At 35.4% G+C, this 121,896-nt stretch overlaps 3 protein-coding genes across 4 annotated transcripts; 2 read left to right on the top strand and 1 right to left on the bottom strand.

Moving 5' to 3' along the window:
• Positions 1 to 419: 419 nt before the first annotated feature.
• Positions 420 to 91,530, top strand: LOC142986139 (proton-coupled amino acid transporter-like protein acs). Its single transcript, XM_076134423.1, has 9 exons — positions 420 to 548; positions 43,124 to 43,210; positions 83,731 to 83,979; positions 85,282 to 85,432; positions 88,199 to 88,408; positions 88,736 to 89,008; positions 89,667 to 89,845; positions 90,406 to 90,575; positions 90,831 to 91,530. Exons 2-9 carry the CDS (start codon positions 43,134 to 43,136, stop codon positions 91,073 to 91,075), a joined length of 1,554 nt encoding a protein of 517 aa, XP_075990538.1. The 5' UTR covers positions 420 to 548; positions 43,124 to 43,133; the 3' UTR covers positions 91,076 to 91,530.
• Positions 59,906 to 61,046, top strand: LOC142986400 (uncharacterized). Its single transcript, XM_076134888.1, has 2 exons — positions 59,906 to 59,981; positions 60,233 to 61,046. The coding sequence occupies exons 1-2, from the start codon at positions 59,979 to 59,981 to the stop codon at positions 60,893 to 60,895; spliced, it is 666 nt and encodes a 221-aa protein (XP_075991003.1). The 5' UTR covers positions 59,906 to 59,978; the 3' UTR covers positions 60,896 to 61,046.
• An 8,752-nt stretch (positions 91,531 to 100,282) lies between the features above and the next one.
• LOC142986131 (GATOR complex protein NPRL2-like) lies at positions 100,283 to 120,227 on the bottom strand. Of its 2 annotated transcripts, none has more exons than XM_076134406.1 (9): positions 119,879 to 120,227; positions 119,448 to 119,539; positions 119,150 to 119,306; positions 118,865 to 118,976; positions 116,877 to 117,115; positions 114,054 to 114,164; positions 111,592 to 111,726; positions 110,877 to 111,037; positions 100,283 to 105,859 (listed from the first exon to the last, which is right to left on the bottom strand). In XM_076134406.1, the coding sequence occupies exons 1-9, from the start codon at positions 120,068 to 120,070 to the stop codon at positions 105,667 to 105,669; spliced, it is 1,392 nt and encodes a 463-aa protein (XP_075990521.1). In that variant the 5' UTR covers positions 120,071 to 120,227; the 3' UTR covers positions 100,283 to 105,666. The 2 variants fall into 2 exon arrangements, with proteins under 2 accessions (XP_075990521.1, XP_075990522.1); XM_076134407.1 differs by lacking the exon at positions 119,879 to 120,227 and adding an exon at positions 119,743 to 119,817.
• Between the last annotated feature and the right edge of the window lie 1,669 nt (positions 120,228 to 121,896).

Here is a 121,896-nt window from a genome sequence, read left to right as displayed (position 1 = left end):
GAGCCTAAACTAGATAAAATTATGAAATTTGGATAAAGCGTGTCTTTTATTATGTAGGCACCCACTAAGCAGGATTTTTTTTAGTAAAAAGGGAATGAAAGTTTACATGGAAGTTTCATTCACAGGGAAGGAAGCAAACCTTATTTTGGATTTTTCATTTCAAACAAATAAAATTATGTACTTATCAGTGATCTTAGAAAATCATCCCCTGGCGGGTTAAAACAGGGAACGAAAGTCAACTCACATTTTTCTCATCTTTTACGCGAGCGAAGCGCAGTTCTCCTAGTTCAAAATAATTGTAGTACATCTATCCTTGAAGAAAGTCGGGACTTCAGGAAAACAAACAAAAGAAGCATGAATGACGTACAATCAGAAACCACAATCGAATCATTAATGATGAATCGAGCGCACTCATTACCGTCAGATTGGTCGCAAAGGACAGTATTATCTGAGTTGAGCGTGCGACCGGCAACAGTCACCTGTGCTCGCGCGTACGAATCACGCGCATACCACGAAATTGCGCGCGCGCACAACAAAACGAAAAAACGGTAAGTTTTTTTTAAAACTTTACTATTATTTTCTTTCTCTATTGTATTTTTTTATTGTATTCTTAAAAAGCTGTGCGTAATTTTTTCATATAGTGTTGTTCTGTTGTGTTTGTGAAATTTTGCAATCGATAGTGAAGGTTGTTTAGAAGGCTGTATGTTTGGTATCACGATACAAGTTTATTAAAAAATAATTATTATGTTTCGCTGTGCGTAGTTTATTTTTTAATATTATTCTGGTGTTTTTCTTTTAATGGTTTGTTTTATTGTTGACAAAATTGACGTAAACATTTGTTGTTCGAATTTCTATTTAGTATTGTTAAAATTAGTAATAGTGTGTGTGACAAAAAATATGATTTTAAAAATGTGTTTGCGATAATCAGTGTGACTTTTAACGTTTAGTGACAATGTTTATTTACTGCATATAAGTGTATATAAACAAACTAACAAAAGCGTATAATATGTAACGAATCATAACAAATATAATGCAGTGTTTAATAGAACATTGTTTTAGAGTGTACAATGAAAACAAACATATTGTTTGCTCATATTTGTATTATGAAGACGAGAGTAACTGTTGTGATTTTGTAGCTAAACTGCTTGATCGATATTGGTAAAATGTTATTTAGACAAAGACTAAAAAAGTGGAATTAATCGTTTCCGGAATTGTGTGTGTGGGAATCGTTAAGTAAGTGTGAGTGCAATGGTTAAGTTGACGATCGCTACACCGAGTGTCGCATGTTTGATTCTCACGTGGTGCAAATATATTTGTGCAGTTTTTGTTCGCGTTTAGTATTTATACAATTACTGGTTCTGACAATCGTGTATCAAAATAAAACTGGTTTGAAACAATAATTGGTATTTCAACAGAGGCATCAGCTGTTTTAAGTGTCAATATTTTTATCGGTAATATTTGTTTTGAAAAATGTTTTCGCAAAAGTCGTTATGTTATTTTCTGTTCACGGTCATCTGTTTCCAAACTAAGCAGAGCTTGTAGTCTGGTGACCAGATAGCCGATTAGCATGCTTTTTATACTTCTAAATACATCTATCTATCTAATCAGCCCGTATCCACCCACTGTTGAGTATAGGCCTCCCCCTCAGCACGCCACTTTATACGGTCCTCCGCTTGTCTCATCCATTTCGGCCCTACACATTTAACAATGTCGTCCGACCATCTAGTTGCAGGCCTTCCTTGAGACCTTCGCCCATTCCATGGCCGCCATTCAGTGACATTCTAAATACATACTTAGATATATTTTCAATGTAATAATATGGCAAAACCAAATCACCTTTTTACATAGGACTAACATTGTAAATGACGAAACGAGGTGTCTTTTCGCACACTTGTGTATTATACGTCTTCTCGTATAATAGGCATGATTTTATTAATTACAAGCTGACCCCCGCAACTTCGCTTGTGTTACATAAGAGAGAACGGGTCATATTCTCCCGTTCATATATCGTTTTTGTAACACTTTTTACTGTTTCTCTGCGCCTGTTAGTCGTAGCGTGATGTTATATAGCCTGCCTTCCTCATTAAATAGGCTATCCAACAGTAAGAAATTTTCAATTCACACCAGTAGTTCCTGAGATAAGCGCGTTCAAACAAACAAACAAACTCTTCAGTTTTATAGTATTAGCGTAGAAGTACAGATTAATCGGAAAAAAAATAGTACAGACCAAGAAAATTCCTTCATATTATTATTATCACGCCTTGTTCCTATGCGGGTCGGTAGAGAACTAGCTAGTTCCTTTACATACTTGTTTTACCTTCAAGCTCATATATCTCGTAAGCACGAATCAATTAACATATTATAATAATTATATAAGGCACGTCTTTATTGAAATTGTTAGTTTAGTAGAATCTTTTAATGTAGGTAATAAGTGGAACCTATGTTTAAAAAAATATAATTTCTTTTAAATAATGATCACTGCTCCAACGGTGAAGGAAAAACGTCGTGATGAAACCTTTCACGCCTAAAAATTGTGTAACTCCTCCCTCTTTCGGGACGAAATCCTTGGAGTGGAACAGTCACCATTAAAAAAATCTGTTAAGTATTAGCAGATTACATAGAGTAGTAGTAGATAAAAAGATAAGTAAAACACTTGTTAACGTGAAAATATTAAACTTTTTTTTGTACAATAAATTGTAAATATAAAAAGTATAATTTGGAAGGAAAGGCTTTTGCCTAACAGTGGGGCACTCAAACAGGCTAGAGAAATAAGAAAAATTGAGCGACTCACACATAAATAAATATCTTATTCTAAACTAAGCAGAGCTTGTACGCACTATGACAGACAAATCTCATCTTGTTTCACTAATTGAAGTAACCGGTCATAACTTAGGACTTGAAATATTTATTCTTTACTCGTAATTAACTCACAAACTGGTTTTGTTATTTAGAAAACTTATCCTTAAAGGCAATAACCATTAACCTTCTATATCGTCATTTATCACACAAAATCTCAAAACCACTCAAGTGCGAGTTGGACCCACGCACGACGAACACGTACCAGTATTTATAAAAACGACGCAAAATCGCGTTCATTGCAAGGAGCCTCCTATATTAATGTTATTCTGTTTTAGTTGTTGTTACTGCGGCAACAAGAAATGCATAATTTGTGTCAAATTCGACTGCCTGACGTTACAGCCTGGTAACGGACAGACAGACAGCGAATTCACACAACAGACAGTAATTAAATAGGGTTCAGTTTTTACGGTTTGAGTACGAAACTGTCAAAACTGTTTATCTTGGCGTGTAGCGGTGAATTAATGTTTCAATTACGAAGCTTAAAATTCCCGGTCGGAAAGAAGGAAAGCACACTTACGTTAAGATTACCGATACAGGCTGCACCTAGAGGGGTTGACACATTTTAATTTTTGTAATCCTATACTGGTAATAAATGATTTTTAATTTATTTTTTTACTTAACATTCAGACAGCAGCCGCGTAATTTTAAACGTCATAAAGAAACAGCGTCATCTAAGGAAAATATACGTAGGTTGTCCGTGAATTTCCTTCCTTGTTGTTGATTACTGGTACTCTTGTTATAAGTAACTTAATGATATCATCTGTTAAACCTCCAACTGTTAGACTTGTTTATGGAGTATTAGGACTTTCAAGATAGTACTGGATGAAATTCAAAGTTTCAAGCCTCCATTGCAATGAATTAAATTTTCTAACTAATAGGCTTGCAGGTTCTTAACATTATACCTACTGACTTACAAATACCTACATACCTTTTACACTACACAGGGGGAGGGAAGACTAAAATTTACCTATAAAAGAAATGCATTTAAGATGCAAAATTTCGGCAAATAATTTCGCCTCGATGTGCCTTTTAGGTACATTGGCACTGGTAGATTATTAAACTGGTTACTTACAAATACATGTAAAGCTATATAAGTGTATGCAACAAAACTTGTAAATTTGAGTTACAGCTTTGGAGCTTAAGGGTCATTGAACTGCATATTTAGTTTTGATCAAACTTCTTACAGCTTTAATAACTTGTATTACTTATACACAGTTTATAAAAATCTATTTGGTATATACCAAGCGTGAAATGAAATTTCTTATTAGGTTATTTCCCTTGCTCTTCCTTGTAAAGAAGTATTTATAAGCAGAGGTAGCAAAGTTATTGTAAGTAATGTTAACGGAGAAAATAATAAGTAAATACCAAGTGCGAGTTAAACTCGCGAACGAAGGGTTCAGTACTATTGTTTTCAAAAACAAAAATTATGTCTTTTGTATGGAAACCCCTTAAATATCTATTTTATTTTGGTTTTTAGTATTTATTGCTAAAGCAGTAACAGGAAAATGTCATCTGTGAAAATTTCATCTGCCTTACTTTCACGGTTCATGAGATACAGCCTGAGAGACAGACAAACAGCGAAGTATTAGTAATAGGACTCCCGTTTTACCCTTAGGGTACGGATCCCTAAAAATAATTTAACCTATTGCTGCCTCGCCGCTGGGTTAGGAGTTAGGCCTTAAGTTAGCTGTTATAAAAAGAAACTAGCGTTGCTTTATTTCCATTCATGTAGTTTTGAAATATGTGTATAACAAGACTGTAAGTTACTAGTACGTGCCGTAGCTAAATCTTATTTACTATTGATTAACTTGCTGATAAGGAATAGTAACCACATAACTATGATTTTTCATGTTCATGAGTAAGTTGGTCACGACTACGCGATTTGAGAGAGAATTTCATGATTTTCTATTTCACTGATGAGACTGAATGAGACATAGGTACATATCTGAGTTCACAAGTTTTGTTAAAATCAAAATCGGTTAAGCTTTATCCACTCAAACGTCCGTGGAGACTAAAGTAAGTATCCATAATTATATTACAATACCCTCCACGGACGTTTGAGGGGTTATTGTAGTTGGTGGGAGTTATATTTATGTAGCAAAGATTATAATTAGTGAACTAGAAAATAGTGGCAATTCGGCAGAAATATATTATGGTTTGCAGCTGCGCTCACCGGTCGGTAAACGACCTATGGGTTAAGCAAACTTTGGCGCGGTCATTCCATAGCTGGGTGACCGCATATTGGTATTTGAACTGGGCGTCTCCGTGCTTCTGAGCGCACGTAAAAAGTCCGTCTCGGTTGTTGTCAATTAAGATAGCAGCCGTTAAGCCACGTCAAAGGCCTTCGGGCGGCTTGAGCAACTTTGACTAGGGTGACATCTAACCATACGATAAGAAGAAGTCATATTTTTTTGATGTTATAAAAGACACGATAGATATCGCGTTTATCGATAATAAATAAGACAAAATAAATGCATTTTGTCTATGAAATGTCGATTCAAAAATCAAACCTGCTTGCTTTAATTTTTGAATCGTCATTCATTAACTTTCGAAGGACATTGGATAATAGAATACCTATTCTAGTGATTACAATAGGTTTCATAATTAAAAGGAATAAATGCTTATTCTAAATCTCAGTTCATTATTAAGTCATTGACCTTTTTCTTTAACTGATGTACAAAAACGTCTTGTTTTTTAACTGCACGTTTGGCGCAGTGATTAAAGTTGTCACCTCGCCGCAATAACTTTAGCACCGCGTGTGGTGTGTTCGAATCCCACCAGGGACAAATATTTGTGTGATGAGTTCGAGTATTTGTTCTGAGCCTGGTTGTTAATTTATCTATACGAGTATATATTTAGAAGTATGTTTATCAGTTTTTTGGTCACCATAGTATTTAACTCTGCTTAGTTTAGAAGTGGCCGTGTGTTAGTTGTCCAATAATATTTATTATGATATATTTTTTTATCACATAATACCAAAGTATTTTCTACAGGTGGTGTTAAACTATGCTATGTTATGTATATATTTTTAGGCCACTATACATCTAAATGATAATCACAGCCTAATGATGCAATTAAGTTCGTTTGACAACTTTTTCTGTTCAACAAAAAGTTAAGCATTCGTATTTGAAACATTACCATGTGCCGTTTTTTGTGAACTAAAGCAAAAAAGTATTGTTTTGTACAGGTTATTTAGACGTAAAAACGTGACGATATCTCAAATTATTACTTTGAAACATGTATAAAATTGCGCCTTGTTCCTCCATGGGTAGACATGCACCAATGATTGCTATAAAAAAAAACGAATACTTTTTTTAGGCTATATGGCAAAATGTTCGCCTCGTATTGCGGACTAACGTTGTGAACGGCAAATCGCAGGTGTATTTCACGCGCCCTTTGCCTATACCTTCGAATGCAATACGCGTGATTTTATGTACTAAATAACACGGTTTTGAGTGGTATATTATGTATTATGTAAAATTACAAACGGATTTGTACACAAAGCATTCATCGTACCTATGTTACTTACTTTTATTCTGACTGTGGCTTGGTTCCATAAACTCATTCTTTTAAAAAAATAAACGCAAAAATAAATAATAATTAACTATTTTTATAAACGTAAAATAAAACTTACTTTTAATAGACCAAACTATTTTTGTAAAACTATTCTCGAGTTCTTTGTCGTATTGATCAAGCGAACTGTCAGCCAAATCACCCATCTGTGACCCGTCCGCGGTGACCATTGCTTACCGCATCGTATACAATTTTGCAGCTGGTAACTGGTTCTATCCATCTCAAACGACATAACAAGTTGTGTTTATAAACAAACTAGCTCGTAATACATTAAACTCGATGCTGCAAGTCATTGTGGACAATAAATGACTTTTTGAAAGCTGTTGACCTCAAAGTGACGAGTGTGAATGATATTGACAACCTCTTACCTTGGGACTTATCATTCAAGTTTGAGGCACTCGTAGCCAGTTGCTATCATCGGTAAACGAACGGGTTAAGCTACGCTCGGCGCGCTCATTCCATAGATGGGTGGCCGCAATGGTATTCAAAACGTCTCCGAGATTCGGAGGACATGTAACACGTCGGATCTAAGAAGAAGAAGATCACGTCCTCTCTGTGCTTTAGAGGGTACGTAAAAAGTCCCCGCGCTGTTGTTGGTTAAGATAACAGCCGTTAGGTCATGTCAATTGTCTTTTGAGCGGCTAGAACAACTTTGACACTAGGTTAACTACTAACTACATATACGAATGAAAAAGGCTATATTGATTGTAAATAATTTTAATGTTATATTTTATTAATGTGAAATGCCTCTGAGCATATGCATCGTTTCAATAATTTATTTGTTTATATTAGTGAAAGATTGTTGAAATACGTTTTGATAGCTTTTCGTGCTGTAAATAAAACGTAAGTAAGGGTTTTGACCGATTGAATGCGTGATGTAAATAAGATATGTAATTAAATTGTACAACGCTGTTCAAATAAAAAAGTAACCTAACACACATCTATACTAATCTATACTAATACTAATATACTAATATACTAATATACTAATATACTAATACTAATTACTAATTTACTAATTTACTAATTTACTAATAATATTATAAAGCTGAAGAGTTTGTTGTTTGTTTGAACGCGCTAATCTCAGGAACTACTGGTCCGATTTGAAAAATTCTTTCAGTCTTAGATAGCCCATTTATCGAGGAAGGCTATAGGCTATATATCATCACGCTACGACCAATAGGAGCAGAGCAGCAGTAAAAAATGTTGGAAAATTTTGACCCATTCTCTCTTATGTGACGCAAGCGAAGTTGCGCGGGTCAGCTAGTTTTTAATAAGGAGTGTTTAAATAAAATATAGCTTTTCAGGTTTTTATAGACTTCGTACGCGTCTATTTCACTGAAATTCCTTCTGGAGCTCTTTCGTGAAAGAGTAACAAACATAGAATACATAATATATACATCCAATGTGCATTCATAATCACAAACTTTCGCATTTAAGTATAATATTAGTAGGATCTATAACTTAAGGGAAAAATGTATTATTCTGGAATCCAAATTACCTAAAACTTTGCTAAAATCACTGTTTGATTGTAACAATCTTTGTATATTATGTCGATAAAGACTGCGTGAAGGTCACGGCTGTTTTTGTCAACTCTTCCTTTAACAATACAGAGATACTGAGAACTGTAACCGATTTTAGCTTTAAAAAATACTTTCTTAGATCTTTTGTTTGTTGTGGATGTTGTCTCGAGCCAAATTTTTTTTTACTCTTGTGGTTAACGTGGTCACTATGCCGCAATAACCGTAGCGCATGCGGTATGGTGGGTTCAAATCCCGCCTGAAACAAATATTAGTATAATGAGCACGAGTATTTTTTCTAAGCCTGTTTGTCAATTTGTCTATATAAGTATGTATTTAGAAGTATATAAGTATGTTTATCAGTTGTTTGGTTACCATAGTACAGGCTCTGACGGACGAAAATTAAATCAGGCGACCGTGTATGAGTTGTCCGAACATATATTTAAATTTCTATTATCTTTTTATTAGTCCATGGTTGTCCTGCGGGCAAGAGTCTTCTCCTAAACGAAGTTAGGCTTTGAGTACTCCAAGGAGGCCAGGTGCGAGTTGGTAACTTTGTGTATAAACAAGAAAAGTGTCAAAGAAATGTTTGACATGCAAGATTTAATCACTATATTAAATGTTTATAATATAAGGGTCATAGTATAACCGAAAAAGAACACGCACAAATACTCAAATAATACTTTTTCACTACATTGTTGAACTAGAAGTCTATAAATAAGGAAAGTATTTAATCCATATCCTTCAGTATATTTCCTGTGAGCTCACGTCACTCTGAGAAAAGGTACTTTGTATGCGAGTAACGCATACACCTTCGCTCCATACTTCTATACACACACCTTCGGCGAAGGTTAAATGTCACTGATGACAGTGAGACAACACGCGAATTATTTTGAAAAACATCTTGCATTTTGATTTCGTAACTGGTTTTGCGGGTGCATAATGTATTGTGAATTTATATGTCATACAATGCCGGTTATCCTTATTCAAATCCGTGGAGTTGTAAGGATTTTTTAAAGTATTCTCTGAGGTTTTGTAAAAGGGAAACTTGTAAGTCTTTTGAAATGATAAATATGTTTTAATAAACAATTTTAATTGATGGTATTTATGGTAACCCTGTAGTGCGCTCCTCTACAATCAATGCTATCGAGTATTGAGAGTTTGACATTTAAAATGCACTGCCAAAATTATTACTAGTGACTGCCTCCACGGCGCAGTGGTTAAAGTCGGCACGGCGAGTACCACTGCGTTGGGATGTCGTGGGTTCGCTTCTCACTCAGCACAATCATTTGTGCAATCTGAAATACTTGTTTCGGGTCTGGTTGTACTGTGTGTCCGTTGTTTATACGTTTGTAAAAGTCCTCGCGACACAATAGCCATTCTTAGTGCGGGAGTCTTTTAGACAGTCGATGGTCATAGAAAATATGCTGCGCCGCGCCGGAGCACAGCAGTGGCAAACCTGGCACGGTTGGGGCAAGCGGGAGGATTGGGGTCAAAATAAGTCGTTTAAATATTTTTTGATGTGTAGTCTGTCTTTAGAATATTTTTTTTCCCTGAAGCGCGATTCTCTACTATCGGTTCTATCGAGTATCTAAAGTTTGACATTTAAAATGTACTGTCAAAATGGTTCCTACGACGCGACGCCCCTAAGAGCGTTTGGGCGTTTGTCCACCGCCGCCGTCACCGTCACGTCGCCGAGAACGCGATGTCGGCGCCGAAATTTTGACGGGCCGATGTGCCGGCAATACAAAACACATATGCGCTTGTCCACCGTCGCCGCCACCGTCGCCGTTGCACCGTATAAACTAAACCAGCGAAATCGGTCCGGTGACGGCGGCGGTGGACAAACGATCGCCGTCACGTCATATTAAACTCGGCCCGAAATAGTCTCGTTCTCGTACAATTACGTATAGGTCTCATAGAATGTTCTATACTTTTATAGTTTTTAATTGTCTTTACATAATTGAAGTGTGATAATACTAACTTAACTTAACTTGATAATAGTAAAACTAACTAACTAGGCCTTTGCCCAGCGGTAGGCACTCAAACAGGTTAAGGAAAAAAAGAACTAACTTATTTCTTTGCATTAAAGTTTGTTTTGCTTAACTTTGGTCTCTGCTTATCCCGTCAAAAAAAAAAGGGAATTTTACTACGCTTTTCGAGCTTTAATTTATTTTATATTGTGGACGTAGAAGCGTTTTTTGGTGTGTGGCTCTCAATAGAAGATTTTAAATCGAAATCACAAAATCTCAAACAAAAAATAGATTGACAGACAGCCTCCGTGTACTATGACGTCATAGAGTCTGCACCTACGTTCGATTTCCGAGACTAGTTCTATTTTTAGAAAACTTCAATTTTTCCAATTTCAGTTTGAACGTACTCAATATTAGGCCGGAATTTGGTTATATGCTTGGTTTTAGACATACGCTCCTACATGTATACAGTAGGTGTAATTCGGTGCACATTTGGTTGTTATAAAAATTATTTCTTGTCTCTGACTCTGTCCGCTTAGGCTATCGTCATATTGTCTATTGTGATGAGCATGTGTAAGTTTCTGTTCTGACCCTGGTAAATTTGTTCATATGAGTATACATTTAGAAGAATATAAGCATGTTTACCAGTTATTTGGTTACCATAGAACAAGTTCTGCTTAGTTTGGAATCAAATGACGTGTGTGAGTTGTCCGATAATATTTACGAGTATCTATTTATGAATGGTTTATTTTTCCCACAGTTTCGGTTTCGAAGGGATTTCTAAATTGAAAACCAACATATACATATAAGGCCATTCTAGGGTCTCTAATAAAAAAAAGTAATCGGTTCTCTAGTTTCGGTTTGAAGTAGAGAACGACAGAGTAACTTTCGCATTTATAATATTAGTCATACATTAGGTTAATAAAGAGCTAGTCGTTCACGTGTACCTATTTACTAGTAATTATTTCTCATACAAATAATTTTATGATCGTAACTTGCGATACCAAACGTTTTCCTTAAGAGATTTAAAAGAACGAGTTTTTAAATAGGTATGTCTGACCACGGGTAAGCATGACATAGCAAAAACAATTTTATTAGAATTTATTTTATTATAAAAACAAATCGCTTATTTCTTAGATAACAACAACCGCGTATCGATCTCTGCCGAGGTTGTTCTGTGGATGGGTGACCATCTTATACATATCGAGGTCCTCCGTGTTTCGAAAGGTACGTTAAATTGTGGGTCCCGGCTGATATTTTCAAAGATCTTTAGTAGTCGTTAACAGAAAGCTTGAAAGTCTGACAATCGTCTCACCGAAGGGTATCGTGTTATAATCCAGGTAACTGGCTTGTGGAGGTCAGATGGGCAGTCGCTCCATGTAAAATACTGATATCCAGCTGCATCCGTTGAGAATGGAAGCCGATTCCAACATAGTTTGGAAGGAAGGCTAAGTTGATATTTCAGCTGGTTTGACGTAACGTGTTAATCTAAGAAAGAAAACGATGTACAGCATAGTGGCTTTTATAAACTTGGGATTCAAAGCCAAGATCTCGCGCTTGCATATACTACCGATGTCCTATAATATGTAGTTGTTGAAGCCACCCCAGGGCTTTCACGGCTTTTATCTTAATTGACAACGAGTAGTTGTGAACGGTGCCGTGGACTTTTTAACGTGCCCTTCGACGCTTAGAGACGTTCAATCAATTAGTACCTTACCTACTCAGTGGTTCACCGTACATGGAGATACTCAGCCAACATTTACTTATCGGTAAGCGCGCAAACTATCATCACTTATTATATTCTCTTTATACTTGTATATAAATTTCTTCTAAGATAATCGCATATATGTTAGGTATGTAACTGAGAGCACATTTTTTTAAGACGGATAAAACAATCTTTTATCTTTATCTTTTTATTATATTTAATGCATATCTATCTTCGGGTGCCCAGTACACTGGCATCATTGCCAAATTGAATCAAGTTGAATAGCAATACTTGTTATGGTGCTCATAGAAACCAACTCATTAGTTACACCGATAAGACCATGTAAAAAATTATATATTTACCCTCTTATTCATAAAAATATATGAAGTTATGAATGGCTTATAAAGTCTTTGTTGCTTTCACTCCTTAGCGAAATGAAAAAGAGAAAACATATTGTAGTAGCCTTTTAACTAAAATAGGTTTATAGTGTGTTTATAAACAAGAGGGTTATTGTATTAATGTCCCACTGCCGGGTAAATGCCTCCTTCCGGGTTAAGGGAGGAGTTAGACCTTGAGTCCACCATATTGGCGAAATGCTGGGACTTTGCATGCTATCAAAAAAAGTATTAAAGAACTCGCAGACATTTATTGATCCCTCAACTTCAGAAAATATATTTTTTTGTTTAAAATATTTCTGTACTTCAATTAAGTATTTCGAAGCAAGTTATGCCTAGTTTGTATTTGATTGGTGGGTGCAGCTAGTTACGAATATCTTAAAACTACACCTTGCCTTATTTATTTTCGTACATAGAGTAGGCTTGTCAAACTGGATATACAAATAGGGGACATACAAGATTTTATTACACCATTGATAATTGGACGGCCTCCTTGGCGTAGTGGTTGGAGTCGCCACGCCACTACCAGTGACACACTGTGGTTGTGGGTTCGGTTCCCACACGGAACAAATATTTGTGTGATCCACAGATAGTTGTTTCGGGTCTGATTTTACTTTGTGTCCGTTGTTGTATGTTTGTAAAAGTCCCCGCGACACTAGAGGAATACTTAGCGGGAGCTGTCTTAAAAAATAAACCAATTACCGAATCTACCACTGCTCGGAAAGGGGGTAGAGACTTATGAGAAAAGCTAGCATGAAACTCGCGGCCATTCTTCAATCGCCAATATATTGACTATGTAATAGTACTACATTTATGTATAATTATACTATTACTTTTGGTTACCATCGTACAAGCTCTGCTTAGTTTGGAATCAAATGACCGTTGTGAGTTGTCCAATGATATTTATTTATGTGGTTGATAAAATAATTGATCATGCATTGATATTAATAAAAATACCTTCATTTTTTCTTCCTATTAAAACTTATAACAAGTGATAATTGAAATACGCATATAACTTGGAAATGCTGTAGGTGTGTGCCCTGGAATGAACTCTTAACCTTTTACTTCCTACGTTGTACTACTTAGGAGTCATTATAAGTTTAATTGAAAGTTTTCTTGCATAGAGAATCTTGTTCACGTGACTTCTTTTGCGCGGAAATATTTACTTTATAATAAGGTATCCTATTATTTGATTTTGATTAATAATATAAATGCGAGAGCTTGCCGAGATGGATCTATGTATGATTGGTCTTTTTTACGAAAAAACTACTGGTCGCATTATAAATTTTGATACACAATTAGTTTATAGCTTAGATCAACACATAGGATAATTTTATTACGACAAATCGGCACCTCGATTCTCTACCACTATCGGCTAGCTGTCGGAAACATTCGTATGACAGTCGGTTCAGCGCCTCTAGCGGGCGTCGTAGAAACTATTTTTGCAGTACATTTTAAATGTCAAACTTTCGATACTCGATAATACCATCTGTAGAGAATCGTGCTACCGATGTCAGTTATTCTATAAATGCCGAATCTGTCTGCTGAAATACATAAAACTCCATTCAACACTTGCGAATAAAAGAATATGAAAGTCGTATTCTAGTATGTGTTGTTCATTCAGAACTTATCAATTCAAGGCAATAAAATGTCGTATTTAAATAGTATTGTAGAATTGTCATAAAATTATCAATGAAAACAGCATGTACAATCGAAACCGTCGAGTTTCGAGAGTTTGACAATTATATTGTATTGCCAATATAGTCCGCTAGAGGCGCTGGTTAGATTTTAATACAACATTTTTCGATGGCCAGCCGGTTGTCGATACTCGAAAGTTGTACAGAATCGTACTACTGATCGTATAAAAAAGATATAGCGGTACGTATAACATATCGAAGTAATTCAACGGTCAATTTCTTCCAATCAAATCTTGTAATTTCGAATCTAGTTAATTGAATTAGCATAAACATAATTCTTATTATTTTTGGTACGATACGGATTGAGCGGAATGGTTCCGGTGTAAAAGTATCTTGTGTGTTAATCTAGATAATAAACTATTTATATACAAATTTCGTTAAAACCTAAATACTTCAGGTAGTTTATAACCTAAATTAACACAGAAGTTTTTACCACGGGAAATCTTAGCGCACGGAATAAGTCGCGGGCGGAAGGTAGTTAATTATAATGTACATAAATTGTCTATACCATGGCTCTTTATTGAACTGTCAGAAATATTATATTTGTACCTCTGCTGCACCTAAGCACGGACAAAATCAATTGTTGTAACTAATTAAACTCGAAATTGTAATTTGTATCCATCAGTCGCATTCACCACAGGACGTATAACGTTGTTGCGAGAAAATTCGGTACTCCAAACATTTGTTATCGGCATGTTGTGGTGGTGTATTGCCCAACCGCGTAATAGAGTCATAACTCGATTCAAACATTGTTGAGCGAAATTGATTATTTTTACTGCCATTCCACTACGTACTTGATGTAAAATGCGGAGTTATTTTGATAGTAATTTTTAGAGTTATGTAAGACCGTCGCAGTTAGCACATGATTGTTTTGTACCTTAGTTTTTCTCTAGAGATTTTTAGTAAGTTATTTCTTGGTTTACTTATAGCCTCACTCTCCTTTTGTTTTACTCAGTAACTGCTGATTGTAGGGTCTCGGTTTTGTATTTACTAATACTAACTATCTTAATAATAATATTCTTAATAGTAACCGGTAGCACTTGCATATTTTTGACTCCAACAACATAAATAAATGCCGACAGACTCTTTGCATCTTTATGTAAAATTGGAAGCCGTTTCCGTGTAAATCCCGATCCCTCGGGAACACCGGGGTAAAGGGCTACGCCTATGTGTTATTATGAGTCTTCAGCTACCTACATACCAAATTTGATCGACATCGGTCCAGTAGTATTTGCGTGAAAGAGTAACAAACATCCATGCATGCATACTCACAAACTTTCACATTCATAATATTAGTAGGATAAATGTGAAGTAAAAAAATCACATGTTATGATTGAATAGTCATAAGTCTGCGTGTCTCGAAAATCGGATTCATGTTTTTTAATCTGGCCCATTGTGGAGAAGTGTTAAGCCGTTTGCTGCCAATCATTTAGTTCGATACCGCCACTGTAACTTTTATCAATGAAACATTATCTTGACATAGAAGTGTTGTAATAGACTATTAAGATAAAACCTATACTCTAATATATCTATACTAATACCTACTATAAAATTGTAGAGTTTGTTTTGTTTGAACGCGCAAATCTCAGGAACTACTGGTGCGAATTAAAAAATATATTTTACTGTTGGATAGCCTATTTATTGAGGAAGACTATATAAATTCACACTATGATCAATAAGAGAGTACCAGTAAAAAAATGTGACAAAAACGGAAAAAAATATGACCTTTTCGCTCTTAACTGCACGTTTGGCGCAGTGGTTTAAGCGGTCACCTCGCCGCAACAACCGGAGCGCCGCGTGTGGTGGGTTCGAATCCCACCCGGGACAAATCTTTGTGTGATGAGCACGAGTATTTGTTCTGAGCCTGGTTGTCAAATATCTTTATAAGTATATATTTAGAAGTATATAAGTATATGTTTATCAGTTATTTAGTTACCATAGTACAAGCTCTGCTTAGTTTGGAATCAAATGACCGTGTGTGAGTTGTCCAATAATATTTATTTATTTTATTTATTATGTGACGCAAGCTAGTCTTTTATATACTTCAATGACGATATCCCTCTTAATCAGATTAGCGGATGTATTAATATCTCCCATTATTGTAAAAAAATATAGCGTATAAGTCGGATTAGCAATTAAAGTGCAATCAATTAATATGCATTTGTGTATTAATATGTGATGCCTGTCTTTATCGTCTTAGTGTTAGCCTACATTCGCTTCCTAGTTCGAGCGACATAAAAATAGAATTGAATAATTCAGTTGGAATTATCTCAATCAAGTAGCTTAGATTGGTATAACTATAGGACCTTACATGGGATTAACATTATTGATGGCGAAACGCATTACATTATTAATGTACCTACTCCAGACATGTGGCTATTCCTTCGGGTATAATACGTAGGAAAGTATAAATTATGTTTTCGGGGGAAGACAACAGTGGCGCTATTCTCTACAATTGGAACCATCGAGTATATTATTAGTTAGTGTATATAATTTTTAAATGTACTGCAAAAATATTTTCTACGACGTCCGCTAGAAGCGCTGATCTGACTTTCAAACAAATTTTCAACAGCTAGCTGGTTGTCGATACTCGATATTAGCAGAGAATCGGGCTACAGGCGTAATTATATGAAATTCCATGCCTAAGAATAAAAACACAGAATGAAAAACGAATTAACAAGATTTTAGGTTCCGAGTCATACAAGGTGTAGTAAGTTTTTATGCTGTTTTGCCGATCGCAAGCAAATAGTTAAAATATCGAATGTTTCCATAATTCCTGGTGCACTTCCGATACGAAACCGTTGCTAACAAGCTCCTAAGCATAATCGGAGGGGTTAACAAGGTCGTCAAAGGTCGTTAGTATTGTGCAGTCAAGAAAAAGTCCTTTCAATTCAAATAATAAGTTTGTCTACAATTTTCATTGCTTCTACTGTAGCAATTTCCTAGTGTCCGTACTATCGTATCTTAAGTTTATCTTAGTTTTGATTTCTAAACCTTCTAGTACGTAAATATATGAATTTATGAAAAGCTTATAAAGAGTTTTGTTTCTTTCACCTTAGCGAAATTAAAAAGAGAAAACATTGTAATAGTTTTAACTAAAATATGTTTTTAGTGTGTTTATGAATAAGAGAGTGTAAATATAGTCGTGCACCGATGGCTGTTTTTTATAAAACTGGTCGCTGTAGCCTAATATCAGCTAAGAGGATGTTACTATTCCGATGCTTAAACAAATTAATATATCCTATTACTGTCCCACGGCTGGGCACTGCTCTTGGCACTGAGAGTGGGAATAGAAGTTAAGCCTTAAGACTATCACGCACAGAAAAAATGCGATTGAAGCTTTCTTTGAACTCTCCAAAGAACTATCTAATGGTAGACGGTCAAGGAAAACTCCTCTCGGTGTTATTTTTCCCTAAAAAGGTGTTATTTTCCCCTATAAAAATAGATGATTAAATTTCTTAAAAAAAATCGAGATATTAAACTTGATAATTAATCGATTAGCTTCAGTAGGTTTTAATATCATGAACTATACCTCCTCGTTCCCCCGATCTTAATCCAGTAGATATTTTTTACTGGGAATGTATAAAATAAAAAGTATATTCAAAATCAATACAAAATCTATCAGAACTTCGCCAGAAAATTGACACAGCGTCAGAAGAAATAAATGCAAGAAATTTTGCTTGACTGGTGCAAAGATCTTTTGTACGCCGTTGCAGAGCCTGTATTCGTGCCAGATTTTCGAATAGACTTTTTCTTTTACGCATTCCCAGTAAAAAATATCTACTGGATTTAGATCGCGGGAACGAGGACGCCATACAATTGTACCACTGCGTTCGTCCATTTTCGAGTATACTCGTCGTTCAAATAAAAATAACATTTTTAATGGCAAGAAAAGTGACAAGTGTTGCACAGTTTTGAAATTTTGATTAAATGCGCCAACTTTTGAAATAACTTGCCAAGGGTAGTGTAGTACATTTTTTTTTCAATATGAAGCGTCAAAGTTAACTAACGATATTTTTGTGAACCATGACTCACTAAAACTTAACTTTTTTTATTAAATTAACAATGTTTTGTGCATTAATTTGTTTTACGATTAATAGCATATTTATTGAAGATCACGAAATTAAAAAAAACACAGCGAAATTGTGACATTGGTGATCACAGGACTTGAAAATGCGATCAAGGGTGTGAAATTTCAACTTTTTTGAAAAGTGTCTATTATTGCTGAACTAAGTGAAATGGATTTTTTTTTTTATTTTTCCTAGAACCGGTATGACTTGGCCTTTCATCCTGTCACGGATTATCGTTGAGTTTTGGGACACCCTGTATATATTCGCTTCGCTTAGCCTTTGTTCCAAACTATGTTGGAGTCGGCTTCCAGTCTCACCGGATGCAGCTGAGTACCAGTGTTTTACATGGAGCGACTGCCTATCTGACCTCCACAACCCAGTTACTTAGGTATTAACACGATACCCTTCGGTAAGACTGGTTGTCAGACTTTCAAGCTTCTAACTACTGTTAACGACTGTCAAAGATCTTCGAAAATGACAGCCGGGACCCACAATTTAACGTGCCTTCCGAAACACGGAGGAACTCGATATGCATGAGATGGTCACCCATCCACGGAACAACCTCGGCAAGCGTAGCTTAACCTCAGAGATCGATCCGTGCGGCTGTTGTAAACTTTAATATCATGAACTAAAACGGTTTAAAATATTTTCTATTAAATTTTAATTTGTAGTACTTCATTAAAATTATCCAATATTTATTACAATTTATCTAGGAAGGATTTTAATATAGTATCAGTTGTAAGAGTTAATAAAACAGAAAATTTAATTTCTGTATTCGTTAAAAGTGTTACTGATAATTACTTTAAATCCACTCGATGCACAGTCAATTAAACCTTGTAATAATTACAAGAAAATCTTCATAAATCCATAATTTAATAATTTAAGCGAAAGTTTCTGCATAATATTAACGGATAAGAATTATATTTTCTGTAATACAGTTGTTAATGCGATAGTTTGTACATGTTCTTTAATGGATGATGGATGATTTTGTATGTTGTTTTTTTACGTAAAACTACTAAATGGATTTTAATGGGAACCCAGTATAAGATCGGCTTTAATAAAAATATGGTATGTTTAAAGCTGGGATTTTTCTTTTAATCGGAAACCTTTTAACTTCTCACGTTTTATTCGATTTCTTTAAGCTCCTACCTGCAAATTTTAATGCAGTGATTAAAATATTATTTATTGTGCAAGGGAAAGACTACGCGTACATTTTATTTATATCTAACGGATTACATACATAAAATCACGCCTTTTCCTACAGGGTAGGTAGAGACTCGGGTAAATCTGACGGACTAATTTCATTAAAATAATGTTAATTACCTTGTCTAAAACCCGGCACTTAAATGTAAATAAATATTACTAATATCGTTAACTTTTATATCTTCTGATATTTAGGTACCTATATGCAGTTAAAAACATTGTAAAAATAGTATAGAAATGGTCCATTGACTTCTTAAAGGTATCCAACGTCCCTGATCCACACTTTTCAACACGTTGACTCAATATTTAACCCCCTTTCAATTCGGGACTACTACTCACTACGGTCTTGCTCAGTAGTGACCGTAGTGGGCCGAAAACCAAATATAACATTTTTAAAAGTGCTTTGTTAAGTGAAAACGGCAATATAATTGTGAATACATCTAACTATAATTAAACTGTATTAAAAAGGAAATTAATGGCTGGTTTCCCCACTTCTGAATTAATAAGTACCGGTTAGTTTGTCAGTAAGAATCTTGACAGTCATACATTTGCTGTCATCTTTATCGGATATGTTATGAACTTGTGAAAGTGTATACGCATTCTTCATAAAACAACTTCTTTACCTATTGGTTTTTTTTATTTTTTCTTTTTCTTTACAACCGTTGGCGCAGTCATTCCATAGATGAGTGACCGCATAGTGGTATTTGAACTGGGCGTCTCCGTGCTTTGGAGGGCACGTAAAAAGTCGGTCCCGGTTGTTGTCGATTAAGATAACAGTCGTTAAGCCACGTCAAAGGCCCTCGGGCGGCTTGAACAACTTTGACACGAGGTTGACCACTGACCATACGACAAGAAGAAGAAGACCTATTACTGTCCCACTCCCGAGAATGGTCTCCGACATGACATATGTATAGGTATAAAATAATAATAGGCAAATAATATTAAGTTGGCACCTCCCACGCAAGTGGTAGCAGGTTCGAACCCGAGGCACACACACCAATGACTTTTCGAATATATGTGTGTATACTGTGTATTAGATATAATTATCACTTGCCCTAACGGTGAAAGAAAACATCGTAAGGAAACCTTGCCCTGCAGTGAGATAGTAACGGGTAAAAAAAGGCCAATTAAATTACAAAAGTCAAGGCAAACCCTGCATAAAACTGTTTAGACATTACTAATACCGCAATCTTGTACAATTTGTCTTGGCTATTTGATTCAGAAACCCGCGTATGACTGACGTAAAAGGAAAGTTTAGAATTATCCTGTTTTAAGCAGTATTTGTTTGTTTGTTGTCCTTTGTAGGTAAAATATTAGTGAGTAAACCGGAAAGACGTGGGTTTTCTTTAAGTACCCATTTAATTTGATTTAGGTATTAACGTTTAGAATAATAACGGAGGTTGTACCGCGAAAACCCATTTATGTTTGTTCTATGTTTGATAGACAGTTAGGCTGGTTTGTACATATGAATCACTAGGTACTGCCTATGACTTTTTCCGCATGGAAAAAATCTGACGTATAAAGTAAAAGGTTTAAACAGTGTAGTTAATAATATCAGAATAAGTAATTTTTATTTTATTCTTCAGTTAAACAAAACTTTATATTTTTATGAAGATATCTGTAAGTAATCATTATTACCCAGTTTAATTTGATTATCAGAATTATTCAAAGGCTTAATTATATAGATGTTGTATTTTTTTATTTTTAACGGAAGGCTTAACAATCTAAGGGTTACTCAAAACCAAAATTGGCCAGGTTATCGAATAGACTTTAAAATTTTATGTTCATTTCCTTTATTATATCCGTCAGAGCTGCATGATAGTACTATTACAGTATGATAACACAAAACAATAAATAAATTTTTTCAGGTAATATTTAATAGTAATATTTGATAGCCGAGTGGTATAAGTTGACACCTCCCACGCAAGCGGTCGCAGGTTCGAACCCGAGGCAACACACCAATGACTTTTCTAAGCTATGTGTGTATTAGAAATAATTATCACATGCTCCAACGGTAAAGGAAAACATCGTGAGGAAACCTTGCATGCCTAAAATTTGTTTAATACATTTATTGAGGGCATGCAAAGTCCCCAACCCGCACTTGGTCAGCGTGGTGGACTCAAGGCCTAACCCCTCCCTCATTACGGGAGGAGACACCCTTGCCCAGCAGTGGGACAGTAATGGGTTAAATTTATTTATTTATTTAATCTAGATTTTGGATAATAATATGACGAACTAAGAGGCGAAATTGCCATAAACTAATAGAATTTTACAAAACTCTATTAGGTGTTGTTCAACTTTAAATTGGTCAGACGATTGATGTCGAGGTGAACTAATCATTAGCGTCGCTGACCCTAATAAGTGCACATTATTCTGCTACAACCTGTAACTTAACAGTCATTATGTCTCTTTGTTAAATAGACGGATATATTTTACTTTTAAGTGTCGTAGGTATGTTATAATCAACTTTTGACTGCGTCAGTGGCGCAGTGGTTAAAATCACCACGCCGCGACCATTGCGTGGGGAGGTCGTGGGTTCGATGCCCACACGGAACAATTATATTATTTGTGCGATCCACAAATAATTGTTTCGGGTCTGGTTGTGCTTTGTGTCCGTTGTTTGTCAGAGTCCCCGCGACACAATAGCTATACTTAGTGCGGGAGATGTTTTTTAAAGAAAAAATTGAAATCGCAAAAAAAATGAAAAAGAAAATAAGTGAGTTGATGCTCGTAGCGCAGTGGTTACGGTGATTAGGTACATTGCAGCTCGAGCTCAGAGTTCAATTCCCACGTAAAACAATATCCTGTTTGATTACAAAGGAATTCAGCTAATTGTAATTTCATAATTATCAGTTGATTTAAAATTACAAAGCAAGACACGGTTATTATAAGGTGACAGTTTGACAGTCGATTTCATACATTTGCGGTCGCTTTATCTAACGGTTAGGTTAATCGAGACAAATCCATAAGTCGTGATACTGACTTCACTTTTCTGACCATACCTATTCACCATCAATATATTTCGTATCCGTTTCGGAGCAATACCAGTGTGATGAGCATGAGTATCTGTTCTGAGCCTGGTTGTAAAAGTATCTTAACAAGTATACATATAAATATGTTTTTCAGTTATTGGGTTACAATAGATTTGCTTATAATTTGGAATCAGATGACCGTGTGTGAATTGACCAAAATTGATTAGAAGAAAAATTGATATCATTGACGTCTTCTTGTTATTTAGTCAAGTAAAAAAGTAGACTCTACTTTGCTATTGTTAGGAAGTTATTCGTCCTACGACTACCAATTATTCTTTAGGACATGAGATCATTTAAAAAAAACTAATAGTTTCTACGAAACCAACTGAGTTCGTAATCGCGTGAGGGAATATAATGTGCAGCGGATGTTGATCAATTTACTGACAAAACATACAGGGACGCAATAAACGTTTAGCTCGTGATTCTTAGAAGTGTATGTTGTTGAAGGTGTCGAAAAAATGTGCTGATCGAGCGGATTCATAGGTCAGTTAGTTATAAAATAAATTTGTTTGGATTTTGAACCTAGACTCACAGTCTCATTTCTCTATAATTTCGGGAAGAGACATTTGCCCAGCAAAGGGACAGTATTAGGTTAAATTTATTATATTAAAATCGATTCGAGTCAAAAATAAGTGATGATGTCGACAAACCTAAAAATCCTTTACACCTCTCATGTTACGTGGCAATATATAAACTTAACTGCTATAATTGTGTGTCAAATATGTGTGATGCTGACTGCAGTCAATGAACTTGGAACCCTTTATTAGATTCGCATGCCTTTGGATCACGCACACGCAAAAAGGTCGTCGAAACCACAATTAAATTACCGCTTACTTAATTCTGTATTTTTATTTTTAACATTACGCCTGCTATACAACTAGGTGTCGGCTGAGGTGTACGTAACTTTATCAGCCAGCATTTACACAGTTAGTCCCGCATGTAAGGTCATACTAATGACATTGAGCATTAGGTACTATACCTGTATTAAAAAGTTCAGTGAAATATTTTTGAGTAAGAATAAGTTTAGAGTACTATTTTGTGAACCTGTTTCGTCCAGTGCTATCAGTCTGGAGTGGATAAGTGCGGCACATTGACACATTTTACAAAATATCATATATATTCGTGTTTCTGTTGCTCACGGAAAATACTGAACTTTAGTACGCAGATAGTTTATAACCTGGATTAAGACATAGGATACTTTTTTTACCTCGGGAAACCATTTGACGCGGGGAAAGAAGCGGGCTGGGACTAGGGGCAAAATAAATTATTTTTTGTATCGTTCATAGTAACGTTAACGTAAGTGTTGACGTCCTTTCATGACCCTATGAAAAAGGATACCCGTTCCGAAAGCGATTGTGGACGCAGAGAAGTATAAATATACAAAAGTACATGTGCAATGATATCCTGTCAGGGGCCAATGCAATTTGCACTTACGAAAATGGTACGAGGCCACGAACCGTTTGATTCGTCGCCGGATGACAGCCGGCCCATTTTTCACTCATCGGTCACAACTAGACACGCAGTCAAGGTTCGCTTATGCACTTCTACGAGAGATTCATTTTAGTAGACAGTATTTAGAATTTTAAAGTACGTTTTGAATAGTTAGTTATATTGATTACGACAACAGGAGTTTACTTAAGTGTAATCGTCTTCTTTCATGATTTTTTCTTTCTAATTCCAAGCTGTTTTATTTTATTTTACCGTATGGTCAACCTAGTGTCAAATTTGCTCAAGCTGAAAGTCTGCTGATATAGCTTAGCGACTGTTATCTTACTTGTCAACAAACGAGATCGACTAATTACGTGCCCTCTGAGGCTCTGAGGTACTGAAACAGCTAAACAGCCAGCCATCTGCGAGATGACCGCGCGAATATTTGCTTAAATTCAATTCTAATTCGAAATATCCATTTATGTTACCAATACATCAATATTTAAACAAATAAGCCGTTTTTTTTGGTAAAATACCCGCATATAAACACAGTCTAAAATATTTATTTTCAGTTTTTAAATAAATTTCACCTGTTCCGATACATTTAGGAAAGTAGGTACAATTTAGCTTAAATTAATTACCCGCACTCAGCCATTGGCAATTTATGTTATCGTCAATTAAGATATTCAAATTGATTTTCTTATGGTTAGTATGGATAGGCAAGCAAGTATTTTTTACTAACTAAGACTGAGTTTTTTGTAAGAAAAGGGGAAGCTATAGGTCTGCGACTAATAAATATATGTGTACAATACGGGTGGCAATTAACAGCCATGCTAAAAAATAACCACCAATAACTTCTGGTTTCAAGTTTACTAAATTTTTTAACCGACTTCAAAAAAGGAGGAGGTTCTCAATTTGACTGTATTTGTTTCTTTCTGTTTATAACGTTCTCGAACACATTTCTCGCGAAAAGTGTAGTCCGCAACCCAGGCTTGGCCAGCGAGCAAGTTGTCTTAGAGCCTATCTTGTTCGGGAGAAGGCCCTTGCCCAGAAGTGGGTCAATAATGGGTAACAAAAGTACTTCTCTCTAGAATCTTCAAGTGGTTTAAAACCATACTATTAATTTAATAAGGTTTTCTTTTATCGTACCATACTATCCTTTACTATACTATATAATATATTAAAAAAAGTTTTTCAAAATACATTTTATTCAACTCATTCGCGCATTCAACTATTTATAGCTACAAATAATTTCCATTTCGCGTGAAGATTGCACCCTTTTAGCAAACAAATACAGGGACATAAAAATATTTCTAAGAATATCATAAAAGTGTATCGAAAGTATCTAGTACATGCAATGATAACAGCTTGCTAAGTTCCTTCTAACTAGCAACCTAGCACCTAAGTATTGCGTGCGTTGACTTTTCCAAGCATTTCTTTCATAAGTCGTTGTATAAAAGTATATTGTGAAGACACAGATAGTAGATATTTATCTAGATAGATATAATATGATAATAAAATAAACATATATCTTACTGTACGCATGATGCGTGATACGAAAGATTAGGACACCATTGAGGAAAGATGCGAAGAAAACTATTTGAAAACTAGCGGACCCGACAGACGTTGTCCTGTCTACACGTCTTTAATTTGTAAAAAATAATTAAAAGAACATTGTGCAGCGGACAAAATTGTGAATCTAAACCATTCTCAGATCCCCTTGAACATACAAAAAAAATTTCATCTAAATCGGTCCAGTCGTTTAAGAGAAGTTCAGTGACATACACACTTACAGAAGAATTATATATATAAAGATTAGTATGACTAATGACTGTATTTATTTGTTGAATACATTTATTAAGGGCATGCAACTCCCCAACCCGCACTTGGCCAGCGTGGTGGACTCAAGGCCTAACCCCTCCCTAATTACGGGAGGAGACCCTTGCTCAGCAGTGGGACAGTAATGGGTTAAATTTATTATTATTATTATCTAATGACTGTATTATGTGCCCGCGGTTTCAGCGCTATATTCTATCTTTGATACATAGGTATATAAAGAGCTGAAGCACAATTCAAGGGATGAGTGGGCGAAGGTGTTTGCAAACCTGATATGTAGGCACGTTTTTTCACAACTTTTGCTGAGGTAGATATCTTAACACTAATTAAAATTGGCGTGGTTTTAAACCGCAGGTATTTCCACCAAGCAATGGTCAGACGAAGCGTATAATATTGTCGATTTTTCAATTTTGTCAAACACCAACACCCTTGGCCAGTAACAAGTACGTGATTTAAAAAAAATATTACCTTTTAAGAATGTGTTGAAATTAAACGGCTCGATTACAATGTTAAATGTCGAGCGTTTTCATCTTAATACTGTGAGAAAAGTAATTGAAATCATCTTTTGAAATTAAAGGCTTTCAACAAAGAAAGAAAATGTTTTACGGTTGAAAATAGATAATTTAGAAACGATGGCATATTTTCCTTTTAATTTCCACTGCTAATAATGATATGTACGTACATAGGACTAAACGTTGTTAATAGATAAGTTACAAAACTGTTCAAATTTGCCAAATACAAACACATCTGTATAAAATCTTATATTCTGTACGGTACTATCACATAATCTTTCCCGTAACATCTGTGGAGACACGTGCATTTATTTCTATAACGCGTGCTAAATAATATTTGTTCTATACCTACAATGATAAAAATGTGCGTGTGTTAGAAGCCGTGCGAATTTCTTTCAACTCTTATCAGGATTTACCGACGCATGAGGAATGTCGGAAAATTAATTTTCCTTGTTGGTAATATAGAACATCTCTGCAAGGGCACGGATTAGCACGCAATGGGTGCTTACAGAGGGACATTACCGATAGTTCAGACCCAAGACACGCTGGCGTGACGACCTAGATGTCTTTGATAGGGATTGGACGTGGAAAGGAAATGAGGTGATAGGGCAAAAAAAAAGAACATCTCTGGCTTTATTTCTTTGTTGAATGTCTCTCTGGTCTAAGTGGGATCTGCTAATCATAAGGTTTGGGGTATGGTCTTTGGGTAGGGCACTGTAAAGTGTTACTGGTTTTCGTGGATAGTAGTCCGGTGTTTGGAAACTTGTTGGGTATTATAATATGACGATAGACCTGCCCCCTATCACACCGGACTTACATTATAAATAGCAAATTATATTTCATACGTCTATACTTACACCTTTAGACATAGCACAGGCGTGATGATATACGTAAACAAAACGCGAAAAAGCGAAACACGCAAACGTAGTTTGTAGAGAAGTAGATCGTAACTAGTGGCGTTCTTTAGCTTCTTCCTACCCGTATTTGAAAAAGGCGTGAAAACACGTAACCTGAGAGTATGTATTGTGTGTAAATAACTAACAAACGAAAAGTTATAAAACTGTTACATTCCAATAGCCGTTAGAACGGAGTCTTTTTATTCAGAACCACACTCGCATATAAATAATATTCAAGTGAGGACGGCCAGTAAATCGATAATGCCAGCGACTTCACTAACCTGCCTCAACGTTCAGACAATTGAGGGAGACCATACGTACTACTCCTGCTAACAGGTGGCCGTCTAGTTGTAGAAAAATAATATATTCAAAGTATATAGGTTAGAATGTAGGAAACCGGCTTTTCGACGTTTATTGAAAGTTCTTTCTGCGATTTTTATTTGGTGAAGACTCTAATTTTCCTTAGAAATAAAAACGCAGGGACGCACTTGCCTCCAGTAGCTCTATTCTCTACCACTTTCGACTACAAAAACCAGCTAGCTCTAGAGGAATTTTGTATGAAAATCTGATCAGCGCCTCTAGTGGGCGCCGAAAGAATTATTTTTGTAGAACATTTAAAATGTCAAATTCGATACTTGATAATACTGATTACAGAGAATTGTGCTAACTGTTTTCTATAATTACTATATTGCTTCGCGCTTTTATTTGCCATTTTGGAATTATTTGATAGTATCTATAAGTGCGTTGAACAGTTTTTTTATTCAGGTTCTCATTATAGGTAACTCCTTGCCACACGGTATGGTGTGAAATCACACGCGTCTAGAATGTAATCCCTTTGAGTGCTCCGCTGCTAGGCAGTGGCTTCCTCTCTTGCCTTTGAAACCTCTCTATCGTCTTCTCCACTCTTTTAAGCCTTTATTAGTGCTCTAATTGAATATCCTTATAGGTGGATGTACAAAAGAAACTTTAGAGATAAGGCTTGCACATAATATATTCGGGTCGGCATTAATCGGTTTAGCCGGGCGACAAAACCGAATATGTGAAGATGAACCGATCTGTACAAGTCGAACAAGTGAGCCGAGTCGGTTTAGTTGTTCTATTAATATTGCCGAACCGAACGTGTCGAACCGAATATGTGTGTAGGAAGCCTAATGTTTAACAGCTGCTCTCAATATGCAAAGTTGAACTGCAATTGAATCGTTAATAGGTCAGCTGCAGTCGTTGTTGGTTAATAAAAGAAGGTGGTCAAGAGCATCTCGGACTTCTAGTGGGTCTAATTTGTGACCCCAATAGCGCATAACATTGGCATTGTGGCTGACACACTGAACTTGCTACCATTTGTATATTAACTTCTCATTCTGTGTACAAGTTAAGCATTAGTAAGTTTAGGTTTACATTTATTTATTCAGACGATGCAATAATATCCAATACTATAAATATTATCACTTGTCTCTGGTGCATGTTAGCCTAGGCTATCACAGGTTAATGACTGAAACAATTTTAAAGAAATTTAGCATAGACTTCTTTGAAGACCCAGGGTCATACGAAGGCTACCTACTCTTTTTAAATGAGAAGTTCTCTCTCGTGTAAAAAAGAGTAGCCTCGTTTGATAAAATAACCCACTTCTTATTTGATTTTCTCGGACAAAATGAGGGGTTAGGTTTTAGGGCTTAGAAATTGGGTGGATAAGAGACTTATGCATTTTATTATCTTTAAGCATGTTTTAATATGTAGGTACTGAAAATAGTTCGCATGTGCTATTTTGGGAACTTGTAGGTAGAGCCCTAAAATCAACGATTCCTAAGGTCACAATACATTTTGTCGCTGATATTTTGTTTAATTTACATCAGACTGATCGCGGGAAGGCCGTATTGATACAAACTAGCGCTTAACAACAAAGAGGCAGGTCACGTTAATGTCGTCACACATCACATTGTGGCATGATTTACATACATAGTGTTGAGCTTCCCTCGGGAAAATAAGGGATGCTGACCTGTGTACTAGTTTGGTTCAACAATCCTTATGCTAACTTGAAAATACGACAGTTAGACTTAAATTGATTCAAATTAATCATGTAATATTTAAAAACGTTCAGCGTCTTTACAACGCTAGAAGGCTGTTCTAGCGTTTATTTTATTATAAAATTTGATTAATTGGAGAAAATGTATACTTCTGTATATCCATACTAATATTATAAATGCGAAAGTAACTCTGTCTGTCTGTCTGCTACTCAATCACGCCTAAACTACTGAACCAATTCGCATGAAATTTGGTATGGAGATATTTTGATACCCGAGAAAGGACATAGGCTATATATCATCACGCTACGACCAAAAGGAGCAGAGTACCAGTAATTAATGTTACAAAAATGTTAATGTTTCACCCATTCTCTCTTATTGGACGCAAGCGAAGTTGCGCGGGTCAGCTAGTTACAAATATAATAACTTAATTTTAGGTTCTGTTGTGCTTTGTGTTCGGTTATTGTTCCTGATGCTACAGCAGGGTTAAGGTTCCTTAGGGTTTACGGAACTTGCGGGGCACTAAGGGAAAGTTCGCTGTCGCTTTTGTAAGTAAACGATAACAGTTGTTTAAATAAAGTCGTAGAAAGGTTAGGCGTCATCTTATAGCGTAGACACCATAAAATAAAGATTAAAATACAGAAGTTTTCTTTTAAAATGTCCTATCTCAATACAACATACATTGGTAGTCCCTCGTTCAAAAATGTGTGAGTGGTTTAAATTGTAACATCGTTTATAAGGATAGCGTGAGCGAGTGAATCACAAAACTGTTCGGAGCTAGATTGACAGGAAAGACCTGCCCACATCACGGGCAAAAACGTGTTATTTATACCTAAATCACTCAGTTGTCGTTCTACGTTTATATGATCAATGTTTAACTCTTTTATCTCATATCTTTGGAACAATAGGAGGAGCCCTCGCTAAATAACTTTAGCTGCGCGGATCAAGCTGTCAGGTTAAGCTACGCTGGCTGAGGATTGCCAGTGGATGGGTGACCATATTATACGTACTAACTTTCTTGGGGTTTCGGAAAACAAATTAGTTCCAGTTTTGAAACAACCTCGGTAGTTGTTACTTGTAGACAGTAGCTTTAAAGTCTGACCGAGGGGCACCTCAGGCAACTGGGTTGAGGAAGTCCGATGGGCAGTGGCTCTTTGTAAAATGCTAGAGTATTCAAATGAATTCGGTGACTGCAGGCAGAATCCGATTTTTTTGCAAAAGAAACAATGTTTTTAGCGATGGTTATACACGGCCCACTTGTCAACAATTTTATAGTGATGCATATTGGTATACCAAGCACAGTAACTTTTCGGTTTCATGGTTATTACTTATGCATCCCGGTAGCCAAGCATTGTTAATTTAACAGTACGCCGCATCAAGTCCGCCGCTGAATTGACAGTAAACTACCTAAGCTGAGAGGGGCTAGTGTAAAGCGTAGAGAATATTTAGAAAATTTCGATACAAAAAGATAATACTGGTTACAGCATTTGTAAAGAAGCAATTTCCCACTCATTCATCATACATTGGTATATTATCGGCCTCGTGGCGCAGTGGCTAACATGAACTGTAGTTCCGCGTGTAATGGGTTCAAATCCCACCCAGGACAAATATTAGTGCGATGAGCAAGAGTATCTGTTCTGAGCCTGGTTTAAAATTTATTTATATGAGTACGTATTTAGGAATATATGGTATGTCTGGTTTCTGAGTGTAGTACAAGCATTGTTTAGTTTGAAATTAAATGTCGTGCGAGATTTACGCATTTCTTTAGACTAATGTAAGACTTTCTAATACTGGAAACTTTATTTTCCTTCTTATTTAGGACTATAGCCCCTGTATGACTGTGTCTTAAGATATTTTACAACATGAATCATCATAGGAAGAAACACAAACATAATATTGAATCGTTACAATGACTTGTTTATCGCGAACAGACAAAACAATGCCAGCATCCGCCACTACGAGATGAGATCAGATTTATTATACCTACTGGAAATTACCTGTTATTTAATACATATGTATGTATGTTTCTACGGCTGGATAAATGTATGGTCGGACGACATAGTTAAAATGTAATTTTTTCCGGCTTCAAAAAGGAAATGGTTCTGTGGTCAACTGAGTTACATTAGTAATCTTGAACAATACTATTTATCAAAATCTATTTTCACGGGTTATATGGAAGAGTGTCGAATTTAGCTAAAGTACTTGTACGTTAGCTAAAGTAGCAGCAAACGAATGAAAACATCAGTCAAAATTTAATACTTATTCATATGTTGGGACCACCTTTACGCACACACACACTCTATCGCACGTTCTTAGGAGCGTACAGGATTAGGCGCGGGAAAGCCTGCGCGCTTTTCGACCGCGATTTTCTTCGCGGACTTGGTAGATGAGCGCAGCAGATGGTCTTTCCTTTCCCTTCGACACACTTTATAAGTGCGCTTTTTTACACGCGATTGTTGTTTCATGCGTGATAGAGTGTGTGTGTAAAGGTGGCAATTGGTCCTTACAGTGTGGTATATTTAAGCATGTGTTTATATTTATACTCACAACCGCGGCTGCCATTCAATTACAATAACAATTGACATGCCATAACTGACCTGTCACAACAAAACTGACCTAGCGTGAGTCTAAGGACCAAACATTTATCTCTATAGTCCGTCAACTTAGTAGAGACCCTTGGCATGCACGATGTATTTTGATAGTAAACTAGCTTTTACCCGCGACTTCGTCCGCCATTTTCCCTTATGAATGCGTCATTTTCCCGGGGTAAAAAGAAGCCTATGTCCTTTCTCGGGTATCAAAATATCTCAGTCTCAGTCAAATTGGTTCAGTAGTTTAGGCGTGATTGAGTAACAGACAGACAGACAGAGTTACTTTCGCATTTATTATATTAGTACGGATAATCATGATGTGTACCACCAAAATAAATTATCTAATCGAACAGGCTACCGTCAGCTCTAATGTGTGGGGGTCACTGCTGTCCCGATTTCTTAGTTTTGTATTACTCCGCCAGCCGCGAATCTTTCGTTAAAGACTAAAAACTAAAAACTACTGGGTTAATAAAACAATATTACGTATATTCAAAGAAAATATATTTGCGGGCTTATCACGTATCTCATTTGACAACTAGTGGACGTCAAATTGACGGTCACTATTCAGTACATTACTGCTTTGAAATAACGTGTTAATCACTATAAATTAAGGGAGGAAACAATGTACAGCATAGTGGCTTTAACATACGTGATAGCTCCCTGGATACTAAAAACTGTTCGTGAAGTGTCAGTAAAATGGGATAGCCTGGAAAGTTTCACTTTATTAACGACTTTTTTTCTACTTTTCAAGCGATTTGAGCACCTCCATCTTTTGTTTGAAGTCGGGTGAAAAATATACCTTCACGCATCGGTTTAACCTGAAAGCGCAACAGAAAGACTGTCTTTGGCATTTATAATAAGTATTAGTAAACATTATTATCTCAGCAAATTGTAAATCTGAAGACATAGCTTGTTTGAGCACTTTAATCTCATAAACTATGAGTATTTACATGATTACTTATATTGTATTAAAATAAACAGCTACTAGGTTTATATACAGTTGAAGCGCTCAAAGCCAGTTGCGTTCACGATACGTAGGTTAAGCAACGCATAACGCGGTCGCTCTTTAGATGGGTCTCTTAGTGGCATTTGTTTCTTAGTGCTTCAGAGGGCACACCCAGTACCAGTTGTTATAAAAATACTGGCTTGTGCCCGTGGTTTCGTCTGTGTAATGACATAAGTGGCTTTTATTAGTCTACGAAGAGATAGTCGCGGGCAAGAACTATAGATCGCCAATGTATTGATAATAACTTATTTCCATAATAAGTAACAAATCTTCGTGCCGATATAAAGTAGTTGTATCTAACAACTCACCGTCAGCCGCACAGGACTGCGAGTAGTGCCAGTCACCTCTGACCGCCGCAAACCTTGCATATAAGGTTTTTCTTTCAAAAGACTCACTCCCTTACTCAGAATTGCTTGTGTCGCGGGGATTTTTACAAACATACAAACTATGTACACAAAATACAGACCCGAAACAATTATTAATGAATCGAAGAAATAATTGTTTCGTGTGGGAATCGAACCCATTACCTCCGACGCACTGGCAGCGCGCTGCGCCATTGAGGCCGTCAAGGAGTCCTCGCAAATAAGGTTCTCTACTAAGTTGTTGGACTATAGTAAAACATAATTGTTGTCGACATTAAAACATAGTCATTAGTATTTTACATAGCCTTGTGGTTTATAATTAGTTACAAACTCTAGCTGTAATTACCTCGCGATAGTTGACTTCACATAAAAACTTGACTATTTATTATACACCTGACTTACTCTTTACACATTTAAATGATTCTCAATGTTCTTAGTTTGTGGTCAAAGTAAATTTATTGGTTATGCTTAAAATTGCTTAATGGCACATCATTATTTTCTTGAAAAGTAAATTGAACGTAATTTGAACGTGTAATTTCCGCGATTCTCTTACACTATTGACTACCGACAACCAGCTAGCTATCGGAAAAAAATTGTATGACAATCGGTTCAGCGCCTCTAGTGGGCGATGTGGGAACTATTTTGGCAGTACATATATTTTAAATGTCAAACTTTTGATGCTCTATGGTTTCAATTGTAGAGAATTGTGCTACAGATCCGCGTGGCTCGCCTAATGTTTGTATACTAACGCTAAGCGGTCGGTAGCGCGTGTGTACAAACCGTAAAGATTAGCTATTAAAACCGCATTTACTGGTTTTATATTCACATCTAACACGTCATCTTCTATGTTTGCTGATATTCATTGAAAAATGTGCTTTGTATTTTTTGTAAGTACTACCTAAAGGCCTTGAAGTCGTTTCCAAAAAACCTATTTACTATGTTTTTTGTACTTTTTGCTCATAATTTTATTTGCTGTCTTAAAGGTTTTTTTTAACATTTTACGAGAAGGTATATATACAAAATCCTAAAATTCATAAAAAAATTAGCTCGAACCGGGAATCGAAACCAAGACCTCATCAGTAATCATAAACATACACTACAGCTGAGAGGGATTCAGAAACGCTCATTGACTAAGGCATTCTCTACCAGTCAACGTAATTATGGGTGATATACAGATAAAAAAATAAGTCTTCTTCTTTCTTGTCTTATGGTTAGTGGTCAACCTATTGTCAAAGTTGTACAAGCCGCCCGAGAGGCCTTTGACATGGCTTAACGACTGTTATTTTAGTAGATAACAGCCGGGACCGACTTTTTACGTGTCCTCCGAAACACGAAGACGCCCAGCTCGATTGCCACTTTGCGGTCACTCATCTATGGAATGACCGCGCCAAGAGTTGCTTAACCCACAGATCGTTTACCGACCGGTGAGCACAACTGGCTATGGGCGCCTCATAAATAATTAGGTGTACATGTTAACGCAGAGATTCTCAGTGATGCTTGGACACCGGTCGTGATTTTTTTGTAGGAAGTGTACGGGCACGTTCTGTAATGCGGCTGTAAGGCAGCACGTTTTCAAACATCGGCAGATATTTAGCAAGGGTTTAGGAATGTACAATATGCATATTAAGTGATATAGATGTGATTTATGTAAACAACATGTCTATCTATAAAATTCCAAAAGTACTAGATAATAATAATGACTACTGTTGGGCAACGGTTTCAACATGTAGCAAGGACTAAGGTCTTGGGTTTAAAGCAACGCCTTATTATTTCTAATACATACAAAACTTCGAAAAGTCACTGGTTGGCGGTTTCAAGGAGTTCTAACATCGATGTCACCAACCCGCCATTAGACGTCGACTATTTTTGTCGGCCATTTGTTATTCCAAAGATACCACATTGAAGCCAATAGCAAGCCATTGACATTATGTCGGCGGTAATGTTCAACTTTTATTTATTTATTTTCTATCTAAAATCAAAACAAACATGTCAGAACGACGCATCGAGCAATTTAGTTAGCACCCATGACCGGTAGATGGCAGCACATGTAGCATAATTTACTTACAGTCTGCCCGACCGGCGGGCGCGGCGACCCCCAGTTATTGCATTTCACTTTGCCAGTGCGCAGACAGACATGTGAACTGAATTATTATGAAACTACGATTTTCTCCACGTGCCACGATTTTCGGATGATAATCTAGGTTAAATATTAGACGTTTGGTGTCAATAAGTTATAAAATATACGATGACACATTTAGGCCAGTCTGTCTTTTTGAGAAACGAAGTCAAAGCAAGAGCGAAGAAAGGAGACAGCATTTGGAAAACTGAAATGACCATTTATGACAAAACATTAGGAAGAGATAACTAGCTTCAAATAAATGATTAACTAGTAATTATAAAAATATAGTTCTTATATTAATTATTCAAGAAGACTTAGTAGTATAGTAGACTCATCTTCTAGCGAAAAAATATCTAGGAGTAAAGATTTTAAATGAAAATGTAACACTAAAATCTAAACCGGTAGGTGCGATTTTGAATTCTCTGAAAGATTTTAAGGGTCAAGCTAAAGTACCCGCTTCCTACAATCCAGACAAACATTTCATCCTTTATTCACATTCATCCATCTTTTTATAAGCCAGCCAGCTACAAATACCACGCACCTGACTTTAAAGTGTAAATTATCGCAATTTTTACGAGGAAGTAACGCGAGATAAATATATTTATCTACGTACAATAGCGCAAATACATAAATTTCCCACGAATTTAAGCATAATCAAACAAAAATCACTCTGTGTACATTTTATTTTGACGCTCCGTCGCTTACTAAATACCCGTGTATTATATTTTAGACTAGTGTGACTGTATTCTTTTCTCAATAAATGACTTTGGGTATCGTTTTCGATAAAGGTATTATGATATTCTTGCTAAGTCTTCTCATAAGGCTCTACCCCCTTTCCGAGCTAGTGGTAGATTCAGTAATTGTAACGACTATCATAAGTGTCAATATTTGACCTAAATGAATAAATTATTTGATTTTCATTTTGATTTTGATGTTATAATACTATTCAGGATATGGTATCGTTTTAATAAATATTATGCTAGTTTTAATTTTGTGTTCCTTAAGGATATTCCAATTGTTGCTACGGCGATGGCGTTATATTATTACAGTAACTAACTATACTCGAAGGTCTCGACTTCTCGAGTTGTAATTCGAGTTTGGATAAGTTGGTAGTGAGATTTTTTGTCAAGAAAATTCTCAGAGATCGCTCTGAGTATGAAAGATGGGTCATAATTATATAAATATGCTTTTCAAAGGTCTTGAATATTATAGTAATTGTGTAATATTTTAGCTAGTAAAGATATAACAATATTAACATTTTAGTGTAGTAAAGTCTTGATTACAGTTAGTAATTCTACGTGAACAAACTCTCAGGCAAATGTTGGTAAAGTCTCACAAGTGCAAAATAACGTGTAGCTGATTATCTAATAGAGGTCCGGCAGTGAGTCCCAAATGAGGTAAATTGCCGGCACCGATCTGAACGTAATTGTGTTGGTAAAGGACCGCGTCTTCCCGCTTCTGACTAGCCATTTAACAAGTTTAATACTGCAAATATAGACCTTTTGTATGTATTTTAAGACTAGTGCATAAGGTTTAGTTGCTTCCTATGCTGACGTCGGTGGGTCGTATGCAAGGTTAGTCAGAGTATACCCTAAATTCGGGACATCACCTTGATTTTTGACCACAATGGATAAAATACATCTATTTGAAAAAAATATAATATGTTCAAAAAACATTTTTTTGGAACTTATTGTTGGAATGGATAGTGTTTAAGAATTTGAAGAAACTGCAGATTCTGATCAGTGTTTGTAAGTATCAAGTATATTTGAAGTGATTTTCTATGGGACCGTGCACATTGACAGTGCGTTGCAAAGCAGATTTTTCAATGCAATATTTCATACTAATGGTTTGCTTGACCGACGTACGTGACGTAACAGCGTAGGAGAAAAAGGAAGCCTTACGTATCGCGAGCAACTGCTAAGATATGATTTGACTAGTTTCTGCCTGTGACTTTGCCCGCGTTAATTTATTTTACACGCTTAAAAAGAAGTTAAGTTATAAATTATTTGTGTATGTGTATAAATGAAATTCAATTAATGTTAATCATCATTTTTAGTGCGGCAGTAGTCTTTTATTGATAAGAAAAGTACCTTTAGATTACGATGACGTAAGAGCTATGTGGTTAACTTAATGATGCATACATAATATATGCATGCAAAGCTATCCCTTTCCTTCATGTGGGTAGACAGAGACCAAAGAACGCCACAAAATAATGTATTTATAATATAAGACTAAGTACGCAGTACGTAATATAACTTTGTTTTGATTCATTTATGTAATTGCAGGTTATGAGAATATCCTGAAGAAAACTATAGATTACATTATATTTCCATGAACTGTATGTTTCAACAATATTTATATAATCGAAGTGAATTTTATAATATTTACAGTTTCAGATATTTCTTCACAATTAAAAACAATAGCGCAATATTCTTCATCATTTTACCATTTCTCACGACATCTACGAAAGCGAACAAATTGTTTAAAATAACTAAACCAAGATAAAAAATTGCGTAATTAAAAAAAAACATAATATTACTAGTAAAACTGTCAGTTTTGGTTCTAGGCTAATATAGTTAGCTAATTACTATTAGGTTCGCGCGACAAGAATCCTCGATTTAAAAGTTAGTTGAGTCCAGCTTAGCTAGAGGAGTTGTGATAGAAATAGGATCCCGTCCGGAGTGCAACTCATGGCATACGATTCCACAACCATAAGCCATAATGCCATTATTGAGATTGGCCGTAAATCACAGGTCGCATCTCTAACTATAAGGGGATCGATTGGAAATTGAACCCACGGCTCCCGCGTGCAAAGACGACCACTTTAACTACTGCGTCTATCGTCAAATTGCATACAGTTACCGGTTTCTACCTTTAACTTTATCCTCTTGAAAAAAAATCCCGGGCAAAAAGTAACCTATGTGTTTATCCAGTACTGCAGTTCGTTACAGTCGGTTCTGTCGAGTATCGAGAGTTTGACATTTTAAATGTACTGCAAAAATAGTTCTTACGGAGCTTAGTAGAGACGCTAAACAGATTTTCACGTAATTTTTCTCGATATTTAGCCGGTTGTCGGTAGTCGATAGTAGAGAAACCAGCGACGGACTACAAACTCTCTGAGTAACAAGCAAAACTGTGGAAGAGTAACAAACATACAAACGCACAAATTTCCGCATTTACAACATTAGTACCTACGACGTTATCAGAATTCGCGTGTTAAAACTAATCAGTATTACACTATTACTCCTGACCTAGTAACCTATTATTGTGAAGTATTCTCACTACAATGGAGCAAGTATGTCGACGTCACAATCCTCTTGAACATGTCAGCCAAGTTATTGTTCAATTGTCGTGATCCAGTATTAAATCATTGATTCTAGAGTTAGCTGATAGATTGTGGCTTAAAGCCGTATTGCTTATTTAATTAAGGCTTTCATCTAAGGTTAATGTTTTAGGTTAACTTATGGATATATGGATGATAAAAACAGAAACTTGTCAATTTTTATCCCAAATTGTATTACTTTTATAAAAATAAAATACCCTTGACTGTCCTACTGCTGGGCAAAAGTCTCTTCCCGTACGAGGAATGGGTTAGGGGCAGTCAATGCTATCTTGAAAAAAATATGAAAAGAGTCTGTTGCTTTTCCTTACTTTAAAAATGTGTCTCGATTGGGACTCGAACCCACTATAAGAAGTACAACAGTCATTACTGATTTATACTAAGCTGTAAAAGATTCTGAGAGAAGTAAAAAATCCTAAAGTATTAGAAATCAAACCCGGGCCTTCGAGATCAACAGTCGTATACACTACCACTAAGTTACTACAAAAGTAATCATACAAAATCTGGTTGATAAAGTAAATATTAGTTAATACTGCGACCGTGTTTGTGGTGCTAATACTACATAAATGCTGTACAAATATTAATGTAGTTGTTTGCGTTCTGATAATCGTACACAAACCAATGAACTCGCAATTCACGTTATTATAATTATTTTCAACTATAGGAAGAGGAAAAGTGTATATTTGCATACAAGTTTCTGTTACCGATTTCGTCTGCATTGAAAGAGTGTCTGAGTTACAAATGTGTGTAATAATGCAGGTTATAAACTAACTGTGAAACAAAATACGTTTAATCTATACTAATATTATAAACCTGAAGAGTTTGTTTGTTTGAACGCGCTAATCTCGGGAACTACTGGTCCGATGTGAAAAATTCTTTCAGTGTTAGATAGCCCATTTACCGAGGAAGGCTATAGGCTATATATCATCACGCTACGACCAATAGGAGCAGAGTAACAGTGAAAAATGTTACAAAAACGGGGAAAATTATGATTATCTTAAGTGACGCAAGCGAAGTTGCGGGGGTCAGCTAGTCGTTTATAAATGCGTGAAAGATAAACAAACTTTTGCATACCCTCAGCTCAACTTTTGTATTTATGATGGTTTTTTGAGTTCGGTTAGCGGACAACCAAGTTTCAGCGTTGCTTCGGCTTTCCTTCCCGAAAGACCTTTAACATGGTTAATACGGCTGTCTTTATTATCAACTATCACTCAACGGACTTTTTACATGCCCTCAGAAACACCATTAGTTCAAATACTATTTAGTGGCCACGCATCCCTGCAATGACCGTGCTATGGGTTGCTTAACCCATGCGCAACTGGTTATGAGCATTTCTATGTGGGTAGACAAGGTTTTACCCTTCCTATCCTATTCTAAAGGAATATCCGGAAAAAAATACGGTAGCAAAAATGTCTGCAAAAAATAGTTTAGTTAAGTATTTTTCCAATGCTTTAATGTTAAATACACATAATATTATAAAATGTGATGTTAGTTTTCACACCTTCGTCCATTACTGAACAAGTAAACAGTTTACGAGAAATATCGAATAAATATTAAATCTAAAAATATAATATTCTTAGAACTAGTTTTAAATATTTGTATAGCGACTTCAAATAGCTGACTATTGGTGATATATAAATATTTATGTACGAAGATGGCCGTCGTGTCCTATTCCCCCTTCCGTGAAATTTAATGTAGCCACAAGTATTCTGAAAAATATACTTACTGCGGTTGATCACGTGGTTTTGAATTTTATTTCCAGAAAGTGAAAGGTGAATGACCTAGATACTACCCGGTTTCTCTCGTTAATCGGTCAAGCTTAAAGATTAAAGGTCAATTTCAGTTTAGAAAGAAGTGTTAGATAACTTATCTGCTAGATAAAGTAAGACAAAATGTACCACTGTCAAAGTTACATCTGATAGTTATTAAGACGAGGCGAAACTGCGCCATAATATAATATAACAAAGATTTTAAACTATCTACGTAGCTATTAGAAATATTCTATAATTGTTTTTGTTTCTAAATATTAATAGAATTTTTTTATCAAACATTTTGCTTCTGTTCCAAAATACTTAAAACCATAAGGTTCAACTATTAGGTCCTGGAAAAAGTCTTTTCGCATTATAGTATGTATGAACTGGTAATAAAATCTTTTCTCTACACAAAAAAGCTCGATATCTGGGTACCTCACGAGCTCACTGAAAGAAACCTAATGAACCGTGTACTCATTTGTGATTCTTGAAGCCCAAGAGATTTTATTAAACGTTCATACATACTACATATAATCCGAAAAGTCTTTTTCCTCGACCAATATTATATTCCGAAACACCGGAAAGGGCCAACGTAAATACTACCCTTGCATATAACTATTTTATAAATCACAATATCGAGTTTAATAATAAACAGTTTTATAACAACAGTATAACATATTGTGTTTTCAATATAGCCACATAAAGCCTCCCAAGAGTCACTATAGCTCATTTTACCTGGCCTAGGAACGAACCCGGAACGACGTCAAAGCACTCAGGAACAAACGATATTAAAACATAGGTACGCGATGGAAAATTTTATAAAATTCCTCTTATTAATCATTTTTGCATTAGATGACATTTCAAGGCAATATAAATATTACATATTTAATTTTGTTTTTTTGCTCGTGGCTTAGTTAACGACAGCCGCGCGGATCGATCTCTGAGGTTAAGTCACGCTTGCCGAGGTTGTTCTGTGGATGGGTGACCATCTTACACATATCGAGTTCCTCCGTGTTTCGGAAGGCCCGATATATAGTAATTTTCGAAGATCTTTGACAGTCGTTAACAGTAATCAGAAGCTTAAAAGTCTAACAACCAGTCTTACCTAAGGGTATCGTGTTATATCCCATGTAACTGGGTTGTGGTGGTCAGATAGGCAGTTGCTCCATGTAAAAACACCGGAATTCAGCTGCATCCGGTAAGACTGGAAGCCGACTCCAACATAGTTTGGAAAAAAGGCTAAGCTGATATATATATTTGTTTTTTTTACCATCAGTATGATATTTGCTCTTTCCTAATGAAATTTTGTGGCTTGTTACCGTACGTTGACTTTGAAACTTGATTGAATGAGAGTTTCATAGGCAGGTAATCTTATTAACGGCCGTCTATAAAGAGATCTTATAAAGGTCAAAGTCAAGGCGTGGGATAAATAATGTAGAGACGGTAGTTAAAACACATTTGAATTGATTACAGTCACTGTTGGACAAGGGTGAGGAGGGGAGGAGGAGGAGAGGTTAAGGCTTTATTGCTGGCCAAGTGAGGGTTGATCGGTCAAGAAATTATAGGAATAAAATTATGGCTAAAAATCATTTGTACCTTATTATAGTTATGTTAATTATAGTTATAGCTAGTGTTAAGAGTGTAGTTTATTTTTTGTTTGAACAGTGAATTTTGGCAATTTTCTTCCTACTTTTATACCCCGTTGTCACCTTGGGGGACAGTGTTAGAGGGGACAACTGGGAATATACCACTGCGTCGTGGGTTCGTATCCTCACGGAGCAATTATTTGTGCGATCCACAAATATTTGTTTCGGGTCTGGTTGTACTTTGTGTCCGTTGTTCGTATGTTTGTTAAGTCTCCGTGACTCAAGACCAATTCTTAGTGCGGAGTTGTCTTAAAAAAAGCAAAAAAATATAAATATTCAGATATCTTTTAATAAGAAATTTAATAAAAAAATTAGGCTGAGTAGTAGTTACTAGCTTTTTATATAATCCTCTACACCATTAATTATGTAGCCAAAATTCAATATACCACAAAGAAAATCATTTTTACCACCCAAGAATCGAACCAACCATTTCGTCTTCAATGACATAATAAACGCGTGTCATATCACAATATTATGAAATACATTTGGAGATATCTTCAAGTGCGCCTTTCGAAAGGCTTGATACTGATAAAAATATAATACGTACTGATAAGAGCAGATAGTGATAACGTGTGATGAGAGGTCAAGGACGGTTCATGATGTCTAGACTGTGATGAACCTATACATACCTATATTTAAAGTGCTTCGTTGCTATCCAAAGCGGGCTGTCACCGGCTGGGACGCGGAGTATCCAATTGGAGGTACCGCGTCCTGGCCACTTTATGGTGACTGTTGAAGGAACACCGTCAGGTTTTTAGTCGGTATACCCAAATTTAAAAGCCGGAACGCCTAGCCGGCGGGAGAGCCAGACAAACCCCCGCTACCTCCCTGGAGCGGGACATGCAGTAATGCATTTTCCTGACGAAAAAAAAGGTGGAAAACACTTGAACATACTTGCATCAAGTGAAATGCAATTTTGTTAGTATGTTTTTAAATAAGAATGACAAATTATGATAATGAGATATTTTATGATGCCTTATTTTAATATTTTTCTTTGTATATAGTTAGGTTGTATATGTAAGTTAAATAAAAAATAAAAAAACATTAATTTTATAAGAATGTAATAGTGAAGACTATTCCTTAATTTATTATAAAGAAATTACCCTGTTTTGGTTTAAACATTAATATTTTTAGTTTAGATAATTCTTTATTGAACAAATATTTATGGGACAGTTAAAATGATAATTGCGTGTTATGGCTTCAGCGAAATTCAGCTATTTGAAGTCGTATATTTGAATAGGAAAAAGATAAACTTATTAAAATTTGTGGACTTGTGGCCTTCTGAAAAAAAATATGTTGGTATTAAAGGTACCTACTGATTTGTCCTGATTATTAAATTCATTCAATCTATTTTACCTCGACGCAATAACCGATGCGCTGCGTGTGGTGTGTTCGAATCCCATCCAAATATTTGCGTGATGAGCACGAGTATCTGTTCTGAGCCTGTTAATAAATCTGTATAAGTATGTATTTAGACGTATATAAGTATATTTATCAGTTATTTGTTTACCATAGTACAAGCTCTGCTTAGTTTGGAATCAAATGACCGTGTGTGAGTTAGTGATATTTATTAATAAAATTATTGTTTCAGGTAAAGAAGAATGACGCCTGAAAACAATGGCGTCCAAGTAAGCGCGATCAGCGGAAACATTGTACCTTATCAATGTCAAGATGTCAAGTAAGTCTCCCTTCTACCCACTGCTTACTTAGCAAAGGCATATTACTTAGCTATAGTAGCATAACTTACATACCTACATACCTACCCACTCGTGGACATCATTTTACTGAAGTGTTTGATAGAAGTTTGAAAGTGAAAAAGTCTCCAAGCAGGAAAACTCCGCAGATTTCAGCCGCCCCCATAAACAAGGGAGTGACATTGTAAATTGTTTTTGATACACTTCTACGCTTTCGGGTATGGCGGTATTATTTTGTATCATTGACTGTCATAATGATTTGAATTGATTTTGACAGCCAAGATTATAAAAATTCAATAAGGTAAAAAAACATTTTCAAATACTTCTGCAAACAATTTTCAATACCTACTATAAAATGTCTCTTACGCCACTCTATACCTAGCTCACTACTAATAGGAAGTCGGCCCTCAGTTTGCCGACCAATGAGTTATTAAATCAAACAAATAAATAAATTCTGCATTCCTCGTCCGAAGCACGGAGACGCACTTCAAAACGACCACTATTCAATGGAAAAATCATTTATATCTAGATATTTTTCCTTGCACTGTAATGTACTAGCGCGGTCAGTGACCTACCTTTTCTAAGAAAAAATATTTATAGGGAACGATATTGTATTGTGATACTACTAACCTATGGCAAGCTTTGTCTTTTAAAAGGGTCGGTAATGTGTGACCGAGATAGAAAAACAGAATAAAGGAGCGGTCAAATCAAGACAAATAAAATTTAGTAACTCGAGGATAAAACTGCAAATGGACACGAAAAACACTGAATTGGGGTTCACATCATGACAATAATTTGGTTAATTGTTGTACACATGTTTCTTGTTTGCTTCTTAGTTTAGCGTCTAAATTAATGTGTTCGGACCAAAGACGTTATTCCCGAATTTCCTTCTAGAATTTCAACGCTCGTATCTAGGAAGATGAGGTCGCAAACCTCTGTGCCTTGCAGAGCGCATAAATACAGCTCACCGGTCGGGTCGGTTCCCACCGTATCGGTTCTTGTGATGTAGCAGACAGTGTTCCGGTATATTGTGCACAAATTTGGACACCACAAACACAGTTTGAACGTCGTCAGTGCGACCGCGGCATAAGCTCGGAGTCTTGAGATATTGTGTTGCACACGTCCTGTTACAATAAGGTGTATGACCCATCCTTCAACTTCGACCTACTTGTACAGTCCATATAAATCTAGGTTCCTTGTGACGCCATTCGCTATTCCTTCATTTAATTAATACTAGTTTCTATTTACGAGTGGAGATTTTCCGAGATAAAAGGTATTCAGATCGAAGTTACTACTCGTAAATACATCCTTTACGCTACAAAATATCTCTGTAAACTATCTCTGCTTCAAATTAGTTCGACTTAACGCGGAATTTAATTTACAACATCCTTGTTGTTTCTCCCGTTCTGCGTTTGTTTTTCTACATTTCTCGAAGATGTATTTCAGAACAAACGTTATTCAAAACCGGCAAATGATTCTACTAAAAAAATCTGAATAATTCTAAGACGACGGCGACATCCGTGGCGCGGTGGTAAATCCGATGAACGCAATGCTCGCACTACGTCCGGGATACTTTTAAGCAGTGCCATATTAAACAGAATTGAATACTTGTGCGGCCTACCAGTTATCGTTTTGAATCGGGTAGAATTTTGTGTCATATTATGTTACGCAAGTCGGAGTGCGTATAGCTCCGCCGCGACTTGCTCCGAAACGCTCTGAAACAATGACCTAGGGCTTGACGCGTGCCCTCGTTCCGGCAGCCCATATGTAGGAGCCCGTAGCACTCTTCTGGTCAGCTATAAAACTAACCTTAGAGTGGTCATGGATGTTTTAAAGTAAAATAATGTTAAACTGTTTTCTTGAAAACTTATGAGAATTATTATTAATTTTATTGGTTAGACACTACAAAAACCGACGTGTAAGCTACAAATACAATCATTTAATTTTAAAACTGTATTTTAGTTAAAACTTTTACAAGTAATGAAAGCTTACACGATGTATATTAGAAAAATCTAAGTAATATTTTGTACATTGGTCTTAAGAACCGATTTTTTAATCTCACTCGTCTTTTCAATCAGTTCTGTGTGCGTATAATATTAGTAAGGCCGCTATAACTAGCGAATCTATAAAAGTGCAAATAAAATATTTTTTTGCAAGGTTCTCAGTAGTTTATTTCGACATTTTCCTTGTATTTTACGAGGTGCATAACACGTCTTCTAGTCAAAAAACAAGACAATATTTCTGTCATACCCTAAATAACTTCAAATATGTTACCGTTTCCGAAACAGCAACGATCTGTATACAGGGTGTGGCGTAAATAATGGATAATCCTTTACCAGCGGATGGGCGACCACCCAACTGATATAAAAATTTAAATTTATCTCTGGCACAAGTATCATAGGTTTTGAGATTTTGGCCATTTTCTGTGTATTTTAAGAAAGCGATTTACGCTCGTTCTTTTTGGTGCTGTGATCACAATTTAAGGCTGTTTTTTATTCCGTTTTTTGCAAATAAATCCTGAATAGATATGTACCTAATATCTTGTTTTTTTTATTACTACTTGTTTTTTATTTAAATTATGCATTCAAAGTTAAATTTTATAATCTTTCAAAACTTTTGTGCAACTTTGAGCACTTGTGGTGAAAGCAAGTATATATATAGCAGTGGTTCTAAATGTTGTTCAGTGTGCGTTCAGTTTATTAAGAAATCAAACACAATTTAAAGGATCCCCAAATAACTAAAACAGGGACATCTGATACTAATTAAGGAAGGGTTTAGTTACTTGCATTTATTTTTTTAAATATAAGAAATAAAAAGTATTACTTATAAAAAGAGATTATGTTCAAGGCAAGAACGCGGACCTTCCTACGTACTCGTGGCCCCTCAGGGGTCCGCATATCAAAGGTTAAGAAACACTGATGTACAGGATGTAGACGTTACTTCTATAGTGTTGTCAAGACAATGTGTTGACATTTATTTCATTTTCCGATATTTAATTAATGTTATTTATTAAATACAATACAGACACATATAAACAACGTTAATCCCAATTACTGTGCTGCTGTAAGTCAGCACCGGACGTCGTGGGTTCGATATCCGTCTTATTCACCCGGCGGAATAATGAACGGATGAGTATTTTATATATTAATATCGACAGGATATCTCTCAGACTTGAGGGGTCAATAAACAGTTCATGAAGAAAGAAAATACTCCCACCTGGATTCTCTACTTCTATCAACTACCTACAACCGGTAAGTCATTGAGAAATGTTGTATGAACATCTGATCAGCGCCTTTGACGGGCGTCGCAGGAACTATTTTGGCAGTACATTTTAAATGTCAAACTTTTGATACTCGACAGTACCGGCTGTTGAGAATCGCGCCACTGTACTTAATTCGTGTGAGGAACTTTGTCAGTCAGAGTTTGACTAACGTTATGTTTGTAGTATAGACATGATAGTGAGCTTTGTATGCAAAGTTCGCGGCTGGTAGAGAAATACAGAATTCAGAATTTAGAACATCATTGACCCGCGGGCCGTGGCTTGATTCAATCAGTTACTTGATTTTGGAAATGACGTAATTCGAAATTACAATCTAGGTAATTGTGCATTTCGAGGCTGTTTACTGGGTATTATTGTTTTGGTTAAGAGGAAAGTTGGGAACCTGTAGTTAAACAATTAAAGATGGCTTACAAAGTCATCCTGCTCTTGTATAATAAAAAACCGCTAGATAACTGTATAAAATAATACATTACATGTTATCCCTGAAAAGCGGGACATAACTAGTTATCTTAAACGGAACATATTTGCTAAACCGCGACAGAAGTTCTCGCCAGAAGCAGAAAAACAGATGTGCTCAAAGCGACACAGACTTACCCTAAGCGGGACCTATAGAATTTTAGACCTATAGAACGGCTTAGGTAGGCACTAGAAAAAAGAAAGCTTTATTATGGCACACATTAGGTATTGCTCGCAATTTCTTTCTCGTTAAAAAAATATCGGGGTAAAAAATAATTGTTAATGCAGGGTATAAACTATCAGCACACCAACGTTGGTATATGAAAATCCGTTTAGTATTTTTTGCGTGAAAGAGCAACAGACATCCAAATACAAAATTACAACCAACTTTTCGCTTTCATAGAAGAATATTACTGCAACACACATTTATTACACCTAGGTACTATGACAATTTAAAAAAATGCTTTATAGAAGTACCATCAACTAAGATATTGCTTACATTATTCATGACACGTAGTAGAAACGAAAGCGTAGGCAAAACCATCAAGAAAATATAACATCCATAGGACACCACAACACCACGGCACGTGAAGGCAAAGTGGCGATACCTCTTATAATTTACAAGGACATTCTACGTTAACGGACTTAGTGCGTCCTTTGACGTTTGACGGTCACGGCCATTTAGCAGCAACAAGATTAAGAAACATCCGGCTCTAGAGCCTAGACTCTTGGCCGCCTACCCACTGCCTATTAAGTAGAAATAACTTAGTATTTATCAAGTCAACCGGTTTCATACACTAGGTACTGCCCGCAACTTCGCCCGCGGAAAAAAAAATCCAGGGTAAAAATTTAATATGAGTGTATATGATATTTTTTTGTTAATCTAGGTAATAAGCTATTAGGGAGTATTACAAATTTCATTAAAATCCGTCCAGCAAATTTTTCATGAAAGAGTTACAAGCATACATATTATGTACATCCATCTTAAAAAAACTTTCGCATTTATAACATTATTAGGATTAAAAAATATTTATTGGACCATAGTACCTACTCTTTTGAAGCCAGTAAAAGTAGCACTCGTAGCCAGTTGCCATCATCAGTTGGTAAACGATCTGTTTAGTAACGCTTGTATTGTGGCTTGCATTTGAACGTAGCGTCACTGTGGGCACGTAAAATGACAGTCGCCGTTGTCAGTTCAGATAACCGTCGTAGAGCCAATCTCCTATCGGGCGCTTTGAATAACTTAGATTCTAGGTGGACCAACCATACGATAAAATATATAAATCAGTCCAGACGATATTCAAATACAAATGGTAAACCGCTCAGGATTATTTCTTTTCCGTCCGCTAACAACTATGGATTCAATAAATAAATAGTATTCCCATTTTTCTCCAATTAACGTTTATTTGAAGTAAGAAATGCAGTAAACTGGGCCAGCTCAATGCATTTTATAAGACGAGAAATTGAAAAAGAGAGAGCAGGACGGCACTATACAAAAGTCAGAGAAAGATAGTGAGGTCAGATATGCTGTATATTTGTAATAAGTTTAACTAATTTATTCGTAACGTTTACATAAATTGTTTGAAAGCTTTGTTTCAGATATTTTCATCTTACTATAAGCCTTTAGCTATCAATAACATACAAACACCCTGAGGTTTAGGCTTATTGTGTTAGAAATATGTACATCCACGTTTCGTCGTTAACAATGATACACCCGTATAATAGGATGCGAGTCTATTCCCGGACACGATACCAAACTCCGCTCTACTATTAAGAAATTTTCTAAATTAAATTAGAAAAGACCAATAGGCTTTAGCCCGACTCTGAAGTCAAACCTCACTGACTGCCTCCGTGGCGCAGTGGTTTAGGTCGCCACGCCGATACCACTGCAACGGGAGGTCGTGGGTTCGATTCCCACACGGGACAATTATTTGTGCGATCCACAACTAATTGTTTCGGGTCTGGTTGTGCTTTGTGTCCGTTGTTTGTATGTTTGTAAAAGTCCCCGCGACACAAGAGCAATTCTTAGTGCGGGAGTTGTCTTTTTTATAAAAAAAAAAAAAAAAAAAAAAAAACCCGAACCATCGTGATCAGCAAACTGTCTGATGTATTACCGACCGCGCCACAGAGGCCGTAACAAAGAAATTTTGAGTTATTCTATAATGGAGCGACTGTTCAATTCTTGTGTGTTTCGAACTCTTCTGAAATACTTGCATCCTGCAACCGTGAAAACTGAAGCCCAAGAATTATTACTTTAACCGATCCGCAAATTGCATCAAAGACTGCTATTACACAAAAATGATAAAAGGACATGTTCAACCAACCTCTATATGGTCATCCATCTAAGTACCTTCTGTTCAGCCTTACTTTCCATGTACGGTCACCCATCTATAAACCAACCGCGGCAAAGATCAACCAATAGTTTATCTTACAACCGCCTCATTAATACGAACGTCAGAACGTCTAATCTATACTAATATTATAAAGCTGAAGAGTTTGTTTGTTTGTTTGTTTGAACGCGCTAATCTCAGGAACTACTGGTCCGATTTGAAAAATTCTTTCAGTGTCAGATAGTCCATTCATCGAGGAAGGTTATAGGCTATATATCATCGCGCTACTACCAATAGGAGCAGAGTACCAGTGAAAAATGTTACAAAAACGGGGAAAATTATGAGTCTCTTATGTGACGCAAGCGAAGTTGCGCGGGTCAGCTAGTTACTAATAATTAACACGACTGTCAATTATGGGAACAATGTAATTAATTATCGCATGAGAAATATTTGATGTCCGGTAGCAAACGGCAGACGGTAAAAAATCTCTGCGCGAATTAGGAATCAAACTTGGGATATCGTGTTTGGCAGTACTGGGCTAGATGTTGTCAGAAATTAATCTAGGCGTATTAAGGGGAAACCAGTAGAGACTGATCATAAAAAATAAATATTTTTTTTTATTTCAATTACATAAGTGCAAAACATTACATGATTTGGAGTCGCCATTTAAGCAAAGGGATTGCTTATATTAGGAAAGCTTGTAGTAGAGACTGATCAGAAAATATACTTCTTCATTGCATAAATTGTTACTATAAGTACAGAATAATAACATCTTATATGTTAGATATACAAAAATGAATCCCAATTTCCCTCAGTCACGCCATCACGCGTGAACGGCTGGACTGATTTCACTAATTCCTTTTTTACGGAGAAAAAAAGATTTACGAATTACTTGTTAAAAATCGGCTGTTAGGCGATACGAAGTTTACGGGGTCGGCTAGTAAATAATATAGATATATAAATTTAACCCATTAAAGTCCCACTGCTGGGTATGTGTCTCCTACCGGAATAAGGGAGGGGTTAGGCCTTGAGTACACTACGCTGGCCAAGTGCGGGTTGGGGACTTTGCATAAGTGTTCTAAAGAACTCTCAGGCTTATAAGATTGCATCACGATGTTTTCCCCGCGAAATTTGCAATTCTCCAGATTCAATCAGCACTTAAACTATCCAGACTGTAGAAAGGTTAAACGTACTTCTGTATCGTGATTCTCCAGTGCTATCCACTGGCAGGCGTGTTTCGTAGGAAGTATTTGGCAACAACATGTATCTCTCTCTCTATATGAATCCTATATCATTTAAATTTAAATGTATACATATATTAAAAAGAGGTTAATGGGTCAGGTTAAGATATTGTAAATGCATGTGATCTACTTATATAAAATCTAGGGTATACGACTCTACGTACATATCTTTCAATAGAATTATACAGTTCTTTAGTACGTTTCCGCTTGCAATAAACCTACTAAGCTATCTATCTGCTTATCGTTTGAACGACACAATGCTTTATATCTTTTCGTTTCAAAATGTTTAGAGGATTACATTCTTATCCCATACTCCTCTAAGGTTGTACTTGAAAGTAGCAATTTAGGTAGTATATTTTTCATTTTTTATTATACTAGCTGACTGGGCAAAGGTTTTCAAAATAGTGCCACTTAGAGGTATGAAAAAAAGATGTTGGTCGATTCTCAGACCTACTCAATATGCTCACAAAATTTCATGGGAATCGGTCAAGCCGTTTCGGAGGAGTACGTATAAGATTTGTTTGACATAACATGGTAACAGCTATATTTTTACTCAGATGTATACAATTTTCTTACTTGGGCTGCCTCATTGAAGCATTCTCTAGCGCATCGAACTACTAGATCATGAGGTCTCGGATCAATAATGGGACTTACATTAATAATGTCGAAACGTGGTTATTTTTTGTATTCCATATGTACTTAGTTTATAACTTGATTCAAAACATAGAAAATTTTTAACCCCGGGAAATATTTTCATACAGATGAAATCGCGAGTAATAACTAGTATAGTATATAATAAACGTGAGCGCTATAATAATTTACCCCCTATTTCACGTAAACAGAATCTATTTAATATTGAATATAATTTACGAAATGTGGGCTAAATATAGTTTGTAATCAAATACGATATTGAGTTTAGACATAAGTAATTACAAATTGCTGTATCGGTTAATTCAACTGATAAAATTATAACTAAACTCTGCAAACATACTATCGTTACTGGACGGGCAAAATACGCTGTGTTTAAGTTTTGGAAAATGATGCAGTTTTATTTCTTTTCGATACCATACTGTAAAAAGGAAATATCGTTCATTAAAGAGTTAGTAAAAATAAAATATTTGGTGTTTTTGGCAATTTTCTGAGAAAATCAGGTTTTTGTGTGCTGCGTAAAGTATATAAAGAAAGACACTTAGGGATTTTTGCTCGCTGCAACAATATATACGTAAAATATAAAACTTATGAAATTCTCCTAGGTTCGTAGTCCTGTGCATTGTTGTCCATTTGGAACATTCCCAGAATGGTGGCAGCAATATTTAGCAATAGCTTATATTTATTTGCCTAGTAAAACCGATCCAAAAGGGCGAAGGCTCTATTAGTACATTTTGTCACTTGTCGTCTAATAATCCAAACAAAGGAAATGTTTTTTTATAATAGGTATTTCTCAATATAAAAATACATAATAGTTATTACGAACTAATACGCCTATTATGGTGTTTTACACAATAACTTCCCATGCAATTATGTTGAGCACCGTTCATACTAGGTGTAAAATGCCGGTGGCGGTGTGAGCGGAAAAATCGTTTTGACCAAAGTTTGGAAGTATTCGTTTTGCCGTGATTCTCACGAAAAAGACAGCGTGTCAGTAGCGCGATTCTCTGTAGTCAGTACTAGCGAGTATCGAGAATTTGAGATTTAAAATGTAGCTATTTATTTATTTGTTCCTACGGCCCTTGCCAGAAGCTGATCTGATTTTCATTAAACATTTCTCGAGCGAGCCGGTTATCAATAGTCGATAGTGGTAAAGATTTGCGCTACTGCTTTGCATTTGTTTATCAAAATTAAAATCTAATATCGAATAATGTACGGAGGGCGACAAATAATATAATCAATAGAATAATGTTTACTGAATCTTTTCTAAAAATGGTGAAATATTGTCCATAACTAATTTTGATACTATAATAAACTTTAATACATATTTTATGTACGTACAATTTGTGAATGATGTCCAATATGTGCATGTCTGTAATCGGCATAAGCATTCGTTTTTGTATCAACCACAGAAATAAGAGTCATTATTGATGTTTATCTTGTTGAGATGTATTAATTACTGTAATAAATACTATATTATTAATGTCAATGTAATATACTATACCGTATTAAATACTAGTATACTTACAGTCAACCTGGGTAACTTTTAATCACTTGGGTAGCATTGACAGTGGGAATTTGAGCTAGTTTCCAAAAATTTTTCATATGAAACCAACACAATTCATAAAAGATTGCAAAACTAAAATAAACCTTTATCATTTGTGTTGGTTTCATATGAAAAAAATAATCGAAACTAGTTCAAATTCCCACTGTCAATGTTACCCAAATGATTCTAAGTTACCCAAATTGACCTTATTATACTTATTAGTTTCTTATAAAATAAGTATAAATTTAGATCCATAATCCACGTGTTGTATTATAAGGTAAGTTAATATTTCGTTCCGCTTACGTCTCCTATTGTGCAGACGCAGACACCGCATCTGTTCATCGCCGAGTTGTTCCTACATGACATTTTATACGGAGCCATAGGTTTCGTAGATACGTACCTATTGCATCAAATTATTGTAATGATTTTGGTTTGAGTTTTCATTACCAATTAACATTTTTTTTTGTTATATCATATTATAGTTACTTAATCTGATTAAAAGTTTAGGTGACAAAGACACATACATTGAATCACGCCTTTTTCCTATAAAGGTAGACTATAACCAGAGAACGCCACTTGATCCTACATTAGTAAGTTATTCGTTTAAAACTACCATCGTACTCAAAACGCATGAAAATCAATTCTAGCTATCGCCTTTTAAAAAATCTGTGGACTACTATATAATTATTTGAAATGTAATAAATATAGGTAACGTCCAAACTTGCTTCAGTTGCCTACCTTTTCATTTAGTGTCTGGCAGTGGTATCTTGAAAGGTTCATTCAATAGTATCGAACCATATCGTCTCTCAGAAATTCGCCTAACTTAAATGGGATTGGCCGGTTACGTATATGTGTCTTAAGAGCAGTGGGTTTAAACTATCACGAAATAGATCTCACAAAATTCTGGTCGACGTCGTGGTAGAGCAAACCGAAGGTGGTGAGACGCACTCGACTCGTAAAGTCAGCTCCAAAAGTAGCTGATCATACTCAATCTTTTGAAACCTTATGTACTGAAGTGTGCTCATTATTCCATGGAAGAAAACATTTGCCATTGATTGAATAATTCTAACTTATTCTACCTGATTTTGTTGTCAAATAATGTGGACACTTCAGTATATAGGGTTTCAAAAGATTGAGTATCCTCAGCTACTTTTGGAGCTGACTGTACCAGATCGACTGGCAGAGACTGACTCAATACAGAAGTGCCTGAACAATGATGTTTGAAAAAACTGAGCAGATTTTGAAAGGTACACAGATAGTTTATAACCTATAGGAACACAAACAATGCTTTTAGGGAAATCTTTTCAAGTAAATGCAGTCACGAGCTGAAGCTGGAATATAATTATACTTACTGGTAAATATTACGAACAATCTTTGGTAAGAAGCGATCATTAAAAAATAAATAACAAGAACAGAAAACTAACTGACTTAACTAAGCACCATTACCTGCCAATAAGCATCAACTTAAAAGGGGAACGTTAAAGTTTTAAATAAAAAAGTGCAAACGATCTCAACTTACTGAATCACTGAATCCGTAGTAAGTAATATTTTTATCGTTCGCGTCAAATGATCCGACTAAGTTATATCTAAGTGTCCTACTTGTCCCGGGTAAAAATAAGATGAAGGATTTATCTCTAGTTGCCTGTTAGATTTCATTTAAAAGGTTACAGCTAGTTGTTGAACTTTGTCCTGCTTTCTACTGAGTACTGCCTGGGGGCTTGCACAGGTTTATTTTATTACTACTTAAGTAAACAGTATGCTTTTGAAAGAATTCCTTTTATAAAGTACATTTTATTTATTAATTTAAGAACTTTGTAAGCAGATGTAAAGTCAGATAAATAACAATGGCATTCTGCACCGGTTTACTAGATGATATAAGAGTAAGAGAGCGAAGCGAAACGATTACTGAATAGCTGAGCATTGGATAAAATTAATTTGAAAATCAACAAATTCTAGCATTTGTATTTAAACATTTGTTTTCATGTAATGTTGTTTTTCACTCGCAGCTTTGCTCACATGAAATTTCAACACCTTCAGGGAAGAATATATAAAAATCTTCTCTTTGTGGTCCTCTACAATTTCTAAGGAATCTTCATACAAAATTTCAGCTTTCTACGTTCAGTAGTTTCGGCTGTGCGTTGTCCATCAGGCAGTCAGTCACACAGTAACGGAAGAGTTTTTTGTACCTATATTGATTGATGATTATGATTATAGATCAGGCAATTGTTGCCCATCTCGCCTGATGGAAAGTGGCGATGAAGACAAGGAGGTTTCATGCTTATTCAAGATCAATTTATTTATTCAGGGGAAGAAATTGTATTTGGCTAGAAATAAATTTTGGAAGTAAAAATTCGTTTAAAAGAGGTCTCGTGAACGTGATGCAGCCAACTATTGCATTATCATATCAGCCTGTAGACGTCCACTGCTAGACATAGACCTCCCATAACGTTCTGGTCAAGCGGCGCCCGCTTCCATCGGCTTCCGACTTTTACTAACTTTTACTTTTTTAACTATTGCACTTACTTTAAAATAAATTTCATCCCTGGGGTCACCGCTTCTGAATTAGTATCGGTTAGTTTATTAAGAAAAATGTTTGTTACTATTATATTTGCTGTTACTTTATCTATCGAATAGATTATCAGACTAGTGATTCACAAGCCGAAACAGACAGCATAAATACTAAAGGGCATTGCCCTCCCTCATAAAAATCCAAACTGTCTAGGTATCAAAGTTTGCTGCACGGTTGTATAGCAACCAAGTGAGAACGGTGCCTAAACGAGTGGTGAACTGTGAACCAAGGTCGCCTCGCGCCGTAACCGAGTTTACTACGAACTGAGCCGTGCAGGCCAACACGTGTACGGTTTAGCAATCCATAGTAACAAACCGTTTACGAAACTGAGGTATTCCCAAAACTCACATATGCAGGGGAAACCCAAATATGATTTTTGGTTTCTCAATACGTTTATGAAGGTTGTCTTTGAAATGTTGCAAATATATTTTACAGTGCAGGATCTATTTATCAATGAACAGTGTAGGTCCAGTCATTTTTTCTGGATAAGTATCAGGTAGTTTGTCAGACAGAAAAGACATCGACAGCTGTTTTCATACATTTACCGTCATTTAAATTTTCATTATGATAATTTAACTATATTTCATACACTGTAAATTGGACTTAAGCATCGGATATCTGTGTAGTCAATTTTGCTGTTTAAACATGTATCCCATTAAAAGAAAAACATAATAATTAACAGAAAATAGTGTTTTTGAGGTGGTGTTTGAAATCCGCATATTATGCTTTTTCTTAATGGAAAATCATCTCGCGCGGACGAAGTCGCGGGCAGAAAGTAGTATTGTAAATATTTTGTCCGCAGGGTTTTGTAAACTCTATCACAATACTATGTTTAAAGTAGCACGCACTACTTTGTGTAATTATATTTCAATCTGATCACGGAAATAGTTTATTTTTAGTATCTTTATGAATGAAAACATCGCATAGTAAATATGTATAGTTGTATTAAGTCTGGAATACCTTACGTATTTTTTATTGAGTGACTGATTGATGGACAACGCACAGCCGGAACTACTAAGCGTAGAAAGTTGAAATACGGTATGAATATTCCTTGGGAGTCTTGACGAGCACTAATAGAGGATTTAAGGAAAACTACATCGCGAAGGGGGTATAATCCCACGCGGGCCTAGCTCGAAAACTAGTTGCTTATCGTCGCTTAGGTAACAATACCGCGCAAGTTAAATTTGACATGTTTCCAGGAGAGATAAAAAACTGATTATTATCTTTGAAATACTTCTGACATGTGTACTGAATACATAAATAGGTAGATATTAAGTTCGTTCAAGATTGGACAATTTAAAAAAAATCTAACATCATTCGATGCGCGCTGACAAAATCTATCCAATGAAGTATAAAACGTCATATGACCAATTTTCGACTTACGCGGCATTGTTACCTAAGCGACGTTATGAGTAAATTTTTGTGTTTAATAATTTTGTTTGTGATTGGTAACCGAGGTTGCAAGGACGTACGTGTCTGATGTTGATTAGACAATTGCCATAAATGCATTGCTAACTGAGAGTCTAAATTGAACTCTAATACCCGGTTTCTAAATACATTTAGCGGTAGTTTATCTATTCAATAGCGTTTTTTATATAAGTTTAAGCGCTATTGAATAAATAAACTAGCGCTAAATGTACCTCTGAAACCGGTGGTAAGTCAGCTATATTTATTTATTTAGTGAAGTTTAATCCAAAAGTTTTTTATTATTAAGTTGAAATCTGTGTCCCACGGCCGGGACCTTTTCAATCTAGGCCTATGCCCGTTTTTTCCGTCTGGCTATCAGCAACACCATTAACTCATTAAAATAAATTAAATAACCCTTGTACCTAAAAGCAGGTGTGACACTGTTTCAGGGAGTCTATAAAATTATTGGTTACGTGAATGAAAGTAGTATCCATTATCATTGAGCGTAAAATGTAAAGTGGATAGTAAAGTGGTTTGTGTACAACCACTGCACTACAGTGTACAATAGTGTCCAACAGATTATTGAACAGAGGTTAATGACCTATCGTAAGCGTTGATTCAATATTTGCTGTATTTCGCTTGCGGAGTATGATTTTTTAATACGAGTATATTAAAGCACAAATTTTGTGAATATAATGGTTTTGTGCAGATATGGGTTACGATGTCTGGTGTTTTGTTTCCATGTTTGACGAATTATAAGGGTGCTTTTTGTGCAATGGTTTTTTGACTGTGAAGTTTTACATATTATTTTCAGGAAAGATTCAGAGTGCATTTTTTAAAGGGATGATTTCCGTATGAAATTAAATTTATGTTTGTCTCATTTGCTGGATTAAAATCTATTATTGTCTTTGGTGGACATTTTTGTCTTTTAGTATATTATTTAAAATCACATTTGAACACATGCATCGAGGTTAACAGAGTAGGTAAATCAACGACTTGTACGGAAAATCCATAGATGGATGGTCATTTAGTGCAATTCGAGTTGAGCATCTCCGTGCTATGGAAGACACGTAAAATGTCGGTTGATGTAACTTTGATACTAAGTTGAGATAAGTAATAATAAATTGATTCATTGATAGTATAGTAAATAGAAGAGATTCTACTGTATTATCTGGCCTAGTATAATATTATAGAACAGTAACCTCTACTTAGTAAACTAGAAACAAACTAAACACATACTTATCTCGTGCACTTGAAGGTAATGTATAAAAACTATGTTTTACACTCGGTCGTCACGTGCTAATGACACCTTGTTGTGAGTTGTAAAACTATTATTATGACTGGTGTCTTAGTTATTATTTTGTTTCTATTTACATATTTAAAATCACGCCGTTTTCACATAGCGGTAGGCAAAGATGAACGCCACTTGGTATAATAGCAATAGCCCTAGAAACTTGCACAGAATTTATATTTATAAGAAATAAATATAAGGGATATAAATAAGAGTTTAAATTTATAGTGCTTTAAATACAAAGTTTGGAGCAAAACACAGATTTTCTTGCAGTTTCTTCTCATGAGCAACCACTTTTCCGAAACAATGGTAGATAACGAATAAAAATATGACGATTTCAAATAGTTGTGAATGGTTTCTGAAATAAATCTTAATTGTCTTTGACTTTGATTTTTTTAAAGGCTAGCGAATCATGGATTTTTGGTTTAACCTGTTGATAAATTCGAAGTCGAAGTTTGCAAAAAAGGTTTTTGATACGCTTAGTGATTTTTGTATCTGATCCGACTTAAAAACTTTTTAAGGCTAGTCGAGTATTTCACAAGAGCTATAATTCTTTAAGTTACTACAAATGACTAACTAGACGATATAGTGAATCCAAAATGTCCGAATCGAATCAATCGACAAGTTCTTGCAATCTTAATTCATGTTTAAACCTATATAACTTGGTTGTTATGATCCGACAACTTAGTAGATAGTCTAATCATGTACGATTTATCTAGTTAATCAATGGGAATTCTGTGTATATCCGAAATAAAGTAGCTGCATCAAACAGACCACCGACAGCATAGGCCTGAGGGTCACCAATGTTTTAAATTCAGATTTTTGTATACCTTCGCCAGCCGCGAACATTCCATACAAGGCTCTGAACTAAGTTAATGGACTATAACTCCTATAATAAATCTTAAAAACACAACTAACCTGTCCAAGTGCCGCCTGAGGACTAATAACAGTTTAAAGAACTTTAAAACAGGCGAAGGTTTCATCACGATGTTTATATTACATTAAAATCTTAAACTTTAATCTATGCGTTCCGAAATAATTATCTATGTAATATGCTTGCGTGGGAATCGAACCCACGTCATCCGAAGCATGACGTAGTAACAATTGCGCCATGTCCGCCGTCATATTATCATATCAAATTACAACACAATTTGTTTAGCAATTTCTGCTATCCTAGCTAAGTAAGTACTAAGCACTGAATACACACTCCTTCGTGGTAGAGACACATTAGAGCGGTGTATTGTAACAATTTTACTATTTATAAAAAAAAATAACCCATTAATATCCCACTGCTGGGCAAGGGTCTCCCGTAATGAGGGCGGGGTAAGGCCTTGAGTCCACCACGCTGGCCAAGTAAGGGTTGTACGTTTTATAAGGAGTCTTATTTTAATGACATTTTTGTGATATTTTACTACGTTCTTCTGCTTTTCACAGTGTAAATATAGATGTTAATAGAATAGATACTTTTTTATGTATGGCTTGTATCCCCTATGTCCTATATATGGTTAAATATTTTTTGTTTATGAAATTCATTTTACGTACCTATTTCAATACGATGAAATCCAAAACTCGAGTGTAATTCCAAATGTGTATTCGCGTAAAAAAAAATCTACTATATTCATTTCTCCTATAATTGACCTGGATATTCAATATTCAAAAGCATAACAAATGTTACTGAAAAGTAATTTTAATGCACGATTTGATGATATGAATGTGCCATTGTGCGGGTTTATCTTCAATCTGATCTAGCCCCGATATTTTGTAAGAAGCAAAAGCTCTAACGTGTCGTCACCTCAACGTTCTATTCCGTGGGGCCTGGCCCAGCTGTTGCAACTAAATGGCCATACTATTTCCCCACCGTTGCGATATCTTTATATTGTACATGAATTGGTAACTTTCTCTTTTGATCCCACCAATTTGGGAGGAGTTCACGTCAGTCGGTCGCCGACCACGAGCCCTCTTAGCTGGCACCTTAAACATAATCATGGTGAGTAGTCTTTTGATATAGTTAATTTAGTATGAGTAACTTTGCGTGCATTTTTGCGATTTGTATGCAAAAGCGACGCTTTATTTTTTTATTTATGTGTCGTGATTAACATGTAAAATGCTAATTATTTGATTTGTTTTATATTGTCATAAATAACCAATATTATTTTTTACCACGGGACTCTTGACACGTTTGCCAAAACTCTGAATGTCTCTTATGTCGGACTAATGCCCTCATTTTTCCAATCCTAGAAAACCACACTGATCATTCTCCTGCTGTACTGCGCAGTACATCTTGCGCTCGCAGAAGATGCAGAGGGTACAAGAGACCTTCCACCAGACATCGAAGACAGTGAAGACCTGGAGCGAAAGCACCGAAAACGAAAGAAACATGGACAAAATGGACCCTGTGGATACGGTGGTTTCGGAAAGACGTTCGGAGCTGACCACACGTACATCTCCGCTCCAGTTATGAACTACTTCTTCGGCTGTGGAGGAGCCCCTATCGCACCAGTCGCTCCTGTAGCTCCAATAATACCGTATCCAGTTCCTTACCCCGTCCAAGGAGGATATGGTCACGGCCACGGCGGGTACGGAGGTCATGGGAACTACGGAGGTCATGGAAACTATGGTGGACACGGAGGCTACCCAGGATACGGAGGTTACGGTAACTCTGGCTACGGCTCTGGTTTCGGAGGACCTGGCTATTACGGCGGCCAAGGTTTCTACCCTCAGGGAGGCTTTCAAAGACCAGGCTTCAACCAGTATCCAGGACAGTTTAACAGGCCTTTTCAAAATGTCGTATCGGCAGCTGCATCAGGCTTCGGAAATGTACTGTCTGACTATTTGACGAGACCAAGGAAGACTCAGAAACAAATCAACCAGTTATTAAAGCCTATTTATAAGCTGTTTTAAAGTGTGTGTTGTCGTGAATATGTGGACAGTGTAAATATTTTTATTTTAGGTTAAGTTAAGACTGTTGTGTTAGTGTTATGATACAATTTTATTTTGTGTCTTGTGATTAGAGAGAGGTATTTAAATTAACAATAGTTTTATTTAAGCCAAGTTTCCGTGAATTTAAAGTCGCATTTTATTTGATATAGGGTTAGAGCCTTCGAGGATGGAGCCTTATAGTAAAGCTAGTGTCAAAAGAGTTATTTTAAAGTCGTATTGTCCGGTGACCGTGAATCGTATTTTTCAGCTTTTCGTTGACGGTGTAAACCTCGTCCCGTTTACGCCTGTCATCCTAAACACGTGCCACACTTGTCTAGTTTGTTCTACAAACTTAAGTACATAATATGTCACTGACCGAACTTATACGTCGGGAATTAGTAATAATTTTATAATTTATTACAAAATACTATAACACAAAGCATTTGTCTGCTCGCGATAAACTCAAAATCTACAAATCTACTGGACGGAGTTACATGCGGTTTTCGAGAATAAATAGAGTAATTCCAAAGAAGGTTTCATTAAATACTTTATCAATATCTAATATATAAAATTCTCGCGTTACAGTTTTCGTTACCATACTCCTCCGAAACGGCTTGACCGATTCTCATGAAATTTTGAGAATCGGTCAAATGTGAGCATATTGAGTAGGTCTGAGAATCGGCCAACATCTATTTTTCATCCTCCTAAATGACAATTTTTTTTTTCCTTTGATATATAATATATGGCAAAACCACGTTTGCCGGGTTAGCTAGTTTTATATAAATGAGAGATGAGATGAGATAAGAGATGTAGAATTGGAAAGAATACGAGTGAGAGGGCTCCGTGTTTGGGCAGACCAATGTCTGCCGAGTCTGCATTTCTTTTTACACTATTGCTGTCCCAATGCTGGGCAAGGGTCTCTCGAGTTGGAGGGAGGGGTTAGGCTTTGAGTCCAAGTCGATTATTTTTTCTATGTGTGCATATGGTACAATAGCTAAGATAGTTGCATTTATATTACGCGAGGTATCGTGGGTTCATTCCTACATGTCTTAAATATAGAATTCGTAAATTCTGTCTATGTAAAGTCACACTAACACGTGTCTATATTTATCTTTGTTGCTATTTATTAACATTCCCCGTATCATATTAATAGAAAATAAAGTTAAGTCAACTTTTATAGGGACACACGGCTGGTGAGTGCGAGCCGCCCGGGGGCTTACTGTTATTTCCCTCAACTATTGGTATTAAAGTTTCCAACAACGACGGAGCGTTGTTGTTTAACAATCGCGGAACAACTTTTTTCTCTTTTTTTTTTAAAAGACAACCTCCTTTAAAATACACCTGATATTTTAAACGGTTTGTTTATTTTTCATATTGGCACGTCGTTTCGATGTTTCGAAATTTTTGGATTTCACGTTTTCAGTGCAAATGTTTGTTTTTTTATAAATACGACTGACAGGCGTTCTGTACACTGAATTCGTCGGTAAACGTATATGTTACTTGTTTTTACCTGTGGTTTCTACCGCAAAGAATTTATATTGAAAAAGTCTATAGACGGGGTGAATACCCTTATTTTATACGCGGGTCGTAGGCGAGGTGTGATCACAAAAATCTTTCCATATATTTCAGTCTAGCTCTAAACACGAAATCTCTGTGTTAATTTCCGAAGTCCTAGTTCAACAGTTTCGGACGCTCGTTGATACATCGTAATCCAATCAGTCCTGCTACAGGCACTACGAGGTCATTGCCCTTTCTCGGCAACCTGATGACTTGATAAGATCTATCATTAATAATATCTAATTACGTCATCACCATATCATAATTGAGTATTAAACCTAAATCCAAATCGAACTACTCTTTATGAAATGCTAAAAATGATTTTAGTGCAAAATATTCAAATGTAGGTCACGAAAAGGCCATTTGAAATGGGCTGAAATAAAATATTTTTCATAGAAATAATGTTGATGTTTTAATATTGTATTTCTTTGTACATTTCACGTTTTGATGCTCCGGTCAATTATCCATCACTTACGGGAATGGATTCATGTGTAAATCCACACTATCCGAACTAATATTTTTAATACGTGGAAGTTTTTATGTCTGTTCCACCCTCTGGCTACACCGCCAGGCCGATTGTAATGAAGGGGCACGGAACCTTTCTTATACAATCTTGAGCCCGACTGTAAAGAGGTGACTATGGCGTCCATAATTAGCTACTTTATTGTTAAAATCACTGAAAATCTTACGAATGATAGCTAGCTGAGAGCAGATAATATTGACCCAGAAGACGCCTTTAGCACTTAAATACTAAAAAAACCTAGATCCTAATTTTTTAACAATAAACTTCTATGGTCTAAAAGTAGGTCACGCGAGCGTATTCGCGTGGAACTGCTAGTAAAATTATTATTTCTGTTATATTTCACGTGAGCGTCACGCTTCACCATATTTGCATAACTAGAAGGGCGTCGCGGTTTTGCTTGCGTTAAATTGCATATTGTACAGTATTATCTTGTGTATGAATTTTGCAAGTCGTTCTGAAATACTTAAACAATTTTGTGATGAAATCTTTTTTGAGATTGCTCGCGACATATTTTTCCTTATAGAGTAAGTTTTTAATAAAGTTTGCTTTTATTAGCAACCTATTAGCAAAGTTTAGTTTTCATTTAGACTGTTAAGATTTATTTGATAATAATTTGACTTATTTTATAAAAAGGGACTGAATATTTTCTGAGCTAACAACATACCTTCGGAACGATTCTATGCTTCTAAAAAGCCTTATCTATTAATTAGTGCATCACTCTCGACACAGGTAAGAGTTTAAAAGTTTGGGCCGTGAAGGGAAACTACATTAGACTGTAACAGAGTTTACTCAAAAAAAGGTTCTTCGGATTTTTTTATCGTAATTTGATTGTGGGAAGACACTCACATTATTTAAAAAAAAACTAAAATCATAATTTTCCAATTGCTTCTCGAGTACACTTAATGCAAATTAGTCATACCATTTAAAATCACGTGTCGGTAATATCAAAGCATACATCGTACCTTTCAGTAAAGACACGTCCAGGACTGTTTGCTGAACTCTCAGGCGTGCAGGTAACCGTCCCTGCAATATGAGATACTATTAATATTCAATACATATTTGACTGCCTCCGTGGCGCAGTGGTTTTAGGTCGCCACACCGCTACCATTGCGTCGGGAGGTATAGTTGTTTCAGGTCTGGTTGTTTTTTGTGTCCGCTGTTTGTAGGTTTGTAACAGTCGCGACACAAGAGCAAGCAAGACTTAATGCGGGTGTTGTATTTAAAAAAAAAATATAGCTCTACCACTATCGTCAAATTTTGAGTAAAAATTTGATCAACGCCTCGCGCGGGCTCCTAAGGAACTATTTTGGCGGTACATTTTAAATGTCAAACTCTTGTTACCCGATAGTACCGACTGTAGAGAATTGGGTACACGACTGGGTTAACCAAAAATTATTAAACTTGTAGGTACTCGTAAAAGGTTCAGCTAAAATGCAAAGGCGTCCAGGAAAAAAGGTTTAGACTGTTATTATTACATACTGAAACTTTTTATTAGGCACTTATTTGATTCCAACAAAAATACGGTATCGTGACGTCACTACACTATATGTCAATACTAAAATGTGTTTTTGAAATTTCATATAGAGTAGCTAATTTGACTGTCGGTAAGTACCCAATTGCGTTACTGTGCGCCGATATCAAAGGTTTACAACGATATCATAACTCGTACTACTCAATACCTGTAGCGCTCTGTAGCCGGGTCAATGAACTCTGTAGATGTGTGATGTCTCGATATTTCCCGGGGGTGCACGTGTAAATTTCTTATTTTTATACACTAATTATGGTTTTAATGGACTTTAAGTGAGCAGTCAGTAGTTTGACAATTAGTTATTTTCGATATTTTTCGTTAACGATTTATTTGTGTATCGGATATTTTTTTGGCTCTAAAGTTAAGTAATCCTATGATTACACGCGAAAGTTTTTAAGCATGTGTATACAGAATTAGGTCAGTAAAGACTAAAAAAAAATATTAAATGGTTTTGGATACAATTTTATGTAGAGTAGGCATAATTTCGAATATTTTTTAAACTTAACCTCACCTTCTAAGGTAAGGTGATCTTTTACAAAAATGACATATAATGTGAATATGAAATCTAACCCGCAACAGATTTTCCAAAACTAAAAAAGTATAAAGTGGCGCCAAATAAAAATTACCTAATACATATCGCAATAATATATAAAAGGTGACTACATAACGGTTAGTTATGACATCTTCGGTATCTCACTGGTTCAAGGACGGTGGTTCACACGAACGCGTCATCCTTTAATATAAACGACAATGTTACACAAATATTGAGGTGCTACCTTTTATGGAAGCTACTGTAGCTTGATTTTTTGCAACTATCGACAGCTGGCTAGCTATCGAGTAATTTTACATGAAAATCTATTTAGCGCCTCTGCCGGGCTCCGTTGGAACTATTTTAGCAGTACATTTTAAATGTCAAACTCCCGATACTCGACGGTAGAGAATTGCGCTATAGGTGTTTGTTTTAAAATTTATAAGGCATAACATGCGAAGCCCCAACCCACACTGTAAGTGTGGTAGACTCAAGGCCTAACAAGCCGTTCGGGAAGAGACCCCTGTCCAACAGTGGGCAGCAGTTGGCGAAGACGGGGAGGGCCCAAGAGTTTTAAACATTATTACGGTTACAGGACAATATTAAAAGCCCTTGATTACGGTTCATCTTTGACAAATCTTTACTTGACAACATATTATATTATATCTACGTTTAAACCTTCATTTAGAATTGCGTCTGAACACGATATATAAACCCACTTGAAGATACGGAAGTCAAAACGATCTCAAACCGTTCACCCATCTATTTCTTTTCCCCTGCAATATCGCTGAACTCCACCGTTCATACGATATGAGCGCTCGTCAAATTCCAATATACATTTTAACATCAACAAGGGAGCTTAACTTCATAGCCCGCAGGTACAATATAAATCAGCTTAACCGTATAATAAACTAGCTGACCCGCGCAACTTCGCTTGCGTCACATAAGAGAGAATGGGTCAAAATTTTCCCCGTTTTTGTAATATTTTTCACTTGTACTCTGCTCCTATTGGTAGCAGCGTGATGATATATAGCCTATAACCTTTCTCGATAAATGGACTATCTAACACTGAAAGATTTTTTCAAATCGGACCAGTAGTTCCTGAGATTAGCGCGTTCAAACAAACAAACAAACAAACAAGCAATCAAACAAACAATCAAACAAACAATCAAACAAACAATCAAACAAACAATCAAACAAACAATCAAACAAACAAACAAACTCTTCAGCTTTATAATATTAGTATAGATTAATCGCGACACATTTCTATTTAAGTGCATTAATTACTTAATCCTGTTCCAATATGTGTATTATTGAGTATCACATAATTATGTAGGTCACGGGTCAATGAACTCAGAGGTCGTGTAAATAAGTTTTCCAAACTTTGTGTACGAGTTTTAATCTCTGATTTGGTGACTTGCAAAATGTCAGTAGCAGATTTTGAGGAAATGGGGGTTTGGAGTTCTAAAGCAAGTGAGTCCACATCGCACCTGTATGCAGTCCTAACTTTTTAAAGTTCAACATAACACAGAATACTGGGTCATTTACTTGCAATAAAATAGAAATTAAAATATGCTCTATTAACTTCAATTAAGTTTTCCTTTCTCCCGCTAAGAAAAAAAATTTAACTACCCTCCTTTATTGTTTTTTTTTCATTGTTACGTCCGTCATATTCGCGAGCATCGTTACATCAGTGTAGCGCTGGGTTTGCATAGAGCGCCACCAAAACCCACCACTTATGAAAAAGACTTACGTTTACCCCTCGGCAACAATTTCTAATACTTGGTGTGATCTGCAATCCTGTCACAATGATTACTTTTATACGTATGATTATATTTCAGGCACATATGACAAAATTTTGAAACTATCACGCGTTTTAATTAATTGAACCAGCGCCCACTGATGACCGGAGGCATAATTGTACCTCCTAGCCAATGCATATACATTGAAACTTGCTAACAGCACAAAAAAGATGTTTACAACCAAATGTATGCAATACATTGGTACATTCTTTATCCCTTTACTCGACCAAAATTAAGGAGGCGAGTGGAATACCAGCAACAGAGGCATTCCATCACTGGATGACCATGTCCTGGTTACAGCATTTGTAACTGCCCGGTGGGACGCTAGCAGACGCGACCGGCAAGAGGTCAGTCGTAAGACCGACAGCTTTACATGCTCTCAGGCGATCGGAGGTTGGCAAGTGAGTAACTGTTTAGCTCGGTCTGGGATTCGAACTCGAGATTTACACGGCCATCGTATGCATTCCAAAGCCGTTCACAGCAATGCATATTAATGGAATTATATTATTTTGAAGTGCTGTCCGACATACCAGGTATTGCCAGGTATTACATACTGCAATATTACAAGTACTTAATACAATTACTATGTACCCAGAATTCGTATCACAGAGCCTTTGAGTGAACGAGGTTACAACAAAGGAGATATTATAGGGGTATCAGGTAATATCGTGGAATCGAATATAGGTCGAAATATTGTCATACCTGTATGAATGGAATATAAAGTTTTTGTTTGCAATAAGTCAATTATTTTTATAGCAAATTAATAAATATATTTTTTACCGGTCTCTCTGCTGAGCAGAATGAAAGAGGGCACTGAGTCCACCATGCTGGCCACCTTTGAGTTTGAGGTCTATGCATCTCTACAAACACTGTTTGAAGAGGTTTCACGAAGGCAAGATTTTTAACAATGTTTTTATAATTATTACAAAAATGGGTATAGTTTTTTATACACACAAACGACTTCGAAATGCCAATTGTGTGTTGAACCATCCACTGATCCAACTGACTCGTGAAAGGTGAATCTAGTCTTCATACTTAGCGTGACAGCATAAAGCGTAAATCTATGGTAACCATGGAAAGATTGCCTCGAAAGCGCCTTTTAAAAACCGTATAGCATCATATTTATTTGCATATAAGCTATTACAAAGTGCAAAGGCGCTGGTTGTGTGTCTGGCATGCCCGTATATTCCCTACGCGTGCCCTACTCCCTATATTAAATCGTAATATTAAAATGTAAATATTTTGCAAGCCAGAGTTACATAACCTACGCGGCGCGACTCTCGTAACGTAAAAGTTCTTTAAACGGTATACTGTACCGCGAAGTGAGGTAGATCAGTGTTAACGCTATCGATTCGCGCCAAACCGACATTCGGATTGCGATCGCGACTTGACAAATCGTGATTTCAGATCCCTATTATTGTAATAGATTGTTATGTGTTCATTAACTATATTAATACACATAATTTTTTGAGCTAATTGGGTAAAGTTAAAAAAATGTATTTTTATTTACGCTTTACATCAACAAACATTCTGGCCCTGAGATAAAATGTGTTATTATATTTCTGGTATGAAAGTTGTCCTTTACCTGGCCACTAGATTCTGAAAGTAAGGAGTACTAATTATTTATTCTTTTAAGACTTTAAGCCCATGTACTTTCAGTATTACGCATCACTGCAATAATCAAGTTTCTTAAAGTTCATAATTAATTTGTTTAAAATAGTTCCTTCCAATAAAATCTACTCCACAGAGAGGACACATAAATCTACGGGACAAGGACATCGAACCCGGCGCTTTACAAACACGTGCTAGACCCATAAGATGTATACAAATAAATAACTTTACTACTTATTAAAAAATAATCCTTTTTAAATTAATATTAATAACTTATTTTTAGTCGCGAATCTATAGAGAATTATTCAAATCTTTAGTTTTTCTTTATTTTTTTTAGATCTAATAAGACTCTTATTTCATGTAACCATTTCGCATATTGTCCATTACAAAAAACACACACAATTTTATACCCAGTTGTTTAGGAATTACGAATACTAAATTTAACAAACCTTTAAATAGAACAAAACTCGGTCAATACACAAAACTACAGTTTTTATACATCTATGTACAAGCCTTGCTACTGACTGCTTGACATATCAAAAACTGGCGCCTTACTTTTAATTAACAAACCGGTTCCAATCGAAAACAATAGTGATGTGGTTTTCGTTCAACAACTAGCTTTTACGGTTATTTAATTATTTCTTGGTCTACATCAGTCCGGGTTGTTGTTGGCAAAATTACCGTAAAACCGGTTTTTTAGCATATTGCAGTAAATAATATTCGGTTCTTTATGAAACGAACAGTGGACAAGATGGGCATTAAAAAGTAGCAAAATGTCTGTGGATAGTTCTCAGTTTCTCATCAGAACTACATATTTCGTAAGTAAAAAAATATAAGCAATGGTGAATAAAATAAGTAAAAAAGGAACTTAAGTCTAACCCCTCTCTCGTTTGGGAAAAGACTCTTGCCCAGTTATTTTGACCGTTATTACAATTATGAGCCTATATCGTGCCACCGCTGGGCAAAGGCCTCTCCCATTTGGTCTCCACTGCAAACGATCTTTGAGCGCCATGGGTTTAAAAGATGCAACCCATTACAGACGATGTCTCTCAAAATGTCGGTGAAATGATTCAGCCAACCAACGAAGACTTTGCATTTCTTCAAAGGCTGCTTAATAAAGCTGGCATGCAAGATTTCCTTGTAACAAGTAATATTATAATTTCTAGAGAATACTAAATTGATATAACCGGAAGAAATTGTTTTCCAGAGACTTTACAAACGTAACGGACTTATCCCGGTTTGAATAGCGTTTAAACTTACATAAAAAATGCTATTCAATAGATAAACTATCGCTAAACGTATCTCAGAAATCGGGGGTTAGTGACATGCAAATAAGACCCAAACTACTATTTCTAGACTTATATATTTACGCTCCCGGAATGCAACCAACCAGTCCCGGGAGAGGCTACCCGAGTGACGAACCTACGACTCCCTACTGCAGTGGCGGCAGTATACTTAATCACTGCGCCACAGGCATTGAAGTAGCGATAAAAAATAGATCTATACATGTGAAATTATATGTCCTGAGTGACAGACCGTCTGCTCTAACACTGATCATCGCAGAGCCTAAACTACTGAATTAAAAAACTTGAATTTGGTCAAGAATTAATTTCGTGATGTGGCTTAAGACAGTATTTTTCTATAACTCTGAAGGGGGTAATTTCCGGATCTGTGTGAGCTAGTTTGACACTAAATGAAGCTGATTTGACTATTGTAACTGCTGGTCATCATCATGGCAGCCAAAAGGAGTCCGCTGTTGGGCTTAATAGGCTTTTCTTGTTTTTTCGTTCCACAGCTAAGTAATTAGGTAAAGGCCGCCTTCCGCCTATCGACCCTTTGGTATTCAACGCAATCAAATATATTTTGATTTTTACCTCATAATCTTTTACTATAAGATTTCAGACTCTCTTACCAGTTCTCCCAAATGGGTCTATCTACTTTTGGAAATCGTAGAAAAGTGATCACTTGTAATTTAAACACTTCACGATCACTATTTCAAAACTTGACCTACGATAACAAAAGTTTGGCTCTGTGGTTCCAATCTAATATAAACGACAGCCGACCGCCTCAGGTTCGATTTTCGGGTCTGTCAAATTTCCAAGACGTTCCAATTCCTGTTGAAGTATTCTTCATAACAGTGGAAAATTTTATTAGAAAATTCTAGGAAATGCAACAACTTGTATTATAAATTCTACTTTGATCTAATATTGGAATAATCCGGCTCCCATCGTTTCAAAAGACTGTAGGTACTCTTCCCCTTAACAAAGGAATCGCGAGACCTATCCCTAATACGATTACCTAGATTAAATATATTCTAGGAAACTGCGATACAAAGATACAGTCAAGAGCATTGATGCACTGTGTACAAACATTTACCTGATCTGCGAATTCTGCGATTGACAGATTATAGTCTTGAGACAATTTTAATCAGTACCAAGAACTAGCGGTCCACATATCTTCGTATGTAATAGACGGCCATATATGCACATTAATTAATACATACCTATACTTCGAACTACTATTGAGAATAATCTAATATTAATTAGGGAAGACCAATAGCACTTTGTTCGACCTGGGAAACGAACCCTCGAGGTCTCAGAACAATCCGAATGGTGGTCAACAGTCAGCTACACTAACCGAGCCACAGAGGCAGTCATCATTTTCCTTAAATACTATTTTCATTGAAAATAAAATTCATAAAAGAATTTCCCACTTTCTTAGCCAGCGCGGTGGTCACAAAGCATTGCCGCTCGCGATTTTCGGAAGGAGACCTATGCCCAGCCGTGGGACTACTAATACTACGTCTACTGATTTATATTAATTATACAAGAAGCACCATAAACATGTTTATTACCCCGATTTGCTAGACGTTTCGGCGCAGCGTACTCTGGCCGCGCTCGCAAGCTGAATGTAAGATAAAAGAGATGTTCATAATATTAATTCCATAAGTATTTGACAATACAACTCAACGCGAAAGTTTTAAACTATAGTATACTGTTTCTTTCAACTAATAAAAATATTTTTTTAAGTATGTGCCGTGGTTTAGGAGATTACCCCTACTTATACTCAAACTCACAATAATCTCGCTCACATTTTAGAAAGTAATGCAATCTCACTTCTTCAACTCATTTTGACACTTAATTTTCATCGACCAATTTTTTTTGTTTCGTTCTAGTGCTAATTATATCATGTTAGGCTAGTACTGTAAGTTTACTCGCATTGAATCTTGAAAGCATTTGTCCTATCCTGGAAACAAAGCTAAGACGTCGCGGTCAGCGGTCTTGCATACTCTTTCGAGCCACGGAAGCAGTTGACAAAATGTATGGCGTTATAATATAAATATGCAATACACTGACGTCACGGCTAAAGTGCATCTGTGCAATTAGACGGCAGTTTAAAATTACAAGGATGAATTAAGATAAACAATTCGACTATGCAACGTAATATGAAAATCGGACAATTATTTTTGTAAGTAATTATTTTTCGAAACTTTATTTTGTGAAGCTGCAACTATGACCAACTGACCTGGGCCATTGGGCGTGTCAGGGCAGGCCCCTGGATGACGCTAGAGCGCAGGACCGTACCGTGACCGCACAGACAATAGAAAAATGTGTAAAAGCGAGAATTTCACCTTAGCTGTTACAGCACATGTGAACTAAGTATTAACATGTATCTAATCACATATCCTTATCATTATCGAAATTAAATTAATTAGGTCAACTTTTTTTAAAATATATTTCCTTTATATTGATTTTTTGTAAAAATTCGAACGAAATACAAAATAAAGTATTGATAGATAATAATTATGTTTTCCTTATCTTCCCGTATATTAGGTATCCATATTGTTTCCTTTGCGCCGATGCGTGAACCTGTGTGACGAAATTAGATCTGGTAGGAGTGGAAGGCGGTTCCCAACATAGCTTCCATCAGCACAGTGCAGAACGGGCAGTCTCCGGACAACTGTTGCATCGCGAACACGTGGTAACAGCCCAGTAGGGAACTGTCGGCCCGCGACGGACGTTGAATTTACCGTTTGAGACGCGCTTTATTAAGTAACTATCAATTTATGATTTCAATTGAGACACCGTAGGCGACAATGCACGCATTTTTTGCCTCCAAAATGCGTAAGAATCAAGTGGGGTATGTATTTTTTAAATACTTTTTTATTTGTTTTAATTTTATTTTATTTTTTGCTGGTCATATAATAGTGTAAAAATTATTTTCAATTCGTTAAATTATCATTGTTTTTATCCCTGTGCTAATTATTTTATTTATTATTTTCTTAGTGATTTTTTGAGTGATTTTGCTGAGTTGCGGAGAGTTGCGTTTCCTCAGTTATTTCTTATTATATTGTGTTCAAAGTGCTTTATTTATTTTTAATCTGGTTTTTAATTTATGATATATTTTTTTCAAGTGTTAAATAATTTAATAATTATTTTTTTATGACAAAACTGCTTGCGTAAATTCATAAAACGGTGACTTATTGAGTTAATATTTTTGTATCATGGTGATGATTGTGAATTAAATTCTTTGGGATTTTATTAGCGATTTTGAGGCAGCAATTATTTTAATTTAAAATAATGGGCATTGATCCTGTAGTATCAGACTATTTTGTTAAAGAGCTATTAGCTTACTTGTTGCATCCGGGAATCGTTGAGTACAAAGCTGCTTATTTAATTGGGGACATATTAGAAATATATAACGATTTTTTTTAAAACGTTTGTGACTTTTTTCATTTTTAATAAATTTAAATGGTTAGTTCAATCAGTGAACGTATGTGAACAGAATAAATACATATGTTTAAGACGGGCGATGATTTTTAGCCGTTGTTTGAATTCTCACATGTTTACTAGCTATTGCTCCAGGCGCTGCTCGCGTTTTTTTGTTAAAAATCTCTTCTTTGTTCGGGGATGTACTATCACATGAGGATTTTTTCATGAATTGGGTCAGTAGGTTAAATAGGACAAAGAAAAAAAATGCATAAACTATTCTTGAATATAACTATTTTAATAAGAAATAATATTATTAAGGATGTTTTAATATTGATTAGCGTCCTTTTTGCGTTAATTAATTTCTATGATCCCACGACTTCCCATTGCTGGGCGTTTCCCCGTGAGCTCGCAAAATGTCGGTCCGGCTTCAGTTAGATTTAAATTTACAGAAACATTTTGATTTCTTATATTACTATAACGAATATTTAATATAATAGCATATTTATTTACTCTTATAAAAATTAGTTGACCATAGTCATAGTTACCAATCTTTCGTACTTTAAGCTCATTGCTGGCACTTTCAATAAGCTTTCGCTATTTCTTAGAGATGGTACCTCAATTCTGACGGTTTCAAACACTTCGCGGCCCGCTTCTTTAGAGAAATAAAGCAAAAAATCCTCATTTTTTAAAGTAAAATTTTATTTTATATATTATTAGATAGATAGTTTCTGCGATTATCTAGGTCATATTTGATTTATAAATACGACTGACATAAATATCAACGATTTAAAAAAATACAAAATACGAATGTGTATTTAACTGACCCAATAAATATTCCAAGTTCCGTAATTCTTTGCCGCGATTTTTTGATATTTGCCTTACGTTCAATATAAATATGGAGACTTATTTTTTGAAACATCGTTGGACATCGGATAGAATTTTAAACATTGAAGTTTTTTTTACAGACGCCTTTGATGTGTAGGCTGTAGGGTTCACAAATGAAATTTTCCTATAACTGAGTGTTCTGTACGTCTAACGTGCTACCGTGTGGCGTCTGCAAATTACGTTAGACGGCTTAGAACGGAAAATATAAGTCTTAGATTTTATAACTACTTATTTGTGATTTTCATCGATAGTAATGCGAATTACGATTTTCAAGACGAACTTTACTTTAATCAGCGTAACATTTAGAAGATTTTTTTTATATTTCTCGCAGAGGATAATTTTTTCCTTTAATTTATTGAACGCATGGTTAGTGGTCAACCTAGTCAAGGTTTTTTAAACTCCGCGAAGACCTTTGGCATGTCTGACTGTTATCTGGAAATCTTAGTTAAATACGACGGGGTGTTAATTTTTACGAGCTTTCCGAAGCCGTTCTTTCGCGTTAAGCTCGCCTCGATTACAGCTTAGCGGCAACCCATCTAAGAGATGTTCGCGCTTAAAGTTGCTTAACCTACTTGTTTTACTGAAAAAAATAGCTGATAATGGAAGTCCAAATCCTAATTTGAATAAAGAGCAAAACTGAGTATTTCTATAAAACTTAGCTGACCACGCCCAAATTAGAGTTCAAAGTTAGAGTATTTTTTCAAAATTTTTGATTATAAAATAAAAATTGTAGACCCACTTCTAGGCTAGTGACTTCTTCCAGAATAAAAAATAGTAATTTCAATAAAAAATATAAAAAATACATTTATACGGAACAATAAGACTCTATGAAAAAAATAAGGAAAAAAGGAAACAAATAATTGCCTCGCGCAAACTGCTTTTTTTAATTATCTCCAAAAGTTTTTATATTAAAAGTAAAAATTACATATTACGGCAAATTCAAATATCAAACCAATAGGAAATATTTTTTATGTTATATAGTTTAAAATAATAAAAAAAGTTAAAAAAAAAAGCCTAATCCGCCCTCTTCAGTCTAAGACTACCCTCTTACAATGAGACCTGTACCTAATGTAAGAGCGGCGACAAACCGAGAACATATCCTAATAAAGTCTGCCTTTACGGCTAAACCGCGAAACCGAAATTTAATGAAATTTATCTTGAAAATAGTTGAAAACCTGAGATAAGACATATTACTTATTTAAAAAATCCACCTCAGATGGAGTCTTAATGTTCTTGCGTCGTAAAAAAAAGCAGTCGAATTGACAACCTCCTCCTTTTTTTGAAGTCGGTTAAAAAAGCAGCTTCTGGACTAAGAATTGAACTTACATCGCGGATACTTACAAATATACAAATAAAGAACACTAAGTGACACTAGATATGAAATTATTAAAACTTGAGGTCTGAACAAATCACTGCTTTGTGCGGGAATCGAACTCACGATATCCCAGCGCACTGGTATCATAGCGATCACGTTACTTTACCATTGTTATTTCGAAAAAAGGGTTGAAATATAATATAGTAATTGTTTCAAAAATTTAATCATTCTGTAAAATTCATTTTGCTACAGCGGCATAAAACAATTTATTTATTTCATTGAATCCGGATAAATCTGAGTAACAATTAGAACGTACAATATTACATGTTTTACAACTAACTAAATTAATTTTATTCAGTAAAATATCCAGTATTTCACTACATAGTATAAAACAAAGTCGCCCATTTTGTCTGTAGTCCCTTCGTATGCATAAAACTTTCAAACTACGCAACGGATTTTGATGCGGTTTTCACTAATAGAAAGAGTATTTTCTCCGACAGGTTTTTATATATAATTGAAATACATTGAAACTATATTAGCTGAGTTATAGCGATTTATGTCCAAGAAGTCAGAAAAAAAATCTAATTGAAGATTGCATTTGTGCGTGCGCCGCTTATACCGTTGGATACAAGTAAGAACAATGTATAGCAAAAACATTGGTCTTTATTAGTTCTACAAAAAAGTCCGCGATGACATATATCCAGCTTTTTTATTTAAGTCACAAAAACTACTTTTCTGTGTTAAAAAAACATTGAATTCGTTGGGTGATGTTTAACTGGTGATATAACCAATAATACATATATCCTTATCAAAATAAGTAAGTTCATCATCACGAGCATTTAATTTAGATTATTTTTGCAGTTTATAGTGTGTTATTTAGACATATAGTTTAGGAGATATCACGATATTAGTATTGCGGCACGGTACGGGCCGGCCGCGGCGGCGGGGGCAGCGTCCCTATAAATACTTACTAAATATTTTTTCCAAAAACTGATAGGGGGTGATCGCCCCCCCTATCAGTTTTTGGAAAAAATATTTAAATATTAAAAGAAGAGTCACAGAAACCAAAAAACATTTTAATATTTTAAACGCGGTTAAGGGAAAGAGAAGTTATTGTGAATTGAAAATTAGTATCCAATATGTGTTGGTGCGTTGACTGTATTTGTCGAAGTAGCGGGATACACGCAAACGAAGTTGCGCGGGTCAGCTAGTATCTGATAAAAATTACACAAAATCTTCTTATTGTTAGCGGTAAATCTACTATCAAAGTTATTCAAGCCGCCCGGCGGCCTTTGACGTGGCTTAACAACTGTTATCTATAAAGACAACAACCGGGATCGACTTTTTACGTGCCCTCGGTAGCACGGAGTCCCAATTCAAATACCACTATGCGGTCACCCATCCATGGGATGACCGCGCCAAGGGCTGCTTAACCCTTGTCACGGTCATCCCGTTTCCGACATCGTTTACAGACCGGTGAGCGCAACTGACTATGGGTGCCTCAAAATAATATGTTGCCATTTTTATGGTTTCTTTCGCCCAACTGTTACAGTACCAAAATATAACGCACGTATTATCTTTTATAAAATAATAATTAAAATACCATAACATTATTGAGGTCAAAAATGACGTCACAGGTCGTACATTTTATAGCAACGCATGACGTCATCACCCCCCTCTACTCCCCAAACTTAAATACTTCAAAACTAAGTCTCCTTTTAAAAATAAAATCATTACTTTTGACCAAATACTGACACCTTATGATGGCTTAGTCGAAAGATATAGGAAGTGAATTTACCGTGTCTAAAAAAAAAAAAATCAGAAAAGTTAAGATAATATTTTTCTATTACCTTAGTTAAGAACTAAATAAATTAGAAGTCATTTCACTCTACCAACACCCCTACTCAGAGTGCGATTGCTAAATCCGTTCGTATATACCTCAACTACACAACACTTAATGCAACAGCACAAATAAAAACAATAACCTATTATCCACAGTATACATGAAAGCCTACAAATAAATATATAACTATGTAATGCACACAATAGACTTAAAACGCCTAAACCATTACAAAACTCAGAAACGTAAACTGCATAAAGATTTTGAGGCCTTACCTATTCATTGAAATTTCGTGTTCTTCTAAGCAACTCTATTATAAAATGTCGGTCGAACTATGGTTCACTAACTAAAAGGCAAGATTATTCGATACTACATACTTCGCGTCAAACTAGAAAAGCAAAATGTCAGAAACGAATCGTAATAGGCCCTCTGTACCTCGATTCTCTACCACTATCGACTACCGACAACCGGCTAGCTATCGAATTTTGACATTTAGAATGTACTGCCAAAATGTTTCCTACGACACCCGTCAGAGACGCTGATCAGATTTTCATACAAAATTTCTCGATGACAGTTCGGTTGTCGGTAGTCGATAGTAGTAGAGAATCGAGGCACTGATTACAGGTGTTAATCGCTAAAACGCTGTTACCATGTCATCGCTTTGAACGACGCTGCGACGTCTTGTATGAAGCGAGACCGCTTAGATTTCCAGCCCAGGGGGGCTATCTCTTATCTCAGTTGACAACTATTTGAAAGCCACTATGATTTACATTGTTATCTCCCTGAGATTGTAATGATTAACATGTCCCGTCAAAGCAGCAATGTATTACATAGCGGCCATCAATTTGACGTACTCTAGCTGTCAAATGCGATACGTGATACGCTTACAGTATTCTAAGTACCGAGCGGAACAGTACCAGTGGCGGTGACTGTAGGCTCTCAGTTTAGATACCTTATATAATACTAGCTGACCCGGCAAACATTGTCTTGCCATAAAAATTAAATAAAAAAACATTGTCCAGAGGACAACATTGTGAATCTAAACCATTCTTAGATCCCCTTGAACACACACAAAAAATTTCATCAAAATCGGTCCAGTCGTTTAAGAGAAGTTCAGTGACATACACACTTACAGAAGAATTATATATATAAAGATTATATATACCCGAAGGTTTCGCCAGAAGAGTAGGAAATACATCCCCACTTCGCCATTAACAATATTAGTCCCATGTCATAAGGGGCTAGCCTACTGCTATATACCAAAATTCCAGACTACCTACTACTAAATAATCTTATAAAAATTAGTAAAATATACCAATAGCAGTTTGTTCGACCTGGGAATCGAACACGAGACCTCATAATCAGCAGACAGATACAGTATCGACCGCACCACAGAGGCCTCCAACAAAAAGTATCCTATGTAAAAAAACAGACAATAAAAAAAGCTAAATCTCTGTATTGTACACTAATATACAAAATATGTAAAAAAAAATAAAAAGAAAAAAAAACACGTACAATTATCGGCCTTATCGCCTTATAATTGTAACAAAAATAGTCAAGTCCTTTTTCCGTGAAAGACTACTTACAATATATCGAAACATGCTTACGTTCAAGCGATCAAGTATGTTATATCTTTGTAAGCAATTTCTTCTAAACGTGAAACATTTTAACATGGAATCCATACATTCGGGAAGTAATAGTATGGTAATGTTATGGTCAGTCGTACAGCGCCCCCTGCGAGCGTGAAAGGAACTAATTGATACATTCACCACGTTTCGTGTGGTCAGAGGTCAACTGAGGACAGCTTGCGACTATTCTATCAAACATGTAGTCGCACTTTACTAAATACGCAAACGGTTAGATGAAAAGTTGTCAAAAAGAAAAAAATAGGGAAAGAAGAAAATAGGGATACCTACGAAGGTAGTGAAATTCCACGCGGGCAAAGCCGCGTGCGGAAAGCTAGTGACAGTAGTACATAGAAAATACAACCCCGAAAAAGGAAAAGCCAAATTTTTATAGGAAACTAGCGGTCGCCCGCGGCTCCGCCCGCGTGGAGGTCGGTGAAATTTTCCCTGAATTTTGTTAGCTACAAACCTCACGGAGCCCGAGACCTTTCCAACGAATGCAAAACCGTGGCAATCGGTTCGTGCGTTCTGGAGTTATAGCGTCAGGAAGGAAAACCCGACTTATTTTTATATTATAGTTTGGGTATCAAACCTACGACCGGATCTTTTTATCTGTTGCGCTGTAGTCGCCATTGAAAAACATTCTTTTAAATATCTATATAAGATAGTGATAAGAAATTTTAATACACTAAGACTTTATTAAGAGTAGAGCTTGCCTTCGACTTAGTAAATATGATGACTGCTGGTACCCTTCTTTTAAACTTTAATATATGTAGTTGCTGCCCCGTCTATGTTCGAATCCAAAAATTCCTCCTGAACGAGTATAATAAGCTCCAATTATTGATATTAGTAACTAAAAAAACATTTAATATCATTCCTATTTAGTCTAAGACTATTGACCCAATTTACTAAATATTTGAAAATGTTGCGCACTCCTCTATTTTATTTCCGGGTACAATAATGTCGGTTACAAAAATAGTAGAACGGACCCCTCGGTTACAAAAAATTCTGAAATGGCGTGAAAACGTTAAAAATATATTACGATACGCGTTCATAGTGTGACGAGTAGTAGTCGTGATAGTAGAATGTAAGAATTTTCATATACATACTCGACGATGATTTTTGATACGTGCCCCACTGACGGTAGGTTATTGAAAAATTTGCAAGCGATATCGCAATTCCCGTTTTCCCTGAAGAATGAAATTCACAGGCACAAACTAATAGTGATTTTCAAAGCTTTGTCAAACTAATAAAATCTTTGTAAAATGTCAAAAGCGAATCTGTAAAAGAGTTATGGCATATTCAGGGAAATGTCACCGGTTACCGGTACTGTTCACTACAAAGGAACTTTGTTTTTTAAAAGTCTCGCTTCACTGAAATAAAGCGTCTTACTTAAATATCTAATGGTAAGTTTGTAGGAAAGGTTCTAGGAAAAATCGAACCACAGTAGTCCACACTTCTGCTGAATGACAAAAGCCTTAACAGCACAACAAATATATGAGCTTATAAAATTGCAAATAATGTTACTTAATATGAACCGCTTATGTACAGTCGTGAGGAAAATCTGTGTATCTTAGACTTAGTTTCAAAAAGCAAACGTTAAATTCAAAATCTAAAAGAAATACAGGAATTAAAATGCTCCGGTTAACATCGATCTTTTTGAAAATAATAACGAAAAAAGACTTTTTACTTTTTAGAGTACCGAACCACAAAATCGGCTTTGAAGAAACTACCATCTTATGTTAAAAAACGTTTATACTATAATTCCTGACCAGTTTCAAACTTGTTAAAATCTCAAAAAAATACTCATCAATGACAAAAATTAAGAAAATTCGCTTTCTGATGCTATTCGATGACTGAATTTGGGTGAACGTTCTCGGAGAATATACCAGTATCCAAACAAATCTACCTCAATGCAATGATAATTTCATATTGAAATCTGCCAAAAACGTTATATTCCAATATCCAAACGATTTACACAATTTCAACAGTTTACGGATATAGCAAAATAAAATGATTGATAAATTATTTTTTGACCTGGATTGAAACTGTTCACTAGTTTTAGGTCACTAACCTATCGTCCCCGGAATGCTTATTTCATTAGTTATTTGTTACTATTTATAATTATTAAATAAACTGTTTTCCTAAACCGTTTCTAGGAAGCGTATTAATGCACATACAATACTTTACGCAGCTTTAATAACTAAACATATTTGGAAGCTTTGATCTGCTATAGAGAATTGGTTAATGTGAAATGATTAATCATATATTATTTTAGTGGTATTGATTTGTAACATAAATTGGGTTATGATAAATTTATAATTCGGTTGATTCGTTAATATGTGGCAGACTGTCATGAATACTTCATATGAACTTAGGTCGATCTGGATTCTGGATTCGATCAAATCAACCCTTAGTAAGAGCGACACGTCCGGTCCGTCAACTTTGACGTACCTTTCCGCGCCCGACTGTACTTTGAGTAGAAGATAAAACTTAACCCTGTTTCTAAAACGGATTCATTTAAATTAGTAACGTAACATAGTATTATTTGCAAGTGCAGGATTTGTAAAAGTATTTCATAACATGTCAGTGCATTTCTGGACCGCAGAATGTCTTTGTGAGTTGTTTTAATAAAGTTTTCTTTGACTGAGCCATGCTTTATTAGAACCCTAGATATTACTTTAATGAGTATAACTGGGGCCTCCTCGTCCCTGTTTAATTAATTCCCGCTAAAGGATCCATGTTTTCTTTGAGTATTGCGTGCCGAAGTTGTAGGACTTATTGATATGAACTATATTTAATTCCTGGTATTCCTCGATGTCTCTTCGGCCATTGGAATGAGGTCACGCTCAGCTTTGTAGCATTTGTATAACTTTTTACCACGAACTTACGCAAATACAACCAGTACATACCTTTTCAATTCCTGATTCATGTTTTCATTTAATTTTTGCCTTCTACCGCAAAATACGTATTTCTCGATACTCATACTCGGTGCTGTAGCTGACTTCCGATTGGCAACTGTCGGTTAGAAGGTTCTTGGTAGACATCTAGCAGTTAGAAGCAGTAATGGAGTTCTCAGTATGAAAGAGGCTTGCACGAATTCTACTCTAAATATTTCCGAGATTGCAGAATATAGTTTCTTGAAATCTGGGAATAGGATCTAAATATATTAAAAATAACTGCGCTGATTTAAATAACGATAATAATATTAATTATAGATCAGTGCTAGTTTCAAATCCCTTTAATTATGTCCGGATATCAAGATAACATCAGAAACTTAACGTAGGAATATTGAAATGACCTGATTTCATAAAAATTTCTTCATCTTCTGACATTTATGAAGTTGACGTTGTAATCTAAGCTCTGAACTGGTGCAAGTTTTATAATGATCGTTTAGAAATAACTTATAGATGTCATACAAAAGTATTAATTGGAAGTATCAGAGTGTCTTGCTTAGATTTTTGCAGTCAGGCAACAACCCACGGAGTTATATATGTTTTACTCACTTGTACAGATGCTTTTATTGCTGATAAGTTTGAAGCCATAATTGATTATGGTGTAATTTTATTCTTGATTATTTTAATTACCTTTTATAAATAAATAACTTTTTGCTGTAATAGAAGTATATTTGATCACGGGTATTCAACTAACTCGATGCAGAAAATAGACAGACAGACTTTTGCATTTTGAGTAATATTAGTACGGTTTTTGAATAAACTGTTCATGTTGATTATGTATAGGTTATAGTAAGGTAGCTAGAAAATATTATGTCCTAATTTTCGAACTGAACTGGACTCGGGGCCTACTCCCTCCCTCATTTCGGAAGTGGGACCTTGCCCAGTAGTGGGACATAATTTTTTGGAATTGTAAATTATGTTTGGGCTTGTTAGGAAATATTTTCGTGACTTAGAATTTTAACGACGCGGTATTGTAATGGTGCGATGAAAACTGTTGCTTCGTTGTTCTACGCCGTATAGCGGGTTCAATTATCACACGCAACAATATTTTCATCTACGAGTTTTTTTTGGATTTGATCATTGTGGAATATTACATTAATTATATAATGAAAATTTCTTATTCTTACAATTGTTAAACTTTTACGAAGGTTGAATAAATGGTTTAGGAAAAGTTATCTAGTTTATATTTTACAGACCACACGGTTTTTTTAGTATGTACTAAGATTAATAAAATTCTAGTTCTAGTATATAGATAGAGCTTCAAAAATATTCAAACATTAGATAGAAATTTACTGTTGCTATCCGAATATGTGTAACTAACAGTGAATCCAAGAGGTCATAGGTTCGATTTTCGGCTCGAGCGATTGTTATTAGGTTTTCCAATTCCTGATGGAATATTCTCTGTACCGTAGTTTGAGAGAAACAGACGTTCACGTGTAGTTCAATATGTTTCTGCTTCTTCGAATATTACAGGTGCGAAGTAATTTAATTATTTATAACATATAATGCTTTGACCCGTTGTAATATTTACAATGATTAATAAAGTATAATATTGACTGCACGTTGAGCGAGCTGGATAAGTAGGTCACCTCCCCACTAGCGCCGCCACGCCCTGGGTAACGGGAAAATAGTTCTTGAAAAATACGCTAGGGGTGCTGATTTCGGTACAAACGTTTTCGTTAACTATTTGATTGTCATTATCGTAAAAAATGGTGCTTGTTATATCCGAAAGTGCAGGCAGAAGTGTAAAAAACATTACGGAATAAACAACGTTAGCTTAGGGCGAGTTTATTGCCATATATCAGCTATAATAATATAATAACAGAAATTCGAAAACCCAATAGCACGACCCAGAAATTGAACCCGAGACCTTGCATCCGTATTCTCGCACGGAGGCAATTGTCACATCATTGACGTTTTATATTTGTTACAGAGTTATCACCGGGGAGGAAACTTCGGGCCCCGGCTCCAGCAGTGAGAGTAGTACAAATGGGAATGGGAGTAGTAACGGTACTACTTCAAGCACTACCGGGACCAATGGGTCTAATGTGATGAACATCTATTCGCTGTTCCACAAGATACACCTCGAAGACCCTGAGGAGGTGGATCGCTCCAAGAACAAAAAGACGGATAAGGAAGCCGAGCCAGTTGATGGCCATCATCAGGTGTCGCACCCCACATCGTAAGTACTTATTACATACCTTACTATACCCGCGGTTTTGACCGCGTGATGAGTACAAAATCGTCTGTATTGATACAGGTCTTAAACTAACTGCTTTACAAAATTAGACGAAATCTGTTAAGTAGTTTTGGCGTCGATCGAAAATTCAAAGAAAATATCCGCATTTTTGTAACATTAATAAGATGTAAGATTCTAGAACCCAAAACATGTTAACATGTTGGTGAAAGCGGCTTCACATTGACAGCATTGCCATCTACCGGCGTCCGGCACCATTCGTTTTTAAATAATCCAGAAAACTATTGAAATATACACACAAAAAATAATAAAAAAATCGGTCAAAGGTACAAAGATGAACTTGAACTTATGAACTTTAGTTAGGCCAGAGCGGGATTTTAACTCTTTAGGTATCAAATACAAGCGGGACTATTGTCGATCCACCAAAAACATTTGCTAAAATATGTATATGTTGTTGAAAAATAACTCTAGTACCAGCAGTTGAATAAAAAAGCTCTAATAATTGTCTAAAATAACGAGAATACGTTTTAATCCTTGGAAACCGGGACACAGTTAAACTTGCACTGTATAAGACAGGCTTGACACAGATAACAAATTGACACACATAGCAATTTACAACGGCTATCGAAACCTTAGCGATGACTGTTATAAATACCTGTTGGTTCAGATCACAGACCAAATTTCGACTTGCCAAAGATCCATTTGTAGAACGTTAATTGGTTTCTCGGTTTATCGGAAAGTTCATTGAGGTAATGAAGTATTTCGCTAGACAATGAATAAACGGAACACACTTCGTCAGTTACCTTGCACGTAAAGGGAGACTTTGTACTCGGTAATTGTAATGACCATGTTATATTATGTTATCGAAGCGATAATGGATGCATGTGATCGGCACGCCAAAGATCACAAAAACATAAAATATTCTTACTGCAGAATCCTTATACTTTTTCAGGATAAATTAAAGTTCCGATCTTTCCATAATTACATATTTGAATAATAATAAATATGTGATAATAATTGTACTATGAAGCTCCATCAAAGCCCATTGACCACTGAATAAAAGTTATTACATACGCGGCTAGCGCGCTACAGTGGCGCCACAGTTTTCTCATGCCGCCGGTCGAAAGCGCTCTAAGCATTGAAACTAACTTTAAGTCGAAAAAACTTATCTAGCAACGAGGAAATGGCTATATTTCCGCCCACCCGTGAAAAAATAACAGAAAACTCGGATATAGTACTAGTATAGTGAATATATTATCGAAAATCTACAGCTTATTCTTTTCTTAGCTACTCCGACACCCTTCTTCACCTCTTCCGCGGTAACATCGGTTCCGGCCTGCTTGCTATGGGAGATGCTTTCAAGAACGGAGGGATCATCTTTGCTCCGATCATGACCATCCTTCTCGGCGTCATCTGCGTTCACGCCCAGCATATCCTGGTAAGTTAGTCTTAAGCACTAAAACTTTGATCTACTTGTTTAAAAATGTATTACAGATATCGTTTTGCAAAGGGGAAAGTTTATCGCTTCGTAAAATATTTTTTATGTACTTCAACTTCATTGTCAGATGAAAACAGAAAAGTTAAATAAAAAATTTTGATTCTAAAAATTTTGCCTGTGGACGGTTTGCGAACAGGTTTCCAAAAACTTTTGCTCAAACAGTTTATGCCTCTACATGGAAAAATTGTTACACATTTCGTAAAAGGGCGTTGCAAACGTCATGAAGTGCCTCGTGTGTCCAGTTTGAGATGTAGTTCACGTTATTCTACGCTTCTATTAAAATCTATGCAAATATGATTGTGTTAAAGTCCGCTCGGCCACATATCTCGGAACACTGTGTAGAATCATTTTACTGAATCAGTAGAACAATAACGCTCGTGGTACCTTCACGTGAATTGAATACCTTACACCTGAACCGTTTTTAGCTTTGTGGAAACTAGATTTTACTTACGTGTGGCTCGTGTAGAGTGTTTCGATGGTAGAGATTGAGTAACTGTTGTATCCCGGAATGGTAAATCTTTGACCCGGATTTAAGAGAGATATTTTCCGAGATGAAATTGTTTATAACTATATAGACGATAAGTAGAAAGAGTGAGACAGACCGACAGAGAAAGTTTAGTTTTTAGGTATCCTATGTAATCTATGTATGGGCTGAATAAACAGCAGAAGTAGCAGTTTTATCGTTGGACCCGTAACGAATTATTTGATTTCAAATCCAAAAATATCCTGACCTAATTAAAATGTAGGTAATACGTAATACTGGCAAATAGTCCCAGTTCAATCGGACGGTGACCTATTGGCCTAGCATTTACATTACCAATAGTATTGCGTAGATGGACAGTCCGCGTTTACCTATAATGATGTTATCATCACGACGGGTATTACCGGGATACACTGCCTATATATTTTGCTATTTTGGGAACCTGGTTGCTACGCTAGATTTTCTGTTTGATGTTCTACTGACCTAATTCAACTGGTGGATAGGATTGTTACAGATAGAGGTTTGATAGGCCTATACTGACCGCAATGGGAACTTTGCATACCTTCTCAGTATAAGTCTAAGTTATAGGAGTAGCTAAGTTTCCTGCCACTAGTATCCTAGCATAGTGTAAAGAACTGAAGCGCGCTTTTTTATAGTCTGTATTACCGAGTGTTTGTTGTAACTTGTAAATGTTCTTGCGAATGACGCTAGGGGCGCTGATAGGTTTTAATACAGAATGTGTAGATAAATATTCGGTTGTCGACAGTTGATTGTTATAGGAAATTATTTCTCTGTTTCTTATTGTTAGTTGCAAATACTTTAACATTTTTAACGCGGTAGTGGCTCACGACTCACGACTATTGTAATAAAATAAGATTATTAGGAATATTCTGAGTCGGAATTTGAACTTTAATGGAAGGCTGCTTTATGACATTTTTCAGCAACTGATAATAAAATGATATAAATGTGATGTGATGACTTGAAATTTTTCAAATTTACATTACCAATAGTAGACTTAATTTTTTTTAATTTCAAGTCAGAAACAGATTGAGCCCTTGACGACTTGTTTAGGGGATGAAGATTTTCTTAGCGGAAATAGAAAAATGTTTATACAACGAAAATATTTTTTTGACTTTTTATATCGTTTGTTATCGCTTACTATTTCTTGTTCTTAAACATTGTGATAAAGGTTTGCATACCTAAGAGTTCTATAAAGCATTTCCTGGGGTAGGCAATGTCTTAAAATTCACTTGGCCAGCGTGATAGATAAAGTCCTAGCTCCTCTTTCAATCTCAAAAGACCCTTGCCCAGCAGTGGGACAGTAAAGGGTTATCAAGATTTTTTGGTCTATTAACCTCTTCTTTAAAGCTTTAAAGGCTCATATTAGTAGTACGTGTTGATATGACCGCGTATCGAATCCACGAGCTACAAGCCGACTCTTAACAACTGAGCAGCTGTTGCTTAGCCATATTGTACGGCATGGAAACTAACCTGTTGCCGCAGCTTGTTGCTCATTGCGTGGAGAGCAATCAAATTATATTATTATATCGTTTGACTTTATGAGGCGCCCATAGCCAGTTGCGCTCACCGGTCGGTAAACGATCTGTGGGTTAAGCAACCCCTGGCGCGGTCATTCCGTAGATGCGTGTCCGCACAGTGGTATTTGAGCTGGGCGTCTCCGTGCTTCGGAGGGCACGTAAAAAGTCGGTCCCGGCTGTTGTCACTAAGATAACAGTCGTTAAGCCACGTCAAAGGCCTTCGGGCGGCTTGAATCACTTTAACACACCAATGACTTTTCAATGTTAAGTGTATAAGAAATAATTGTTACTTATTTTTGATGATTTTTTTTTATAAAAGCAGTAGCCATTAATTTTGTGTGGTTTTTTTATAGGCGCGTAGTTATTTTTGGTCGTAATCAAGGTACCATTATGTTTTGGCCGGGGAAATGAAATACAATCGGCGCGCGTACATATAACGCTATTTGGTTGGTGTCTAGAGTTCGATTTCCTAGCGTGAAAAATGTAAAAATTTAATTTCACATTGAGAAAATATCAGGCCGGTATTATCGGCCGGTTAAAGACTCGAGTCAAACTAGACTTCTGTCAAAAATCAGCAGCTAAACCGAATTCTATGAGAGTAGCAAGTGGCAATCTTAAATGTGACAAATAGTCTATTCTATGCTAAGAGAGTAGCAAGTGGCAGACTAAAATACGTATTTTTTCCAGCTGAACTGCTCCGACATCATGCAAAAGATTAACGGCAGCTCAAAGCACCCAGGATTCGCCCATACTGTTTACTTGGTTTTCGCTCACGGCCCCCATAACCTCAGGAAATTCGCTAAGCCCATGAAGGTCATAGTTAACGCATTCCTGTGCATTACCCAGCTGGGCTTCTGCTGCATTTATATCGTATTTATCGCAAACAATATTAAACTGGTAAGTCTCTTATGATATTGATTTATTTTATAATTTCGTAATAAATTTAAGAAAAGCCCACCCACCCTTGAAGTGGGACAGAAACGTGTTACAAATATAATATTATGGAAATATTGTTATGGAAACATTCATTTTATTTTTAACAATCTTAGTCGCTACATATTTCATTCATAATTTAAGATTTTTTTAATTGTTTAAGTACATGTTAATCTTACCAATAGGTAATATTTTATTCTGAACTCACGACCTCTCGATGTAATCCACTGCGCCATGGACGCCGTCTATGATGAAGTCGGCAAAAAAAAAATAATTTACATTTATTTACAGATTGCTGATGCCTATCAAGTTTACTTTGAGCTGTCTATTCACATGGTGTTTGTGGTAGTACCTGTACTGGTGGCATGCATGATTCGAAACCTCAAGTACCTGACTCCTCTTTCCACCATGGCTAACCTCTTCATGGGTGTCGGTCTGGCCATCATCCTTTACAAGGCTGCGCAGGATCTTCCTCCCATCAGCGAGAGGAATTATATCGCTAGCATTCACCAACTGCCCCTGTTCTTTGGAACCGCTGTCTATGCTTTCGAGGGCATCGGACTGGTAAGTAACACAATTGTATTTCGTCTGCTATACAGTCAACCCGGGTAACTTTGAATCATTTGGGTAACATTGAACGTGGGAATTTGAACTAGTTTCGATTGTTTTTTCATATGAAACCAACACACTTGATAAAAGTTTGCAAAACTAAAATAAACCTTTATCAATTGAAAAAATAATCGAAACTAGTTCAAATTCCCACGTTCAATGTTACCCAAATGATTCAAAGTTACCCAAATTGACTTACACGAAGGTGCAAAATACTTCACTGCTTTATTTGTTGGTCCCTTGTTTTTTGTTTTGTCGTATGGTTAGTATATATAGTCAACCTAGTGTCAAAGTTGTTCAAGCTGCCTGAGGGACTTTGACATGGCTTAACGACCGTTGTCTTAGTAGACAACGGCTGGGACCGACTTTTTACGTGCCCTCCGAAGCACGGATATCCCAGCTCAAACACCACTATGCGGTCACCCATCTATGGAATGACCGCGGCAAAGGTTGCTTAACCCACAGATTGTTTAACGACCAGAGAGTCCCTTTATAATTTGAAATAACCAACCAAAATTAAGATATAACATATTGGACGGTACCGAAACATACTTTAAGCAGTCACAAACAGATGCCATATTTGAATTATATTGATACCTATCTTTGTTACTAGGTGCTGCCCCTCAAGAATGAAATGCGCAACCGGGAAGAGTTCCAGAAGCCGTTTGGTGTTTTGAACGTGGGTATGGTGGTTGTTGGCACAATCTTCATAACGGTGGGCTTCCTCGGATACCTTCGCTGGGGAGAAGACGTTGGCGGTAGCGTTACATTGAACTTGGACTCGACTGAGACGTAAGTCTTGTGCCTACTAACTTGTTATTTCCCTTACAGTTAAAACGGGGTTATGTTTTCACTCCTGGTTCAGTACTATCAGTAGTAACGTATCAATATTTGAATTACTCGAAACTATTTTGCTTGAAAAAACACAGTATATATTCATATGGAAGTTCCTACTTACATTAATTTATTTTTCAGATCGACTAAAATTACATAAAACCAGTTAATTTTTACTAAAATTAAGTTGTTTCACCCCAGTTTGAGACTATGAGCGCCATCTGTTGAGTCAGACTTAAACTAACAACCGTTTAAGTTCAATCTTTATCCGCTAGGTGGTGCTACATGCACGAACAGTGCTTAAAATAAACTTACTATTAAGTTTACATAAAAACACTTGGTAACTCTAGAAAATATATATGATCTCTGGCCTTAACTATGCAAAGTTATAGACACATTGTCTCTAATTATGCAGCCATCTAATGGCTAAAGAAAGCCATTAGATGGCTATTAGTACTGGAGTTAGTTAAATGGAGTAACAATAAAACGCAGGTATAATATTAAATTGTTTTCTCCAGCATGAGCAAGGTGGTCCAGTCGCTCATCTCGCTGGCGATTCTCTTCACCTACCCGCTGCAGTTCTACGTGCCCGTCGCCATCACCTGGCCAGCCATCCGCAAGCGTTTCGCTACCGACTGTACCCACTTCAAGGAGCTGATGTACCGCGCCTTCTTGGTTCTGGTCACTTGTAAGTATACTCCTAACTTCGAAAATCCTTGATGGTAGTGTAACTTCATAAAAGAAAAATTTAATTTGTTAAGTTTAGCGTCCTCTCGAAATTCTTGACAACTTTTTTCAAAGATATATAAATACACATAAAATAGGGTCCTTTTTTGTTCCAAGGCGTTAAAATCTTAAATGATTATAGACAGAGCAACATATTAATGTCAAACTTAACACTTGTGATGTCAATAAAACTAAAACTTGAAAATTATTGTTACAGACGTCCTGGCTGAAACCATTCCCAACTTGGGCCTGTTCATCTCCCTGGTCGGCGCCGTGAGCAGCACCGCCCTTGCGCTAGTCATACCGCCCTTGATTGAGCTCGTCCACACTTGCACCACCATCGAAGGGGTCTCCAAGTTCATGTGGGTCAAGAATATATTCATCATGTCCGTGGGAATGTTCGTGTTCCTGACTGGCACCTACCAGAGCATTGCGGCCATCGTGTATGCCTTCAGTGGCTAAAGAGTTACAACATTGACGAATTAAATTATTATGTCCGATTAAGTATTTAAGTTATTATATTTAAGTTAAGCTTAAGTTCCAGTTACCAAATTATCTCATTAAGTATCCGTCGTATTGTTTCGACATGTTGTATTATATAAGTTAAGTGTACTGTTGTTTTTCCTCTAGATTTTAATGATTTATTGAGGCTATTATTAGTTGTCTCCCAGTTTGAAGTGAAGGTGGTTGACTCACTGGTCAGTAGATCGAGTGAAGCATTTTTGACGCGGCTTGCTTTTAGATGGGCAGCCGTTTAGTAGTGATTCGGTCTCCGACCGATTTTTTCTCTCTCTCTCTATCGTAGTTAGATTACAAGATCAGGTTATTACTAAGGTCATAATGTAATCTGTAGATTCTATTTCAATGTCTGGCAAATAAAATATGATAATCAATAAATTTTTTCCTCGACAAATTTGGTCAAGTGTTTATTTATTTATCTCCTCACACTTACCCTTTGACACACACGAAAACTAAGAAAAGAGAAACTAAGAAAACTCATAGGAAGTCACAGCTGTGGGAGTAAATAACTTTTGAAAACTAACTTTATCTAAAATTCAAACTTGCCACAACACGGTAATACTTATTGTAAATATTTTCTTAGACATTTACTGAAGCTATATTCGTGAGTAGACGACGTAGATTTTAAACACAGTGTCTGTAAAATAAGCTACAATCATCGAATTAATTATGTACATTCTACGAGAATGCTACGATCGCTCTACGCGGCTACGAAAACTACACTCGCTACGAACGTCTACGAATTCAATGTGATCCCATAGGCAAAATAATTAAAAGAAATGGTAGTAAGTAGCTAACTTTCGTAATAATACCTACTTATTATAATTGGGTATTTACGTAAGGTATTAATTAGTTCCAAAAATAAAAGGATTTAGAATGAGTCATAATAATTTATTGACTTACGGCCCCTATACTTAGGATGTTACTTTTGATGAAGAAACTGGCGTTCATTTTTCTTACATTTCAATTGATCACTGATTATGTAGTTAGCTAGTCTTCATCCTGGTTTGAATCATAGTCTGACTCAGGAGGTCTGTAAATAAAGGTTTTTTCTTAAATGTGTCATATGCGTGGTTTTATAATGACACTAAAAAATATAGAGAAAGGTCTGCAAAACCTGTTCATATAGAGATCTATGAGAAATTTAAAGCACTATATAACAAGCAAACCCATTACCGCCGTAGTTAAACTTTGTAAAAACACATTTTCAAAGAGAAATGATTTATATTATAAGGCATATTTATATTATTTTGTAAAAAAGTAACAAAAAACTTACAGAATAATGCACTCTCCTTTGATGTAAGTAAAGCCTTGGGGACATATGAGAGACCCACTGGCTCCAGTTCCGAAACAAAAAGGAAAAATCAAGAACAATGTCATTAGTAATATACTGTGAAACATTTTGAGCACTGTCACATACACAGGGTGTTGGGCAGAATCTTGTCCAAACGATACGTTCAACACTGTTGTTACCATTCAACTGCTAAACGTTCGTACCATTCAACTTAAATTTTGGACTCAGCGTTTTCGTAGATAGGATACTATGATTTTTTTGAGAACAAAAAAATTGTAACGGGGTGAATCCTTATGAAGAAGACATAAGGTTATAATTTTTTTTCCACAGCCCGTTCCCGACCTAAGATCACTCGTAAATTATTTTATCCTTTCATTTTTGTTATATTTCCATCCTTATTCAAAAGGTTTCACCTGTTACTATTTTTTTGCACATTTTAAAGGCACTGGACTAAACATAGCGATGTTTACGCATTTACTTAAAGTTTCGTGACACATAGCACATCAATACAAAGAGTATCAATTTGACGAACACTAGTTGTTAACTGAGATACACAATACAGAGCAGTTATTGTCGCGAGTGAAGCGACAAATATCCCACGATACGACGCACGGCTCATTGCTAAAGAGCGCAAGACCGAATCAGACATGTCGCGTCCTTATTCCTTGTTGTTGAGATTGATACTTTATCACACTGTAGAGCTATTTTTAACTATAGGGTGCCGGATATCGAGCGTTTAAAATAAGTTCCTGCAGAAAACGCTAGGAGCGCTGATCTAATTTCTCACAAAATTTTGTCGATAGCGTAGTAGAAAATAACTCCGCTATTGGCGTTCAAGTATACAGAAAGCCGTTTCCCACTGGCGTTTCTAACCGGCGTGCCTCATTATCTTATTACGCGCATAGGCTTATTTACTTCTTTGTCCATCTTAAAAGCGTTTTATAAATACTTGCAGTGGTTTCGGAGGTGACTCCCAACATAAGAAAATGTGCAAGTCTCTAGTAAGTTGCAACCGAGATCGGCTCCCAGTTATTACTAACGCTATGTGGGTAGAAGCACTTGTCCAATAAAAAAGCAATACCATTTATCATCTTACTAATACACTTTTGATTGGTGTTGGTCTTGATTTAAAAGTTATTTACGAAGAGAGCCATAGCTATAGAATGTATGGCGGTCATTCAGGCTACAGTATACCTGTGGGCTGTGCAGGTCCGAGCGTGTCTGTAAATAATCCTGTGCCGTAGCGCGATTTACTACCAGTAAAGGGTTTTAACAACCGACTAGCTGTTGATAAATTTTTCTATGAACAGATGATCGGCGACCATAGCGAGTGCCGTAGAAACTAAGGTAAGGAAGGTAAGGTTAGGAACTAAGGAGATATTCGATAGTACAGACTGTAGAAAGTCCTGCTATTGTTTTTAGAACAGTAAATCTTGCGCAGGTAACCTCTCCGGTAGACCGAAGCGTGTACGACGATAAATTATAGAAGAAGGATCAATCAAGAATAAAAACATAAAAATATATAGTTTTCAATTTATTTATATTCCAAAAATACAGTTACACCACGAAATAAATTAAGTTTTACAAAACTGGACACGTTAAACAAAGTGTTTATAACTTGTCAAATGATAATCATTTCATTTAGAGCATATTTGTTCGCGTAAAGAAATTGTGTGAGTACATCAAAATTATACTTTTATATTTGCACACAGAATAAGTACATATTAATATAATTGCGCGGAAAAGACTAGAGACTGAGGGTTTTGTAGACATTGATGTTTTATCACTTTTAGTTGAAAACAACCCCGTAATTTCAGTGCTGTCTAACACTCAGTAAAACAAAGCAAGGTTAGAACTAAGGCCGACTTGGTATTTTCTTTTTCGACTTTATCAATACACGTTATTCGTATTATTTGGCCTTTGTAATTATTATCAGTAAGCATCTGTTTTGCTGTTAACAAGTCTACTCTCTTTCATACAAAAACACTCAGTCTGTAAGTGAAACTGCGAAATTATACACATTAGAAATGCACGGAGATAATTTAACATAAAATTTATACAACATTAAAATGCATACATGTCCTATTATATTTAAATATATTTTATACAGAACAATGAGATAAACTTAGTAACTAAAATATAATAAATTAGTGTGATCATAATACTATTGCACGTGGTTAAGACATAGGCCAAGTGATGCGAAATTAAATTTACAAATATTAGATAAAGGAGAAAAAATGCTGTAATTTATTTAGTTAACGGCAAAATAATGGTAATTTCTTCTCAAACCAAAATATAGTATAAGTATTTTCGAGAATTTTCAATTAAAAAGTTGAGTTTTCTAACGTCTTTTGAAAACAAACAATATAAGGTGTAAGAATTCATCTTGATTACAATTTACTTTTAAAATATTTTGATTTATTCGACCAATATACAGCAGTACCAAAAAAAGAGAACGTTCGTTTGATTTCAATAAAACAAATAAAAATAATACCAAACATGTAAAGCACATAACATATTTTTACGCGTTTCATTAGCAGACATGAAAAAGGAACCAATACTTGGTATTTTCGCCATACAAAAAAAATGTGCTGAGTAGCAAATTATTCTGTCTACACCGTTTATATAAAGAAAGACTAAACCTATTAATATCTAATTTTAATAAAATACAATAAAACAAGCACACGTTTGTACTGAACAATAAATACCGAAATTGTAAGTTACTTAAGTTGTATACAACATGGACTTATAAACTAATTTTTATAATACTGTTTAAGTGAACATCGTCAATCTTTACAAGCAAATTTTTAAATTGCTTATGAAAGAATATTTGAATAATATATAACGTGTATTATACCTTACACCTGAATATTCTAAGTAAAATGTAGTAATATACATATTATATTTCACACTACATATTTGAAGTCTGTTTACGCAGTTTTTAACGCATTTCCTTAACTTAGGGAATATGATTACAATATTTATAACACTAAGTATAAACTAGTAAATTAAGATTTTTAATTTTACAAAACGTATTTTACATAAACCGCTTGGCGATCGGTAGTACGCCCAAGCCTGTCTAAACTAACTACCTAATCATAATATTGTTTTCACTTCAAAAGTTTCACTTTCAATCCTGACGAGCCGATATCAATAAATTTTAAATTTATTGAATTGATACGGTTTTCAAGAACTTAAATAAATCCAAAAATATTTCACAGCTCATACATCTCACTTTCAATCACATTATACCGATAAGTACATTTTCACCGTGTATCGCACTTTCTAAAGTCAATTTAGTTGACTATTTTCATAGAAACATAATTTTGTAGAAATTCTGTCTACACCTAATCAGTTTTGGGTAACAAATACATGTAGAGAACCGTAAGTATACAGTTTTATAGTAAATTCAGACAATTATCGTTTAAACTATAGGTATTGCAGCCAAAAAAGTATGGTCTACCATCCAACGATTAATGGGAATTCAACTAAGCCAAAATCCAAATTTCTAAACACGTTTTGGCAAATACTAAAGTTTAGCCTTTTCTCGTTCATAAGAAACGTTAGAGCCGGGGTCAAATCTTTTGAAAATAATGCGTTAAGAAGTAAAAAGGGGCTAAAACTAACATAAAACAAAATAAATTAGCTTTAAAAATAACTAAATATTGCCCCGAAACGAATACCGCCAAATAAATATTAGTAAAATCATTTTATTGATCAATTCTCAGTTAAATTACTTAGGCACTGAGAATTTATTAAAATCAAACAACAGGCGGACGTTATAAAGAATTAAACATAGTTATACATTCACTAGAACTTATTAAGAGCAATTTTAAAACGCTCCCGTAGTTTATTATATAGGAACCAGCTTTCGTTCTCCGACAAACATGGGCAAGAGACGAATTTAAGCAGTTGTTTAAGTAATTGTATTTGCTAGTAAGGTAGACAAAACGGCCTAATGAGAGCCTGTCTATTCCTTTATGAGCGATTAAGGAAACATAAAGTTACAACTTCGAAAAGATAAATTAATTAGAGTTTACACGATCAAGCGTAATGTTAGGAAAGACTTGATATAAATAACGTAAGGTAATAAAATTTAATTCAGATACTTTCGTATTCGTAAGTTAATAGTGAATGTATAGCCTTTAATCCGCGAAGTATATCCTTAAACTAGTAATAATATAGTTATTGACTCTCCGAAAGTAGGGATTACTTTAGGACAAGAGTGTCCACAAAAGCAACCTGTTTCGAACCAAGGATGTTATGGACATGAAGATTCCTATTACAATTTCGCCATTTTTGTGTGAAATATTAGGCATTTTTTTCTAATGTTTCCAGATTATTGGAATTATATGATATAGACACTTATTGAGTTGTATTTATATATTTTTTGCATATCGTTAAATTATACCAGGTAGAAACCGCATAATATTTTTATTATATCATTCTATTATTTTTTGTGGGGTCCATAAAAGCCTTGCTTCAAAATTTTCGTTATAGATCTCAATAGAGATTACTAAGTTGTTAATTTACGAGTTAGCTAATAGACCAGCATGTTTGACACTTATTTGATTATTTTCGAAAATATACAGAACTGTAAGTTAAAAAGACATTAAGATGAAACTCCCGGTCATCGCGCGACGACGACGTTTACGAATTTTTTTTAAATGAAGAAGTAATATTAGGTTAACATTAATTTTGATTGTATACATGCTGCTAGTCTCATTACCTTTTAAAAAATAGTTCATCTGAATCAATGACTAAAATATAGTGTTTCTAACCTAACATAGCATATTCTATTCTACATCTTATACTACCAATAAATAAACCGATACACTTAACTCCAATATATAAAAAGTGAGAAATATTACAACGAAATAAATAATTAAAATTAGAAGAAAATTTCGTAAATTGTAGGAGTAATTAAAGTCAAGGGGAAAATGTAATAATACTCGAATAAATAATATATAAAACAGTAATACGTATAAACATATCGGAATTATAAAGTAGACAATTCTATATTTATCTCTCTCTCTGTCCATGTATATGAGAGAGAGGATTTTTACTACAATCGCACTTTTTTGTCTCTCCAAAGTATATATTCACTATAAGTCTAAATAGGCAGCTTCTCAAATAAAAAGTATTTAATATACTTTGTTTATAAATAAAACAAAATTTTGGTTTTATGAAATGTGAAGCTAAAGCACTGTGTACAAAGATTTTTGTGTTCAAACCCAACTAGCACACAAGCGCTATAACAAGCTGCACAATGGCCGGTTAAAGGATTTTTATAACGCCTTAGGCTCCTTAGTAAGAAGTATAGTGGTTCTATAAGCGGCTACAGATCTCTTGTAGCGTCAAATAGGCCCATACTGTCCAGCTTATAGCTCGACATTGGATCTACAGTGGTCGTAAATAGTAATTATAATAGTACGTAGTATAGTAGTAATACAGGAGCGCTAAAATAAGATGAAGGTGGTATAATCGCGCTACAAGAGCTTTTTCGCAGCTTCGTGGCGCTTACCAGCTGTTGTACAGAGGTGGTTAGCGCCACGAGGGTTCGAAAAAGCTCTTGCAGCGCGATTATACCACCTTTACCTTATTTTAGCGCTACTGTGTAACGGTTATAAATGCTAACGCTCTAAATTAGTAATATGGTCGGTTTATTATGGTGTAAACTAAATATATTTTTTTAAAATGAATCATCAGTGACAAATGAGGAGACATTTTATTTTTACGGATGGGATTATTAAAATAACAGGTAGTCTATCGCTTTTATTTCTTTGTGTAAGTGATATGAAAGTGCGAGTTCCAGTTTGCTGTCAATATATATGTATATTATCGTCAATATTTTCATGCGCCCTCAAAATATTCAGTTTTAAATGCAAAAATTATATAGATATGTGGATTTAGAAATTGTATTTTGAACATAAATAAGACTTTGAGGGTTACAGATAGTTTAATTAGGGTTATAGGTAATAAAAAATTATTTTAATTATGTTAACGTTACCAGGCTATAGATTTATATGATCTTCAAAAGATCGTAATAACCTCAAAAAATATGTTTACCAAATGCTGTAATGGCGTCTCGATCAAGCACCTCTCAGAGTTGGTTACATCTGCTGTAGCGGCTTAAGCTGTACAAAGGCTCTAGTGTTTGCTGTTGTAGACCTCAAGGTTCTGCAGTTGTGGCATAGGAGTGCTTCAATATAATTGTTTTGGTCGCACACCAGCATTTTACTCGTACTTTTAGGGGTCAGTCGTTGAATATTAAAATAGTTTGAAAATCATTTTTTTTATTTTATTTATTTTATTTATTTTATTTATTTTATTTATTTTATTTATTTTATTTATTTTATTTATTTTATTTATTTTATTTATTTTATTTATTTTATTTATTTTATTTATTTTATTTATTTTATTTATTTTATTTATTTTATTTATTTTATTTATTTTATTTATTTTATTTATTTTATTTATTTTATTTATTTTATTTATTTTATTTATTTTATTTATTTTATTTATTTTATTTATTTTATTTATTTTATTTATTTTATTTATTTTATTTTATTTATTCTTTAAAAACAGTTGACAGACTGAACCACCACTGCACCTATGTAAATATATTATGATAATAATTTTAAGCTTTAGTATAAAGGTATATTACTCGGTTATAGCGCTTTAGGTGCTTAACATAATTCTGTAATCCCCATGGCTGTAAAAATGTTTCGAATGATACCTTATACATCTATTTGCCGTACAGAAGCCATATAAATATCTGATATAACGCTCAAGGCGCTATTAAAGACCTACGCAACTCTTTTATAGATGAGTAATACACTAGCCCTAAAAAAATCTGTTATAGAACCTAAGGCATTACAAAAAGCTTATTTACGCTCTTGAGCGCTATAAGCGCAACGCATAACTCCGTTTAAACTCCTTTATCTCCTAAAGTCCCCTTATACAGTTAACGGTGTTATAGAAGATTCCATTAACTCAGTTATACTTCCCTAGGCTGTCTAGCGATGCAATTACATGCTCATATATCACTATAAGTCATTAGTTTCCTACTAAACGGCTACTGTCCCGCCTAGCTGTTAAAGGGTTTTTTAAATAGCTAGTATACAACTTATAGAGAATTGTACAGCATTTGAACGACTCTTATGCAACTATCAGGCTGTATAACGACTGTATAAGCAGCTTGTGTGCTAGTTGGGAAGTGTCTGTCTACTTGTATGGAAACTATAAATAATTAAAAGGCCGATTTAAGTCATAACGAACAAACTCCTACGCTATTCTGAAGGCATAATCGGCGGGTATATTTATTCTTACAAAGACTATTGGCTATTGACGCTTAACCATACTAACTTAGAACAACGCACATCGGTACTGATTACAATATATGTATACAAATTTTCTATTATTGGTTTGAAAATGAGTGTATGTATACATCGAAAAGACCTATTCATATTGTCTATCGTATTTATAAATATATTGCTAGTAAATACCTATTGATACAACATGAGCAGTGGCTTGTTACTATATTTCTAAATACCCGCCGACGTACACCAAAACACATGCAGCTATCAGTCACATAAGACTATACTATGTCATATTGCCGGAGCTAAGTCTGGAGACAAAACTATCAAATACTATTGCTTGTGGTACACGATAAACCGAGCGAACGGCGACTATATACTAAAAATACGGAATAAATTACTATTGTATACGGCGCATCGAAACCTATTCTTAAGCTAATTGCTTCTGCAGCGCCTATTTCGTATAATGGAGTAATAATCTATCCCTAACACCTGAACTATGTGTTCATATGTACAAACAAAAAAGGAAAAAAAATCTGTACAATACGTTTTTTATTTCATTTTCTGGGCCTTTACGCTCTACAAGCTTAAGTTAACTTAATATAAAATGCTCTAAAACTACAAATAATATCATTTATCCACAGGCTGCCGTTATCTGCTAGATACGTTCGTAAGCCATTCTGTAAAGTTATAACCCGAAGCTTTCGTTAAGTTTTACTATCTCACTCTAGCGTGCATCGTCACATTTGTCCGTGTCTGTAAAATAATACTTATGTACATACACCCTCTCTATGCTAAACTAATTGTAGATATCGTATATACTAAAACTTTCAGAAAGAAAATAAAGATTTTTAGACAGTAGGTAAACGTGACTTTTGCAGAAAATTACTTAACTGAGAAATCTTTTGTGAACAGAAGTTTGTATAACAAATAGGAAGAATAAAAACGAAATTATTGAAAAATAATTATGTTAACTGAACGTTTAAGTTAGTTTGTAGACGCGTAGAAATACTTAATAAATTTTTGAATTGATATAAAGCTAAATTAATCTAACTAAGGCAATTTCGAATAAATTTTAGTATATACGATATCTTTCACTTCTAAAATTTTCTGTCACGAAAATGCCACACAAATGCACGTGTACCCTATATAAAATCAATGTCTAAATGCCTGTGATGGCAGTGATTACATATCTGTGGGAACTCAAATATATCTTTATACATATATAAAATTTCTCTTAAATTATACATAATAATATGTGTAATTAATAATAATCATGGGGTCACGAAAAGAAGTGTGGCGACTGTCGACTATTACTTGTTTTAGCTGAACATGGTTGATAGTGGACTCTTTTAGGCGTTAGTTCAAGAAAATATAAACTTCTCTTGTTCTACACCTACACTGTGTCTCAATATTTAAGCGGGTTGGTGTCTTCCGGGTGTTAGAGAGGAATCAGGTCTTAAGTCCTTCACGTAAACTTTGGAAATTATCCTACTAAGATCACATTTAGGTGCCGTAACAACTTTGATACAAGAATCACTATCCACGACGTAAGGTAGATTTGATGCTAAAATGATAGGCATTCTTAGGTGAGGTACGGCTTAACAAGCCGTTATGGCGAAATGCCATGTGGACAGTGGTCGCTTTGGGAAACCACCCTGATAAGATAACCTTCGAAAGACAACTTTGAAACCAGGACAAAATTGGTAAATGATAGAGTTGATGTTAGATTAATTCTAGGGAAATCTTCCTAGGATTTAGTATGCTCTAGAAATCATTGAGTTATTGACAATGAGCGCTTAGCTTACAGCCAGTCAACCGTGTTCAGTAAACAACTACAGTCTTATATACAAGATCAGTGGTCACATATCGATTCGCAGTGAAAAGCACGTGAATGCCAGTACAAATAATAAGACGTAATAGAACAATATACAATACTTCCACTAATACTGTACAAGTTTAGCTATTTAAATGGCAATGTGGGTGCTTAAAGGTCATTGTACGAGTGAATATTTACTTGTAATGCTGTCTTTAAAGAAATATTTATTACGCGTAATTTTAAAACTAGGCTTCTCTTATGGACCTGTAGGCCTACCGTGTTTTATTAGAATTTTGATGTTCGATAAATGTGTTGAAATAGAATTTTGGTTTCATGCTTTCGCGAATTATTATAAGTTAGGGAAGATTCAAAATTCATTAGAAGCTGGGAGATTAAGGAAATAATGGTTAGTATCAACCGTTTTTCTAGCGAAGTTTTGCTTTCGTTAAATTTTATAGTAGGCGATCTGTGTTGTTTGATGTATGGACGCGCTTTGTGTATGGAATAGAGCCTTAATTTCGTTCCGTCAGAAGTGAGTAAATAAAAAAATTACACATAGTTGCATAGTAATCGATTTTCAAACTGATTTAAGTAATCATTAGCGCTTATATTAACGACAAATTACGATGCAAAATTAATCTTTTTTTTCTACTAAATATAAGTATAGTCTATACTAATATTATAAAGCTGAAGAGTTTGTTTGTTTGTTTGTTTGTTTGAACGCGCTAATCTCGGGAACTACTGATCCGATTTGAAAAATTCTTTCAGTGTTAGATAGCCCATTTATTGAGGAAGGTTATAGGCTATATATCATCACGCTACGACCAATAGGAGCAGAGTATCAGTGAAAAATGTTACAAAAACGGGGAAAATTATGATTCTCTTATATGACGCAAGCGAAGTTGCGCGGGTCAGCTAGTCATTAATAAAAAGTGATGCGATACTTTATGCGAATAGTTTTAGATTGAAGACCTTTGCATTACAAATAAATGTTCAGATACGTACCAACCTTTAGCTATGGAATCATTAAGCAGGGTTTAAAAGTTCATCTTATTTACAGAATTCATACAATCTGAATGAATTGGGCTTTATAACAGACTTATTACTTTAATTAATATGTAGAGATATAATAATATGTAGAGTAAAGGAACATAAAAATATTAATAAAAAGGTAGTGATTTCATTGGCAGTTTCAAAATTGTAAGTATTTTTAAAGAGGTAAATTAAATATAAGTTTAGGTTGCGAAATTAAAAATAAAATAAATTAATATAATTGTCTACAAATAAACGTATCGTAATAAGTCTGTACTGTACTCAAATGGATATTTATTACCCTTAATGTTAAAATGCATAAGTAAGTTAAGTTACGATTCAAATCAATCTGCCAGGATGGGACATAAATATTTGTTATCTCTTTAAGGGTATGGGATTTTTGATAAACATAAAAAGAAGCTATATAGTATGATTTTATCATAGAAAATATATGGAATTTGACAAACAGCTATCTGTTCTTTTCATAGAATTAATAATATATATTTTTAGCCTTTTCATAAATATGTAGGAAGTTCACAATTTGCATTTATCTTTTTACTAAATAAATCAAGCTTCGCATGGTTTTCGGCAGATACAAGAAAATAAAAATATGTTTTGATCTCCTAATCCTGTATACAGACTTTAGGTGTGTGTGACTTTTTATGAATATAACCGTATATATCTATCGTATATTAGGATATAAGAGTACAGCCCAATTCTTAAAGATTGCAAACAATAGATAAGTGGTTATGTGCCTATTTTCCTAACGGAATTTCCTAAGTAGAGAGTTTAAGTAGATTTGTCTAAAAAGTACGTGAATTAAGCCGTTCCACTTAAAACTAAAGCATTTGAAAAAAATATTCTAATAAAAAACTTATTTTAAATCAATTTTAAGTCCCATTCTATCAACTAATAAATATAAAAGACGGAACATCACTACAAAAACGACGTAAGTAAAATTTTGAGATAGTTAGATAATAATTTTTTCGAGTAAAATTTCGTTTAAAAGAATTTACTAAAAATTACCACGTCTTAAATAATGGTTAGGCACGATCGTATATATTATATGTATATATATCTTTGCGAGAAATTAATCTATATCTAAGTTATACTATTGAAATGTTATATAATATAATAATGTATTTTCATTATTAATGTCATCCTAAAATTAACTATTGCTTGTTACACGTTTGAGTGAGATACAAATAATATTAATAATTACATAATTATAATATTAGCAATTAAATTATATACTAAGTTTGCGTGTTTAAGTCAATGTTGACGATTCTAGAATATATTCAACTAACATTTAGATAGATATTTTAAAATTCTGAAATTCATAGTTTTAAAGTTTTTACTTGAACAGTTACGTACAGATGATGACTACATCCTGTTATTTGTATAAAACAAAAACTTACTCCTTTCAAATCGTTTTTGTGTCGCCTGAACATTTGATTTATCTAAAGATATACCACAATAAGTAATACAAAAGGAGAAATTATTTTTAGTTTATAAAAAAAAAGTGAGTAGGTAAAATAGATGAAACAAGATTATGTTTAGTTGAATATTCCGAATCATCATCATTGATCTAAAATAATGATGTTTACGTTGCAAATTATCTACCGCTAAGTTTAACACGTAAAGTTAATATGGGAACATTTTTATTAATCGTTGTTTAACGGTTAAAGTCAAAATATTTTACTAATTATATACATGTCAGGGGACGAATGTCAAATTAAAATCTAATAACATAATAATATTAATAAAAATAATAAGTAAATATATGAATGTCAACGAACGAAATTATTAAAAGGTCCAATATTTTTAGGTACTATTTTTTTTGCTTTTCGTTCAAAGTTACAGTGTAATTTAGTACTTTTTGTCTGTTTTTTTTTTATTTTTCTGTAACTTTTGTTAAAACATATGACTTATAACCATTTGGTTCTGAGGTACAATTTCTATTTACGCAGAATAAGTTCACGGTCCTAAATTTTAATCACTTTTTTGGACTAGTAAGGTCTTATGGTGTCCAAATACGGTTTGGTAAATGATTATTCCAAACTCTTTATTTAATTTAGGATTAATTTAAGAAAAATAAGTTTTAATAGAGAAAAAAGTAACTAATTAAAATCTAAAAAATATTTAAAGGTGAAAAATCACTTAAACCTAATAATTGAGGATAAGAAACGTTATAATAAGGAGGAACTAGCACTGATTATTTGGAACTAAATAGACTTGATAAAAAAATAAAATAACTGTTTGAATCAACTTCAAAAGAAAGAAAGAAAAATGACTATTACAACTAACTTAATCAACAATAATATAAAAAAATAAAGAAAAAAATAAATCAACAAAGCGTACGCCCAGCGCATTCGTATGAAAAAAGGGAATAACTGAAATATTTAAAAAATCGGTGTTGGATAATTTTGATGAAATTTTGTCATAAAAAATGCGATCGACAACTGAATCGAGATTTCTTTGCAATTACCAGAGCCTTTTTAATCACTAGGCTACTGATAAGATGTAGTGGAAAGAAATAATTTCAACCCCGAAGAAGACTAATTGAGGGTTGAAAATTTTCATTATTTTTTTTGTACGAGATCTCGAAATCAGTAATTTAAAAGCAGATTAAACAACAATTCCCAGCTTCCCTTTACGTAAGAAACTTAACATGTTCGGCTTATATCTAGTTAAATACATTCCGTGGAAGAAAGGCATAAGTCGCTTTATATATTTTGTCTTACGCTCTTTTTCATCTCAAGGTATTGCACTTTCAATGTAAAAAGGACTTAAGTGATGTTAAGTTTGTATCATCTTACGTCTTTAAATTGCTGGTATCATGAGTAACTTGGTTAGGCTAACTTTTCATTAGTCGAGTGTGATGGAAGAAAGGCTTAAGTGATGTTATATTACGTGGGGTTTAAGCCTTTTCTCAACTATAATATTCCTTCCTAAGTTACGGCTGCATTGCCTTTTTCATAGTCGGAATATACCCTACACGATGTAAGTGGAATAAAGACGTAAGTGACACTATATTAGTTAGGACTTATGCCTTTTTTCTGCCTTAAATCTACCTCCAAATGATGGCAACATTAGGGTCGTCTTCGATGATCTGGTCGAGGGTGGTGAGGTCGATGCGCGCTAGACAGCAGATCTCATCGCAACAGTGCCGGCCGTTGAACAGCCGGCGGAGGCCTACGACGGGCTCCACGCGGGTGTTGAAGCCGTTGCTTCGGAGTGAGTTGCGGATGAAAACCGGATACCTGGGAAGATGGTAAGATACATTTTCCCAATTATAAGATTACTGTCGAATTATATTCAAAGTAATGAATGATTAAGTTTGTAGTCCAGAAATAAGTCTGAATTTTATTGCAGGTAAAATTCATAATCTTACGACGTTAATGTTGAAAAAGATGTCAAAGTTATGAGACACAAGGCATCTCTCGGTACGTCACTTAATACATTTTTGCGCTTGCCTCATCCATTGTAGTCTTAAACAGGCCTTTATCATTTTAGTGCCCATTTAAGTATGAAATCATAGGTATGAAAATGTATGCTTAAAATTTAGAAAGACAGGCAAATTGAGCCTAAAATTCCTGTCAAAAATGTTCGAAATTAGTCAAAAAAGCGTACCACTGTACGAACAACACGTATTTGCTTAAATAAAATTTCCATATATCGTAAACATTTTTTAGAAGTCGATTCATATAAATAACTAAAATAACAATGTTGAAGTGTCACTCTTGTAACAGTCAGTTCTCTAACGGCGTTATTTGTGGAGGTTGTAAGAAACACTTTGACTTCGGGTGTGCGAACATGACGGAATCGGGTTGGAAACGATTAGGTGCAGAACGAAGATCGGCATGGAAATGTGTATCATGCAAAGACATTTCTCCGACATCATTACCTCCAAAAGAAGCTGTTACTCTTGAAGGTATTATGAATGAGATAAGAGAAATCAAAAGCCAACTCGTCAGTATACCTAAGATTTCAGAAGATATCAAGCACATGAGAGAGGAAATTTTAGACCTTAAGAGTTCATGCCAGTTTATCAGCGATAGAATGGATGACTTCAACGAAAGGATACTCAAAGCCGAAAAAGGCATAGAAGATATAGAACATAAGTGGGCTTTGTTGGAAAAGGAAGTACAGGAGCTTAAGCAGTATAATTGCAAAAAGGAGCAAAGATCCCGCCTTAACAACGTGGAGATCAAAGGTATACCTCAAGAAAAAAATGAAAATTTATTTAAAATCATCGCTAACATCAGTACCAAAATCGGTTATGAGGTTTCTAAAACCCAGATCAATTATGTGTCTAGAGTTCCTTCATACAATTCTAAGGAGAAGCCGATTATTATCAGTTTTATAAACAGATATATCAAAGAAGAATTCATCGCGAATGCACGCGCTAAGAAGTCACTTAAAGCAGATGATTTCGGCTACCATAACTCCTCCGAGAAAATCTATGTCAACGACCACTTAAGTGCCGATATGAAGATTCTATTAAACAAAACTAGAGAAGCCGCCAAAAAGAAAAATTTCAACTTCGTCTGGGTGAAGTACGGCAAAATCCATGTACGTAAAAATGATACATCACATCCTATTATTATTAATAAGGTTCAGGATTTAAACAAAATTGTTTAAATTGTAGTATAATAAGTTTGCTGATATTTCATCAAAGTCTTAATGCTTCATTTGGTTTAAAGTTCTCATGTGTTAACATTTATAATAACTTTTCCATTTTATATTGTATTCATTTTTCACTATTAAACTCCATTGCATGTAAAAGATTGAGCACTCCTGCTTTACGAACTGAGTCGTCATCGCGCGCCAACGCTTGCGCTAGCTGGCCTGTTCAGCTTCAAGTAAAAAATGCAAGACATATTGCTATCTCGCTCGCACGGCGTTGTACGCTACCGCGGCTAGTTACTGAGAATGAGAGGTCTCATGTTTTGCACATTTTATCTCACTACTTCTGCGCTTTATTATTGTGGGTATTGGGTGAATTATGCTTTAGTGTTCTGGTTAAAATAATGTGCTTATCAGTATTTTATTATGGTCTTGAGATGTTGCTTGTTATGTTTTTGTGTATAAAATACAAAAATGGCTAGTTATAATACATTCCGTATTAATAGTTTATCTATTTTTTATCAAAATGTACGCGGTCTTCGCTCAAAAACATTGTCATTTTACCGAAATGTCTGCCTTAACTCATATCATATTGTAGTAGTGACCGAATCGTGGTTAACGCCTAGTATTAGCGATTCCGAATTGTTCGATAACAGATATGTGGTGTGGCGACGTGACAGAGAGTATGAACTTACTAATCAAACTCGTGGCGGAGGGGTACTAATTGCAATTCGAAAGGATATTCCTGCCAATATCAAATATAATTTTAATTCCACAGCAGAAGATCTTTGGATCGAAATACCTACCAATATTTCCCACCGTCACCAAAGCAATTTATTTATAGGGGTTCTATATTTGTGTAAGCAAAATACCGGTCTATCTTTTTCTTGTCAGCTTCAAAACTACATGTCTAAATTAGAGGAAAACGTTATTAATCATACCAACGATACCTTCCTAATATTAGGAGACTTTAATTTGAGCGGTATATCGTGGAACTGGGATGACAATATAACAACACCTATTATAGCGAGTACCCCCGATGAGCAAAGCTTTATAGATACATTGCACTATCTGAATTTACAGCAATTCAATCATGTAAATAATACATATGGTAGAATTTTGGACCTCGTCCTTTCTAACAGCACCGTTGAAGTGTCAGAATGTACAGACCCATTAGTTCCAATTGACCCACATCACAAGGCTCTCTCTGTTCAAATTACAATTTCTAAACTAAGTTACTTGAAACCTGCACCTAGAACCAAATATTTATTCTTGAAAGGTAATTATACCGAAATAAACAACAGTATCAGTAATATCGATTGGTGTAGCAAATTCGCTGATATGTCGGTCGATGACGCGGTTGACTGTTTTTATTCTTTAATTATGCAACTTATTGATAAATATATCGTCAAACGATTGTCATATGATAACAATTCATTTCCCCCGTGGTATACACCTTCATTAAAAAAATGTATTAAAGAAAAACATAAGTACAATAAAAAATTCAAAGTTTACGGCAATCGGTCGGACTACGAGGCGTTTAAATTATTACGAGAAAGAGTTAAACGTTTAGAAAAACAGTGTTATGATAATTACATCAAATCAGTCGAGGAATCAATCAAGACTAATCCTAAATATTTTTGGTCTTACGTCAAATCACGTCGTAAGTCTTCAACTATACCAGGCTCCGTTGCATATGATGGCCAGCTAGCAAACACGGGTGATGCCATATGTAACGCTTTCTCTAGTTATTTCCACTCAACATTTTTGCAACCATCTCATACATCTACTCCCCTCACTATCTCTTCACATTCTCACAAAGATGCTGTATCAGATATTCACAAAGTGTATATAGACACCACAACAGTGACGAAACTTTTAAAGTCACTAGATCTTGAAAAATCAGCAGGACCCGACTTAATACCTCCTCTATTCCTATATAATTGTGCCGACACCATAGCTATCCCCATCAGCATACTATTTAAGAAATCTGTTGCCGAATGCACTGTACCTTTGATATGGAAGAAGGCATTTATTTCGCCCATTCATAAGAAAGGATCTAAATCAGATGTTACTAATTACAGACCAGTCTCTAAATTATGCATACTATCAAAAATATTCGAAAAAATTATTTATAATCAAATTTACGCGGCTTTAAAAAATAGTTTTAACAATACTCAACATGGATTCATGAAAGGTCGTTCTACAACTTCGAACCTCATTTTAATTAATGACTACATCACTGAATCTATGAGTAGCGGTAAGCAAGTCGATGTAATATATACTGATTATACAAAATGTTTTGATAGAATAGATCACACCGTGTTAATTACAAAGTTACAGTTAATCGGGATACGAGGAGATTTGTTGAGATGGTTGACATCTTATATAACTAACCGTTCGCAAGCTGTAGTGGTCAATAACTACATATCAAGTTGGGTAAAGGTACCGAGTGGCATTCCGCAAGGTTCCCTCCTTGGTCCTTTGTTATTCCTTATATTCGTTAATGATATAGATAAGTGCTTCCAAAATTCCCAGGTTTTGTGCTTTGCTGACGACATGAAAATTTTTACATCTATTTCAACGCCTACGGATGTCCTTGGTGTCCAATCGGATCTTAACCGCTTAACCGATTACTGTAAACTTAATAAATTAGATTTAAATCCCTCTAAATGTCTGGTCATGACTTACAGTAGAAAAACCAGAACTGTATCCTCGGAATACTACTTAAATGGCCACAAACTACAACGATGCACGAATGTTCGCGATCTCGGCGTTATACACGATCCTAAATTACTTTTTGAAGATCACATTAATAGCATAGTAACCAAGGCATACCAGGCACTAGGGTTCGTTATACGTACATGTGATAGTTTCAAAGAAGCCAAAACACTAAAAATTTTATACTGTACCTATGTACGCAGTATATTAGAATACGCAAGCCAGGTTTGGAACCCGCGATATAATAAATACATCTCTAGAATAGAAAATATACAACGCAAGTTCATAAAATTTTTATGCTATAAACTTAAAATACAATATAAGTCCGATGATTACTTTACTCTCTGCAGAAAATTTCATATACTTCCCTTAACTCATCGCCGCGCAATTGCCGATGTGACTTATTTGTTAAATATGTTATCCGGTATTATTGATTGCCCTGACCTTTTAAATAAAATTAGTTTTAATGTACCATCGAGAAGCGTGAGACAATATGTGCCTGTGCACCTACCATTAGTCTGTACAAACTATCGTCAAAATGCATTTCTCTGGCGAGCAGCTAAGACTCTAAATGGACAAACAAGAACACACGACTTCGATGTATTCACTAGTAAACCCAGTTCAGTGAGGCGGATGCTCAGTCTTGATTTTTTTTCCATAGATAACCGCAATAAATCAACATAACAACTTTTTAATTTAGATTTTTACGTCTTAATGTTTTACATACTTTTTGATTTTCATTATTTCGTACATTATTATTATGTTTGTATAAGTTCAGTGCTCACGCATCATTTTTATTTTTATATAAAGTAGCTAAAAGCGGAGACCTATAATTGGCTGTCTGTTGCGTATTGTATGCATTTAAAATGTTATTGTTTGCTGTTGGTCTTCCAAAGATTAAATAAATAAATAAATAAATAAAATATTTACCGTTTGAGACACTTAATGAGGCCATGCAGTTGAGCGTAGACGACAAGTCGTCGTATATCGAACGTGAGGCCGGAAGGGGTGGCGAATCGTTCACACACAGCACGCAGCGTGGTACCTTGCTGCAACGCGCACAGAATCTCTAGCACATCGGAAATTGTCGGCTGAAACAAAAACATTTATTAGTATGGTCACGAAGTATTGTAGCACAGCTTTATACTTTAAAGTTGTAGTACCAGTGAGTGAAAGTGTATGACAAAATATGCTAGGGGTGCTGATTAGTTAGCCTTAAATTATTTGTGATGAATACATTAAATTCCTTGGTCGGTTTTTTTCTATAGACAGTATGAGGAAGCATTCAAAGTTACCTGTGCGTACTAGTTAGTAAGTTATCGGTAAGTTAAGCATCCTAAGGCTCATATTCTATATGGATGCGTTGCCGTTTTGTGATACTGACATGTGTTTAAGCGCAATAAATCAGTAATTATTTTAATTGTACAAAATTAAAATGGCGGCGTATGCCATGCCCTGTAATTGACATGGTAGTACTTAGAAAGTACTACCATACTCAGAAGTTTCATGGTCTCAATAAAAAAGGATTAAAATAACAATGGAAACACGATATTTTATGAATTACGAGATTATTTTTATTGAATGTAATCTTTTTAGTCAAAACATAGCCCCAATTAAAGGTGTTAATATGTAAAATAGAACTAACCTTCTCTTTAGCATCGCTTCCATTGGTGATGAAAGCGAGACAGGACTTCTGAAGCTCGATGTCGCTGAACAATCTGCTCAAGTTCGGCGTCGCGCGGTACATGTTGCTGAACTTCACTACAGGGATCAATGTCACCTGGGAACAAAGGAAACATGTTAAAAAGACCTTCACAATATACGCAAAAAAATATACTGTCTTGCTTTATTAGAACTTGTTATCTGACTGCTGGTTTTACCTCTTTTTCCAAATTATTAAACAATAAGAATGCGCTATAAAGTAAGATATCTTAAAATTTGCGATTTATTCGCGAATAAATAGCTACTAAAAGTTGCATTGAAAATATTTCCACAAGATACCACGTGCCCGTATGAAGATTTGTATCATTGAAATATATATTAGAGACCAAAACTTAATTTAAAAGCTACACGAAACTAAACTATTATATTGACCATTACTAAGAAAGAATTAAGATGAACTATACCTGGTTTAGTGCAAAATCTGCAAGTCCTACAACCATCACGACACTGTCCCATTGCTTAGAAATTATATATTTACAATTCGACACACACAATTTACACTAAACATTACATTATAACGCGGCGGCACGTATAATAGCAACGTGCCGCCGCATGTGGAAACTCAAAATAGGTATTTTGCTTTAAAGCGTGCGTGGTTATGAAAAGCGTTGGCCGGCAACCGAGTGACCACGCGGTAACGCCGCACATGCGCAGTCGACTCAGGGAGCCATGTTTAAATGTATTTTTCCATATCGGAATATCCCTTGGCGTGCTTCCTGCCGGCAAGGGATATTTGATATGAGAAGCCTTCCGCTAGCATCGAGAATGTAAGCTCGGTTTGACGTCGCACCTGCGCAGTGGTGGACCGGCTTTACGCATGCGTAGATGAGCTTGGACGCTAGTGACGCCACGCTGGCTGAATGGCGGCGTTTTAAAATACCCCCGCGAAACGAGAGTTTGCACGTGGTTCTGGTTTCATGACAATGGATGGCGAGGAGATTAAATACAAAAAAATACAGACTGTCGTCGAGATGTCTAGATTATGGGTATTTAGTTTGGGTCTGGAAAACAGTAGCGTCAACTTTTAAATAGATATTATCCAGCTAGGGAATCGTTACCTCGTGTTAGTAATATATAGCAAAGGTACGAAAAGCTAGAAGTTTCCAATAGGGTTTATTTTGGAACTAGCATTAATATTCAAAAGCGGGTACATGTGGGAAAGGCTCAGCAAAATACGATACAGAACTGAAGAATTAAGTTTGGTGCGACAAAACTTCGGTGGTCAGAAACACTATACAGATATTTTGCATAAAATTGAACACCAACCAAACACATCTAGTACCTATGAGGGATTGCACCCCTTTACACAAACTTAATAACAGGCACCCTCATCGAGGGGGCAGACAGACTTTAAACAAACGCATAGCTACATTTTATTTGTACACACCAATCGATCGGCTTTCGTGCCCAAAAGTCCGGCTAGACATATAACACAGGTATAACTTGTAAATATGTGCAAAGGAGAGCAGACAGGGGTTTAACGAGACGGTTTATTTATAAAAATGTGTAGACGAAGGGGAACGTGGGGTAGTAACAAGCTGAATGATCGATCGCCGCGAGTTGCGAATGTCAAGTTCAAGGTAGGGAGATGTATAAACGGGAAATGATTTTAATGTTTCGTATTTAGGAGTGAATGCAAGTTGGTAATTGTTTGTGGATGCTATGCGATCGTTTCATCGGAATGTTAACCATAATAACAGGACTAAGTAATTATAAGAATACAAGCTGACCCGTGAAGCTTCGCTCAGACTTAATTGAAAAAAGGAATTAGATAACAGTCAAGCTTTTTACGCGTGATGTCATGAGCTAGGGAAATAGGGATTAATTTTTACAGATATAGAATTGCTTTCTTTTGGTAGGCTTAGTATCCCACTAGTATCCACCTTATCACCTAAAACAGAACTATACCTAACATTAAATATCTTCAACTGTATAGCGCCTCAGTCACTAGGTAAGTTCTAGGCTTGTCACTGGACGAATGGTTGAAAAGATATGGCGACATTTATTAAAGCCAATAGTGACATTATTATATTTGGGAATAAGGCTAGTAGTAATTTTATGAAAGACTGATATAAACTCTGTAGCAGAGACATTTGTAAATTTTAATATACAAATTAATTAGATTTCTGAGAGAGAAAAAGAATGGGCGGGTTTCTTCAACCTTCAGTTGATTTACAGTGTACGATTAATTAATAATATAAGCAAGTAAGTTTGAACCGTCAGTTTAAAAATTGCGTTCTTATTTAATGCTTCGACCCTCAAATGGTTAAACACACCTTGAACAATATTTTTACTATGAGACAAATGACTTTTGTTACCAAACCGCGTAGGTAATCCGAATAGCTATATGTAACCTATCTAAAAAGATATTTGAAAGGTTCTCACCGCTCCATAGTAGACCAGGTTCTGTATACACGACTTGACCAGCGTCTTCTCAACGTTGGCGTCGGCTGATATCTTGGACACGTGGTTGTAGCCATCGATGTACGGCAGGAGCTGGGAGACAAATATTGTATTGGCAATTATGTTAGACCAACTGCGTTTATAGGCTGTCCATATTACTGTGGATATACCTTCTCAATAAAAAATCTACTTATGACACTCCTCGGTTTAGGGAAATAAAAAAAATGAGGCAGTATTGGATATTGACTGCATACTGTTCAAAAATGTTAATCATGTTAGTGAAATGTGTCAAAAGTAAGAACATGATGTTGAGTTGAAGAGTAGAAGTAATTGACAACATTTCAAAATTTTAAAGTACCTAAAATAAAAATACCATTTCTTCATTTTCTCATCCTGAATACAAAACATATTTTTTTATATTTTTTGGCTCAATATTTCGGGAGAAATAAAATAAAAACCAAAAATTACGCTGTGACGTCACATATACGGAAGAATAACGTCTTACCTTTGCCTTTGCAATTTGAATAAAAGTTATGTAAGTAGATTGACATTTGAAATGTCATTAATGTTTTAAAGTAAACAAACACGAAAATACCACAATAAATAGGTTACTGAAGTTTTCGAGGCGCCCATAGCCAGTTGCGCTCACTGGTCGGTAAACGATCTGTGGGTTAAGCAAACCTTGGCGCGGTCATTCCATAGATGGGTGACCGCATAGTGGTATTTGAACTGGGCGTCTCCGTGCTTCGGAGGGCACGTAAAAAGTCGGTCCCGGTTGTTGTCTGTTAAGATAACAGTCGTTAAGCCACGTCAAAGGCCTTCTGGCGGCTTGAACAACTTTGACACCAGGTTGACCACTAACCATACGATAAGAAGAAGACTGAAGTATTTAGCATCATTTATGAACTTTAAACATTATAGATTTATCGAAATGAATCCTAGTTAACAGTATAGGGTTATGAAGGATCTCAAATATTTTTTTGTGCCATCTTACGAAAACAGTTCTGGAGACGATCGAAAACAATTTTTTGCTACGCCTAACTCAAACAAGCAAGAATAGTGTAATGCTGTGGGTGTTGTGTGTCCGTGTTTAAGATACTCAAGCCACACTGTTATAAGTATATAATAAACTAATTCAGATGAAAAAGTCACAGTAGCATGTGGGTCAATAAATCTCCATAGTCTTATAATAAAAAATGAATAAAAAGACGTAAACTAATTTCAATTTGTTTTATTTAACACTTTCTAAAATAGTCTTAACAATATATTGCTTCCAGAATGGTTCAGCGTCTTCTAAAATCTTTGGAATTGTAATTTGCATCCTACTCAATTTGTGTAATTATTTTGCCTGTTCAAAAGTTGGATCAGCAATACAAAACAGATCTTTCAGCATGCATCTGAACCATTATTTGGGCCTTACATTATCCTTGGAGTTTGCCATTTTTAACATAATTCTTGATTGTTTTTCCACTTATTGGGCATTTTATCTCCAGAACAAATTTCGCAGAAATCCCATCTGGTGGAACACCAATAACAGGGGAAATTAGAATTAGGCCTGAACTTAGAATAACTCCAAAATCATTTTCTAATATTTTAATTAATTGTTTTTATAATGTTTTTGTAGTGTTGGCAGGCCCCCCACAAGATGGACCGACGACCTGGTAAGGGTTGCCGGAGTCCGATGGATGAGGGCGGCCCAGGACCGGTCCTATTGGCGCTCGATGGGGGAGGCCTTTGTCCAGCAGTGGACGATTCCCGGCTGAGATGATGATGATGATGATAATGTTTTACTTCGTCATATGGCTTTGAATTCAGGCACCTTATAGCCACCTAAGATACTTTGCACCAAAACACCATTTCCTGTTTGACAATGAACTGCTTCATAGATCCTAGAACCAGTGACTCTTCCCTGACACATGGAATGCCACAGCTTTGAATCTGCTTGATCTTTTGTTGCTTCAGCCACACTGTCAATCACCTTTTCACTTTGAGCATCTTGACAGTCTTGCTGCTGGTGTATATACAGCAGCATTAAATTAAATATGCTGTAGTCATTTAAAGTAGGCTGATGTTTACCACAATACTTCAGGATTAGTCCCGAGTCTATTTTACGCTTCTCACATTCTTCAGAAAATATGTACAAAGTAATGCATAAGTAAGTATGTTTTCGTGCATATATTCCAAAAGCATTAAGTAATTTACTATGGGCAGGTTCCCACTATAAGCAACTTGGAGTCCTTCAGATACTTTCATGACTTATAAATAACGGAGAACGGAAAATAATAACTTATAAAACAATTAATGTATTTGTAAGCAAACAATAATACGATAGACGCGCCATGTTGACAAGTCACTGACATGTATATATTTTTTTTCTAAATGATGTGACTTGTGAGGCAAAGGCATTATGCTATTCCGCCGTATATGTGACGTCACTTGGCACTTACGTCTGTTTAGAATGAAACAATTTTCAAAGTGAAAATCATGAATGAAAATAACTAAATATCACAAAAATAAAAAATATGGGTCCCTTTATTTCACATCTAGTTTAGAATAAAATGATAATATAGGTTACTTAAAAAAATGAAATGTTGTCAATTTAGATATATTTTTTTTAACCATTCTCCTAAGTTTCGTATTTAGTTTTACTGCTTCAGCGGTTTGCTTTTATACCAAGATACAAAAAGTTTGATCTCACAAACTATACCCAATGATCAGAAATTAGTGACCCAAATGATATCAACTTTCTCTATTCCGAAAATCCTCAGACAATCTATTGAACAGAAGAAATAATCAAATAATCACCTGTCTAGTAGTAAGATCCCAATCAGCCTCCATATCGACTTCAAACGGCTCTTCATCCTCCACATCCAAGTGCTCCTGGCTCTGTATAGCTTCGGAACCTTCGGGGGGCGTGGTGCGGCGCGGACGACCAGGGCGGGGCATACCGACGGACGCTACGAGGACAGGGACATCGTGGTCGTACACCGGGGGAGGGTCTTTGCGGACTTCCAGCACTTTCAGATGCATCACCGTCTCACCTTCTGTAGTAGAAAATATTTGTTTCAATATTGGTAGTTTAACACTGCTAAGCCCAAATAGGAGGTATTTGGGCTTAGCAGTGTTAAACTACCAATATAGATTTGTCGAAAAACTTCAAAGTCGAATGCAGTCAAAGCTAATTTACCTAATAAATCTACTGATTTATTAGGTAAATTAGCGCCTCATGATGACTCTTGGTAGCATACTTGCTACCAAGAGTCATCATGAGGCGCTCATAGCCAGTTGTGTGGTGTAAATCTGTGGGTTAAGCAACCGTTGGCGCGGTCATTCTACAGATGGTTGACCGCAAAGTGGTATTTGAACTGAGCGTCTCCGTGCTTCGGCGGGCACGTAAAAAACGTTTAAACGTCCGGTGCTGGTTGTTGTGAATAAGATAACAGTAGTTAAGCCATGTCAAATGCCTTTCGGTCGGCTTGAACAACTTTGACGCCAGGTTGACCACGAACCATACGACAAGAAGAAGACCAAGAGTCATGATAGCTAAGTGGTCTACATTCATGTCCCATGGGTTCCAACTACTAAGGTTTCAGACCCAGGACAACACACCAATGACTTTAAGAAGTTATAGGTGTATTATATCTCATACTTATTGCACGCCTAACAGTTCTTTAAGGTAGTCAGACAGACACAGGCAGTTTAAGGTGACCCTTGCCTAGCAGTGGTACATTAATATCTAGGTATACTAATAATTTCGTCAAGGAGTACAGTAGACTCGTTATTATCTTAACATTATTAGCTTATTACATGTGTGGTTAAGCACATTTTGCAGTCAACTGTTTAAGTTAAAACACTATTTTAGACTATTTAAAGGTGATTGGGTCACTTGTCTGATGTAGTACTTTCCTACATTGTATGGTAGTCAATAAATGATCAGGTACAATACTACTCATATACTGAATGTAAAATCTTTGAAATCAATGTGATTAATCGAAGTAATTTTTTTTATAGGTATGTAATATTATCATGTTTTGTGTGTTGCATGTGTGTAGCTGCCATGACTGCAGCAAAATAATTAATATGTACTTGACAATCTAATTGTTGTTTTAAAGATGTTCTCAATGAGGCAAGTAAATCTCCTAGGTTGTTAAAATTGTAATTGTAATATAGGATTAAAGGGGTGGAAACTTCTTTTCAGTTAGATTATGGGGCTATGATATAATTTAAGATTAGTGACATAAGAAGTCCACAACTTCTTAAAAGATCAAAAGACCAAGCAAAATGCATACCTGATTTAACAAAAATATTTTGTTTTCATAACACACATAAATTAGTAAGTGCACTGATTTGATTAAAATGCAAATACTAATATTTTTAGCCTATTTAGCATAGCATTGCGCTTGCTGCATAGCCTCGCTCAGCATAATTTTTTTTGCATGTATGTGCATTTGCACCTAACGAGTGTAAAGATAGGCTCTTTATTTGAAGTTTATAATTGATTAGAATCTTAGATTAAAGAAAAACCAAATAATAAAATGGATGAAAAAAAAAATCTTCTTCATACTAAGTAAAAAAAATAAAAATAAGTGTAACACCATTAAAGACATAGTAAAAATAAATTAAAATTAAATAGAAACAAAATAGCAAGGCTTACAACTTGATATAAAACCAAAAGAATTTCCTAAAAACAAAAGAACGAAGATATATCTTGCAATAGAGCATTGGAACATAAAATAAAAAAAAATGAAAAAGGTACCTTCACACAGCATAACAAACAAAGAAATCATACGTACCAACTAAAGTTGCTTTGCGGTAGGTATTGAGATCATGTAGCAAATGAGCCAGCAGCGTAGGCAGCTTGTTCGATCCACCTGACACGAAGCGAGTCTCCTCCTCCATTATAGTCTGTGTAACATCAAAACAAGTAATTAATACCACATTCTATTAAACAAGAAAATACTCTTCAAATTTTGAACAAAATATTAGATGTTATTACAATCAAGGAAAATAAACACAAGGTTATTGGTTTTAAAATATGTTTTATTTTAAGTTTGATGCGTAAAGTATAGAGTACGTACCAGGTGCTCCCCAAGTTTCTTCACTACTGGCTCATACTGCACAGTTTTAGACCAACTGTCGCAGACAAAGCACAAGTTGAAAAGGTAGACGTTGCGCTCGTATCTCGGGTTATCTATCCGTATGGGGTAACCGACTATCTTGTGTCCCAAGGCATTGCTGTAAACAGTAAAAACAATCATGTAATTATATCACTAGCTATATTATTATGAAAAGAAATAAGTAGGTACGCTAATTTTATAATAGTGAGGGTAGAAATTTTTAATATATGAATTAAAGAAAAAAATAATCACTACTTACATTGTCATAGTGCATCTCTGGATCTGTGGTTTAGGAATGATGTATGCACTAATGGAATCAAAAACCTCCTTTGATATGTAGTCTTCGGGGAACTGTGGAAGAAAAAAATAAAACTACCTTCAAATTTAGAACACAACTCAATAGCAGGAAGTACAAAACACGTTTAGTGACCCCAGACCGACGCGTCCCTGGTTACAAAGTAGCTAGCTATAGATATAGTCTAGCCCCACATCCCCTCCAAAATGAAAGGAGCCAGACAAATCAATAATTACTCCCCATATTTACATGTGCTTACATGGCGGGCAATTTATTGCGCATGTCGTCCTGTCTACTAACCAAGTACCTACATTATTGCAGATTTTAAGTATTCGATGACGAGACACAAAAGTTTTAACTATAACACTCTGAGTCATAATGTAATACCCACTCACCTGACAAGATATCTTCGGACCAGCCACAGGATGGAATTCGCCGAGAAACATGCAGCGAATAGGGCCTTCTCGTCCGCAACCCTCGTAATAACGGGTTTCCATCATTTTTGCAGACATCAAGCCTAAGTTACTGTTAGCTTCGTCCTCATAGTCTAACTGGCTGAGTACGTTTAGGTGTTGTTCCACTTGCATTTGATGAGCCTTAACGTTGCATCATAACAATAAAACAATAAAAAAATAATAACTTACACGAAATACTAGTAAATAATACGAATTTAGCGCTTTACTAACGTGTGGTCATATTTGACGTTTTACACTTTTCGCTTGATATTGATTGATTTGGTAGAATGAGTGAACCATTGCACGCATGCGCTTCGACCACAGATAACAAATATCACAGATTATAATAAGTTTCTAAGTTTTCGTTCCGTACCCGTGCTTAAACTTGAAAATATTCTTTTTACTTCAAATCATTGCAATTCTGGACAGTTTTTCTAAATTTAAGTCTAGTCTATAGCCCTGAATTAAGAAATAAGTAAAACACGTATACATTATTAAAGGTACTACATATACGGGTGTATAATATATTATTATGTAGTACCTATGCTTATCATATCACTTTGCAGCTTCGCCGTAATGAAGAATACCTAAAAGAAAAATAATGCCGAAGTAAATAAGTATATATATTATTATTATTGTTATGAAATTATGAAGTACAACTGAAATTAACTACCTAGGTTAAAATTGTATATTTTTAGTATATGATTTATTTTGTCACTTATCATTTGATTATCATTTATCAAGTTAGTGGTTTTTTGATATAGCTGTTGTTGAGTATAAATTCATCCAATGTCTTTTAATTGTATCGTGAATATTCGCGATTATTTTATGAGTGCGATGCCCCTTCCGAATACAAATTAATTTTCGAGCCTATAAACAAAATTATGAACCCGGTCTAAAAATCGCTGCAATCTCCGGCAACCTACACCCTCTTCAAAAAAGACAGTAAAACAAACAGATATTAAGTCAGACTCTTGCGTTGACGCTAACACAATAAAAATTCGATTAAGCATGTCTATAAAATACTTTTTAGCTCTCTTAAAGATAAATATAGATTAGATGGTTTTCTACATTATCGCTTCGGGATTTGGCTTTTATGAGGTGATAGAACCGAGCCCAAAAGACAAAAAATGTTAGTCATCAGATTTAAAAATAAATAGACGTCTGCCTAATACTTATTTAATTTAATTCCTAAATAAGTAGGTAGGTACCTACCTACCTGAAACCTGAAATTTTTGAGCCAGAGTTACAATAAGTCATCGCGCATACCCAGGGCACCTGCGTGTAGCTGTAGTGGATTGTATGCAATTATTTATACTTAATAAATAATAATAATCATAATAACTTTATTCGGATTATAAAATAAAATTTCAAGTGCCTGAGTTTGATTTTTGAAATTGCCTTTGAGCTTGCAGTGTTGGAATGTAACACTGATGCATGTACTAATCCTAAGAAAAATGACAATCACAATTAAATACGGACATGATTGTCATGTCGACTATGTTTTGATGATTTTATCATCTATGCTTCAGGTACGAGTACATAACTTTTATGTGGTTGTTCAAAATAATATGTCCGAAAAAGCATATATCAAGAGCAATCGATTTTATAAGAAATAGTAAATTCCATAATAGTATGCTTACCTCTGTGGCGCTGTTGGTCTCACGGTTCCCGCCCGGGTACGGCAAATTTCTGAATTCTGGTCTATTTTCTGATAAATTCTCCATTACAACAACAATAATATTTCTATATTTTTGTTTACTACTAGCTAGTATAAAGTAACTAGTATAGTATAGTAGTAGTAGTTTAGGTACTACTTTAAAAGTAGCTTGTTAACGTATCCGACAAATGGCAATAGGCTTGCCCTCCGTTACATGGACTAACATTGTCAACGGCGAAACCTCTCTGCCTATATAAATATACTTATGTGTAATGTCATAAATATGTGAATACCTACC

Source organism: Anticarsia gemmatalis, chromosome Z (genome assembly GCF_050436995.1).
Source record: "Anticarsia gemmatalis isolate Benzon Research Colony breed Stoneville strain chromosome Z, ilAntGemm2 primary, whole genome shotgun sequence".
NCBI lineage: Eukaryota > Metazoa > Arthropoda > Insecta > Lepidoptera > Erebidae > Anticarsia > Anticarsia gemmatalis.
This window is presented reverse-complemented; position numbering and strand designations above follow the sequence as displayed.

What these genes read in the sequence shown, in the direction of transcription:
- LOC142986139 (XM_076134423.1), top strand. Translation starts at nt 43,134, where the DNA reads ATGACGCCTGAAAACAATGGCGTCCAAGTAAGCGCGATCAGCGGAAAC. An exon ending in TTCACGCCCAGCATATCCTG is followed by an intron (nt 85,433 to 88,198) that starts GTAAGTTAGTCT and finishes TATTTTTTCCAG; the next exon opens with CTGAACTGCTCCGACATCAT. An exon ending in TCGCAAACAATATTAAACTG is followed by an intron (nt 88,409 to 88,735) that starts GTAAGTCTCTTA and finishes ATTTATTTACAG; the next exon opens with ATTGCTGATGCCTATCAAGT.
- LOC142986131 (XM_076134406.1), bottom strand. Translation starts at nt 120,070, where the DNA reads ATGCAAGTGGAACAACACCTAAACGTACTCAGCCAGTTAGACTATGAG. An exon ending in CAGAGATGCACTATGACAAT is followed by an intron (nt 119,307 to 119,447) that starts GTAAGTAGTGAT and finishes TACTGTTTACAG; the next exon opens with CAATGCCTTGGGACACAAGA. An exon ending in GGGATCTTACTACTAGACAG is followed by an intron (nt 114,165 to 116,876) that starts GTGATTATTTGA and finishes TTTGTCTCCCAG; the next exon opens with CTCCTGCCGTACATCGATGG.